Source organism: Oncorhynchus gorbuscha, linkage group LG04 (assembly GCF_021184085.1).
Source record: "Oncorhynchus gorbuscha isolate QuinsamMale2020 ecotype Even-year linkage group LG04, OgorEven_v1.0, whole genome shotgun sequence".
Lineage (NCBI taxonomy): Eukaryota > Metazoa > Chordata > Actinopteri > Salmoniformes > Salmonidae > Oncorhynchus > Oncorhynchus gorbuscha.
The window spans coordinates 8872558-8988428 of record NC_060176.1 but is presented as its reverse complement, the minus strand read 5'-3'; the positions used below and the strand labels follow the sequence as shown (position 1 = coordinate 8988428).

The following is a 115871-nucleotide window of genomic DNA, read 5'->3' as shown; positions in this document are numbered from 1 at the left end:
ATCTTTCACAAAATCATCTGATACGTGATTGGGCAATCCTGCCTTGAATGAAAGATGTTTGGAGTAAAGTTGAAGGAAAATATGCATGTATGTCTTTGTAAATATACATGCTCTGGTGATAATAGAGAATCGTTTGTGAGTCTGTCCTAGGTGACTGTCAGAAGGTGTGTGTTTCTCATCCATGCAGACATGTACGTCAGCCATTACTGACACTGTGGGTCCAGACTCCAGCACCTTTCTTTGACAGAAAATCTCTATTGTTCACAGTCTGTAAATGCTCTGTGCTGTAACCTACAGTATATAACTCACTACTGATATTGAAGGGTTTGCTTAGTTTTATCGCCAACAAAAAATACAATTTCTTTCTTTTGTCTTATTCAGGATTCTATTACTCCCTAAAGGATTCTAGATCTTATGTTTTCCGATTTACAGATAAGTGCAGCATTTTACTTCTGCTCCACATCACTCCCTCTTTCTGAGTCAGACAAGATATTTATAGACCTCTGTACCCCAGAGAGCTCTGACTGGCCAAGTCCCCATGCATAATACATAACGACAGACAATTTACATTGATCCCTGTGTCTTAGCGACATGTTTTTTATTGGCAATTGTGAGATATATATCACATTCATATAATCCACTTCATCATGCCCTTATAAAATGCCTGCAGAAGTGATTGACTGCAGAACCATAATTATATGCTTTGATGTGGGACAATTATCTCTGAAGTATACAGACCATTATTTGTTCTGTATGTGGTAAAGAAATGATTACAAAAGTGACATTGTGTCACAAACGAAGTAGCTAGGTCAATTGTGGAAGAGCTGTCATTTATACAGAGCATTCCATTATCTGCTTGTCACAAAATATTACAACATCATCTCCCACAAATGTGTCAGTTTTATGAATATATTAATATATACTTGTGATGAGCATGTGTGTGGGATGTCGCTTTGATGGGTCTGAGTGAGAGTTCATTCCTAGCTCTTATCCTTTCGAGTTGAGAGACAGTGTAACCAATGCTTTATAACAATGAGAGGGTCACCAGTGGAAAGTTTTTTATTTTAAAAAGTATTTATAAGTGCATCACTAATAGGGTAAGAGGACACGGCTATGAAATATGTCTTTGGGTTACTTCCTTACTTGTATTGCTCATACAAATTAATAATGGAGGCGGTTAGGTGCGTGATAGCCTAACCTTGCCTAAAACCGAGACCTAGGGTTTAGCTCAGCAGGCTAACACATTCTTGTCAAATTGGTGGCGTGACCCAGATTTGGTCAGTGATTCCTATAAACTGGGGTTATTGCGGAGAAGGTGATAACCTTGCATGAGACTTGATAACAGGTAACGTTAACCTAATACCTAGGCTTTAGCTCAAGGTATAACCGTATAGTGGAATGCAGAGTAGAAGACATGTAAAAAGTCGATTAGGCAGAAGTTGGATTTTCAGTCCTTAACAATCATGATCTATTCCATTCTATTCATATTCTACCGGTAATTCTACAAGCGGAACCTTTCATTTTTAGGGTTGTTGGCGGGATTACTTATATTGAGACAGGATGTGGTTTAACCAAGGTAGAAGTGTTTTCGTTTCCATAGAAACGATGGGCGTTGCCAGCGAAGTTAGTGCTGTGTCAGTGACATGATGAGCCATTTTTACATTGTAGCATCAGTTCACATCAATACATTTAAAAATAATTAGCATTGACGTTAAACAACAAAACTGGTTAGTTAGCCACATTATAGCAAGCTGACTAGCAACGTTGTAACACTAGCAAAAATGCGGCCACAAAGACAGCAGACCAACAACAATGCAGCCATTACAGGAAGGTGTCTTTCTCCCACGGTAAGAACGACGTGTCCAAAATAAATCATCTTTACTTTCTCTCTGTCTTTATTAGGAAAGAGTTAGCATGCTAGCTAGCTTATCCAGAAAGCTAATGCAACTCTGTAACAGTCATTTAAATGAGCAAGATTGCTATCTATCTAGCTGACGTTACAGTGGCTGGGTTGCATGTTGTTGCTCCACAAATGCATGAATATTATCAAGCCTGCTGCATTAAGCCTGCTGTCTAGAGAGAAAAGTAACCATATAGTGGACTCTTGGCTTAGTTGTTGTTCGTCTATTGTTACAATTGTCAGTCTTAAGTTGCCTCATCTTTTTCTGTCATTCCCCCAGGTCAACAGCTATAAACTGCACTTTACAGCAGTGAACTCTCAAATACCAGAGAGAAATGTTCAGAGACCAGTGAGTTTGCCTTTGTAGATAGATCCACAGTGAGGAGTGTCCCCATTCCGCAAATTATACTATTTTAATGAGACAATGCATGAACATGGAAAGCATGACATTATGTCTTGAGTGCCCTTTAATTATCATAATTATATATTTCTAATTCATTAAATGTTTTATTTGACAGCTGGACGTCCGATGGTCTAAAGACTTTACAAACGGGATAAACATGGACACCATGAAAATGAATCCACCAAGACAAGGTACTACCACCTGACTAAGTTACAAGATACTGTGACAGTCTCTTACCTGTCCCCGTCTTCTCTGTCTCATCATTTACTTTCTCTCCAGACAGCAGGCTTAATGCAGACAGTGGCGGCGGCAGGCCTCTCCACACCCCTGTGCTGGCGTTTGTCAGTGAGTTTATGGGCCCTGAGCGTCCCCTCCTACCCCCTGCTGCTGCTCTACCCAGGGGGCTGACTGGTGACCTGGGGCCACAGCCACACAGAGTGAAGCCTAGGAGAGCAACAAACAGTGCAGGGGCCATCAACTCCCACAGTACCTCACCCCTCACCCTGCCAACTGGTGAGTGACTGCACTCAGGATCCTCCCCCTCTCTTCAACAATGCCAGGCCCCCTGCTTTTTGTCATGGATCAAAGTCAGTCTAATGGAACATTCTGCTCTGTGCTCAAGTTAAATACTTCTGGACATGTAAAACCTGATGGTTTTCTGAACAAATGTGTCTTTGTAACAGGACCAGGTGATGCCATATCATTGAGTGAGAATTCTCCCTCTAGTTTTCCAATTGCCTTTCGTTCCCGTGATGACAGTGCTTTGAGTCCTGAGCGACTAGATTTGGACAGGTAGGCTAAAACACTCATGGCTTTGTTTGTTCAGTGGTCTATGTTGAGCTTCTCAGTACACTGTCCTACAATGGAATGCCAAGTTTGTAATTGCTTGGACTCACCAGTAGGGTGCAGCAAAGTCCCTCATAAAGATTATCCTTCCCTCTGACAGTGCATGTCAACTTTGCAGGCGTAAAAGAAACGCCTGAAACTAGATCCTCTACATACTGGTCTTGATGAGAAGGGGGGGGGGGGAACTGCCGGGGAAGTTCTCTTCTGCACTGTTCAAACAATCCAGTAAATTTGGAGGAGGAGTTAAGATGGAGTGTCGCCGGGCATGTTCAGCAGGAATGAACGTTTTGGAATATTCTGGAATATTCAGATAGAAATAGGCTATGTAGATCAAACTTGCATCTCTTTTATGTAGAATAAGGAATCACATCGGCTCTATTCATGTCATTTCTATCTGCAACGTTCGAGAACGTTTGGCAACTGAACATGGCCTTGTTAACATCCAAAAGCGGAAGTCCTGTCACAGGCTCTCTTTCCATTTCCCCTGAAATCCGGATCATTCGTTTGTTGGGGACTCAGCAGAGACTAGTCAACAATAAACCATATCCATAGCCTCATCCACTTAGAATAATGAGATCTCCTGAACCCTGCCTGCCAGTGTTGGAAGGCAGACAGTGTGGTATCAGGTGGCTTGTACCTTTTTTACTGTGAGCCCTCTCTCCTCTGCATCATAACAAGATAATACAGGGTCATCCTCTCACAGAGTGGTGTTGTTGACAATGCTTTTGTGTTTTGTGTGTCAGGCGTGGTCTGGAGGAGTGTCCCCTGCTGGAGGGCATGGGTAGGCTGCGGCTGCTTAACTTTCAGCACAACCTCATCACGCACATCCACAATCTGTCTCATCTGCGGCACCTGGCCTTCCTAGACCTGTATGACAACCACATCGCCCAGATGTCTGGCATCTCAGCCCTGGCCTCTCTCAGAGTGCTTATGCTGGGCAAGAACAGGTTAGTGTTATGTTTCTCAAGCATACAAACAGAACAATAGGATAGGAGCTCCCAATCATTTTGGTGCTTTTACAGTGCATGGTTTCAAGGACAGATGACAAACCTTTTTAATTTTTTTTTAATTTGACCCCTTTTTCTCCCCAATTTCGTGGTGTCCAATTTGTAGTTACAGTCTTGTCTCATCGCTGCAACTCCCATACAGACTCGGGAGAGGTGAAGGTTGAGAGCCGTGTGTCCTCCGAAACACAACCCAACCAAGCCGCGTTGCTTCTTGACACAATGCCTTCATAACCCGGAAGCCAGCCACACCAATGTTTCGGAGGAAACACCGTACACCTGGCTACCGTGTCAGCGTGCATGCGCCACAGGTCCCGCCACAGGAGTTGCTAGAGCGCGATGGGACAAGGACATCCCTGCCGGCCAAACCCTCCCCCTAACCTGGACGATGCTGGGCCAATTGTGCGCCGCCCCATGGGTCTCCCTGTGTCGGCCGGCTCAGATGAAAAACTTTTTATGCTGTCTTTTTTTGGTTGGATTTTTCTTTACATTTATAAAGATGTTACCGTAGGGATATGCACATCCTGCTTTTTGGATTAAGTGATACTGTATGACCGCCACAGCACAGCTAACCTATATATCAATCTCCGTTGAAAAGTGCTTTCCTGCAGGTGCCCAATTTCTGTACCAAACCATACCACTGCTCTCTTTGTGAATCTTACATCTAACATCACCTTACTTTAGAACTAAAGGTCAGGAAGGAGGAAGATTAAAGTCACAAATCATGGTAAATGCCACCGGGATCCCATTGCTGAGGTCTGGTTTTGTTCCAGAGTCTGTAAAACCTGACATTTGTCTTTTTAGAACCCACTTTCAGAGCAGTCTGTGGTACCGTTCAAGCAAAGCATACCACAGATTTAGGTTTCTGATAGGTTACAGTCCTTTGGAAATTCTAAATTCCCTAAGTTACAGTTTGGTCTGTATAGACAATCCTGGATGACAGGACAGTGGAAAACAGTCAACTTAACCATCAGTAGAAAATCAATTCCTACCGCTCTTTGACAATCCCATTTCCTTGTGCCTGGTAACCATTCAGTTAACAGATGGGATACCAGCTCTTTGTCATAGTAACGTTGTGTTATAGGAAAGATATCTTGTATAGAATACCAGAGAGGGTGATGTTAATATTATTGTCTGTTTAATGTTTTGCAGAATCCAGAGGATATGCAGTCTGGATAACCTGACTAAACTAGATGTTCTGGACTTGCATGGCAATCAGGTACCATGTTTCAAACCTTAGAAAATGATAACTTCACTTACATTCCTTTTTGTTCTCTAAATATACACCCACATGCATTTATTGTCTGCAATGTTGTTTGCAATACTGTCACCAGTGGGGGACTGTGATATCTAGCTGTGAGGTTCAGCAAGAGCAGACAGGCACTACCACCTCCCCCATACTGCCGGTTGGCTATTACGTCACTGACTCTGGGCCCCTACAGTTAAGCTCAAGCAGGCTTGACTACAGGAAAGCAAATGCATTGGTTCCTGTTGTGAGGCTTTTGAGTACATTCTATATTCAGTCGTGTGAAGGCAGTGAGTTACTTTTAGTTGAAACTCAGTGCTCTCTCAGACATCGTTACTAGAGTACTTTACCTTTCTTTTGTTTTCACACCAAATTAAAACATATTTAGGAGCTTACTTCCAAACATCCCAGTCTTGCTCTGGGTTACCTTACAGTTCTTCTTCAATTACTATAATTTCTCTATCAGGCAAGGCTATTTCTGTTCCTTTTACAATGAAGGAAAACCTGATAAAGCTGTTCTACAACTCATGAATGGTAAGTTGAGTGAAGGCCGATTTGATGAGCTTTTCTCCTTAGATCGGCCTACAGTATGATCTGGCTGCTGTCACAACGTATTAAAAGCCTGTGAAGAGAGGGGATCACAGTAATGCTGGTGTCAAATCAGGATTTTGCCAGCACCTGTAAAAAGAGGATAGGATTGAAAAGTCATCTGTCCGCAGTGCTGGTTGTTTGAAAGGTGCTGCCAGTATATCGCCCACATTGCTCCAGTGAAAGTCAATCCAGAGTCCCTGTGAGACTCCTCTCTCTGACTCCGGCTGCTCTTTTTCATGTGTCTCATCCTCTCATTCCCAATTAAACATTGGTTTCTGTTAATCTACCCAGCAGCCGTTGTTTTCCAGTGACTTCTGACCACGAACATACTGTGTCTTCTTCTTACCACATTTGTACTTTCCAAAGCACAGCAGTGTTTAAGTCACCTATGTATGACCACAAACAAGGGATCATTTCTGCCCTAATTTCAAATCACCCCTGCCTGGCCTCTCGTTTTACCCAGAAGGGAGATGTGCTCTGGGGATAGGAAGTTGTCGTATTTCCAGTTTGTTGGAAATGTTCAAGAGGAATATCCTCTTTGGGAAGGAAGGACATTTAACCCCATTGACCAGGTCCTGGAGTGAGAGGATGACATCGTATTGTTAAATAATCTGTCCTTCCATTGGTTGAGTGATGGATTGTGCTCACAATATGATCCTCTGTATCTAGTTGACACTAGCGATAACGGCTGCTATTCAATGAGGACAAGGCTACAACATTTTTTATCCCTTGAGAGTTTTTGAATGGCACTACATTTATTGTATCAGAAATGCAAGGAGTACCCGTATATGATGTCTACAATGAATTACATTAGAAATTCAAAATCATTCATCAAACAGACAATATTTAACTTAATTCTGAAATTATTTGAAACTTACAATGCACTTTGCCTTTTTTATTTTAAGACATATACAGGACAGATGTGACCCTGCCTGAAGAGCAAATATCCCTATAGGACATTCAACAGTGCCCTGACCTCTCATGTTCCTCCTCTGTAAAATGAGCGGGGAACCACTGTATAACATATTTTGGATGCGTGATCCACCCCAACAGAAAGCAGTTCCACTGTTATCTGTAACACAACCCAGTTAAATATTTTCAGATGAGATGATCTAATCTGCCCTGACGAGAGATGTACAATTACTGTTCAGTGAAAGATACAGCCAGTGTGGAGTGGACCCTCTGGGTTTTTTAGCTTTGCAGAGGATGATGACCCAGTCCCAGCCAAGGCTGAGATGAGTTTAGCCATGTGCTGACTTGTGTTAAAGTGGACTTGAGACAGAGAGAATGCTTTTCATTGGAGCCATGGTGGAACTGTGAATCAAAGAGAACACCACTGGGAAGCCTCAGTTGGAGTGGAACATTACCTCACTCTGTTGTATTTGTCAGCAGTCATAACAAAAGTTGTTTCAATCTCAACGTCTCTTGCCTTTCTCTCTGGTCTCTGTCCAACAACAACAGTATTATGAGAGGCATTTGGGGGACTTAATACACCTGGGCCTATTGTCTGAACTCCACTTCTACTACTCACTACTGGCAGCTAGACAACTTTCGGTACAAATAGATAGCTATGACATAGCACTGTTACACTGGCCTTAAAGTGCTTAGGCTATGACAGCACTGTCTGGTCAAGCTATGAAAGAGGAGAGAGAGAGAAGAGTGTGCCTCAGTATCACTCATGGAAGGGCTTAGATGTGGAGAGCAGGCGGTCACCCCCCTCCCTCCCCTAATTGGAATTGAAAAGCAGAGGCTCTTTTAGCCAGAGCTCCAGAGCTCTATGCAGCTTTTGTCCTTTAAATGATGTTCACTGTTCATTTAGATTCTACCCTAAGCTAACAACCATACTCAGTCTGTCTTGATTCATGTCTACTTGCATCAAGCTCACTGCAGGAGCCTTTCAACCTTTGACCCCTGGAGTAACACGCAGTGTATCATCATCAAGGGAAAGGGAACCCCAAAAGCCAGCCTCTCACTGGTAGTTACTGTAGTTCTGGGGCGTGTCCCAAATGGCATTCTATTCCCTATATAGTGCACTACTTTTGACCAGAGCCCGTACGTAGAGAATAGGGTGCCATTTGGGACGCAAACCTGACCTCTTCCTGAAATGGAGAGGACACAGGACTGAGTGGCACACACCTCACAGCCCCACACTCAGACTGACAGACAGACAGCAACCAGGGAATCCCATGGGTCTTGAAGTAGTTAGTTTCATTTTGACAAGAGGCCCTTACAGTTCCCCCACAACCAGAATGAGGCCAGGGCCACATTTCACTACTACTGACCCTTTTGGATTCTGGATGTCGTTTGGACTCATGGTTCAAAGAGAACACTGACTTTGTTTTGACATCGAAATTATGATAATGTGGGTCAGAAACGAAAGGAGTGATTGTAAGGGTTGAATTGGATGGTAACATTGAATGTTAAAAATTCAAAGAAGTTATCTCCAACTCATTTGAAGGTATAATTTATTTTGGGCTGTTTTTAGCAGAGAATATGGAATGGCCTTAGGCTAGTAAATCACAGTACACAGGTGTCTGCTCCACTTCCGCTGTACTCAAGTTTGATTTTGCACAACAAACAGAACTGGCATGTCCCATCATTTGATTTAGACAACACATAGCATATTCTCAACACTGAAAATCACCCTTATGGCGCCTATCACCTCCCTAATATATTTACAGCAGCACAGCCTCAAGACAAGCCCCTGATGGTGTGACCCTTTCATTCATCATGACTTAAGAGAACATTTCACCAGTTTATCACAGTGATGTTTCTGTCTGTTTCCCTGTGCCTTCAGATCTCCCAGATAGAGAACCTTTCCCACCTGTCTGAGCTGCGCGTGTTGAACCTGGCAGGGAACTGCATCTCCAGGGTGGACAACCTGCAGGGCCTGGACTCACTGACCGAGATCAACCTGAGACGCAACTGCATCTCCACTGTGGTGAGGGAGAGGAGGGGAGGGGAGGGGATATTATTTCATAAAGATCCCCATTAGTCGACGCCAATGGCGACAGCTAGTCTTACTTGGAAAAATATCTTACAGACAAAATACTTTGCAATTTACATATATTTAAAAACACGTACGCACATCTATCAGTTACACATACATGTCAGTACTGTGCATACACACAAAATAGCATACATACTAAGAGCTGCTGGGTTTTGGGATCTGAGGGGCCACAGGCTGGGGTTGGTGGAGGGACTGCAGGCATGACATACTGAAGGGGCTACTGACTGACTGATGGTAGAGCAGAGCCCTGGCTGTTCTGAACTGAAGCAGCTGGATCGTGTCTAATCCTTTGGGCTCATACTAATGCACTGTGCAGATGTAATGGCTCAGGCCTGTAGTGATTCAGATCTGTGCTAAGATCGCAAACAGCTTGGCCCTTCTATCATAACAGTAATGGTTGAGGATGGTTCCCCCCACTCTGCAATATACAGTGCAAGAACAGTATGCTGCTGTGTTGCTAATGCTGCCAATTTTAACAGATGCACAGATCCAACTGTCGTGGTTTGATATATACACACTCGTTGGCATACAGCTGACGGCTTAAGCTAGCATCTTGCTGTGTATCAAACCTCTGACCGTCCCCAAGGTGTTGCCAGTGTCTGTCCCCCTACCTACTCATGCATTGACATGTGTAGACTAGATTATAATTTCCGTCTTAGATGATGATGTTAACTGCAGATTCTTCTTTCATCTTGTTATCATCCTCCGCTACTGGCACAAGCCTTTGCATGTTTTCCTTATTTTGATGTTTGTCTTGGTAGTTTTTTCTGTTTCATGTCTCACCAAGAAAAAACACGAAGTGAAGTAGCATACTTGTCCTCCTGTCATTCATCTACGGTGGTTACCAAGGGGAAATAGCTAGCTCATTAACCCCTCCTCATGCTGACTCCAGTGGAAGTGAAATAGGATATTTTTTAAACAGAAATTCCCTCCCCTTACGTTTCTATAATATAGTATTTCTGATCAACAGAGGAGCACAAACAGGCCTTAACAGGTCCTTCATTTGTATGCAAATCTGACATCTCCAAACCCTTCCCTCACTTGGTATGCTGGAAAATTCAAGATGCTCTCACGTCAGAATTAGACGTTTATGCATTTTTCTCAAACGTCAAATTTAGATGTTCCAAACGTCAAATTTCAAAGTGTTTAAGGTTAAGTTTAGGCATTAACTCCAAACTGTGGGGCGCGTCCCCCGGGGATCAAGAATATATATACATTTTCTTTAAGGAACTCAGTCCGGCTCTAAACGACTCTTGAAAGTTGTAATAGTAGACTGCACAAGGTGCAATTTCGAAATTGGGTAGTGCATCATCAGTTCCTCTTGTCATGTCAGTCATTGCATACCTTAGAGAGCTATTTATAACTTGTCAGAAATGTCCAGATCAACTAGCCCATGTCAGCTAACATTTTTTTATTTAGGTTTTTTAGCCCATGGATATTGTTGTAATTTTTTAGTCACTTAAATATCACGAATACACATTAGACATGGCAAAATGTATAGAATTGCATGTATAGAATTGGGGATGTTCCACAATGCTAGAGGGGGGGGGGGGGGCCGAGTCAAGAAGTTTGGGATTGAGGTTTCTATCACTGGATTGGAACATGCAACCTCCTTTTGTACTCGTGTCTGCCATCCCTGTCCACCATGCCCAAGCAAAACCAAAACATTTACATTTACATTTAAGTCATTTAGCAGACGCTCTTATCCAAAACCTTCTTGAAGGTGACAGCGCTCACGGTTGCCTAGTGGCCAGTTTCTATGTCAACTCCCGACGTCCTCAGACATGGATGGACGTCTAATCCTGACTTCTATCACCTGGCCAGGCAGGAAAAATTGTAGATAAAAACAGAAGTGTCTCATATTATCAACTACAGCTCCTGTTTACCCACTTAGAAGTTTTGATGAAATTACTTCCACTTTTAATAATCGGATATAATGTTTTATTGGCCTCACGGGAGGGTGGAGAAAAAATTATACCCTTCAGCATTTTTCTCAAGGCTCTTTCATTATTCGGATTGCAGGCGCAAACTAAACACAGATACTTTCAGGTGTCTTAAAATGTTTTCCTTTTCATTCTAGAGAGGAATAGAGTGGATATTTGGAAAGGACTTGAAAGGAAAGACAAATACATTGAAGTGCACTTTTCCAAACAAGTTTAAACCTACACTTAAACATTGGGCTCAGTTACATGGAAGGCCAGTATTTTAGACATTCTGTATGTATAACCCTTTGGGTACTGTGCTACATATGGTACATGTCTGAAAGGTTTGTTTACCATAGAAAACCATCCTAAATGACACCTAAAATGGAACAGTTTGGAGATGATGGTAACAGAGTATCACTCTGTTTGTGATGAATGGGTGAGATACTCTTCAGTATGGTTTTAGTCTGTATATTGTATGCACTCTCTAAAAGACAAGTAACTTAAACAACCTCAGCCATTGAATGGCCAGGTCACCAGTAGCACTTACTAAGGATCACACACACACACACACACACACACACACACACACACACACACACACACACACACACACACACACACACACACACACACACACACACACACACACACACACACACACACACACACACACACACACACACACACACACACACACACACACACACACACACACACACACACACACACACACACACACACACACACACACACGTGTTTGTTGGCGCTACTCTTTGTAGAGTGTTGTTGCGTGCAGCAGAGACAGCGGTTATGAGAGATTGTGTTGGCACAGTAATGGTTGTAGGGGAGCTCCTCAGTGTGTGAGAAAATCAAACACATGTCAGCTGTCAGCATAGCTTGGGTGGAGCTGAGCTGTAGAGGTGAAGCCCAGGACACGCAGGAGAGAGACTAACACCAGGTTCAGACACACCTCCTCGTCTCTGGTCCCCTGCTGTTAGAAGATGAGATAGACTGTGGAGGTCAGACAGTGGGCTTTTTTATGCACCATCAGTGATGACATCACTCTGTCTGAGACTGTGTCTAAATTTAGACTCAGCCACAGTCAGAGCTGGAAGTCCTGTTACACTGACGGAGAAGCAGGGGTGAATATTCAGTCTGGGAATCAGGTGTATATGTGGTAGACTATGTGCTCATACTGTGGTATGAATTGCATTTTTTTCAGCATGCAGAAATGTATGTTATAAGGATTCATTGCAGCGTTCTCCTCAAAGCCTACTATGTGACACTGTGAGTGGGAGTGCACAGTCATCTAATGTCTTTATTTCAGGAATAGAGCGTTCCTGTCACTATGGGGACGCAGCAGGAGACAGTACTGTTAATGTGTTTTCTCAAGTAGCAGTAGAGAAATGTTCCTATAAAAGCAGTGTTGCAAATGGCAGAGACTACAGCCTTCCTCGCACCTGTCTCTCTCATTATTATTTATGCAGTGATTGATTTAATTATTTCACGACTCCAATCAGACATAGCCATAATCCTAATTATGGCAACAGCAACCTGCGGAGGCAGCATCCCTGTAATACTGTTAGTGTTAGAGACAGTAAGCTATAAAAACAAAGAGAGTCACACACACCATATGTATAAACTCCTAGTCATTTATTGTGTAAAACACCCAACGTTTCGGCGTCACTGTGCCTTCTTCAGGGTAATGTCATGAATGCTTGAACCAGGTTATGTAGACAAGCAGTGCAATTAGTGCAACGAATGGCAATAGTGAGGGGTGTGTCATAATTATTAGGTTGATTATAAGGAATTGAGTGAAACTGCTAAAAGACAATAGTTTACAGCATATTGAATATATTAGGGTATTGTTAGCATTATCATCAACATATATTATTGTTTAATTTAATTTCACATTTTTATTTAATTGTTTCCAATTTCATAAAAATGTTGTTACATGTAATTTTTGGTTCAACCAAAATGCATAATAAGCATAATCAACAGGGAGAACATATTGGGTGTACTCTGATAAACTGTAGAAGACAGCACATTAAAAGTGTTGTATAATGGTGCCTGAACGGCATGAAGTGAATGCACTCCTCTTCTCCTTAGTTGTTTATACAGTAATTGTGTTAGAGCAGCCCACCATTAAAGTCCCCCTAACTAAGTCACTGAGTGGTGTGGTGGGTTGACCGTACTGTATGCATGCAGTAGCCTTCTTTTGTGTATGTCTAAAGCAGGCTATGGCTTTATTTTGTAACCCATTGCAAACTGCCACTGACGTGCACATACAGTGTATTTGGAAAGTATTCAGACCCCTTGACTTTTTCCACATTTTGTTACCTTACAGCCTTATTCTAAAAGGGATTAAATAAATACAAATCCTCATTATTCTACACACAATACCCCATAATGACTGCGACCTGTACACTCTCGTTGGCTGGCCCTCGCTTCATACTCGTCGCCAAACCCACTGGCTCCAGGTCATCTACAAGATCCTGCTAGGAAAAGTCCCCCCTTATCTCAGCTCGCTGGTCACCATAGCAGCACCCACCTGTAGCACGTGCTCCAGCAGGTATATCTCTCTGGTCAACCCCTAAATCAATTCTTCCTTTGGCCGCCTCTCCTTCCAGTTCTCTGCTGCCAATGAGTGGAACGAACTATAAAAATCTCTGAAACTGGAACACTTATCTCCCTCAGTAGCTTTAAGCACCAGCTGTCAGAGCAGCTCACAGATGACTGCACCTGTACATAGCCCATCTATAATTTAGCCCAAACAACTACCTCTCCCCCTACAGTATTTATTTATTTAGCTCCTTTGCACCCCATTATTTCTATCTCTACCTTGCACATTCTTCCACTGCAAATCTACCATTCCAGTGTTTTACTTGCTATCTATATTGTATTTACTTCGCCACCATGGCCTTTTTGTTTGCCTTTACCTCCCTTATCTCACTGTGTGTTTGTTTTACTCCATGTGTAACTCTGTGTTGTTGTATGTGTCGAACTGCTTTGCTTTACCTTGTCTAGGTCGCAATTATAAATGAGAACTTGTTCTTAACTTGCCTACCTAGTTAAATAAAGGTGAAATATATATATTTTTTTTAAATGACAAAGCGAAAACAGGTTTTTAGAAATGTTTTCAAATTTTGTAGAAATAAAAAACAGAAATACCCTATTTACGTTAGTATTCAGACCATTTGCTATAAGACTCGAAATTCAGCTCAGGTGCATCCTATTTCCATTGATCATCCTTGAGATGTTTCTACAACTTGATTGGAGTCCACCTGTGGTAAATCCAATTGATTGGACATTATTTGGAAAGGCACACACCTGTCTATATAAGGTCCCACAGTTGACAGAGCAAAAACCAAGCCATGTGGTTGAAGGAATTGTCCATAGGGCTCCGAGAAAGGATTGTGTCGAGGCATAGATCTCGGGAAGGGTACCAAAAAGTGTCTGCAGCATTGAAGGTCCCCAAGAACACAGTGGCCTCCATAATTCTTAAATGGAAGAAATTTGGAACCACCAAGACTCTTCCTAGAGCTGGCTTCCCGGCCAAACTGAGCAATCGGGGGAGAAGGTCCTTAGTCAGGGAGGTGACCAAGAACCCGATGGTCACTCTGATAGAGCTCTAGAGTTCCTCTGTGGAGATGGGAGAAACTTCCAGAAGGACAACCATCTCGGCAGCACTCCACCACAGGCATTTATGGTAGAGTGGAGCCTAAAGGACTCAGACCATGAGAAACAAGATTGGAATCTTTGGCCTGAATGCCAAGCGTCACGTCTGGAGGAAACCTGGCACCGTCCCTACGGTGAAGCATGCGGCAGGGACTGGGAGACTAGTTAGAATCGAGGGAAAGATGAACAGAGCAAAGTACAGAGAGATCCAAGACAAAGCAGGATTGGCTTTGGGACAAGTCTCTGAATGTCCTTGAGTGGTCCAGCCAGAACCCGGACTTAAACCCAATTGAACATCTCAGCAGAGACTTGAAAATAGCTATGCAGCGACGCTCCCCATTCAACCTGACAGAGCTTGAGAGGATCTGCAGAGAAGATTGGGGAGACACGCCCCAAATACAGGTGTGCCAAGCTTGTAGCGTCATAACCAAAAAGTCTTGAGGCTTTAATCGCTGCCAAAGGTAATTCAACAAAGTACTGAGGAAAGGGTCTGAATACTTATGTAAATGTGATATTTCAGTTTTTTATTTTCAATTGTCACGCCCTGGCCATAGAGAGGCTTTTTATTCTCTATTTTGGTTAGGCCAGGGTGTGACTAGGGTGGGCGTTCTATGTCCTTTTTTTCTATGTTTTTGTTTGTTTTTGGCCGGGGTATGGTTCTTAATCAGGGACAGCTGTCTGTCATTGTCTCTGATTGAGAACCATACTTAGGCGGCCTGTTTTCCCACTATGGGTTGTGGGTAGTTGTTTTGTGTTTCTGCACCTGACATGACTGTTTCGTTTTCATTCATTCTCTTGTTATTTTGTTTGTGTTCAGTTTAAATAGAAATAACATGAACACTTATCACGCTACGCTTTGGTCCACATCCTCTTCATACGACAATCGTTAAATCAATACATTTGCAAAACATCTAAAAACCTGTTTTTGCTTTGTCATTATGGGGTATTGTGTGTAGATTGATGAGGGGGGGGGAAAAACGATTTAATCAATTTTAGAATAAAGCTGTAACGTAACAATGTGGCAAAAAGTCAGTTAGTTGAGCAGGATGGTGCAGCAACAGGAGGCCTTACGGGGGACAGAGGGAGCAAGGATGGGGGGAGTTTTGTTCTATTCTGTGCCTGGCCCTGTTTAGTTTGTTTTGTTTCCTAATTTGCTACAGCTTTAGAAGCCTTCTCCTGCATTTGCCATTAATCTTTTTCCAAGGGAAAATATGCATTTTGATAGTGATTTTGAGCCTTAGAGCCCAGGGGGGTATGAACATAACGTAAACAAAAGGAATATGAGTATCAGACTTTTGTTTGAATTATATTAATGTTTAAGTCAATCGGACCCCATGAAAAGCTTTGCCCTTCATATGTGGTAGCAGAGTGGAATGAGAGTTTAAGGCATGTTGATGTCTGTCCTTTATTATTGTGACTTTGATGTTTCCTTGGACGTTAACGCAGTGTCTTTCTCATGGGTTTCTAATGTACTTTACTGTCTGGGTCATATGCTTACAGCATAAGTAATATTGATCTATGCTAAAAATACTGGACAAATTATTCTATGACTAATTCAGTACTGTATATTATTTACAGTATATTATACATTTTGTAGTAAATCCAGATCAAGAATTCATCCCTATCTATTTTATTGGTATGGTCAGTACTAGTTTTGTCTGTTTATTGCACAAGGTGAGGCCCAAATGCAGTCACATGAGGCAGATGGTTGGAGTCTTACAATGTTTATTAATCTAAAGGGGTAGGCAAGAGAGTGGTCGTGGACAGGCAAAAAGGTCAAAACCAGATCAGAGTCCAGGAGTTACAGATTGGTAGACAGGCTCATGGTCAAGGCAGGCAGAATAGTCAGGAAGGTGGGTACAAAGTCCAGAAACAGGTAAGGGTCAAAACCGGGAGGACTAGAAAAAGAAGAATGCCAAAAGCAGGAGAACGGGAAAACCGCTGGTTGACTTGGAAACATACAAGACGAACTGGCCCAGAGAGACAGGAAACACAGGGATAAATACACTGGGGTAAACAAGCGACACCTGGAGGGGGTGGAGACAATAACGAGGACAGGTAAAACAGATTAGGGTATGACACATGCACTATTCATGTTCTCTTTTTTCTAAACTGTGCCCTTGGATTTGGTTCAGTGTTCTGATTGCAGGCAGCTAGCCCGACATTTAGCTGTTGGGCTACTCTATTATTAATGATGGTGAAGGAAATCATTGCGTTAGGGAATACTGATGTTCTGCAAAAAGAATAGACTAACCCACAATGTGTTTATGCACTTCTGTAGATCACTTGCTCTGACCCAAATGATAAAAGATCCCACCAGGGTATGTGAAGCAGTGCAAAGTACATTTGACTCAATAAGGGTGTCTGATAAATCCAAAATATTGCAGAGTGGAGTAATAGTCTATGAATCAGTGATCATTTTATTAAATTTTACATAAGGAGGGTTTTAAAAGATATACTGTTACAGGAATTATATTCCTCTATGTTTTAATACCCAGTTAAAATTAAACACTCAATTCATAATAATTTGTATGACTCTTATTTGTATAAAATGGACAGAGACCAGTCTTAAAAGTCAACCAGCAGCATTTATTCTCACATCGTCTCTCCCTATTAAGATAATTTATGAACAGAGCCTAGGTCTGCCTGTGTAGATAAGCATTCTAGCCAGTCTGGCTATAAGTTCATTCATTTCTACCAAGGAACAGACAGTCATTGTTCTAATTCTTGATTATATTTACACACATTATATTCAGTACTAGGATTATAAAGAAAATTCATCCATATACAGTAATATAATAGTATTCTGATTAGTCAGTCCTGATTGAAATGTATAAATAATTAGTCATTATTGATAAAAATTCCCTAAACATATACACTGCTCAAAAAAATAAAGGGAACACTTAAACAACACAATGTAATTCCAATGTAACTTTCACTTCTGTGAAATCAAACTGTCCACTTAGGAAGCAACACTGATTGACAATACATTTCAGGCAATTAGCAAGACACCCCCAATAAAGGAGTGGTTCTGCAGGTGGTGACCACAGACCACTTCTCAGTTCCTATGCTTCCTGGCTGATGTTTTGGTCACTTTTGAATGCTGGCGGTGCTTTCACTCTAGTGTTAGCATGAGACCGAGTCTACAACCCACACAAGAGGCTCAGGTAGTGCAGCTCATCAAGGATGGAACATCAATGCGAGCTGTGGCAAGAAGGTTTGCTGTGTCTGTCAGCGTAGTGTCCAGAGCATGGAGGCGCTACCAGGAGACAGGCCAGTACATCAGGAGACGTGGAGGAGGCCGTAGGAGGGCAACAACCCAGCAGCAGGACCGCTACCTCCGCCTTTGTGCAAGGAGGAGCAGGAGGAGCACTGCCAGAGCCCTGCAAAATGACCTCCAGCAGGCCACAAATGTGCATGTGTCTGCTCAAACAGTCAGAAACAGACTCCATGAGGGTGGTATGAGGGCCCGACGTCCACAGGTGGGGGTTGTGCTTATAGCCCAACACCGTGCAGGACGTTTGGCATTTGCCAGAGAACACCAAGATTGGCAAATTCGCCACTGGCGCCCTGTGCTCTTCACAGATGAAAGCAGGTTCACACTGAGCACATGTGACAGACGTGACAGAGTCTGGAGACGGCGTGGAGAACGTTCTGCTGCCTGCAACATCCTCCAGCATGACCGGTTTGGCGGTGGGTCAGTCATGGTGTGGGGTGGCATTTCTTTGGGGGGCCGCACAGCCCTCCATGTGCTCGCCAGAGGTAGCCTGACTGCCATTAGGTACCGAGATGAGATCCTCAGACCCCTTGTGAGACCATATGCTGGTGCGGTTGGCCCTGGGTTCCTCCTAATGCAAGACAATGCTAGACCTCATGTGACTGGAGTGTGTCAGCAGTTCCTGCAAGAGGAAGGCATTGATGCTATGGATTGGCCCGCCCGATCCCCAGACCTGAATCCAATTGAGCACATCTGGGACATCATGTCTCGCTCCATCCACCAACGCCACGTTGCAGCACAGACTGTCCAGGAGTTGGCGGACTGTCCAGTCCAGGTCTGGGAGGAGATCCCTCAAGAGACCGTCCGCCACCTCATCAGGAGCATGCCCAGGCGTTGTAGGGAGGTCATACAGGCACGTGGACTTTGACTTATTATAAGGACATTACATCAAAGTTGGATCAGCCTGTAGTGTGGTTTTCCACTTTAATTTTGAGTGTGACTCCAAATCCAGACCTCCATGGGTTGATACATTTGATTTCCATTGATAATTTTTGTGTGATTTTGTTGTCAGCACATTCAACTATGTAAAGAAAGAATTTAATAAGAATATTTCATTCATTCAGATTTAGGATGTGTTATTTTAGTGTTCCCTTTATTTTTTTGAGCAGTTTATTTAAGTGTCACAAAACTGTTAGAATCAGAGGACTCAAAAAATACTGTTTTGAAATGTTTAGGGAGCAAGTGGGTCAAATTGACTGGTCACCTGTGCTGGATAGTGTAGGGGTAGACAGTGCCTGGGAAGCCTTTAAATGTAGATTCCTTGATATGGTGAATGTGATGGCTCCCATTAGAAGGGTCGGAGTAAAGCTGAGAGCTAGCCTTGGTGTAATCATGAAATTCTATAATCTATCCAAGCTAGGAATAAGGCCTGTAAGAAATGTAAGAACTCTCAAGAGCAACCATATTTTGTCCTATATAAACGTCACTGAAATGAAGCACAGAGCAGGATGGATGAAGCTAAGAGGGGTTACTTTGCTGATAAAATCATTGGGAACCAAAATTACCCGAAAAAGCTTTGGAAATCATTTAAGGACCTAGGCTGTAGTAGTACTACCAAAAATAAGCTTAACAGTATTGGAGTGAACATCAGGGAGGAGATGGTATATGAAAAAGCAGAAGTTGCAAATTAATTCAACTCTTTTTTATGTTATGTTATCTTATGTTGCCAGCAAGCTGGTTAGCAAGCTGCCCACCAGTTTGTATGGAAACGACCAAGTCAAGAAGTATTATTCTGAGTTAAGGATTCAGCTAAACTCTTTTTCTTTTGCAAAGGTAGCAACAGACAAAATAGCCAGTATACTTACTAGCAGAGCTTAAATGCTCCAAAGCCACAGGCCTGGATAATATTCCTACAAGGTTTCTTAGAGATTCTGCTGAGCAAATTTCCCCTTGTATTACGCATATCATTAATCTCTCTCTTGAACAAGGCATCTTTCGCAGAGGCACAAAACAAGCTAAAGTTATACCTCTGTATAAGAAGGGGATAAAGTCTGACCCTATGAATTATAAGCCTGTATATATCCTTAGTGTAACACCAAATATCCTGGAGAGAGTTGCATATGAGAAATTTATGAATATGTCAACAAACAGTCTAATGCATCATTTTAAGTCTGGTTTTAGAAGAACATACTACACTGATTCATGTCTACTTTACTTCATGGACTTCATCTGAAAAGAGATTGATAAGGGAAATCTATGTGGAATGGTACTGCTTGACATACAGTTAACCACTGTCCTAATCTCCAAACTGGAGGCACGGGGGTTAAGCAGTATCCCTCTAGGCTGGGTAAAGTTCTATTTGTCAGGTAGGGAGCAAGTAGTAGAGGTTAATGGTTCACTGTCTCAGGCAAAATCAATACGTTATGGCGTTCCGCAGGGGAACGTGCTTGGGCCTCTACTGTTTTTACTGTATATAAACTATATAAACAATGCTTGCTCTTGCCGTCTTTTCCTTTATCGGGATGACTCTACACTTCTGTTGTCTCACAAAGTAAAACAATGTTGGAGAGCATACTTAGCACAGCGCTTACTAGCATTAGCAAATGGCTTGGAGATAATAATCTGTCTCTGCACTTAGGTAAAACTGAGGAAATAATTTTAGGGTCCAGACGTAAATTGTGTTGGTCCTCTGAAATCAGAGTGGTGTTAGGGGGTGAGGTCCTGACTACTAAAACCTCTGTTAGCTACCTGGGATGGAAGCTTGGGAGGTGTGAGCATGGCCACTAAAGTGCTAGAGAAGGTTAATGCAAGTTTTTGGCTAGAAAGTCCAAGCTGCTTGATAAGGACTCCCTCATTCAATGCAGTTTTGACTATGCTACTACTTCCTGGTTTGGGGGCTTATCTAAGCACATAAAGGGGAAGCTCCAGATAGCCCAGAATAAGCTGATCAGGGTAGTATTGAAGGTGAGTCCACATACTCACATAGGCAGGAGCTGCATTCAGAAACTCACCTGCTAGGGTGTCCCAGATTAGACTGGGTTTGGTTTACAGGAGTATTTATGGTTCTGCACCCAGATATCTAATTGATTACTTTTCCCATGTTATGGATGCACACAATCACAGCACCAGATCAGGTGTTGCTAATGTGCGCTTATACAGGTTCAGGAGTAATGCTGAGAAAGGTAATTTCTTGTATACTGGAGCCCCAGAGTGGAATGAGTTGTCTCTGCCCACAAAAACGATGTCCTCTCTGGGCAGCTCTGAAAAATAAAGTTAATAACATTGTACTGTCTACACTCGGTTTGTTGTTTATATTAAAATTGTTTCATTAAATCGATTTGAATCAGAACTAAAGTTTTGTTGCTAAGGATTCCACGATGCGGTTAGCCTTTACGGCTGGGACTGCAAGTTTGTGTTCCATTTTTTTGTGTGGATTCTGCGAGTGCTAGCTGGCTGTACTACAGACACCTGTCGTCATCGTGGGAAAGACTCATTGTTATCGTTTCGTAAAACAACTGGTTACAGTAAAGAGCCAACCTTGATACTAAGGAGATCCTAAGGGAAATCGACTAGTACCAACAGCTTTACGCTATGGAGGAACAACATACTCCATCATGGAATGATCCGACTACCTCACAAAAGAACTTTAACCCGACAAAAAAAAGAAAAACAGATTAATCTACAGACACAGACAATTTACTTACTGTTGAAGTAGAGGCTAGTGCTCTGGCTGGAATCCATGCAACACTGGAAAAGTTGTGTGAGGAGGTAGCAGGGCTGAGGGGGAGTTTGGAGTTCTCATGCTCCAAGGAGAAAACAAGGCACTCACAGCCAAGGTAAAAATCCACAATTCCAACGTGGATTTTCTACTCAGGGAAATGAAGGAGTCGCTACTAGACATACAAAGTCGTAGCATGCGTGAAAATCTATTTTAGTTCTGGGATTCCTGAGGACGCATCCAATAATCCAGAGGGCGCGATCAGAGAATTCATGCAATCCGCCTTGAAACTTCTTATAGAGTCTGTAAACAAGGTGTCTTTCCACAGAGTACACAGACTTGGAGATCGAAGAGACAAGACCAAGGGTCCCCGACTGATCATCGCAAAATTTGAACACTACCAACAAAAGGAGCTGATCAAAAGCAGCTTAAAGAGACCAAATTCGGTCTCAATTACCAATTTCCAAGGAAGATAAACGAACATCGTAAGAGACTGTATCCGGTACAAAGGCAACAAAGGGAGAAGGTTAAGTGTGTCTTTCTCATTGTGGACAAACTCTTTATGGATGGACAGCTATTCCGAGACAGCTTCATAACACCATGGCTGTACTAAATTCTACAGGGACTTCGGGTTACGAAAAAAAACTAAGTATAGGAACTGTAAAAATATCTGAACATTATGAAGTGGATATGAACACAACACGTACTCAATTACATGCTCGCTTACACATACAGACTTATACACACACACCGGATCTCGCACTCTTCTCTCACTCTCTCTCTCTTTTTTTCTTTTCTCTTACTCTCTCTCTTGTCAAAGTGTTTTATAATTTAATGTATGTATTTGTCTACAAGTTTATATATGTTTACAACAATCAAGGGGAAGATATCAGAATAGGGGCATTGGGGAATAATAACATATTGTATGGAATTCATTTGTACTGTAGTGAAGCCGTCTCTAGAGTAATGCAAGGTCTATTTCATGATCATGTGAAACGTCAATTGCTATGGAAATGCTGGGATGTGTTTTTCAATGATGTTAAATGTAATTATGATGCATCTATGACGGTGATACGCTATGGATTACAATTATCATCATGAATATTAAGGCTATATGAACTTCATGTTACACACATAGACACTCAACCAAGCAAATTGGCAGAGTTATTTTTTGGGGGGATATCACTCATTATAGTATTACTCTTATACAGACATTGTACACACTCTCACTAAATCACATCCAATATCATACACATCAACCTACTCAGATTTACTACACACATAATATCTTGTCTCAATTTTCTAACATCTGTGGCATTGGCTCACAGGAAAACAGGCAAGGGAATAAACCAAATATTGATAGAACCTATTTCTTGAATTCGAAATATCAGACATTTGAAAGCTCTAATTTTGACTGTCATAATACCTCTGATGGCAGTAACTTTACAAGCACTAATGATGGTCGATTTAGACTGAGAATAGTATCTAGTTATGGTAAGGGGTGAAGTAAGTATAGCCAGTTATAATTGTAACAGTTTAACAGATTGTAAAAAAAAGATCAGTCTTTACATGGCTAAAAGAAAAGGAATGTAACATACTGTTTACAGGAAACTCACTCTACATCCTTAGATGAACTTGCGTCGAAAAAGGAATGGGGTCAACTTATTTTTAACAAAGACAAAATAATTTATAACTGAATTGTTACAGTTTAATATACAGTTGGAAGTCGGAAGTTTACATACACTTAGGTTGGAGTCATTAAAACTAGTTTTTCAACCACTCTACAAAATGTCTTGTTAACAGCTATAGTTTTGGCAAGTCGGTTAGGACATCTACTTTGTGCATGACACAAGTCATTTTTCCAACAATTGTTTACAGACAGATTATTTCACTTATAATTCACTGTATCACAATTCCGGTGGGTCAGAAGTTTACATACACTAAGTTGACTGTGCCTTTAAACAGCTTTGAAAATTCCAGAAAATCATGTTATGGCTTTAGAAACGTCTGATAGGCTAATTGACATCATTTGAGTCATTTGGAGGTGTCCATGTGGGTGTATTTTAAGGCTACCTTCAAACTCAGTACCTCTTTGCTTGACATCATGGAAAAATCTAAAGAAATCAGAGAAGACCTCAGAAAACAATTGTAGATCTCCAGAAGTCTGGTTCATCCTTGGGAGCAATATACAAAGCCTGAAAGTACCATGTTCATCTGTACAAACAATAGTACGCAAGTATAAACATCAAGGGACCACGCAGCCGTCATACCATTCAGGAAGGAGACGCCTTCTGTCTCCTAGAGATGGACGTACTTTGGTGCGAAAAGTGCAAATCAATCTCAGAACAACAGAAAATGACCTTGTGAAAATGCTGGAGAAAACGGGTACAAAGTATCTATATCCGCAGTAAAAACGAGTCCTATATCGACATAACCTGAAAGACCGCTCAGCAAGAAAGAAGCGAATTGCTCCAAAACCACCATAAAAAAGCCAGACTATGGTTTGCAACTGCACATGGCGACAAAGATGGTACTTTTTGGAGAAATGTCCTCTGGTCTGATGAAACAAAAATATAACTGTTTGGCCATAATGACCATCGTTACATTTGGAGGAAAAAGGGGGTGGCTTGCAAGCAGAAGAACAACATTCCAACCCTGAAGCACGGGGGTGGCAGCATCATGTTGTGGGGGTGCTTTGCTGCAGGAGGGACTGGTGCACTTCACAAAATAGATGGCATCATGAGGAAGGGAAATGATGCGGATATATTGAATCAACATCTCAAGACATCAGTCAGGAAGTTAAAGCTTGGTTGCAAATGGGTCTTCCAAATGACCAGAGGACATTTCTATTCACTGCTTTAGCACACTCTGCCAACCCGGATGTTCTAGCTGTGTCTGAATCCTGGCTTAGGAAGACCACCAAAAATTCAGAAATTTTAATCCCAAACTACAACATTTTCAGACAAGATAGAACTGCCAAAGGGGGCGGTGTTGCAATCTACTGCAACGATAGCCTGCATAGTTCTGTCCTACTATCCAGGTCTGTACCCAAACAATTTGAACTTCTACTTTTAAAAATCCACTTCTCTAAAAACAAGTCTCTCACCGTTGCCACCTGCTATAGACCACCCTCTGCCCCCAGCTGTGCTCAGGACACCATATGTGAACTGATTGCCCCCCATCTATCTTCAGAGCTCGTGCTGCTAGACGACCTAAACTGGAACATGCTTAACACCCCAGCCATCCTACAATCTAAGCTTGATGCCCTCAATCTCACACAAATTATCAATGAATCTACCAGGTACCTCCCCAAAGCCTTAAACATGGGCACCCTCATAGATATCATCCTAACCAACTTGCCCTCTAAATACACCTCTGCTGTCTTCAACCAAGATCTCAGCGATCACGGCCTCATTGCCTGCATCCGTAATGGGTCAGCGGTCAAACGACCTCCACTCATCACTGTCAAACGCTCCCTGAAACACTTAGGTGAGCAGGCTTTTCTAATCGACCTGGCCGGGGTATCCTGGAAGGATATTGATCTCATCCCGTCAGTAGAGGATGCCTGGATATTTTTTTGAAATGTCTTCCTAACCATCTTAAATAAGCATGCCCCATTCAAGAAATTTAGAACCAGGAACAGATATAGCCCTTGGTTCTCCCCAGACCTGACTGCCCTTAACCAACACAAAAACATCCTATGGCGTTCTGCATTAGCATCGAAAGCCCCCGTGATATGCAGCTGTTCAGGGAAGCTAGAAACCATTATACACAGGCAGTTAGAAGAGATAAGGCTAGCTTTTTCAAGCAGAAATTTGCTTCCTGCAACACTAACTCAAAAAAGTTCCGGGACTAAGAACACCTCCTCCCAGCTGCCCACTGCACTGAAGATAGGAAACACTGTCACCACTGATAAATCCACCATAATTGAGAATTTCAATAAGCATTTTTCTACGGCTGGCCATGCTTTCCACCTGGCTACTCCTACCCCGGTCAACAGCACTGCACCCCCAACAGCAACTCGCCCAAGCCTTCCCCATTTCTCCTTCTCCCAAATCCGTTCAGCTGATGTTCTGAAAGAGCAGCAAAATCTGGACCCCTACAAATTGGCCGGGCTAGACAATCTGGACCCTTTCTTTCTAAAATGATCTGCCGAAATTGTTGCCACCCCTATTACTAGCCTGTTCAACCTCTCTTTCGTGTCGTCTGAGATTCCCAAAGATTGGAAAGCAGCTGCGGTCATCCCCCTCTTCAAAGGGGGGGACACTCTTGACCCAAACTGTTACAGACCTATATCTATCCTACCATGCCTTTCTAAGGTCTTCGAAAGCCAAGTCAACAAACAGATTACCGACCATTTCGAATCTCACCATACCTTCTCTGCTATGCAATCTGGTTTCAGAGCTGGTCATGGGTGCACCTCAGCCACGCTCAGTGTCCTAAACGAGTCCTAAACGATATCTTAACCGCCATTGATAAGAAACATTACTGTGCAGCCGTATTCATTGATCTGGCCAAGGCTTTCGACTCTGTCAATCACCACATCCTCATCGGCAGACTCGACAGCCTTGGTTTCTCAAATGATTGCCTCGCCTGGTTCACCAACTACTTCTCTGATAGAGTTCAGTGTGTCAAATCGGAGGGTCTGCTGTCCGGACCTCTGGCAGTCTCTATGGGGGTGCCACAGGGTTCAATTCTTGGACCGACTCTCTTCTCTGTATACATCAATGTTGTCGCTCTTGCTGCTAGTGAGTCTCTTTCGCAACAAAGCATCCTTCACCCATGCTGCCAAACATACCCTTGTAAAACTGACCATCCTACCAATCCTCGACTTCGGCAACCATGGAGAGGTAAATACCTGTCTTTTTATGGAAAACTTGCCCTGATTAACTCCTTAGTCATATCTCAATTTATTCACTTACTTATGGCACTGCCTACTCCTGATGATTCATTGTTCAAATCATATGAGCAAAAAAAAAATCACTTTATCTGGGATGCTAAAACAGACAAAATAAAATGTTACTTTCTATATAATGAATATGAATTGGGTGGGTTGAGATGATTAAATATAAAAGCGCTAAACCTCTCTCTAAAAGCTTCACTTATTCAAAAGTTTTACTTGAACCCTAAATGGTTCTCAAGTAGATTACTAAGAAAAGCTCATCGATTGTTTAAAAATTGCCGTTTTGCCTTTGTGCAGATTGCCATGTCTCATTTTCAATTAATTGATAATTACACTTTTTTCAAAGTATCTCTCTTTTTCAAACAAGCATTGCAATGTTGGCTACAATTTCGATTTCATCACCTGAAAAGATAGAACAAATATTACAACAAATATTATGGCTAAACTCAAGTGTGCTGTTTGATAAAATACATGTATTTATGGGAATCATGTTTGAAAAGGGTATTTTGTTCTTAAATTATATTGTAAATTGGAATGGTAGAGTTATGTTCTTCATTAAGTTATCCGAATTGTACGGGAAGGTCTGCTCAATCCTAGAGTACAACCAATTGATTACAGCATTACCCCAAAAATGGAGGAGGCAGGTGGCAGCAGGAGGAGGTTGGGAACTGGTCTGTCTGCCCAATATAAAGGATCAAAACTGGTGGAGGATTAAAAATAACACAAATTATGTCAGGTTCATTTGAGGACCAGGATGTTGACAGCGGTGCCATACAGATTGCAAAATAGTTGGGAAGAGATTTTTGATGTACCGATTCCATGGTACAGGGTGTATGAGTTGATATATAAAACAACGCAAGATTCAAGACTTTGTGCTTTTCAGCTAAATTTATTATATAGAATTCTTGCCACCAACAAAATGTTGAATATTTGGGGCATAAAATCATTGAAACTCTGCAGATTTTGTTGTGAGGATACAGAATCAATAGACCATTTATTTTGGTATTGTCCTCAGGTAGCCTGTTTCTGGTCTCAGGTTCAGGAATGGCTGAAAATGGATAGCATTGATCTAAAATTGATCCTAGAAATAGTACTGTTAGGAGATCTGGCGAAACCGGGTCAGTCAATTACTAATATGCTAATACTCTTAGTAAAAGTACTTATCTTTAACTCGCAATCTGTGGATTCTATTCGATTAGATAGATTTTAATTGTACATTAAACATCACAGCATAGTTGAAAGATATGTGTTGCATAAAAACCCGAAGTGGGTGGCCAGCAGAGATAGATGAGATGGGCTGTGGGTGGCCAGCAGAGATAGATGGGATTGGCTGAGGGAAGCTGAGGGTTGGGATGTGGAATTGGAGACAAGTGGGAGTGGAGTTGCTGTGCGGGAGATAGAATGATGGCCAAAGATACAAGTTTTTTTTTAAAGTCTAAATTAAACATAATAAAAAGTATGTTTGAATGACACTGAGGGGAAGTGTTTTTACAACTAATGCCAGTTTGCTTGAGGCTGATGCCGTGCAGGTGTTTGTACATATATACACACACTCTCATTCAAATAAACGCATACAAGAACATACACATACATGTAATAGTGCCAGACATGCACACAAACATATACAGTTGGCATTGCTGTTATGATTTTAGTTGTCCTAGATGTCCTTTGTTTTAATATTTTATTTTTAATTTAAAAATGTTTTGCATTGTTGTTTGCTGTTTTCTTCTGTCTTTTCCTTTTTTCTCTTTAGTTCATTCTCTTGGTTGTTGGTGCATTGGGGGGGTTCTTGGGCGTGGGGAATGGAATTAATTGTATTTTTTTTTTTCTTGGGGGGGACTTTGGGAGGGATCTCGAATGGTTGAGGGACAGCTATTGGGGAACTGTGGGGGGGGATCTTGGAGGGTTCGGGTTCATGTTTTTTGGCCTGGTGGAAGATCTGTCAACGTGTGCTTGAGCAGGGTATTGATTGACCCTGGATGCTTCTGTGTGTCACTCTGAATGGGAGTCTGTTGGATGACTGGTATGGTATGATGTAGTTGTTGAGCGTCTTCACTGCAACTATATTGTATGTTTCGGGTATTAAAAAATATATATATTAAAATTATTATAATTTTATTTTATTTTGTCTTCTGTGCCCATATGAATGTAACTGCAATGATGAGATAGATGTTATTCTTCTTTGTTTTTATGTTTAATTTCCTTCAATGCCTTACTGTGTTTAACTGTGTTCGATCTTGCTTCAAGAGGACCACAATGAAAATAAGTCCCAGACTTGATTGTGTGTTATCCTCTATGATTTTACTCATGTGCATGTATGGCTTTTTCAAGTTTTGTGTGTACTTGTTTTTTAAAAGGTCGAATTAATAAACGGAACTAAATGGCCAAGCCCCTCAGATCTGATTCATGTAACAGAGAGCATGGATATGCATGGATATGGCTTTAGAGGTCTGCATGGCCATTACACAGTAAATGTTGTGCTTTAGTCTAGTGGCTGACCAGTTGGCCCTCGGCATAGTGAGAGCTGTAGTAGACGACCAGGTGTAGTAGACTGATCAGAGGGAATCCACCATAACTGGGCATCACGTCTTTCACCCACACAAGGAGTGGCTCCATTAGGCTAATCTGGCAGGTGGGCGTTTGGGTTGTTAGAATGGGGGATAGGGGTGAGCTTGTGAGCGTGTGTGGATGAGAATTATGGTAGTGTAGTGGGAGTTTATGTTGATGAGTATTGTAGTAGCTTAGTGGGAGTTTATGTGGATGAGTATTGTGGCAGTGTAGAGGGAGTTTATGTTCATGAGTATTGTGGTAGTGTGGAGGGAGTTTATGTTGATGGATATTGTGGAGTGTAGAGGGAGTTTATGTGGATGAGTATTGTGGTAGTGTGGAGGGAGTTTATGTTGATGGATATTGTGGAGTGTAGAGGGAGTTTATGCATATGAGTATTGTGGCAGTGTAGAGGGAGTTTATGTGGATGAGTATTGTGGCAGTGTAGAGGGAGTTTATGTGGAGTGTATGTGGATGAGTATTGGTGGTGGTGTAGAGGGAGTTCATGTGGATATGTATTGTGGTAGTGTAGAATGAGTTTGTACGGATGAGTATCGTGGTAGTGTGGAGGGAGTTTTGTGGATGAGTATTGTGTCAGTGTAAAGGGAGTTTATGTGGATGAGTATTGTGTCAGTGTAAAGGGAGTTTATGTGGATGAGTATTGTGGTAGTGTAGAGGGAGGTTATGTGGATTAGTATTGGGGCAGCGCAGAAGGAGTTTATGTAGATGAGTATTGAGGTAGTGTGGAGGGAGTTTATGTGGATGAGTATTGTGGTAGTGTAGAGGGATTTTATGTGGATGAGTATTGTGGTAGTGTAGAGGGAGCTTATATGGATGGCTACTAGGTTAAGCTCTTGTTGTCTGATGAGAGGCAGAGATACAGGCAGTGCAGGTGGAGGCTGTATGGGCTGACGCAGCGCTTTAAGTACCTCATGGCAGTGTCCACACACACGCACACACACACACGCATCCCAGTGCATGTCATTCATCCTCATAAAAGGCTTCTAAAGTTGCAGCTAATGAGGTTGCCCTGCCCTACGAGGCTGAACACGTCATCCCCACTGCCATCCCCCTGTCCTACTCTCCTGTAGCTGGCTGTGACATTGCCGGTGCCTCTGTGTCTCTCTCATCAACCAGCCAGCCTGCTGGTCCTCCTCACATTCTCCCATCCTCCCCCAGACTCTCTCCTCCATTGATCCTGAAACAGCCTGATGATGAAACAGATTCCATGACATCGGCATCACTGGAGACTTTAATCTATTCCTGTTGAATTCATATTTTGCCCATAACGCTGTCGCCTTCCCTTTGTTTCTTCTGCTGCTGCTGGGCTGTGTCTCTGTGTGTGTCACTGTGTGTGTCACTGTGTGTGTCACTGTGTGTGTCTGTGCCAGTAGCCCCCTCTTTCTTTCTCTCTTTCTCTCTCTCCTATAAGCGGAGTGAGTGAGCAAGCTCCTGCAGCAGGGGATCTCTGCATTAGCGCACTCTGCTCTCCCTCCCCTTCTCCTTGCTCTCCCCCTCCCCTCCCTGTGCAGCCGCGGCAGTGTGCCTGCGCGCGCAGGGCGGATGGTGCTGTATGCCGGAGCTGGGAGCTGCAAGGTGACTGAGGGAATGGAGAGGGATGGGAAGGTCTGAGCCGCGCTGTGACTGTGCAGTGCCCCACCGCTACCACAACTCAAACCCCTCTAGAGCACCCTCTCCTCTCTTCATCCCCCTCTTTCTCTCCCTCTCTTTGTCTAGACAGAGGTGGACCAGCTGCCCTGCCTCCAGCGCCTCTTTCTCAGCTGCAACAGCATCACCAGGTAAGATCTGCTGCTACTGCTTAACCCCCTCCTCACCACAGATCTCAGTGCTGGCAGGTTCCCCTCCCAGGCAGCTCCCTATAGCTCAGGGCTGGGCCTGGCCTCTGCTGCAGAGGAGGACCCATACTGTCTCTCTCTTTCTGTCTGAGCACACACTGAATGACTGCTGAGGTGGGCAGTCTCTCCCTTCCCCAGTGGCTAATAACCTACTGTACTGCTGGGGAGGGCAGTCTCTCCCTACCCTCGTGACTAACAACCTACTGTACTGCTGGGTTGCTAAGAGATGGTATGTCGGCGTGTCTCATGAATGGAAAGTCTGTTTTGTTACTGTGGAGGGAGTGTTTTCAAACCCCTGCTCTTTTTTCCTTGTGTGGTTTTTGGCTTTGCCTTTTGCCTCCCTTAGCCTTATATAAACAGTGGAGTTGTCATTGAGTTCATTCAGGAGGACAGAGGCTGAATGCTGAAGTAGCACTGTCTCTGCCTGTGAATACGGTCCTGTGAAGTCCTGATTTAATAAGACAGTGTTGCCAGTCCAGAGGGCCACATTTGACTCCTGATGTAATTAATTTCTCATGGCAGCTCTTGCTAGCCCACTCTGTTTTAGGCAGTAAATAAATAATTAAAACCCTGCCTTGCCCAAACATAAAGCTTATATACAGTTGAAGTCAGAAGTTTACATACACTTAGGTTGGAGTCATTAAAACTTGTTTTTCAACCACTCCACAAATTTCTTGTTAACAAACTATAGTTTTAGCAAGTCGGTTAGGACATCTACTTTGTGCATGACACAAGTCATTTTCCAACAATTATTTACAGACAGATTATTTCACTTATAATTCACTGTATCACAATTCCAGTGGGTCAGAAGTGTACATACACTAAACAGCTTAGAAAATGATGTCATGATTTTAGAAGCTAAGATTGGCTAATTGACATCATTTGAGTCAATTGGAGGTGCCCATGTGGATGTATTTCAATTTCAAGACAATGACCTCAAGCATACTTCCAAAGTTGTGGCAAAATAGCTTAAGGACAACAAAGTCAAGGTATTGTAGTGGCCATCACAAAGCCATGACCTCAATCCCATAGAACATTTGTGGGCAGAACTGAAAAAAACTTGTGCAAGCAAGGAGGCCTACAAACCTGACTCAGTTACACCAGCTCTGTCAGGAGGAATGGGCCAAAATTCTCCCAATTTATTGTGGGAAGCTTCTGGAAGGCTACCCGAAACATTTTACCCAAGTTAAGCAATTTAAAGGCAATGTTGCCAAATACTAATTGAGTTTATGTAAACTTCTGACCCACTGGGATTGTGAAAGAAATAAATTAAATTAAAGCTGAAATAAATAATTCTCTCCACTATTATTCTGACATTTCACATTCTTAAAATAAAGTGGTGATCCTAACTGACCTAAGAAGGGAATTTTTACGAGGATTAAATGTCAGGAATTCTTAAAAACTGAGTCTAAATATATTTGGCTAAGGTGTATGTAAACTTCCGACTTCAACTGTAAATCTAGAAACATGGCAAAATACAACATCTAGTCTAATCTGGTTTGCATTTGATCCTTGAGCCTTTTGATTTAAATCGTCTGAGAAACGTAGGCTACTATAATCATCGCACAGTGAAGTCCTGGTGGATAACATGTGCCTTTATTTGACGTCTGCATAGCTGTAGCTGAGGGAGAAGCCATCCCAGGCTCAGCAAAGCCTTTGGTTGAAGTGATCATTATCACAAATTAGGCCGATCAGAAGTCCTCTCTGTAAACAGTACCCAGAACACAATTTATTTTCATATTTGTGGTGAACCGACTGTACTGTTTACATTACATTTCAATATTTGTCATTGAGCAGACGTTCTTCTTCAGAGTGATTTTTTATTTTTTATATATTTTTTCACCTTTATTTAACCAGGTAGGCAAGTTGAGAACAAGTTCTCATTTACAATTGCGACCTGGCCAAGATAAAGCAAAGCAGTTCAACAGATACAACGACACAGAGTTACACATGGAGTAAAACAAACATACAGTCAATAATACAGTATAAACAAGTCTATATACAATGTGAGCAAATGAGGTGAGAAGGGAGGTAAAGGCAAAAAAGACCATGGTGGCAAAGTAAATACAATATAGCAAGTAAAACGCTGGAATGGTAGTTTTGCGATGGTAGAATGTGCAAAGTAGAAGTAAAAATAATGGGGTGCAAAGGAGCAAAATAAATAAATAAATAAATTAAATACCGTTGGGAAAGAGGTAGTTGTTTGGGCTAAATTATAGGTGGGCTATGTACAGGTGCAGTAATATGTGAGCTGCTCTGACAGTTGGTGCTTAAAGCTAGTGAGGGAGATAAGTGTTTCCAGTTTCAGAGATTTTTGTAGTTCGTTCCAGTCATTGGCAGCAGAGAACTGGAAGGAGAGGCGGCCAAAGAAAGAATTGGTTTTGGGGGTGACTAGAGAGATATACCTGCTGGAGCGTGTGCTACAGGTGGGAGATGCTATGGTGACCAGCGAGCTGAGATAAGGGGGGACTTTACCGAGTTAGGGTCTTGTAGATGACATGGAGCCAGTGGGTTTGGACCCATGACCAGCTCTGAAACCAGATTGCATAGCAGAGAAGGTATGGTGAGATTCAAAATGGTCGGTAATCTGTTTGTTGACTTGGCTTTCGAAGACCTTAGAAAGGCATGGTAGGATAGATATAGGTCTGTAGCAGTTTGGGTCAAGAGTGTCCCCCCCTTTGAAGAGGGGGATGACCGCAGCTGCTTTCCAATCTTTGGGAATCTCAGACGACACGAAAGAGAGGTTGAACAGGCTATTAATAGGGGTGGCAACAATTTCGGCAGATCATTTAGGAAGAAAGGGTCCAGATTGTCTAGCCCGGCTGATTTGTAGGGGTCCAGATTTTGCAGCTCTTTCAGAACATCAGCTGAATGGATTTGGGAGAAGGAGAAATGGGGAAGGCTTGGGTGAGTTGCTGTTGGGGGTGCAGTGCTGTTGACCGGGGTAGGAGTAGCCAGGTGGAAAGCATGGCCAGCCGTAGAAAAATGCTTATTGAAATTCTCAATTATGGTGGATTTATCAGTGGTGACAGTGTTTCCTATCTTCAGTGCAGTGGGCAGCTGGGAGGAGATGTTCTTATTCTCCATGGACTTTACAGTGTCCCAGAACTTTTTTGAGTTAGTGTTGCAGGAAGCAAATTTCTGCTTGAAAAAGCTAGCCTTGGCTTTTCTAACTGCCTGTGTATAATGGTTTCTAGCTTCCCTGAACAGCTGCATATCACGGGGGCTGTTCGATGCTAATGCAGAACGCCATAGGATGTTTTTGTGTTGGTTAAGGGCAGTCAGGTCTGGGGAGAACCAAGGGCTATATCTGTTCCTGGTTCTAAATTTCTTGAATGGGGCATGTTTATTTAAGATATCCAGGCATCCTTTACTGACGGGATGAGATCAATAACCTTCCAGGATACCCCGGCCAGGTCGATTAGAAAGGCCTGCTCGCTGAAGTGTTTCAGGGAGCGTTTTACAGTGATGAGTGGAGGTCGCTTGACCGCCGACCCATTACGGATGCAGGCAATGAGGCAGTGATCGCTGAGATCTTGGTTGAAGACAGCAGAGGTGTATTTAGAGGGGAAGTTGGTTAGGATGATATCTATGAGGGTGCCCGTGTTTAAGGCTTTGGGGAGGTACCTGGTAGATTCATTGATAATTTGTGTGAGATTGAGGGCATCAAGTTTAGATTGTAGGATGGCTGGGGTGTTAAGCATGTTCCAGTTTAGGTTGCCTAGCAGCACGAGCTCTGAAGATAGATGGGGGGGCAATCAGTTCACATATGGTGTCCAGAGCACAGCTGGGGGCAGAGGGTGGTCTATAGCAGGCAGCAACGGTGAGAGACTTGTTTTTAGAGCGGTGGATTTTTAGTAGAAGTTCAAATTGTTTGGGTACAGACCTGGATAGTAGGACAGAACTTTGCAGGCTATCTTTGCAGTAGATTGCAACACCGCCCCCTTTGGCAGTTCTATCTTGTCTGAAAATGTTGTAGTTTGGAATTAAAGCTAGAACATCCGGGTTGGCAGAGTGTGCTAAAGCAGTGAATAGAACAAACTTAGGCAGGAGGCTTCTAATGTTAACATGCATGAAACCAAGGCTATTACGGTTACAGAAGTCGTCAAAAGAGAGCGCCTGGGGAATATGAGTGGAGCTTGGCACTGCAGGGCCTGGATTCACCTCTACATCGCCAGAGGAACATAGTAGGAGTAGAATAAGGGTGCGGCTAAAAGCAATAAGAATTGGTCGTCTAGAACGTCTGGAACAGAGAGTAAAAGGAGGTTTCTGGGGGTGATAAAATAGCATCAAGGTATAATGTACAGACAAAGGTATGATAGGATGTGAATACAGTGGAGGTAAACCTAGGTATTAAGTGATGAAGAGCGAGATATTGTCTCTAGAAACATCATTGAAACCAGGAGATGTCATTGCATGTGTGGGTGGTGGAACTAATAGGTTGGATAAGGTATAGTGAGCAGGACTAGAGGCTCTACAGTGAAATAAGCCAATAAACACTAACCAGAACAGCAATGGACAAGATATATTGACATTAAGGAGAGGCATGCTTAGTCGAGTGATCAAAAGGGTCCGGTGAGTGGAGAGGTTGGTTGGGGGTCACGGCGATTTAGACAGCTAGCCAGGCCATCGGTAGCAAGCTAGCATAGGATGGAGGTCTGTTGTTAGCCACCTCTTGCGTTCCATCAGTAGATTAGTGGGGTTCCGTTTGGTAGAGGGGATTAATCCAAATCACACAACAACAACAAAAATAACAACAATAGATATAGTTATAGAGGCCCAAGAAGAAAACATAATAATAATAAAAATAAATAAATTGTCCGATTGTCTATTCAGATAGCAGCCGGTAAGACAGCTAACAGTTAGCAGGCCGCAGATGGGCGTTCAGGTAACGTCGCGACGGAGGAGCCAGCCGGATCTCCTTCGGCAGTCCAGTTGTGAAGGCCCGGTGGGGCTCCGCGTAGGCAGTAAAACGGGTCCGGATAGGTGACTGCAGCCCAGGAGTGATTGATGGAACTCAGGAGTGATTGACGGAGCTGGCTAGCTCCGGAATAATTGATGTTTGCTCCGGAATCGATGAAAGCCGATAGTCACACAGATAGCAGCTAGCTAGCTGTGAGATCCGGGTATGAATGACCAGAGAGCAGTTGAAATCCAGGGACATGGAGAGAAAAATTGGTCCGGTATGTTCCGTTCCAAGCCGCGCTGCGCCGTACAAAACTGGCGATAGATTTTCGAGCTAAAGGATAGCTGATGACCACAAACCGTGGTTAGCTGAATACTAACGATTTGCCAGTAAAGAACCCAACTAGCTTCTGAACTAGCTTCTGAATTAGCTTCTGGGCTATCTTCTTGTTAGCTCCTGGCTAGCTTCTGGCTAGTTTCTGGCTAGCTTCTTGGAGTTTCTGGCTAGTTTCTTGGAGGATTACAGATTTGAGGTAAATAATACTTTTTTATAAATATAAATTGGTGAGGCGGGTTGCAGGAGAGTGTTTTGAAGATGTGTTGATGGAAAATAAAAATAAAATGTATGTGAAAAAAGTTGTAAATATATATATATATACAGGACACGACAAGACGAGGACAAAAGACGTCTGAACTGCTATGCCATCTTGGTTAGGATTTACAGGAGCAATTAGGATTAGGTGTCTTGCGCAAGGGCACATAGACCAATTATTTTCACCTAGTCAGCTCGAGGATTTGAACCAGCGACCATTCATTCATTGGCCCAATGCTCCTAACCACTAGTTCACCTACCACCCTGTTTAGCCTAGTTATTGTCTTCCCATCTCAAACTCTGTTCACTCAGCCCCAGGCCATGTCTGATGCTTTCAATGCCTTCTTCCACTGCCAGTCCCAGGCCCAATTAGCACGTTTCCATGTTTTATTTTTGTTGAGTTCTGGGCCCTGGGTATTCAAAAAGGGTCTTATGGTAGGAGAGGTAATATTGGATCCATTTTGCCTTAATAATATTATATGGACTAAGGGGACCTGATCCGAGATCAGTATTCCTAATCTGAGACTCTTTGTGAATACGGGCCCTGTTCCCTGGTGGTAGTGTCGATTTATGGATTATAAGGTTAATTCAACAAAAATTGAGTTTGGGGGAGCTTTTGTAAGTGAATTACTCATTATATTAACATATAGTTGCATCAGCGCCTGGTATGGCAACCGCTCGGCATCTGACCATAATGCGCTACAGAGGGTATTGCTTACAGCCCAGTACATCACTGGGGCCAAGCTTCCTGCCATCCAGGACCTATATATTTTTTTTATTTAACCTTTATTTAACTAGGCAAGTCAGTTAAGAACAAATTCCTATTTACCATGACGGCCTACACCGGCCAAACATGAACGACACTGGGCCAATTGTGCTCCGCCCTATGGGACTCCCAATCACGGCCGGTTGTGATACAGCCTGGATTTGAACCAGGGTGTCTGTAGTGACGTCTAAAGCACTGAGATGCAGTGCCTTAGACTGCTGTGCCACTCAGCAGCCCCAAAAATGTCTGAGGAAAGCCCAAAAAATTGTCAAAGACTCCAGTCACCCAAGACATAGACTGTTCTCTCTGCTACCGCACAGCAAGCGGTACTGGAGCGCCAAGTCTAGGTCCAAAAGGCTCCTTAACAGCTTCTACCCCCAAGCCATAAGACTGCTGAACAATTCATTAAATGGCCACCCGGACTATTTGCTTGACCCCCCCCCCCCCCCCCCCCCCCCCCCCCCTTTTGTTTGTACACTGCTGCTACTCGCTGTTTATCATTAATGCATAGTCACTTTACCCCTACCTACATGTACAAATTAACTTGACTAACCTGTACCCCTGCACATTGACTCGGTACCAGTACCCCATGTATATATAGCCACATTATTGTTATTTTAATGTGTTACTTTAATTTTTTTTTTTAACTTTAGTTTATTTAGTAAATATTTTCTTAACTCTATTTTCTTAAAACTGCATTGTTGGTTAAGTGCTTGTAAGTAAGCATTTTACGGTAAAGTCTACACCTGTTGTATTTGGCGCATGTGACAAACAAAGTTAGATTTGATTTGATATAGTATTTGTCCCATTGATAGTTGTTTATGACCTGTGTGGTGTGTGTTTTCTCACTCTGTGTGTAGTTTTGATGAGCTAGCCTGCCTGGGAGAGTCCTGCTCCCTTTCTGAGCTCACCCTGGATGGGAACCCAGTAGCCCTGGAGACATGGTACAAGCAGGCCGCCTTGCGCTGTGTGCTTCAACTCAGACAGCTGGACATGAAACGTGTCACGGTAAGACATACACTCGGTGTGTGTCTGTATCCTTGTATGTGGTTGAGTTTGCGTGGCTGTGGTTGTGTTTTTGTGTGTATTTTCAGTAGTCATGCAAGGCATAACAACATATTGGCTTGTAAATACTGCATGTTGGCCTTGGCTTGTAAATACTACAAGGATTCTGTAAAGCAACACTTTATAGAATCCTTGACACTACCACATGCTTGATATCCATAGGCATAAAAGCAGAATTGCCTGTCAAACATGATGTCATTGTATTCACAATACATACGAGACACTTGAGTTCAGAGGTTCATGCATTTGAAAGCTATTAAGCAGTCAGACAACACCCAGGTCTGAGCTTGTAGGCTACATGAACCCTGAGGTACCACACACACACCTTGCCCTTAGAATATGGAGGAATGGCCCTGCAGCCAATAGGATGGGCAAGTCCTCCTGAGATCAGAATCACAATCTGATTTGTACAACTTTCCACAGATGAGCACTGACTGGTAGTAACATAGTTTGAGATATAACATACTTGCTGTCAGTGCCAAGGCAGGCAGATATAATGTATGAGTAAAATAAGGGTTAAAGCTGGCTGCAGATGTGAATATAATCAATAGATGCCAAGAAATGGTTACCGTTGCTCCTTGTGGGATATCTGTGTCAACACAACAGACTGGGTTTGTTCAGGGGGAAATTAACAGTGTTAATGACCAAAGATTTTCAGTGTTATTTCACCTGATGTTCTAGTCTACTAATTAGTGGGAAAGGATGACAATGCATTATTGATACTATTACAAATAGCCTAGTTGTGAGAGCACTTAAGGTCCTCTACTCAAACTGATTTGAGCCCTTATTGCATGGAACTTCCTTCCATCTCATATTGCTCAAATAAACAGCAAACCTGGTTTTAAAAAACAGATAAAGCAACACCTCGCGGCACAACGCCTCTCCTCTATTTGACCTAGATAGTTTGTGTGTATGCATTGATATGTAGTTTACCTGTGCCTTTAAATTTTTTTTTATGTAGCTCTGTCCTTGAGCTGTTCTTGTCTATTGATATTCTGTATTATGTCATTCTGTATTATGTTTGATGCTTTGTGTGGACCCCAGGAAGAGTAGCTGCTGCTTTTGCAACAGCTAATGGGGATCCTAATAAAATAGAAAAATACAACATTTCACATACTGATTTAACTTTTTTATTACAAAGTATTTTTGCTAAAAGACCTTCCCTTATAGCAAAAACATTTTGCAAAGGGTATGAAAGATAGCGCTTTGATTCTGGAGCCATTGCAGCATTTTGAGTGAACCATATCAAGGAATCCTTTCTCAGCCGAATCGTCACAGAGTAGCCAGCGCTAAACATCCCCTAGAGCTAAGCTGGCAGTCTCAGATTGTCTCTGCTGGTGCATTGCATGCTGGGAGCTCTGCCTGGCACACCCAAACAGCTGGGCTCAGTTCAGATGAGGCTGCAGCCGAATATCAGACAGACAGATTATCCTGTGATGCAGCAGGAGATGCTGCCTCTCCAACTGGTCCTTCCTGCAGAGGGAAAACCTGCAGCTGACATAATATACATTATTCTGACTGTGCCTCTGTCTCATGTTGAATAATTCAGTCTTGTCCATGAATGGAGCGACACCCTGATTGTGATATTGACCCTCTTTTCTGCAGGAGGAGGAGAGACGTATGGCCTGCGTCACGGCCCGGAAGGAGGATGAGAAGAAGAGGGAGAGTCACAAGCAGGCCATGCACAAGGTACCTGACTTTCCCTATGTTGACTCTGTCCATATTTGTGTTTAACATACTGTACTATACTGTTACTATCGCAGATATCTCGCCATGTTGACTGACCAATATATACTTCTGCTCTGACATCAAACTGATGTTAGCTGGTAGATTGTCACATAAGAGGCCAATTTCCACAATTATAAAATAGAATCCAAATAATGTCACAGGTCAGTGATAAGGACTGAGCAGACTAGCTGGTGAGAGTTTCAGTCATTAACCTAATATTTCAAATATTTTGTGGCTTTTAATGTGTAATATAAGCTTTTCTGACGGATGCATGTCAACAACATAATGAAGCCATACAGATGTAATTTGTGGAAAGTAATTATTTGGACATTAACCAAACTCCTTGGCCCACAATGCTGTTTGTTAAAACGTTTTTACCTCCAGAACATTTCCTGTTTATTCATATTGTCGTGTCTTTACTATCATTAACTGAAGACTGATAGTGTTTATCAAAGATTATCTGTAATTAGTTATTACGAAATCAACTTATTAATCACGTAACTAATTAACTAGGAAGTTGGGGCACCAAGGAAAAATATTCAGATTACAAAGTTATCATTTCCTAAAATAACTATTCAGATATTTTATCTGATCAATTAGTCTTCGAATGAATGAATGATTTACTTTACCTCACGTTAGTCTCATTGGTTATCTACACGAACCCAGTCTTCACTATGAGTCATCCATACATCAATTGTCTTAAATCATTTATTTATTACTAACTAAGTAATTCACAGAAATGCATAAACAAACAGGGTAAATGTGGTTACATGAAATTATAGGAGAATGTGCCCTAGTGGGCTAAACCGGCATGTCGGCATGTTAGACAAAAGGGGAAGTGGGATTCGACTAAGAAGTCACTACAGAGTGATAATTATAACAATTGAAATGCTAATCCTTTGCACATGAACGCTCACTCATTCGGGAACAATTGCAATTAATATATTTATTTACGCTCAGTGTGACGTCTTGATCGCTGGTGAAAAGTTCATTCATTTTGTAGAATTGTCCGTCTCTCTCCCTCTCTCTCTCGGGTTGTAGTTAGAGGGGATTGTTCAGAATGGCATTCGTTATACAATTGATGGTTCGGTGGTTGTTTTTCTTCTTGTTCAATGATACCGAATTCCTAGCTGCAGACTAGTAATTAATATTCTTATTCTGTCGGTATCAATAGTCTAAGAGTTTAACCACGTAGTATGGTTAAAAGATTTAGCAATGGTCTACAACCTTTGTCCTCCTAATGGAGAAAAACATGGTCTGCAACCTTTAGCCATCTCGTAATTGAGGTAAGCTCGGTCTGCTGATCGAAAACCCGAGTGGGGTTTTTATTTGGAAGGCCCGAAGAGGGCTGTCCCAGGATGTCTGACCCTAACTGGGCTCAGGGGCGGTCCTCTGATTTAGTTCAAATCAAAAGGGAATTGTATTTTTCTTCATTAAAGATCATATTACACAATTATACAAACAGTATCATACTCACTCATTGATCTTATGCAACAATTAGATGTAAACCTCATATATGAGGCTATTATATAAACTGTGTTATGGTAATGTGCCACACCGTCTACCATGAGCTTCCCCAAGTTGTGACAAATGGACCAGTTCGTAGCTGGACTCTTCACCGATCTTTTATACTTTCTCCGGAACATGAAATTTGTTCGTACCTCAAGTTCTGTGAGGTGGAAGGAATTCCTTTGTTCTCCATGAAAATCTACTCTCTCTATACTGTGTGTCCATGAGGAGATTCTCAGGAATTTACGACGTCTCTCTGACCACAGCAACCTAGTTGTAGGAGGAAAGGGGGAGGCAGGGAGAGGGGGATGGGCTTGCTATAACCATAGAGGCCAATGTCATGACAATATGAAGAGCCAAAACTAGTCAAAATATGAACATGCTTATCGTCTGCTAGCCATTAAGGTTTATAATGAATACAATAGGATGTTAGGTGTGCTGTTGTTAAAACTCATTGCACATGTAACATACACTGCATAACCCCTTGTAGACAGTGGATGACTAATGTTGTGGGAGTTAGACTATAAGTGCATTGTTTAAGGAGAGGGCAGTTTTTGATGTTGAACAATGTATCAAATCATGTATATCAACATGTTTGATATGCTGTCATATGTCTGTAAGCAATTTCTGTTGATGCTGAGGTCCCGGTAAGCAGTTATCTCAGATGATACCCAAAGCGCTCTGAGGGTTGCTCCTCAATGGCCACTTAATTCTTAACTACTTGAAATGCACTGTGGTGTTCGGTTGTCATGTAAAGAGGAATCATCTGCTTTGCATTAACCGCCCAACCATGAGTTGATCAATGGGAGCATTATAGTAGGGAGATGAAGAAAAGCCAAGGCTAGATAAAGGCTCAACCCACTATACCCCAGTAACCCTGCATTTATGTGGCTTGGCTTGGTGTCTTCTGTTTTTTTTTTTTTTTCAAATGTTTAGATTTTAACAGTTACGTTTCCACGGGGGCTAAAATAACAGTGACTGTTGCTACAATTCTCAAAGTTTTTCAATCCACTTCAATAGTCATTTGTCTTTTTCCTCCATGATCTTTTCCCTAACTGTTTTAACTACAGGGTTTCTAAGTGCTCAGTTCCTCTTGTAGAATATCAGATCCCACCAACCTTTGTTTGAGGCTGGTTATGATTTCAGTTCAAAACATGCTTGTTCAATCATTGTGTATCTGTACTTTACTGTAGGTGCTAGAGAATGCATACTGTACTGTATCTATACTGAACAAAAATATAAACACAACATGCAACAATTTCTACAATTTAACTGAGTTACAATTCATATAAGGAAATCAGTCGATTTAAATAAATTCATTGGACCCTAATCTATGGATTTCACATGACTGGGCAGGGGCGCATCCATGGGTGGGCCTGTGAGGGCATAGGCCCACCCACTAGGGAGCCAGTCACACGCACTGGGGAGCCAGGCCCAGCCAATCAGAATGAGTTTTTCCCCAGAAAATGGCTTTATTACAGACAGAAATACTCCTCCGTTTTTTTATCTGTCCGACCGGCTGGTCTCAGCCGAATGTGTAGGTCCTGGCCTGGCGTAGTTAAATGTGGTCAGCAATTGTGAGGCCGGTTGAATGTACTGACATATTCTCTAAAACGACGTTAGAGACGGCTTATGAACATTCAATTCTTTGGAAACAGCTCTGGTGGACATTGCTGCATGTCAATTGCATGCTCCCTCAAAACTTAAGACATCTGTGGCATTGTGTTGTGTGACAAAACTGCACATTTTACAGTGACCTTTTATTGTCCCCAGCATAAGGTGCACGTGTGTAATGATCATGCTGTTTAATCAGCTTCTTGATATGCTACACCTGTCAGGAGGATGGATTATCTTGGCAAATGAGAAATGCTCCCCAACAGGGATGTAAACAAATGTGAGAGAAATAAGCCTTTTGTGCGTATGGAACCTTTTCTGGGATCTTTTATTTCAGATCATGAAACATGGGACCAACACTTTACATTTTTGTTCATTATATACTGTATATTGATGTGTGTGTTCCTGCCTTACTGCTGCTTTTAATGATCCATACTGAGAGATCAGAAAGGGTTCTGAAGGAAGTTTAATTGCCTCTGTGTAATCCAATTGAGCTAGTTGAGGAATGCTCTGTGAGGGTTCATGTAGTCTCAGAATTATCGACTATCAATCCTCTTTGCCAGCTGTCCCCTGTGTGTGGGAGTGGAGCATTCCATTCCATACATGTGCGTATCAAAACTGAACTGAATAAAGGCAAATATATTATGAAATCGAAAGAGAAAGAGAGAGAGAGAGAGAGCTGCATTCTTCCTTGTTGCAGGGTGGGGGTGGCACAGAAGTATTGCTGCTGCCTCTGCTACAGTCAACACGGTTTCAGCTGCCGCAGTAATGCTGAGGCAGTTGTTGAGAGATATGGGGCATATACAGTACAGCACACACAAATTGTACCTTGTTATTAGAGACAAAGCCTTTGTAACTATGGGAGACTAGGTATTGGTAAGATAGGCATGTTTGTAAGTAATGTAAGCTAAGTGACAGTCTATCAGTTAGAATAACATTTGAAGTTTTCATTTTTGAAGATAAACAGTACATGTGTATTTGTGTTCATAGAGTCCTGCTCATGTTGTGCCTCAGCAGTTCTACACTCAACTTGGGCTCAAGTCTCAGGACTCCTCAGTGACAAGCAAGGCAGGTGGAATATCTTTGTCTGTAGGCTGAAGCAGGAGAGAGATAGTCAGTTTCATAATATCATCCTGTCCTCTGTGTGCCCTGCTGAGGACCAATACCAACTGAACCCTGCTCTGTTCCCTGTGTGCGCACGTGTATGTATGTGTGTGTGTGTGCATGCATGTGTGTGCGTGTGATCGTGTGTGGGCCTGTCTGCGTGCGTTTATGTGTGTGTGCAGGAGAAGCGGCGTCTGGCCATCCGTAATGCAGCACTGCAGTGGGAGGGGGTCAGGGCCTGCCTGGAGCTTCCGGCTCAGAACGGAGCCAAGGAGGAAATCAGCCCTGAGGCAAGCCCCGCCCACAGCCCAGCCCAGACCAATGGCCTTGCACTGGAACCTTCTCCAGATGAGCAGCTCAGGTTAGGGGGGAGGGGCCATGCATAGGGGTTGCACTTTGGGCTCTGGAAGACAGTAGTTATGGTTGCAGGACTGTTATAGAGGTATACATAATATGTTTTCTGTTCTGCCAGACGGGTGAGTCCGGTGTCGGCTCTGGACAGGCCAACAGGGGGCAGTGAGACCCGGATACGCTCCACCAGTCGCCCCAACAGTCCTCGAGACCCCAAGTTGGTACTACACCACATCCAGGAATACATACACATCACAGGAGGTTGGTGATGGTAATGGCTGGAACGGCATTGGTGGAATGGTATCAAATACATCAATCACATGGTTTCCAGGTGTTTGATGCCATTCCATTTCCTCTATTCCAGCCATTATTATGAGCCGTCCTCCCCTCAGCAGCCTCTACTGATACGCATACTCACAGGGGATAGGATATTGGAATGTAAACATTCTTCCAATGCAAGAAAACATGGTCCCGTTATAATTGTTCACACATTATAATTATTTCAAGTTTAGCCAATAAAACCATTCCATTCACTCCATTCCAGCCATTATTATGAGCCGTCCTCCCTTCACCAGCCTCCTGTGGACTGTCTACACTATAAACTAGCATACAAAAGGATATCCCTTTTCTATAACGGTTCTCTCCATAGAGACATGGTTCCCTCTGCTTTACACACTCAACATTTCACCTTTGTTTCACCCCCTAACACTCGTTAGTCGTTACTCTGAGGGTTTTCATAAAACTGCACAGGGCCCCATTACTTAGCTAGCTAATTTTATTGTGAGGGTTAGAGGGTGAGACCTTCACTCTGTGTCATTGCCTTGTTCTCCATATGGCCATTCCCCCAGCCTGGCCTGGCCTGGCCTGGCCTGACCAGGCTTAGCCCCCGTGCTGCAGGCCCTAACTCCTCCTGGAGGGACTGTATACCAGGCCTGTGAGTTATAAGGGGTCAGGCTGAGATGGACACTGTGGCTGTGTCAACCACTATTATTACATGTTGCTTTCTTGCTCCAGGATATAAAAATGTCCCGGAAGCGCAATCCTTCATGGCCCTAATTCACTTATAGGCTCACTTATAGCAGTTTGTATCGCAAAAGGGGCCAAGGCTAGGGCTCAAGTGATTCACCATACGGTGTGGTCTGCTTATGTGTAAACTTAACCGTTTTTTTTATTGTTGTGCACAATTGTTGTGCGCAATCCAATAGGATAAAAGAGAAGAACCATTTTATCTATAACCGCTGTAAAAACAGTACTGTCCTTTGTCTAAGTGCAGTTTGTCAGCTCTCTGTCTGTTTCATGTAGTTGAGGTATGTTTGTGATGCTTGGTATTCACTCCTTTGGGTGTCTTACAGTAGATATTTTCCAGTAAATATGCCCATGGGAATATTCCTATTCCTGAAGGTATAAAAGAGGAGATGATAGATGGACTGAGCAGTGATTTATAGATGTGATGTTCTACAGGTATGACCCTCTGTCATCCCATGGTAAGGGATTACCAGCCTCTGTGGAGGTGTGAATTTGTGAAAACTCCATGAAGTTAACAATCAATGCATGAATGATTTGCTTTATCTCTGGATTGATAGTCTGTCTTGATCCGGTATATTCCTCCTTAATCCTCAAAGACAGACAGGGTTCTTCATTCCCACACGCTGGGCAGAGCTGCAGAGCTGGGCCTGTCTCTCTCTGTCCTCCACATCTGGTTCTGATCTGGGACTGGGGAGGGGGGCAGGGGGAGCAGGGGGACCCCCTGGTGTGGAGGGTTTTCCTCTCTGAGAGATGAAGGGCCTGGAGGCTGCCCTCTGCTTTTTCCCCACATTGCTTCTGAGAAAGAATAACCGCTGGCGTCCGCATAATTAGATCCAATAGTTCTGGATATGCTATGTGTTGCTCCCTGGGTGTGACCGGCAATGTTCACATTCATCACAGAAAATCAGCGTGGGACAGTTCACACGTTACTGCTGCTGCCATATGAAGACACATGGATCATCGTCTTTGTTTGAGCACGTGAGAGAGGGCCAGCTAAAGTCCTGCTGAATAATTAACAACCACATAAACATGAATAGATGTGATGGAGCAATCTTCAGGTTAGTGGAATCGTTTGATTTCACTTCCCTTGAGAAACTAGCTTAAAGGACTGTGCCCATTGAAAGTCATGCACCTCGTAATTTCAGAACACTTGTCACACAGAGGCATGAACCTTGGTTAACCTTGTGCAATTATACCTAGTTGGCTAGAATTGGTGTATTTATGCTGTAGGTGTTTATCAGTATAGTCAATGGCCTTTTCAAGCTCCCCTTTCCACACCAAGCTGGAGTGGTAGATGATATGGGTTGACTGAAATGGGCCCCTGCCCCTCAGCAGGTAAAGGGAAACGTGATGTCATCTCTGTTTGTCATTAGCAGCCCGACCCGAGCTGGAGAAGAATTAAGACAGGAGCAAATGTTGACAGTGCATTTAGAATGGAGGAAGGAGGGAACCCCTTTTAGTGTGTTGGGATGAGAGATGGAATAGGAGAATGGTTGTCTCTGTGAGTGCTTAGTGAATTCGTGTGTGTGTGTGTGTGTGTGTGTGTGTGTGTGTGTGTGTGTGTGTGTGTGTGTGTGTGTGTGTGTGTGTGTGTGTGTGTGTGTGTGTGTGTGTGTGTGTGTGTGTGTGTGTGTGTGTGTGTGTGTGTGTGTGTGTGTGCAGGAACAAGCTTGCGTGTGTGTGTGTGTGAGCGTGCGTGCGTGCAAGAACAAGCTTGCGTGTCTCTGTGTGTGTGTGTGTGTGCCCGTCCGACTGCTGGATAGTAGCCTCTTTTTTATATTACTTTGTGAGCAGACTAGAGGAAGATTTATTAATTCTCTGTTCCCTTGAGATATGACAGGAGGGAAGAGTTATTACCCAGAAATCCAATATTGGGGCTGGCCAGAGAGTTAGAGAGGAGACATCAGTGCCCACATGCTATGTATATATTCATTAATACAGCGGCATGCTGGGTCTCCAAGCAGGTGGAGGGGCAAGCACATCAATCTTTAAGTTCTACTTATGATGAGAGAAGGAAGTGTGGGAATGAGCGAGAGAAGAGAGAAGTGATGAGAGAAGTGTGGGAATGAGCGAGAGAAGAGAGAAGTGATGAGAGAAGGAAGTGTGGGAATGAGCGAGAGAAGAGAGAAGTGATGAGAGAAGTGTGGGAATGAGAGAGAAGAGAGAAGTGATGAGAGAAGTGTGGGAATGAGCGAGAGAAGAGAGAAGTGATGAGAGAAGTGTGGGAATGAGCGAGAGAAGAGAGAAGTGATGAGAGAAGTGTGGGAATGAGCGAGAGAGAGAAGAGAGAAGTGATGAGATGAGAGAAGTGTGGGAATGAGCGAGAGAAGAGAGAAGTGATGAGAGAAGTGTGGGAATGAGCGAGAGAAGAGAGAAGTGATGAGAGAAGTGTGGGAATGAGCGAGAGAAGAGAGAAGTGATGAGAGAAGTGTGGGAATGAGCGAGAGAAGAGAGAAGTGATGAGAGAAGTGTGGGAATGAGCGAGAGAATCTGATGCCACCACCACTCAGAAACACTTCAATAAACCAGAACACTTCATTTAATAAATGTTACATCTACATCATGCCATAGACACAGAAATAGCCTGGTTCCAGATCTGTGTCTACATCATGCCATAGACACAGAAATAGCCTGGTTCCAGATCTGTGTCTACATCATGCCATAGACACAGAAATAGCCTGGTTCCAGATCTGTGTCTACATCATGCCATAGACACAGAAATAGTCTGGTTCCAGATCTGTGTCTACATCATGCCATAGACACAGAAATAGCCTGGTTCCAGATCTGTGTCTACATCATGCCAAATATACACAGAAATAGTCTGGTTCCAGATCTGTGTCTACATCATGCCATAGACACAGAAATAGCCTGGTTCGAGATCTGTGTCTACATCATGTCAAAGATACACAGAAATAGCCTGGTTCCAGATCTGTGTCTACATCATGCCAAATATACACAGAAATAGCCTGGTTCCAGATCTGTGTCTACATCATGCCATAGACACAGAAATAGCCTGGTTCGAGATCTGTGTCTACATCATGTCAAAGATACACAGAAATAGTCTGGTTCCAGATCTGTGTCTACATCATGCCATAGACACAGAAATAGTCTGGTTCCAGATCTGTGTCTACATCATGTCAAATATACACAGAAATAGCCTGGTTCCAAATCTGTGTCTACATCATGCCATAGACACAGAAATAGTCTGGTTCCAGATCTGTGTCTACATCATGCCAAATATACACAGAAATAGCCTGGTTCCAGATCTGTGTCTACATCATTTTTATTTATTTTACCTATATTTAACTTGGCATGAACAAAGAACAAATTCTTATTTTCAATGACGGCTTAGGAGCAGTGGGTTAACTGCCTTGTTCAGGGGCAGAAAGACAGATTTTCGGCTACAAGTCCAACGCTCTAACCACTAGGCTACCTATCATGCCAAAGATACACCGAATTACCCTGGTTCCAGATCTGTGTCTACATCATGCCAGGAGAGATATACAGAAATACCCTGGTTCCAGATCTGTGTCTATATTGCTTTGTTGCAGACACTGTACAGATCTGCTACCATGCTAATAGAGAAATTGCTTGAACAATTTTATTTTTCATTCAGTTTAGAAAATGTTGAAAGGTTCTTCTCACATCATGATAAGCTAAATAACCATGTTTCTTATGTGGTGCTATCATACTGTAGCTAGACAATTGGAGACACATGTAGGCTCATTTAATACATGTCAAATTGATGGGTTATAGCTGCTCTGAAATGACAGACATAGTTTTGAAGCTCCTGCTGGATTAGGTCCAGATAATTGCATTTTTGTTCAGAGCTGCTGAACACATCAGGAAATGTTTTCCACAGTGAGACTTTCCTCAGTTTGATCATCTTTGTGTCTCCTCTTCCTCCAAGAGGCTATGAGGGCACAAAGAGTTTCAGGAGGGGATTTGGAGGCACCTGGCAGTCTATCAAGAGTGATTACCAGGAACAATACATGACAGAGTGCAGAGTGGGCTGATGGCATGCTTCCAGACTTCCCCAGAAAGGGATGAAAAGTTACCATCACTCTTCTTTACTCTATCTACATATTACCCAGTCTCCTTTCTCTCTATCTACATATTACCCAGTCTCCTTTCTCTCTCTCTCTCTCTCTCTCTCTCTCTCTCTCTCTCTCTCTCTCTCTCTCTCTCTCTCTCTCTCTCTCTCTCTCTCTCTCTCTCTCTCTCTCTCTCTCTCTTTGTCTCTCTCACTTTCTCTGTCTATCTATCTCTCTCTATCTGTCTCTGTCTGTCTGTCCAACTGCTTTTGATTTAGTACCTTTGGCAAAGCCACCTGTCCTGAAGATTAGCACCGTCTTTCACTGACTGGTGCCTGTCCGCTCTGCTCCGTGGGTCTCCCTGTGTGTGTGTGTGTGTGTGTGTGTGTGTGTGTGTGTGTGTGTGTGTGTGTGTGTGTGTGTGTGTGTGTGTGTGTGTGTGTGTGTGTGTGTGTGTGTGTGTGTGTGTGTGTGTGTGTGTGTGTGTGTGTGCGTGCGTGCGTGCGTGCGTGCGTGAGGCCAGTAGTACCCCCTTGCTCTTACATCACCCGTCGTCATTCCTTGCCTGCCCCTCGGTGTCAGATGCTGCGCTTCTCTGAAACGCGACACTGTTTGATTAATATTGGGTTTTACACCCACTGCGTTGTGGGTTGTATGTAGATAGCAACACGGCCTGCTAGAAAAAATTGAGTCGGACGCTACTCTGTCAGTCACTGCTGGATTCTTTGATGCGGCTCGTACTAAATGTTACGATTATTCAGAGGTTGTGTTTATTAGCTAATGTAATTCCTGGGTCGTTTTGTTAAGGTTGGGTTTTCTCCCAGGTTGTTAAAACTCTGAGGGGAAATGGAGTATTACAGCAGGCGTTAATGACTGAGCTCTGAGGCAGCCATGGGCAGTTCACTGACTCTCACACACACACACGCACGCACGCACGCACGCACGCAAAAACACGCACGCATGCATGCATAGACACGCATACATTAGCACACACACACACACACACACACACACACACACACACACACACACACACACACACACACACACACACACACACACACACACACACACACACACACACACACACACACACACACACACACACACACACACACACACACACACACACACACACACACGAGATCCTATAGAGAGACAGTAGTCATGGTGGCCTTAACACGGCTTAACACTGTAGCTATGTGACCTTTAACCCTGGTGTCCTGAATCTCTCTGGCTCACATTCACCTTTCTTTCTCCTAGGGCTGGAGTCAACTCTAAACCTGTAACCCTGCAGCTTGTTAACAAACTGCTCCCTTGTGCCCCTCTGCAGCCACAGCCTTGATAGTGGTCTTTAGAATGTCCTGTCATGGTTATTACATGATAATCACAAGTCAATCAGATATTTAATCTCTCCTCTGTTCCAATACACCTTCATTTGTACCAGAACCATCCCTGTTCTCTTCAGCCCTCTCTTTCTGGGTCAGCACACCTGTCTGACCATCTTTGTATCATCTCTTCTTCCTGTTCTTGCTCACAGTACAAAGCCTTTCTCACAGGTTCTCAGATCACTCTCCTTGATTCCTCTCTGTTCTTTGTCTCTGCTTACCTGGACAGCATCTTGCCAGGTCTTAGATGCACTGAAAGGGGCCAGCAGACAGAGATATGAGAGGAGGGTAGGAGTCAGTCCTCAGTCCTCTAGAGGGAGAGAAGTGACCTCCAGGGGATCAGGTTTGGTGTGTGACAACAACGATGGCTTTTTAAAGAAGCCTTGTTTCACTCCCCTGACTCTGTAACAATCAGCCCAACAAGACTTGGCCTATAGGATTACAGCTCCAATAGTGTCAGGATTAATCCTCCTTTGTGTTTTCTTTTTCCACGTTCTGCGATGTTACATTCTAAGGGTGTGAAATATGAATAGACTGATTAGGTTGTTGGTGGTTGAACTCTAATGGCTGGTGTGGACTGCTGGTCCGTGGAGCAATATGATCCTCTGGTATGCAGCAGGTCCCCTGAGTGTCAGCAGACTGGGAGGCAGGGAGAGAAGGCAGAGAGACCCAGGGCAGCTAGTGAGGCTCCAACAGGGACAGAGAGATCATGTCTCCCTGAGACTCATCCTGATTCTCTACTCTCACGACTCCTTATCAGGGAAGGGCACTTCAACTGTTGTCACAGAGAATGGAGAGAAATTAGGCAGCATTGAAAGACAAATGTTACATTCACTTAATTCTGATTACCCTGCTCACTCCTGTTTCTCTCCCATCCACTGATTGGCCCACTTCTTCAGACACATGTAAACTAAGATACCTTGTCTTAATGATCCTGGAAACTTGTGACTGAGCCAAGTGGGTGGAGGGTTGGCCAGGTGGGTATTACTTAATGTACCTGGGGAGCCATCATCATGTTTCAAATTACTAAGGGGGGCTGGGCACCCTCCTTAACAAATCAGGTCCCCATCCTCAGGTGTGTGTGCTGACTGTCTGTTGCTCTGTGTGTTCCAGGCTCCTGGAGGCAGGGGGTGTCAACCTGCAGAGCCTCTCCCTGTCAGACAGCCACCTGGCGGAGTTGGATGGGGAAACCCTGCGCCTGTTCGGCCTCGGAGCACTGGAGGCCCTGGAGAGAGGCTGGGGGGTCCAGACTGCAGGAGCCGTCACTGTCATAGCCTTCCGCTACATCCACTTTGATGCGATCGTGCCAACACTGCCACGCATAAGGGTCAAGTTCCCCAACCTATCTGTGAGAACACATTCGCTACAGATTACATACTGTTCAATAAAGAGTATTCTCATTGGCTACTGTGATAGGAATCATATTCTCACCATGGTAACACATGCGCTCTGTTGGAGTTCTAAACTGAGGGTTCTCATTGGCCAATAGGATTCTGATATGGCCACTCATTGACTGGTTTCCTGACTTATTATGGTCTCCTCCATACAGCATCTGATTTTCCTGGAAACCAACGTCAGCCGTCTTCCCCAGCTGGCTGCTCTGGCCCAGGTGAGACGTCTGGACCAGCTGACCATCCACCCAGAGGGGAACCCTGTAGTCAGCCTTTCCCTGTGGAGATCCTTCCTCATCTACCGCCTGCACCACTTCAACCTGCACAAGATCAACAACCTGGAGGTCAGGTCCACCTAAACACTCAGAAAAAATCTACCAACATGTTTTGTCATTCAGCATATTTGTGCTGTAATGTTCTGAACAATGTGTTAGCTGATACCCTTTTCCCCTGTGGGTATGTGAATGCATTTATATTCGGTGTGTGTGTGCATCAGGTGACCATGAATGACATGATCTCTGCAGAGCGTCTGTTTGGGACGCTGGGTCATATCGCTGCCACCGAGACACCACGCTGCCGCCTGCTAGTACTGCTGGAGGAGTCCAGGTGAGCTCCCTACCCACAGCACCTAGTAACTGGCACTAACTGACACACACAGGCCGTCTGAATACCCATACTTGGTATTACATTCCTATTTTAAAAAGTATCCGTCATTTTGAAAATCGAGTCAACTTTAAATGTCCGGATGTCATGCTCTTTTCAGCTTTAACCTCTCTGGGATATGTGGGACGGTAGCGTCCCACCTGGCCAACATCCAGTGAAAATGCAGAGCGCCAAATTCAAATAAATTACTATAAAAATTCAACTTTGATGAAATCACACATTCAATCCAGCCAACGTGTCAGATTTCAAAAATGCTTTACGGCGAAAGCAAACGATGCTATTATCTGAGGATAGCACCCCAGTAAACAAAGAGAGAAAAGCATATTTCAACTCTGCAGGCGCGACACAAAACGCAGAAATAAAAATATAAAAATCATGCCTTACCTTTGACGAGCGTCTTCTGTTGGCACTCCAATATGTCCCATAAACATCACAAATGTTCCTTTTGTTCGATTAATTCCATCGATATATATCCAAAATGTCCATTTATTTGGCGTGTTTGATCCAGAAAAACACCGGTTCCAACTTGTGCAACGTGACTATAAAATATCTCAAATGTTACCTGTAAGCATTGTCCAAACATTTCAAACTACTTTTGTAATGCAACTTTAGGTATTTTTTAACGTAAATAATCAATCAAATTTAAGACGGGATATACTGTGTTCAATACCGGAGGAAAACAATGTGGAGCGTGCTTTCAGGTCACGCGCCTCTAACAAAGAGTACACTTCCCTCGAGCCTCATCCACTTCCCACCTCGAGCCACTTCCCTCGAGCCTCATTCTGAACAATGTTACTTCTTCATTTCTCAAAGGAAAAACCTCAACCAATTTCTAAAGACTGTTGACATCCAGTGGAAGCGATATGAACTGCAGGAAAGTAGATTAGAAATCTGGATTCCCAATGAAAACCCATTGAAAAGAGAGTGACCTAAAAAAATATATATCTGAACGGTTTGTCCTCTGGGTTTTGCCTGCCAAATAAGTTCTGTTATACTTACAGACATGATTCAAACAGTTTTAGAAACTTCAGAGGGTTTTCTATCCAAATAATATGCATATCTTAGCTTCTGGGTCTGAGTAGCAGGCCGTTTACTTTGGACACACTTTTCATCCGTACGTGAAAATACTGCCCCCTGTCCCAAAGAAGTTATTAACAAACTATAGTTTTGGTAAGTCGGTTAGGACATCTACTTTGTGGATGACACAAGTATTTTTCCCAACAATTGTTTACAGACAGATTATTTCACTTATAATTCACTGTATCACAATTCTAGTGGGTCAGAACTTTACATACACTAAGTTGACTGTGCCTTTAAACAGCTTGGAAAATTCCAGAAAATAATGTCATGACTTTAGAAGCTTCTTACAGGCTAATTGACATAATTTGTTCAAATGGAGGTGTACCTGTGGATTTATTTCAAGGCCTACCTTTCACACATCAGTCAGGAAGTTAAAGCTAGGTTGAAAAGGGGTCTTCCAAATGGACAATGACCCCAAGCATACTTCCTAAATTGTGGCAAAATGGCTTAAGGCCAACAAAGTCAAGGTATTGGAGTGGCCATCTCAAGCCCTGACCTCAATCCCATAGAACATTTATGGGCAGAACTGAAAAGCGTGTGCAAGCAAGGAGGCCTACAAACCTGACTCAGTTACACCAGCTCTGTCAGGAGGAGTGGGCCAAAATTCACCCTACTTATTGTGGGAAGCTTTTTAAACAATTTAAAGGCAATGCTACCAAGTACGAATAGCGTGTATGTAAACTTCTGACCCACTGGTAATGTGATGAAAGAAATAAAAGCTGAAATGAATCATTCTGTCTACTATTAATCTGACATTTCACATTCTTAAAATAAAGTAGTGATCCTAACTAACCTAAAAAGGGAATTTTTACTAGGATTAAATCTCAGGAATGGTGAAAAACTGAGTTTAAATGTATGTATGTAAACTTCCGACTTCAATCGTATTCCTTTTTATTCTTCATGTAGTACAAATACATGAATACTTTTCCATAATGCATTGGAAGAGGTGGGCTGAAGGTGATAGACCCTAGTTCTGTTCAAGTAGCCAAACAACAACCGTGGCTACTTAATTGGGAAGATGCTGAATAGCAAAGCTCCTGCAGTGGTGTTCAAATGTAGGATAATTCATTTTTGTTCTCCTTAAAATTAGTATTGCGTCGTAGGATACATCTTTGAAAACAGAAGAATTGGTTATTATATTTTTTTATGGGGCTTTCTGTTTTCTCATTGAAAAGTGTTTATTGTTCTCTTGGCCTTCGTCAGAGCTTGTAAACTAAATACTAGACCATCTTTTGATTTGTTAATGTGTCGGCACCGTGGACTCAGGATGTGGCTGCGGTATTGATGTCATGTTAGTCAGGCCTTTTGATTTAGACACTTGAATTGTTTTAGTTTTGTAGGCGTGGCTACCCATTTAATTATATCATTTATGGATGGTTCCCAATGATCAGTGGTTTAGTTTATTATGTTGCTGTCCTGCGGTTCTGAAATTACGATGCACCCGACAGTCCACGTTTTCTGTGCAATAGTCTTTTCATTTGAACATTTTAAAAGTTTTGGTGTGTGTACATGGCTATTTAGTTGAACTTATATAGGTTACAGCACTTTAGTTTCACTATTAAATATGTTGAAATTTAACCAAACGATCCGTTTCTGTCTTCAGTCCTTTTTAAATAGGATACATGGGCTTTATGGACTACAGTATAGGTCCAATGTGATAGTCTGACTGTAACCAGCCTGAATAGGCCTTTAACTCCATTCATATTATATTCAGAGTTTAGAGAAATTAATCAAATTGGAAATGACCAGGCCTGTTAGTGCAATGCATGTCTGTTGAATTTGGAAAAATCCACCTGTACTCGCCTCCGCCCCACCTACTCAGCCAGTCAGGAGCCGTTACTGCATTGCTGCCGTGGCATACTGCGTACTTTTTACTAAACAGAATGTGCTAAGTAGTATCCAACAATGAGTACATAGTATGCAGTTTAAGTATGTAGTATGTAAGTATGAGTATTCGGACATGGCCACAGTCTGGTACCTGGTACACCTGGTACCTGGTGCTGATTAACACACAGCGCTCACTCAGGTTACCAAACAAAAACATTAGCTACACTTTAATTACAGGTGTTCACTGTACCGTAGAGAACCTGTCTGAGTGTGTTTCTCAGTTTGTGTAGTGTGTGTGTGTGTGTGTGTGTGTGTGTGTGTGTGTGTGTGTGTGTGTGTGTGTGTGTGTGTGTGTGTGTGTGTGTGTGTGTGTGTGTGTGTGTGTGTGTGTGTGTGTGTGTGTGTGTGTGTGTGTGTGTGTGTGTGTGTGTGTGTGTGTGCGTGTGTTAATGAGTCTGTGTGTGATGCATAGACAAAGCCTGCCATCGACGAGCCATAGGGAGTTGGTTGGGAGTGCAGGGGTAGGGTGGGGTACCTGGCATCTTCCTCACATTCCCATTCCTCTCCCCAGCCAACTGCTCTTCAACTATATCACTCCTGGTCACTGAAACACAGCCAAGCAAAGAAAAATATGCCATGCTGTAGTGGTGTCTCTCTCAGTGCCCCGAGCAGACAGACAGACAGACCAACTGACCGATCGATCGATCGAATACTGTTAAAAGTTCATTGGCAAACAAAAGGCCAACTGCCATTCTGCTGGCTTCCAGTTCCTCTTTAATAACTCACACTCACTGACGCCCGATATAGAAAATAATATATGCCATTTGGCCAATGCTTTTATCCAAAACGACTTACAGTCATGCGTGGATACATTTTTACGTATGGGTGTACCCGAGAATCAAACCCACTACTCAGGTGTTACAAGCACCATGCTCTACCAAGTGAGCTACAAAGGACCACGCTTTACCAATAGCCGGGAGCTGATCATTCTTTTAAGATCAACAGTGAAATGGTATTCGATTTAACCTGCTGACATTGCGTGATAATGCATAGTTTTGTCAAATAAATATTTAACATGTATAGTATGGTTGATAACTTGAACTTTGACCTCTCCAGAAATACTAGTTGAACATTAACTTGATATTATAAAGACAGTTTTTATAGACTGGTTCAGGGCAGATGAAAAAACAATTGATGTGATGGCCACTCCATGGAGATCAAACATGCAGCCTAAGGTTATTCATATCATAAATCTCCCTACTTCCCTGTTGGCTTGAATTAATTCCTCTTTATGAATCACAATACACTTGGTACACTGCAAAATATGTTCTGAAAAGTTGAATGAGTGCCAGAGCGTTTTGTGTGTAATGTGTATCTGACTAATATATTGTTTTACAAGGGCTGTGGCTTTGGAATGTCTTTGAATTTGTATTTATTTATGCATGTATGTGTGCCACAGGTATGTGTAATGTACTGTAAATGTACTGTATATCTCTGTCTGTGTGAGGCCTTGAGATGACAGGCCAGGGCTTGTCTGTCCCTAGCAGCTGCCGTTTTTATCGTTCGCTGTGAGAAATGGACGAGCATGGCAGTTAGTTCACTTCCCTAATCTGTCCCTTCAGGTTCACTCTGTACGATTACCCACAACACCCCTGGGCCTTCTAGAGCGGAGCATGGAAGAAATGTCTGAGTATCAAACAATACTTTACCTTGAGCTGCCTTATGGAATTCATCCCTTTTCCCCCCAACTGAGCCCACTGACCTACTCTGCAGCAGCCCTAACCTTTTAAGTGCTGTAATGCGTGTGTATTTGATTAAGGTTTAACCTTCCATATAAAACAATGTCTAAACTTTCCCCTCTCAGCCTCTGCACAGTGCACACTACTCCCTGTAGTTTGGTCCTTCCAGGAAAACCTCTCCTCAGAGATGGAGAGTGTAGTACTGTAATAATTAAGATGGGAGTTCACTACAGTCATCAGTGAATGGTTTCAGATCCAGTACAGACATGTATAACCCCGAGCTATACATTATACAGTCATAGTTAGGTTTGGACAATCCATGAGGGAACACATATGGTCATGGGTAGGGCAGATATTGCTGTGAAGGTAGCCAGAGCAAAGGCTATGATGGCTATAATGCTTTTGGTGTATTACGGTTGAGGACCAAGTCATAATCAAAAGTCGTTGAACATGGGTGAAGGCCAAAAGGCCTCTGAAGATAGGCAATTCTGGGGTGGGGGACAGCTTGTCCGGGGTGGGGGACAGCTTGTCCCGTTGCTTGTCCCGTTGTGTGAACCATCATGTGATAGTTTTGACATTCATGTCTGTGATACAATACTAATGACTGGAGGCCAGAAAAGATTCCTGAACCCAATGTAGGAGTGGTTCATCCTTCTTCTCAGTGAATTAAGTTGATGGTGTGGGCTGTTATACAGGGCTGGGGTGTTTGCAACCTCCACTCTACAGTACAGTATCATTATACAGTAGAGTACATGCTCAGCTATGGTGAATGGGGCTGTTTGATAGATACACACCACTCAGTTGATCCTCTGCCCACCTATACATACAGTGTTCAGGCTCTCTGTCTCCGACACAAGCACTCACACTTATCCCAGTAGGTATTTTAGCCTGCAGCCTCCGTCTCAATGACTATTCCAGAGTTCTGGCACCAGCGTTTGGAACATGTTGGTGCAGTGCTGAATTTCATGAGATGAATAATGATGGACAGGGACGTTTGATGTAGCTAACATCCTTTATTAATGTTCTCATCCTGGTTACATCTGTACCAATCCTGCTGCTGAAAACTATACGACTGACAAAGAACTGATTTAAAAAGTTGTACAAATGAACTACATTTATGTAGAAGTACTTTATCATTCCCAATTCATTGTTTGTAAAGTAGTTGTTTGACTTGGCTTCCATGGAATTCATGTTGGCACTACTCTAATAGTATCTGATACCAGTCTTGACAGATGTGTTAATGCGGAGCATTGAGTGAATGCCATTACTATTTGTCGAAACGTGTATTTTGATACTTTGTTATTCCCTTCTTTGACGATGGCACTGTCCCTGGCAGGGTTATTGCATGCCCTGATGCTCCAGACATGTCTAACTCACCTGTCCCCCTTGCATAGCTGCTGGAAGTAGGGGTGCTGAGGGTGCTGCAGCACACCCTGAAAAATCAGATGTATTATTATTTGAAAAAAACAATTTCACAAAAGTACACAATACTAGTATTAGCAGACTGATATAGACGTCTAATAGCGTGGGCAAAAAAAAACTTTTTTCAGCATTTGCGCTTTGGCAAATAAGGTAGTATAGTTAAGAAGAGTATCTTGCAGGATTCAATAGTTGGAGTTGTTGCCCTTTCCCTTTCTCTATGATGTCATTCTAATGGAATCCAGAAAGAACAAAACCGTCCTCAACATTTACATTAAATGGTGAAAAGTTATGGGTAAAGACGTAAAGGCACAAAACATCCTCATCAAATTAAAGATTTTTCTTGATCAAATAACATGGGAAACAACCACTTTTTGTGTAGTATTAATTTACTATCATTACAAACCACTTAATGTAAATGTACATTACTGTATAGTACATAGGCTGGTCATCTAGGTTTCTACAGGTAGACTTTCCATCACCATGAAGAAACACAATGCACAATACAGTAATTGAGTACATTGACACATCAAGTGGTTTGTGATGATATGATGTGGCTCAGTTGGTAAGAGCATGGTGCTTACAATGCTAGGGTTGTGGGTTTGATTCCCACAGGGGACTAGTATGAAAAAATATGAACATGTATACATTTCAAGAAACTGTTAATCATATATCAAGCATGATTTTTTATATTCCACAAGTATTACCGGATTAACTGTTTTGTACAGATAATCATCAGACTCAAGTTACAAATGCTGGTAAACACTCAAATACATTTAGTGTAAAAAGAGTGCACTGGACCTTTGCTAGTCTTGTATTAGCGGACCGATATGGACTTCTTTAGTGAGGGTCATTTAGTTTTTCTGAAACAAAACAAAACACAGTACCCCCCCCCCTCTCTCTTGCTCCCTCTCTCTCTCTTGCTCCCTCTCTCTACCTCTCCCCTCCTCTCTCTCTTTCGCTCCCTCCTTCCCTGCCTCTCTCTCTCTCTAGGAAGCGTCAGCTGCAGTTTCTGTTGGAGGGGCGTGGGCGCCGTGCAGGCTTGAGCCCAGAGGAGCTGCGTGACAACGGCAAGCTGCTGGGAGAGGGCCTGAGCAGAGCCCTGTTCAACTACCCCAGTAGAGACTGCTGCAGTGTGGGAGCGGAGAGCCCAGAGGTCAGCACTCTCAGACTATCACTCTGTCTGTAGCCTGGTCCCAGTGGTGATGATTGCAGTAGCAGAGTGGAAGCAGCCAGTCTAGCCTGGTGGTCCCAGATGTCTTCCGTCACAAAGAGATCTGGGACCAGGATAGACTGGCTGCGCTCATTCTGCTACTGTAGACATCACCACTACCTGTCACTGTATACCTGATGCTTCATACTGTAGCAGCTTTATTGAGGGCATGTTTCATACATTTACAGCTGTGATCCTCAATCCTGCTCCTTGAGCCGTGAAACACCTGATTTAGCCAATAAAAGTATTGAAGACAGCGGCTCTCCTGGAGAATAATGGAGGATCACTGATTTACAATGTAACATGATTACTATCCAATAGGATGATCAATGGAGACTTCCTCTCATCAGTGTCAAAGCTAACAGTCCTCTGTTCCCTGGATCTCCTCAGGAGGGTGCTATGGAGTCGTCATCGGAGTGCGGAGCCGTGATGGAGCAGTACATACAGGCTCAGGTCCAGAGGGCATCTGACACCAACCTGAAGAGGGAGTCCCTCCACAAACTGTGGCCCTCCATGTTCATGGAGATGGTGAGAGACTGTGTGCTGGAGATGAGGGACCGACCGGCCTTCCGCCAGGCCTGCCTCAACAGGCTCTCCACACAGGGAAAGTGACAGGGTGAGGGGTAGAGACCTGGTAAAACTCCATAAGACCTACAGTACAGCAAACTGGACACATACTAGAAACAGGTACAGCGTACTGGACACATACTAGAAACAGGTACAGCATATTGGACATATACTAGAAACAGGTACAGCATACTGGACACACTAGAAACAGGTACAGCATACTGGACATATACTGGAAACAGGTACAGCGTACTGGACATATACTAGAAACAGGTACAACATATTGGACATATACTAGAAACAGGTACAGCATACTGGACACACTAGAAACAGGTGCAGCATACTGGACATATACTGGAAACAGGTACAGCGTACTGGACACACTAGAAACAGGTGCAGCATACTGGACATATACTAGAAACAGGTACAGCGTACTGGACACACTAGAAACAGGTACAGCGTACTGGACATATACTGGAAACAGGTGCAGCATACTGGACACATACTAGAAACAGGTACAGCATACTGGAAACACTAGAAACAGGTGCAGCATACTGGACACATACTGGAAACATGTACAGCATACTGGACACACTAGAAAGAGGTACAGCATACTGTACACATACATACTGGAAAGAGGATACTGGACACCTACTGGAAACAGGTACAACATACTGGACCTACTGGAAACAGGTATAGCATACTGGACCACTTCTTCTACTACAGCATATTGGACACTCTCATGCTGCTCTGTCTCATCACATTAACTCGTCTTCATCATCACATGGTGTCAGACAGTCAAGTTTTGGGGAATTTTGGGGTTAGATTATTTTCATAACTGGAAAAACGTATTCAGATCAAAGATGGATGTGAATTTTTCTTTTAAAGGCAATTTTGGGGGGGGGTTCTCACCAACTGGGCCTCATAAGCTTGAATTCACATTATCATGGAAAATACAATATTGATGTTTGTTCTATACTCTGTTTTTTCTATTCAACTTGATTCCAGGATGCACGGAGCTATAGAGCTATATACTTGAGAAAGTCATTGTGAGCGTGCATATTGTCATCTCTATAGAGGGACACTCTTTGCACTTTAAAGCCTTCATAAAGACCCTGTTCACGATCTCCAGCTGAAGATTACAATGAGTGTGTCTCATTGAGCCTAGAATGATTGTGTCATGATAATCCTCTTCTTAATGTTACTCTCTCTCTCTCTGCCTGGTGTGATGACAAGGGCACAAAATACATGTTTTCTTTTCTGACCACTAATTTTCTGTATTGTACTTAGTAATAAAATATTCCCTAACACTTAACTGTTCCATGTTTATTGCTCCTGTAGTGTCTCTGTTGATCAATAAACCATGCTGCAGGAAATGTATTCTCCATCCATCAATCATCAAATTACTCAGAGCTAATATTTTGACTTGAATCAGACGATTTTGCACAACAACATATCATCAAATGTTTTTGTTTTGTTATATTTATCTCTTCTGACCATTAAACCCTAAGTATGATATACTATACTATGCTACCTCTGGCTCCTCTAATCTCTGACTATTTACTGAATTGTTTTGGACAGCAGTGTCCTTTTGAAGAACAGCACTATATCCAGCCACCTCCTAATACATTACACTGAGCCGTGTGCTAATGCTGTTCCACAGTACCTCAGTGTCCCTCCCTGTGCATGCTCTACCCTGCACTGGGACATCCAGGGGCAATGGAGAGGGTCCTCTCTCTCCTGTTGAACTCAGAAAAGAATGTTCTTGCAGGCTTCGATAGAGCAGACTGGTTGACTACCAGCTGTTCCTGGTCCCCTCACTCACTACAACTACTCTGTAGAGAGGCTGGGCTCTCCACGCTGCCTGTGCTGTCAATGGTTTACAGTCAAGGGTTTCCAAAGTCAACTCCAGACACCTGTGGCACTAAACAGGATTGGTGAAAAGGGAAACTGGAGCTTTGCCGGAGTGGGAGAGTTCAGAATTGAAGGTGCCGGAATGGTTTTCTGAATGGAATGTTCGTTGTGCAACTGAATAAACAGAAGCATCTTGGGAAGAGGCAACTGTGGTTCAAGTGTAAGTACTACTGCTCTCAGACAGTGTATTGTCATTCTGCTCTCAGACAGTGTAATGTCCTACTGCTCTTAGACAGTGTAATGTCCTACTGCTCTTAGACAGTGTAATGTCCTACTGCTCTTAGACAGTGTAATGTCCTACTGCTCTCAGACAGTGTAATGTCCTACTGCTCTTAGACAGTGTAATGTCCTACTGCTCTCAGACAGTGTAATGTCCTACTGCTCTCAGACAGTGTAGGGTCCTACTGCTCTCAATGTAATGTCCTACTGCTCTCAGACGGTGTATTATTCTACTGCTCTCTGTGTATTGTCCTACTGCTCTCAGACAGTGTAATGTCCTACTTCTCTCAGACAGTGTATTGTCCTACTTCTCTCAGACAGTGTAGGGTCCTACTGCTCTCAGACAGTGTGATGTCCTACTGCTCTCAGACAGTGTATTGTCCTACTGCTCTCAGACAGTGTATTGTCCTACTTCTCTCAGACAGTGTAGGGTCCTACTGCTCTCAGACAGTGTAGGGTCCTACTGCTCTCAAACGGTGTGATGTCCTACTGCTCTCAGACAGTGTATTGTCCTACTGCTCTCAGACAGTGTATTGTCCTACTGCTCTCAGACAGGGTAGTGTCCTTCTGCTATCAGTGTATTGTCCTATTGCTCTCAGACAGGGTAGTGTCCTACTACTCTCAGACAGGGTAGTGTCCTTCTGCTATCAGTGTATTGTCCTATTGCTCTCAGACAGGGTAGTGTCCTACTACTCTCAGACAGGGTAGTGTTCTTCTGCTATCAGTGTATTGTCCTATTGCTCTCAGACAGTGTATTGTCCTACTTCTCTCAGACAGTGTATTGTCCTACTGCTCTCCTACTGCTCTCAAACGGTGTATTGTCATACTGCTCTCAGACAGTGTATTGTCCTACCACTCTCAGTGTATTGTCCTACTGCTCTAAGACAGTGTAATGTCCTACTGCTCTCAGACAGTGTAATGTCCTACTCCCGTTCCTTGAAAGCGGCAGCTCTACCCTTTAGCTCAGTACGGATGTTGCCTGTAATCCATGGCTTCTTGTTGGGGTATGTACGTACAGTCACTGTGGGGACCACGTCATCGACGCACTCATTTATATCCTGCAGGATATAAGATTTTTAAATGATGATGGAGACAAAACTGAGTGAGATTCACACAAACATACTTTAGGGAGAACCTCAGAGAACCTGATGACAAGTGACAGCATGCTGTGCTTGGTGGGGAGGTACAGTAGATCAGAGGAGAGGGAGATTAATAAGACCCTTTGTAGGAAAGCAAATGAGAACCGCTGGCAGGGCAGCACTTCCCAGGCCCAGGGCTCTGAGGGGTCAACTCGATATCAACTCCAATATGCCGGACATTTATATACCACTCGGTGAGTAATAACCGCCCTTATTGGTCTATACTCTTTATTTAGAAGCTTATTTTTAAACTGACTGAAAGATGTGGTACTGGAATCCATCATTGGAAAACGTCCTTCTGATATCTGTTGGGCTGGTGCATGAGAACCAACAATCCTTGATGTGAGCAAAACAAGGTCATAAAATATAACTTCTGCAGACTCAGTTCTTGAGAACATTTTTGAGAGATGCTGGTATCAAATCAAACCATATGTAGAGTTTCCTTCCAAAGCAATGTATTCCCAGCTGAATTTTCCCCCACACTCTTATATCATGCCCAGCCTAAGGTTCCTCCTTCGACACTGTAATGGAGGCAGGCCAAGGAGAGCTCTGCTGTTGACAAGCAAAACACACCCAGTGTGTTTGTAGTCTCAAAGAGCTGCATAGGATCCGTCATATTAATTAATACAGTATATTGCCATGTAGGTGTTGCTGTCATTGAGGAATCTTCACCTTAATCCACTCAAATCTTTGATACTAGCAAAGGAAAAAGCTCTCAGGTAAGAGTGAAACAAAAAAATGTTTTATTGAATAAATATTGGATGCCTCGAGAATGATTGGCACATGCATATAGAACCCAGGTTGTCTGTGGGAATCTAGACTGCATAAGCCCACTGAACATGAGCTCTGACTGCTAACATGAGTCTCAAGGTCTTAGGCAAGGTTACTCTTTATGCATAATTCGTGAACTTATTCAGACATTAGGGAAATGTTTTAACAGAATGCATTATGGTGGCATGCACAACCAATGAAAGTGGAATTCATACAGTGTGTCGGTTGTTATCAAAACAATAGACTATCATGACAGATTATACATTTTTTATTTGTCCAATTTATCCTCAAACCAGAGTGTATTACCTGTCTCCACTGTAATAGCTTCTTTATAAGCCTAGATACTTCTCCATATAGAGTATGTGACGACAGAAACTGGCAGTAACCTTGTGTTGTATTATTTACTTGTCATGCAGGATGTATTTCACAGGATTAAATACTGGTTATACTGTAAACAAACCAGCTCTGTTGGCTCTGATAGTAGCCTCTGCTATCAGTTCACTCATGTATATCAAAATATGTATCTGTACTGTGGTGTACAGGTATCATACAGCAAATAGAGACATTTGATACCAGTTAAGATAGCAATGTGTTTGTGTATGGGTGAATGGAGCAGAAGTATCCGATAGAAAACTGTTTTACTTCTCAAGCAAAGGACAGATTGAGAGTCTGAGGTGCTGCTGATGAGGAGTTAGCTTTTAAGTGTGTTCTATTGTTTCTGCTCGTAAAGCCATCCCACTGAGACACCACCTCCTCATAATGTATTATCTGGACACATGGATTCCTCTTAGTTCCACTTCATAGGACAGAGTATTACGTTTAAGTGTGTTCTATTGTTTCTGCTCGTAAAGCCATCCCACTGAGACACCACCTCCTCATAATGTATTATCTGGACACATGGATTCCTCTTAGTTCCACTTCATAGGACAGAGTATTACTTTTAAGTGTGTTCTATTGTTTCTGCTCGTAAAGCCATCCCACTGAGACACCACCTCCTCATAATGTATTATCTGGACACATGGATTCCTCTTAGTTCCACTTCATAGGACAGAGTATTACTTTTAAGTGTGTTCTATTGATTCTGCTCGTAAAGCCATCCCACTGAGACACCACCTCCTCATAATGTATTATCTGGACACATGGATTCCTCTTAGTTCCACTTCATAGGACAGAGTATTACTTTTCCCTGGTCCTGGAATGAGCTTAGCACATTGTTTATTGTTAGTTACAGTGCTGAATGTGCTGTACGTCTGATGGCAGGGGGTTCACATTTTTGTCAGATGACAGAACAGCTCTCCTTTCGAACGTGTTTCCTTGTATAGTTTGAATGGGTCAACCGGAACAGTAGTTCATTAAGTTGCTATAATTGGGTGCGGTCACCCGTGACCATGGTTTGGAAACATAGAGGTTAAAGGCAAATTCACAGCCAGCATCAACATGGTCCCACCATTGAAAAAAGCCATGATGATAGCCGGCACCTTTGGGCACAAAGGCCATGATGAGACACATATGTCACACAGTGTATATATTATACAATGAAAGCCAGTAAGAAAACGATGGAGCTTAGGATGCACGCTCAACCAAGCACGATCTTAATTCATCCACTCAAATTAGGCAACTCTGCAAGCCAGGGAGAACAAGGCCATGGGCCTTCACAGTATATTTTATTTACTTGATAGAGCAAGAAACAGGCCATTATAGGTAGTGAGACTTTCAGTATACACGCACGCACACACACACACACACACACACACACACACACACACACACACACACACACACACACACACACACACACACACACACACACACACACACACACACACACACACACACACACACACACACACACACACACACACACACACACTAACATTTACATAGTACTAACATTTTTTAAAATACTTTCCCTGGCCCTTTTTATTGTATTTGGTCTTTCAGCAAAAGACTGAGTTGGGGCAGTTTGACATTTGTGTTATTACAAATTATTATCCTGTGTACCAATGAATTGATTGCGGTTGTCAAGCAGTAATGACAGCAATAGCCCTTACCTAGTCTGGTCTCTACACTCTGTGCGCATGTTACAGCATGCTTCCTCTGTAGGAATGGAGAATTGTCATGGTCCATATTTCAGCAGTGAGAGGATGGTAGTGACCACCCAGGAGAGAAGCACTCTCAGAGACTATACCGGAGGAGGAGAACATATCTTATAGATGATGATGAAAATCTGACAAACCTTAGGAAAGAGGACAGATTTATGAGTTAATAAAGCATTTAGAAAAATATATATACTTAGTGTACAAAATATTTAGGGCACCTGCTATTTCCATTACATAAACTGACCAGGTGAATCCAGGTGATTTCACCTGGTCAGTGTGGTCAGTGTAGTCAGTGTAGGTGAAGGGGAGGAGAAAGGTTAAAGAAAGATGTTTAAGCCTTGAGACATGGATGATATATGTGTGCCATTCAAATGGTGAATGGGCAAGACAAAATATTTAAATACCTTTGAGTGGGAAATGGTAGTAGGTGCCAGGCGCACCGTTTTGTGTCAAGAACTGCAACATGGACCAGCATCTCTGTGGAACGCTTTCAACAGCTTGTAGAGTCCATGCCCCAACAAACTGAGGCTGGGGGGTTGTACACTCAGTTTATCTCTCTCTCTCTCTCTCTCTCTCTCTCTCTCTCTCTCTCTCTCTCTCTCTCTCTCTCTCTCTCTCTCTCTCTCTCTCATTCTCTCTCTCATTCTCTCTCTCTCTCTTTCTCTCTGATTGAGGCAGCAGAGGGCGCAACACGTTGTTTTCTTCTCTCTGAGTAGAATTGTGTTTCAGGACGCCAGAGATAGAGAGAGAAAAAGAGAGAGGGAGAAAGTGAACGGAATAAAGTCATGTTGACCAGTGACCAGCACGTCTACAGAACGTTTGGATATTTGGAGCGGGTTTAAAATTGATTATGTGGTAGTAACTTATTTACACCTGGATGGAACTCTGGCGATGCGCTTGGATTTTAGGATAACTGGCGCCACAATTTACAATTGAGAAGCAGCAATACTGCACTGGAGAAAGCAACAAGGTAGCAAACACATGCACAATCATCCAAGGTAGGAATAGACATTTTACGTTTTATGAAAGTGTAATAATATAGGCCTAATAATAATCATAATAGCCTAATCATAATCATATAATACATTAGGAAACATTATAATGCAATTGATGAAATGATTGACAAGTTAGTAATTTACACATAATTATGCGTATAATGTTTTTGTTTGTCGACTAATTTCTTTCAAATAAAATTCAAATGGTAGCCTACATGCTATGTTTCTCATAAATTGCTAAGGATTTCAGATTTTGAATGTGTAATTTAATTTGGCTCGCTCCTGTGCGCTCACACTTTAGATCCAAACCCCTCAGCCTGGACGAGAGCCTCCTGTCCCGTCCCTGTCGGGTTTGACAGAATGTCGATCTTTTTGCCCAGGGTGCAGCCAGCTTTCTGTTTGTTGATAACACAGATATATACATGCCTGCAATTGTGATGTTGTTTACCATAACTGAATCATATTTGTAATAGCCCAGCCTCATAATACGTTTTAAAGAAGTTTGAATTAATAGTCCTAGCCTACATGTTTTTGGATAAATTACAAGTATAGGCTATTGTGCAAATAAAGTAAATAGATATTGTGGATATTATTTATTTAATGACAATGGAACTTTCCAAACCTCACGTGGAGTGGAATTGCACCAGTGTGAGACAAACAAAACAGATAGGTGTAATGGCGTTCGTCGGACCGAAATGCAGTGTGTAGGTTATTCATGACTTTTAATGAAGGAATCGCGGTACATGAAATAACTGAAATACAAAAACAACAGAACGGACCGTGAAACTAATTACAGCCTATCTGGTGACTACAACACAGAGACAGGAACAAACACCCACGAAATACAAAGCGAAACTGAGGCTGCCTAAATACGGTTCCCAATCGGAGACAACGAGAATCACCTGACTCTAATTGAAAATCGCCTCAGGCAGCCAAACCTATACCACACCCCTAATCAGCCGCAATCCCAAATAATACAAACCCCAATACAAAACACAACATATAAACCCATGTCACACCCTGGCCTACCCAAACATATAACAAAAACACAAAATACAATGACCAAGGCTGACAATAGGTCTATGTTTAAGTTGAAGTGATCTTTATACCCCCACATTCATTTTGAGAGATACATCACAGATTCGTTTTTACTATGAGCACACTGCAGTCCAGCCATCTGAAAATGGAGTTCTGTTTCCGTGGGTGGGCACTCATCAGGACCAGGGTTAGGGTCAAGGGTCAACACACATGGTCAAGTGGGCAGAACCTTCAGACAATCTGATTCACTAAAGAGCAGACCAGACACTGTATGTAGTCTTGAGGTGAAAGCTTTGTGTTAAATATGATATTACTGCTTTATTGCTGTGTTATGAATGTCATTATGTCTGCAAATACAACATATACTTTTTTTAGGTACTGTAGCCCCCAAAACTAGGAGATATGAGGGGACTTTGTATCTGGATTCTGAGGTGAGATATCACTTGACACTTATTACAGTCTGATCATGTTGGTGTACTGTACACTGAACAGACTCATCATAAACATGTTGTATCACACTGCAGCTGCTGATCATGCACTATGCATGACTCAATTTAATCGTTTTGTTTTAATTGTCTCCATTTCAGATAAGAATCTTTTTTTTTCTCTGTAAAAACTGCTGTTAAATGTGTTATAGCTCAGTATGCTATCTGTCACACACAGAGTTTCCATGCTTCTGCTGCTGCTCAGGCCAAATCCCCTGGATTGCCAGCTCACTACAGACCACAGGAAGGTCAGTAGAGTGGCTGGGGGTCAGCAGAGGGGAGAAGGGGAGCAGGGAGGGGGTTGTGCTGAGTGGAGGGCACGGAATCTGTGTTTTAATGTGTGTGGTCTGTTTGACATCCCCAAGCCCAGGTTGATATACCTCCCTCGTGTGTTTGCAGCCTTAGAATCAATTTATCACTCGCCTTTATCATCATCTCACGCCGGTTGGCACAGACTCACGGAATCTGAACTGCCAAAGAAGGCATAATCTTGTCTTCCGATCGTAACCCTAGCCAACCCTAGCCAATTAGCACCCTCCAGTTCCTTTCAACTGTACAGAGGAAGATTATAATGTCTGCTGCCGCGATGCTATTGTTCAACCACAAAGCCATTGAATACAACACTAGTCTATCCCGGCCCATGTAAACATGCAATCAGTCATTGAGGAAGGAAGAGCGAGAGACAGATAGGGAAAGAGAGAGAGCAAATTAATGATGGACCAATATTTATAACTGTCCTTTTGGAGAGTGTTGATGGACAGGCTAACTATCCAATCACAGACAACTGTCTGACAGGGCATTCCTCTCTGGGAGAGAGCTTGTCTCTGTTGGCCCTCTGCGTTTCCAGGAGTCCAGCTGTTTGACCCATGGCTGACCCTGGAGATGACAGTGGAGTAGAATTACAAAGGCTGCAGCGAGGAGGAAGCCATGGTCTGAGTGATCTCTGAATAGCCCCATGTCGGTGACTGACAGAAGGATAGCTATCTGCCAACTCTCCCTACTATCCGTTTGGGTATTCTCTTACAGTCTTCTCAACGCCAAAGGGAGGCTGAGCCTTTACCATGTGCATGTGTAAGCTCACAGAGGACAGGATGAATGTAGACAAAGTGGCTCTTTAAAGAGCTGGATTTCCCTCTTTGCGGCTCCTCGGGCAAAGCTGGCTGGCGCAGGGCAGGGTTGGCTGGCGCAGGGTCCTGAGACAGAGAGTGCAGTGATAGCCACTAAGACGCTAATACGTCTCTGGCAGCTTTACACAGAGGGCTAGAGTCAACAGAGCGATATGCAGGTAGTCAGTAGGGGATGGGAGAGTAGCAGACAACCTCTAATCAGACAAATATGGGCTTTATCTGACATGAACAGAGGCTAATCTCATACAGAGCGAGGGAGAGAAAAAAACATTGTTGATGACATGACATTGTCTCATTGGCATCAAGTCTTTCATGAGAATGATTTCTGGGAAGCCCTCTAATGTAATGATGTTATTATTTTGCTTCTCTAGTTTGCTCTCAAGTGGTGTCTGTTATCCGTGCTGTGGGTGGTGTAGGGCTTTAACTCAGGATGTTCCTGCAGGTTCCTCAAAGGGCAGAGCCCCAGCAGCAGGAGGCTGGAGGAGTGCAGGGTGGGGGCCCAGGCTCCTGGGGCTCCTGGGGGCCTTGGTCCTCCTGCTCCCGCTCCTGTGGGGGAGGGGTTCAGGAACAGAACCGACCCTGCCTACCCTCCTACAACCCCTCCATGGGTGCAGCTGCCTTCCCCTCCAGGCCAGGTGGCCACCTCCCCCAGCACCCCAACCAGAACCCAGGCCATGTCATGTCTGCCCTAAGACCCACTGTCCCGCTGCACCGCACCAATCCTGGGAGACCCCCACCCTCCAACAGCAACACCAGCTTGGCCCGCCGAGGCGAGCTGAGGGACCAGCAGAGAGACAGAGAGGCCCATGCTGGACACAGGTACAGTATCTATCACACCATACAGACAGGGGCCTGTCTCTGTCTTTCAGTCTGACCTGTGTTTAATGCCCTGCATGTTGAGCAGCCCAGTCTAAAAGTGTCCCTGTGGAGCTCCAGCTCAACCCATGGTTCATTGGACTCCCCTCCAGTGTAAAGCTATTCTTTTATGGATGGAGTCAATGGCTCGGCTTGTACTTGGCGGGTTTGTGGCCTCCTTCCTGTGAGCTCGAGTTAAAAAGCTTTTAAATAAATATAGCTGACAGTTGAGTAATGGGGGTTGTTGACGTAGGAATCCAAGCCTCCAGACAAAAGCGCTCTCTGCTTGGCGCTTGCTTGCTGACATTAATATCCATCCGCTTCTCAGAAGTAATTTGCACTTGTGATGTGTGTCTTTGACATTTTATTTGACAGTCTTTGATAATCCAGGCAACACATTTTGAAAGTAAACAAATGCCGTAAGTGGAGGCTATTATACACAGACAATTGTCTTTACACGTGTGTGTGTGTGTGTGTTTGTGTGTGTGTGTGTGTTTTCAGGATGGGCAGTGACAGTCCCATCATTCCAGGGAAGTATGGCTATGGGAGGATGCCTTACGTTGTGTCTCTCCAGACAGACAAAGGCCAGATGTCTGGAATAGAGACAGGGGCTGGTCTTTCCCACAGACAGAGACGCTCCCCACTCTCTGACCCCAGCCCATCAGCCACCAGGCACGGAGGCCACAGGCCAAACCCCTACCGTCCGCCCTACAATCTCCACAGCTACAGCCCAGTCTATCACCAGCCCCCAGCCTCCCAACCTAGGTCTAACGCTAACCCAGCCTCCCCTCCCAGGGCTAACCCTAGCCCAGCCTCCCAGCCCAGGTCTAACCCTAACTCTAACCCTAACCCAGCCCCCCAGCCTAGGGCTAACCCTAATTCAGCCCCCCAGCATAGGTCTAACCCTAACCCAGCCTCCCAGCCCAGGGCTAACCCTAACCCAGCCTCTCAGCCCAGGGCTAACCATAACCCAGCCTCCCAGCCCAGGGCTAACCCTAACCCAGCCCCCCAGCATAGGTCTAACCCTAACCCAGCCTCCCAGCCCGGGGCTAACCCTAACACTAACCCTAACCCAGCCCCCCAGCATAGGTCTAACCCTAACCCAGCCTCCCAGCCCAGGGTGAACTCTAACCCAGTCCCCCAACCCAGATATAACCCTAACCCAGCCTCCCAGACCAGGTCTAACCCTAACCCAGCCTCCCAGCCCAGGGCTAACCCTAACCCAGCCCACCAGCCCAGGGCTAACCCTAACCTAGCCCCTCTGCCCAGGGCTAACTCTAACCCTAACCCAGCCCCCAGGCCCAGGTCTAACCCTAATTCTAACCCACCCTGGTCCTCCTCACTCTACCAGCCCAGCCAGGGGCACCAACCTAGGCAGGAGCAGCAGCACTCATCCAGCCAGGCCTCAGCGGCTCAGCAACCCTTTGGACAGACCTACAACCCACTGCCCACCTCCTCCTGTGTGGGAGAGCACAACCAGTACAAGATTTGCAACACTGATGTAAGAACGGTTCAGCCATCACTTATGATCATTTATGAATGAATCCCTCACTGTAACCCACAGCTTAACAGCTAAATCAATCGTGAAGGGTAAAACATGGGGGTTATTAAGGAAGATGAGGTCTGATAAGACAGTTATAGTGGAAATGTTGCGATGGTTGACTTTGATAGGCACCGATTGTTAAGACTGAAAATGGCGCTGTTTTACGGTCTCCTAACCAATTGTGCTATTATTGTGTTTTTTTTGCCGATATTTCTAAATGATTTTGTACATAATGTTTCTGCAACCGTATCTAACGGAAGAAAAGAGCTTCTGGATATCAGGACGGAAGAAAAGAGCTTCTGGATATCAGGACGGAAGAAAAGAGCTTCTGGATATCAGGACGGAAGAAAAGAGCTTCTGGATATCAGGACGGAAGAAAAGAGCTTCTGGATATCAGGACGGAAGAAAAGAGCTTCTGGATATCAGGACGGAAGAAAAGAGCTTCTGGATAAGAAAAGAGCTTCTGGATATCAGGACGGAAGAAAAGAGCTTCTGGATATCAGGACGGAAGAAAAGAGCTTCTGGATATCAGGACGGAAGAAAAGAGCTTCTGGATATCAGGACGGAAGAAAAGAGCTTCTGGATATCAGGACGGAAGAAAAGAGCTTCTGGATATCAGGACGGAAGAAAAGAGCTTCTGGATATCAGGACAGCGATCACTCACCTCGGATTAAACAAAGATTTCTTCAACAACAAGCAGGACTCACATGATATTCTCCAAACACCCCACAGGGCAGACATCCCAATTATTTGCAAAAGGAAGCGACGCAGAGGAAGAAGAGCCGGATGCCTCGTCTGGACCCGCAGAAGACAACTAGGAAAGCTGCCATTACCATGAATATTACTCGCCAACGTGCAATCATTGGACAATAAACTAGACGAGGTAAGATCACGAATATCCTACCAACGGGACATCAAAAACTGTAATATCCTATGTTTCACGGAATCGTGGCTGAATGACAACATGGATAGAACAGCCCACTCCACGCTGTGCATATTTGTAAACAACAGCTGGTGCACGAAATCTAAGGAAGTCTCTAGATTTTGCTCACCTGAAGTAGAGTATATTGTGATAAATTGCAGGCCACACTACTTACCTAGAGTCCTCAGCTATACTTTTCATGGCTGTTTATTTACCACCACAGACAAATGCTGGCACTAAGACCGCACTCAATCAGCTGTATAAGGAAATAAGCAAACAGGAAACCACTTATCCAGAGGCGGCGCTCCTAGTGGCCGGAGACTTTAATGCAGGGAAACTTAAATCAGTTCTAGCAAATCTCTATCAACATGTTAAATGTGCAACCAGATGGAGAGAAATTCTAGATCACCTGTACTCCACACACAGAGACACGTACAATGCTCTCCTTCGCCCTCCATTTGGTAAATCCGACCACAACTCTATCCTCCTGATTCCTGCTTACAAGCAAAAATTAAAGCAGGAAGGACCAGTGACTCGGGCTATAAAAAACTGGTCAGATGAAGCAGATGTTAAACTACAGGACTACTTTGCTATCACAGACTGGAACATGTTCCGGGATTCTTCCGATGCCATTGAGGAGTACACCATATCAGTCACTGGCTTTATCAATAAGTGCATTGAGGACGTCATCCCCACAGTGACTGTACGTACATACCCCAACCAGAAGCCATGGATTACAGGCAACATTCGCACTGAGCTAAAGAGTAGAGCTGCCGCTTTTAAGGTGCGGGATTCTAACCTGGAAGCTTACAAGAAATCCCGCTATGTCCTGCGACGAACCATCAAACAGTCAAAGCGTCAATACAGGACTAAGATTGAATCATACTACACCGGCTCTGACGCTCGTCAGATGTGGCAGGGCTTGCAAATTATTACAGACTACAAAGGGAAGCACAGCCGCGAGCTGCCCAGTGACACGAGCCTACCAGATGAGCTAAATCACTTCTATGCTCGCTTCGAGGCAAGTAACACTGAGGCATGCATGAGAGCATCAGCTGTACTGGATGACTGTGTGATTACGTTCTCTGTAGCCGACGTGAGTAAGACCTTTAAACAGGTCAACATACACAAGATAAGGAAGGATCCTGGGACTAAACACCTCCCTCTGCAACTGGATCCTGGACTTCCTAACAGGCCGCCCCCAGGTGGTGAGGGTAGATAGCAACACATCTGCCATGCTGATCCTCAACACTGTAGCTCCCCAGAGGTGCATGCTCAGTCCCCTCCTGTACTCCCTGTTCACCCATGACTGCATGGCCAGGCACGACTCCAACACCATCATTAAGTTTGCTGATGACACAACAGTGGTAGGAGGTCAGAGACCTGGCCGGGAGGGGACTGAGAGACCTATTCCCCCTCAAGAAACTAAAAAGATTTGGCATGGGTCCTGAGATCCTCAAAGGTTCTCCAGCTGCAACTAACGGAGTGTTGCGCCGTTTTCACTTAACCTCTCTGATCATTCCCAGATGGTAACCCGTTACAACAGGTCCAAGAATCTAAACAGACGGGGGATAAGGCATCTAGGCGGTGTTCTCTAAGCCGGTCGGGAGCCGACAGAGTATAGTCACAAAGTGGTCCCCGGAACGAGATCAAAAAACAACGACCGGTGAAGGAAGCCGGGCGACTCAACTCCTGCAAGGAAATTCTTATGCACTTCCATGAGTGCATCCTGACCGGTTGCATCACTGTCTGGTACGGCAACTACTCGGCCTCCGACCGCAAGGCACTTCAGAGGGTAGTGCATATGGCCCAGTACATCACTGGGGCAAAGCCGCCTGCCATCCAGGACCTCTACACCAGGCGGTGTCAGAGGAAGGCCCTAAAAATTGTCAAAGACCCCAGCCACCCCAGTCATAGACTGTTCTCTCTACTACCGCATGGCAAGCGGTACCGCAGAGCCAAGTCTAGGACAAAAAGGCTTCTCAACAGTTTTTACCCCCAAGTCATAAGACTCCTGAACAGGTAACCAAATGGTTACTATTTGCATTGTGTGCCTCCCCCAAACCCCTCTTTTACGCTGCTGCTACTCTCTGTTAATCTTATATGCATAGTCACTTTAACGATACCTACATGTACATACTACCTCAATAAGCCTGACTGACAGGTGTCTGTATATAGCCTTGCTACTATTTTTTCAAATGTCTTTTTACTGTTGTTTTACACCAAAACTGGCGGACAAGACATCATCTCCTAATTTCTTTACTTACCTACACACACACACACACACACACACACACACACACACACACACACACACACACACACACACACACACACACACACACACACACACACACACACACACACACACACACACACACACACACACACACACACACACACACACACACACACACACACACACACACACACACACATATACTTTTTTTCTCCGCACCATTGGTTAGAGCCTGTAAGTAAGCATTTCACTGTAATGCTTACTTACAGGTTGTTGTATTTGGTGCACGTGACAAATAAACTTTGATTTGATTTGAATTTACCTTGGGGGAGAATGTGGCCATGTCTTGACTTAGTAGGCCGGGGGACACATATTCACTCTCTTTCTATCTGTCTATATGTCTGTCCAGGCCTGTCCTCCAGCCAGTAGACACATCAGAGCGGTGCAGTGTTCTTCCTACAACAGCTATCCCTTCATGGGTCGACTGTACGAGTGGGAGCCTTTCAATGAAGGTATGGGAGGGTCTTGTCATGTTTTTCATATTGCCTTGGTGTTGGACAATATTATCCAAAGTGTGAGGTGATGTAAGCACCACAGTATGTCACCTGTCTCAGCCATTTTGATGAATGTCCTGAGCTGCCAGATGTTGTTTAGCTGTTTAGACATCTAGGTGTCTTATGTATCCAAGCAACAGTCAAAACACCTCAAGGATAGACAATTACTTTTAGGATACTGATGAACATGTTATGTTTTTCTTCTCTCTGTTGGAGTGAATGGCATTTACGGCAGACATATGACTTGATTAAAGCTCAAATAACTGCAGTTTAGTTGATGAGGACAAGTCAAGTTCACTATCTCAAACACATGAACATGCAATTACAACACTTTTAGCATAGCTGTCCTTGTAACCTCAGGGGCAAAACATCTGAGTGAAGTCCAAGTGCAGGTGGATTAAAAACCTGACGTTACATTCACCCCACTGCCTGCCAACTCCCAGTGGTTTTCAGGCCTGGAGGGCATCTGCCTCCCTCCCACACAAGAGACACCATCCAGAGGTCTGTGGTTCTAATTACCACTAATGGATCACCAGAGAAGAGAAAATAACCTGTTAACTTCCCTTGATCCCTTGGATTTATTAGGAATTTAGCTTTCCTAGTGGTTAGAGTGTTGGACTAGTAACCATCATTGAAAATAAGAATGTGTTCTTGCCTTGTTAAATAAAGGTGAAATAAAAATAAATGTAAAACAAGACCACTCCTCACATCAGTTGCTAGATGGCAGCATGGCTCAATGGAAGAAAACAACAACTCTTTACTGCACGACATCACAATTCTAATGCAGCAGTCTACCCAGCTTGTCCACCTACATTGAACAATGTACATTTACAGCCCTGCCAGGCACCCTACTAGAGAGATAATGTTTTGTACTCATAAATCATATCAAATCATTCGTTTCTGTGTCTCCTCTGTCACAGTTTCAGGGGACCAGCGTTGTGAGCTCAACTGTCGTGCGATCGGTTTCCGCTTCTATGTGCGTCAATCAGATAAGGTCATCGATGGGACGCCGTGCGGCCAGAACGAGACTTCCATCTGTGTGGCAGGGAGGTGTCAGGTAGGACACTTAACTCATTTACCAGTGGCCTGGCCAGGCCTGTGTACTCCTGCCAAACCACTCGGAATAGAACAGAACAGTGACAGGATGGATGGAATCAGAGAAGAAAAGCTAAGTTTAATTCATTTAGATGAAATGTTGACATCATTCCACACAAACTTTCAAACACGATAAAACACAACCCCAATAGAGTTCTCAAGATCAACTGCATCCAAACACAAGATCGTTTTTTAAATTAACAACATTTAATCAATTACACATAACCAGCAGAGGGCAGCAGAGTATAACACTGTTATCTTTCCATAAGGAGTGAAACAGAGGTCAGGTTGGGGTGACTGGGTTCTGAGTCCAGGATCTGGGATCTGGGATCCCAATGAAGGATCATGATGGACATATTTGTTCCTTTAACTTTATTTTTTTTATGTACATCTCTAAAATACACCTTTGGCTAGAAAATGGAGAGACATAAGTCCCTGTGTAAACCTGTTATATTGACTGGCTTTGTGTCCAGTGTGCAGCTGGATACATTTGACTTGTTATTTCATTAGGATTGAACTCTTAGAAATGTTTTTCCAATATGATTTTAAGCCATAATTCTGAGTGAACCCTTTCCAAGTTGCGCTCTAGGAACTCGTGCTTGCCTCTGAGTCTCCCTTCAACCCAATTTGCTGCGCTCTCAACCACATTTTTTTCCCCCATGCACTGTAATCCAGTGGAGATCTTTACTATATTAAGATTTAATCAAGATAAAGAGTCCCTCTGATCTCATATTAGTTTAGACTAATTTCTACTTTTAATACCAGTGAAATTGTGATTTATCACAGGGGCCAGTGTTCTCACCAGTACTCTAGCCCTCCAGCCGATAGATCTCTGGGCAGTGTGGTGACTAGCTGACCCCATGGAGGAAGTGGTCTGCTTTTATGTGGCCGGGGTGGGATCTCACTCAGTATTCATGCAGCTGGTCTGTGGGTGTGGTATGGACTGCAGTGTGTACTGTACTCTACTATACTTGTACTGGACTATACTGAAGCTTATACTGTTGTGGTATGGACAGTAGTGTGGACTAGACTTTCTAGACTGGACTGCTCTACTGTACTCTACTGTATTCTTCTGTACTCTACTGTAGCTTATACTGCTGTGGTCTGTGGGTGTGGTATGAACTGTACAGAACTGTGTACTGTACTTTACTCTATGTGTCTGGGTCCTTTTTGGCCCTCTGTCTCTGATACCCTGCAGTGAGTTGCCCAGTAAATTTACTTCTGTATAACACGGTCCATCTCTGTCCAAGGCGGACCCTGGATTTGAACCGACGCTAACGTCAACACAACTTCCCCAGAAAGCCTAGGCATTTCCGACAGTAACTTCACCATCTGCTACACATTGTGAGCTAAACCAACCAGGGACCATTCTGTACTACTAGGGAACGTATTGAGGCCTGATTTCGGTGTATACTCACCTAGGGAATATATTCAGCAGGTCAGGGCACATCCCATAGTAGCAGTGAGATGCTGTCATAAATTATATTGAGGAGACCAAAGTAGACTGATGACATAGACACTGAAACATCTGCTTTTCCTGCCTTGGCCCTTTTTGTTTGCGTACAATAAAATCACATCTCCTACTGTAGCTGTAACCAAAGGCTCTGTTTATTCTGCCCTCTGTGTGGAGCTGGAGTCAGTTTGCAGCAGGCATCTCTTTACTTTGTATGGTTAAACTTTGACTCTGTTATTTCACAAGGTGTCTGCAGAGGCTTATGGCTGCATTCTCTTTGAGCTCAATCAGATTTTGCCTATAGATATGTTGCATAGAGTAGAGCCCAGGTCTGTTTCTGCCTTGTCTGTTTCCTGTGGTCCTGCTCAACAGAAAGCAGACCTGTCCTGCACTGTGTGCTCAACTCTGTGTTGCTGTTTTTAATAAGCACAGGGTGTGTGTGCGTGTGTATGTGTGTGTGCACGGATGGGTGGGGGTGATTTCCTAGTGTGATGAGAGGTGGTGCTGGGGTGTATAATGCAGGAGTATGTGTGTTTATTTATGTGTACCACACACACCAATAGATAAGTAGAGTTTCCCACTGCAGATCCTGGAGAGCTTGGCATCCTGCCCACTCATACCCCTATAGCTCTACAGTCCTAAATACACACTGTAGACACAGACAGGTTTGACCTAAATTAGGCTCAGTGACAATCCCTGTATTATTGCAGTAGATAATTCGTTCTCAATGATTTACCTGGCTAAATACAGGTTGAATAAATACATATTGATCCTCTACTCTTTCTATTAGTCGGGCTAAACACGTGTTTTTTGTGGTCCATCCCGGATCAATATGATAAACAACCTAGCTCTCAATCTGACCTCTGACCTAAGGTGTCCCTGCATGCTTCTGGTTCATGTTCCTGACCCACTTTGATGATATATCAGTCTGACTTTATAGCTCAGTAAACACGGTGACATTTCCTTTAGGTCCATGTCTCAGAGCTCATACTGTTAGTCAGGCAGTGAGTTGAGTATCAGACTATTAGAGAATGTCAGAAACGGAACATCTTCTTTCTTCAAAATGGCCCTAGATAGTATAAAAAGTGATTTGGCAGATATCCAGTAGTCATCGGTTAAAAATGCCAGTAAGCCTGCTTGTATTGGTCCCTATTAAGTCCCTGTGCTTACTGTGAGACAGGCAGGCTGCATGCTGAATATAGGAGAGCTTAGTTGGCTAAACACTTGGTCTGTTCTGTGGTCTCTGTGCTCAGAGTCTTGCTTTGTATTAAGATTGGTCTTCCTACAGCTGTGATGCCTTGGCTCCAATGAGCCGCCTCAGGGCTGTGGAACTGGGTTATATGCAATGCACTCTTAGTTAAAAACATAACTGTGGAACTGGGTTATATGCAATGCACTCTTAGTTAAAACCATAACTGTGGAACTGGGTTATATGCAATGCACTCTTAGTTAAAAACATAACTGTGGAACTGGGTTATATGCAATGCACTCTTAGTTAAAAACATAACTGTGGAACTGGGTTATATGCAATGCACTCTTAGTTAAAAACATAACTGTGGAACTGGGTTATATGCAATGCACCTTTGGTTAAAAACATAACTGTGGAACTGGGTTATATGCAATGCACTTTTGGTTAAAAACATAACTGTGGAATTGCACTACACACTTGATTAGATAGCGCAACATAAACTGTGAAATGAATGACGTTGAATGACTTTTGGCATGTGGCCCACTGTGATCTCTTACGGCTCGTATGAAAATGAACGGAATGGTGCCAGGTTTCATAGCAGCACGAGAACCATCCGGCATGAAGGTATTCTCAGAGCTAGAGAGACATCTATCTCTGTCAGTGAGAGAGTAGTAAACCATATTCTACTTCTACAGTCCCTTTAGCTCAGTTGGTAGAGCATGGCGCTTGCGACGCCAGGACGGTGGGTTTGATTCCCGGGGCCACCCATACGTAACATTGTATGCACGCATGACTGTAAGTCACTTTGTATAAAAGGCTTTGCTAAATGGTATAGATGTATTACATACAGTGGGCTCCAAAATTACTGGCACCCCTGACTGGCAATGCACAAACAATACTAAAAAATATAAACAATATGATTATAGAGAGAAACTCAAAATACCAACATGAGAAATACTGTACTTTATTCATGTTTCAATGGAACCCACCAAAATAATTTATTGATGTAATTCAAAATGAAGGTTTCACAATTAATGGCACCCTTAAAGATTATTGTAAATAACATCTACCAAAATTAAACCAGGAATTAAATTCCACTTATTTAAGTAGATCTAAGTCTTAGAAACTATATTGAGCCATTACATCACTTCCTGTTTCACTAAGGTATAAAAATGAGGTAACACGCATGCAATATCCCTTTGTCATCCAACCATGAAGAAAACAAAAGGACTGGCCATTCAAAAGAGACAGATGGTCATAGACCTTCATAAATCTGGCAATGGCTACAAGAAGATCCACAAACGATTGAATATACCTTTGAGCACTGTCAGGGCAATTATTAAAAAATTAAAAAGATATGGAGCAGTTGAAAACCTCATGGGTAGAGGACGCAAATGCATTTTTCCCCCCAGTATAGGGAGGTGGATGGTGAGAGAAGCAACAAAATCCCCAAGAATCACTGTAAAGAATTGCAGGCCTTGGTGGCGTCTTGGAGTCACCAGGTTCAAACGCCACCTCCACAACCACAGGCTCTTTGGAAGGGTTGCCAGAAGAAAGCCCTTTCTGACCCCAAGACACAGATGCAAGCGCTTGGAGTTTGCCAAACATCATTTAAAATATGACTGGAAGAAGGTGCTCCGGTCAGATGAAACCAAAATGTAATGTTTTGGTCAGATACAGCATCGGCATGTTTGGCGTCGAAACAGAGATGCATACAAGGAGAGGCACCTCATACCCACGGTGAAATATGGAGGTGGGGCTGTTTTAATTCCAGAGGTCCAGGGGAACTGGTTAAGATTGATGGCATAATGAATACCACCAAGTATCAGGCATTTTTGGCTGACAATCTGGTTGCCTCTGCCAGAAGGCTGGGACTTGGCCGTAGGTGGACTTTCCAACAAGACAATGACCCAAAACATACCTCGAGATCCACACAGAAATGGTTCTGTGACAACAAAATCAATGTCCTGCCATGGCCATCTCAGTCGCCGGACCTCAATCCAATCAAAAACCTGTGGGCTGAGTTGAAGAGGGCAGTTGATAAGCGCAAACCCAAGAATGTGAAGGTTCTGCATAGAGAAATGGTCCAAAATCCCTCCAAATGTTTTTCTTCACCTTTCAAACATTACAGGATCAGACCATGCTGTTATCCTTGCCAGAGGTGGATGCGTTATGTACTAAATGAGGAGTGCCAATAATTATGAAACATTGATTTTGGTCAAATGTGTTTTGTTTTAAATAAATGTATGATTTTGTTTGGTTCCATTGAAACATTAATAAAGTACAGTATTTCTCACATGTTGGTATTTTGAGTTTATCTCTAAAATGATATTGTTTATATTTGTTTAAGTATTGTTTGTGTATTGCCAGTCAGGAGTGGCAGTCATTTTGGAGACCACAGTACATTACTTTAGCAGACTGAGAACACTGCTAAGTTCTTCTCTCTACACAGGGGCTTTAGTTGATACTTTCCATGTGTTGCCTTAAATTCTACGGGGCTCACACACATCTCACTCAGATCCATGGGACAAATCCTCAAATCCACCCTTGTTGTCTAATGGCTTTTGTTACTGGACGCGGTATCCATACGCTACTATCTACTCTGGTTGAGTTGATGTGGTATTTCTACAGTACAGTAGAGGAAAATCTTACATAGGGTGTAGGGATATCTCTATAGGTATTGTAAAGTGACAAATGTGTTATTTGGGGTCTTTGACATAAGGAAGCAAAGAGTAAACAAAGAACAGAGAGAATGAGCTGGAAGCTGCTCTTAAGATCAATATTACTGCTAAAGATGGCTGCTGAAATACTTTGTGGCTTCTTCTATGGCTTCTTCTACGGCTTCCTGTAATTTTCCCTGAAACAGAACAATTTGGTGGGAACTGTTTGAACTTGTCCTGATCCTCAGTGCAATGTGCTACTGACTCTACCTATCAAGAAATGTGTTGTTTCAGGTGCCGTTTCTCCCCTCTGTATAACACAAAGAGGAAAAGCCTGTCCTCTGTAGAGGACTGTTACATATTCCTACATATATTATAGTCAGGATATCTCTACTTGTTAACAGATGTTTGTCTTCATAAAGAGCCTTCATCATGAGAGTGAGTACAACAGTATTAGTGTAGTGTGCACTGTAAACTGTGTTTGACCGATGCATAGAGGCTAAACGAGGTCTCTTTAGGATACCCCTTTGTCTCTTAACAGTGGAAAGACTGAGCCCTACCTATGAATCAGGATCTTAATGTGAAAGGCTTGGACCTTGTCACTGAATACGGTGCGCCTCGTACACGATCCAGGTTTTACGCTGAAAGAAGGAAAACCCAGATTTGAGCCATAGAAAACGTTGAATGTGGTTACACATTTCAGATGGATGCTAAAATAAAGCTGTTTTTATGGCTGGAATTCCATTGAGCTGCTCTTTCTCTCTACATGACAAGGGTAGGCACTTGAGAAGGGTGTGTGTATTTTTAAATGGCAACTTTTCTACTGGCGGGTGATGTGGGGCTGAAGATATGGTGAAATATATCCGGGCTGGAGAGCTGTATTGCACCTAGGTATCTGGAGGGTGTGTTCTGAATGCTTTGTGGATAATTAGGAGATACAACTTTTACCATGTCCACCGTAACAGTAATTTAATGAACCCCCCCCGATCCTCAACATCCACTGATGGTCATTCATGGTCAATACTTTTGCATGCGTTATACCTCTCTTTTTATTTCACATTTGCTGTGTTTTTATTGTACACTGAGGATAGAGTGCAAGCCTAGGCCCTATACCCTTTACATAACAGATGGTCCTTCTGTTCCTTCCTTTAAACTTTCTTCACACCCGTTAAAGATACATTTCCCTGTGAATGCAGTCAATAGTACCGTATGATTTCAAATGGTTTCAAGCTAGGAGAGTATAAGGGTAAAATGACCTCTTAAAGGCTGAAAATAGTGTGGTTTCAACATGTAGGCTAACACAGGTCCCTGTTCTGACAGAGTGAAACCATAGACTCCTACTACTGTAATTCAGTGGTCTCTTCCCCAGAGCCTTGTCTTGGCTGTCAAAGTCAGTTCTGCTGATCCAGACTGGTGTCTTTGCCAGTGCCCTGTCTCTGTTCCATATTTCATTTTCATTATGTGTGTGAGGCCAGATTGTGTGTCTGTGTGAGTCTATGAGTCTGCCCTGCCCTGGGTCCTGGGTCAGGAGCTTGACTGCCTGGCTGCCTGGACGTTGCAGTGGCTCCCTCTCCTCTCCACCCCAGTGCTGCTGTGGCTGGCCTGCATCCCACTGCATCCCTCTCTGCCAGGCTCACCCTAACACAACCAAGCCTCCCCTCGCTCCCTGCAGAAAGTCCTCCACCGACCAACAGACAGCTGCATCTGTTTTAGGCATTCCCCGGGCGGGGTGCGACTGACTTGTTAAAATGGGGATGAGAGGTTCTGAAATACGGCCGGTATAGACTGGTGGAGAGATCACAACCCTGTCTCTCTCACGACAGGCCCCAGCTGCAGGCCCCAGCATGTTATCCACCATTTTCTGGGTATGAAGAGGTACTTTAGTCAAAAGAGTCTGGTCTTACATTTAAATTGACATTTTGGGTAATTAAGCAGATGCTTTAATCCAGTTAGTGCATTCATCTTAATATAGCTAGGTGGGACAACAACATCTCAGTCATAGTAACTACATATTAACATGGATTAGGACCTACACCGCTTCCTGTGTGAGGTAGGGTCGTACTCTACGGATGTTTTAGAGCATGACCCTGCAGGTGCTAGTCACTGCTTTGATGTTTGCAGAGAACGACACAGTGTTCTCTGCCAAGGTTCTTTGCATTCTGGGAGGGGGACACCGTGGCATTGCCAACTGTGATGGAGAGGTCTTTGAGCGGGCAGGCCTTCCCCGGGAGGAAGAGCAACTCTATCTTGTTGAGGTGAAGCTTGAGGTGGTGGGCTGACATCCAAGCTAAGATATCTGCCAGGCACGCAAAGATGCGTGTCTCCACCTGGGTGTCAGAAGTGGGGAAGGAGAAAAATCATTGAGTGTCATCTACATAGAAATGATAGGAGAGACCATGTCAGGATATGACAGAGTCGAGTGACTTGATGTACAGAGAGAAGAGGAAGGGGTCTAGAACTAGAACCGAGCCCTGGGGGACACCACTATTTTTTTTTTTTAAACATTTCACCTTTATTTAACCAGGTAGGCTAGTTGAGAACAAGTTCTCATTTACAACTGCGACCTGGCCAACAATAAAGCAAAGCAGTTTCGACACATACAACAACAAAGAGTTACACATGGAATAAACAAACATACAGTCAATAATACAGTAGAAAAATCTATATAGAATCTATATACAGTGTGTGCATATTAGGTAAGATAAGGGAGGTAAGGCAATAAATAGGCCATGGTGGCGAAGCAATTACAATATACCAATTAAACACTGGAGTGATTGACGTGCAGAAGATGAATGTGCAAGTTGAGATATTGGGGTGCGAAGGAGCAAGATAAATAAATAAATACAGTATCGGGATGAGGTAGTTGGATGGGCTATATTATGTACAGGTGCAGTGATCTGTGATCTGCTCTGACAGCTGGTGCTTAAAGCTAGTGAGGGAGATATGAGTCTCCAACTTCAGTGATTTTTGCAGTTCGTTCCAGTCATTGGCAGCAGAGAACTGGAAGGAAAGGTGGCCAAAGGAGGAATTGGCTTTGGGGGTGACTAGTGAGATATACCTGCTGGAGCGCGTGCTACGGGTGGGTGCTGTTATGGTGACCAGTGAGCTGAGATAGGGCGGCGCTTTACCTAGCAAAGACTTGTAGATGACCAGGAGCCAGTGGGTTTGGCGACGAGTATGAAGCGAGGGCCAGCCAACGAGAGCGTACAGGTCGCAATGGTGGGTAGTATATGGGGCTTTGGTGACAAAACAGATGGCACTGTGATAGACTGCATCCAATTTGTTGAGTTGAGTGTTGGAGGCTATTTCTACAGTGAAATAAAACAATAATCACTAACCAGAACACTAATGGACAAGGCATATTGACATTATCGAGAGGCATGCGTAGCTGATTGATCATAAGGGTCCAGTGAATGGTTGGGCTGGCTGGAGACACGGCGATTCAGACAGCTAGTAGGCCGGGGCTAGAAAGCTAGCAGAATGGCCTTAGAGAGACGTCGCGATGGAGGAAAGTCTGTTTTAGCCTCCTCGTGCGGTTCCGTCGATAGACCAGTTGTGATGGATTAGTACGGTTCCGTGTAGCAGAGGGGTCCAGTCCAGTTGGCAAATGGATCTCTTCAGCTAACAGTCCAATATGCTCTCAACAGCTAGCGGGCCGCGGCTAGCAGATGGGCATTCAGGGGACGTCGCAACAGAGGGTCCTGTTGGAAAAAAGCCCTCGGGCAGATTACGTCGGTAGTCAGGTCACGATGGATAAGCAGGGCTTTGTGTAGTAAAAGGGGCTCAGGCCGATTGGCAAAATAGGAATAGTGGCACGAGAAATTGGCCGATGGACTTATTAGCAACAGATATGCTCTAGACAGCTAGCGGGCCACGACTAGCAGGCTAGGAGATGGGCATTCAGGGGACTTTGCGACGTAAGAGCCAGTTGAGTAACCCCCTCGAGCAGATTACATCAGTAGTCCAGTTGTGAAGAATCGGCAGGGTTCCGTACCCCATACCGGCAGTAAAATGGGTCCAGGCCAGTTGGCAAAATAGGTATTGTAGCCCAGGAGTGGCTGATGGAACACTTCAGCTAGCCCGGAGAAGGGTCTAGCATGGGCTAGCTCCAGGCTAATTGGTGCTTGCTTCGGGACAGAGACATTAGCCATGAGTAGTCAGCTAGCTGCGATGATCCTGGTGAGAAGGTTCAGAGCTTGCAGTAGGAATCCAGGGATATGAGGGGAAATAGGTCCTGTATGCTCTGGTTTGAATCGCGTTGTACAAACTATTGAGAACTCTCCGAGCTAAAGGTAGCTGATTACCACTAGCAGTGGTTAGCTGACTACTAGCTAGTAGCTAGTTAGCTGGCTAGCTTCTGTTGGGTGATTCCGATTCAGAGGTAAAGAAAAATACTTTAGAAAAAAAGCAGATCCACACCACATTGTGTGAGGCGGGTAGCAGGAGAGTATTTTGAAGTTGAGGTTTAGAAGAATATTTTAAAAAGATATGCGAAGAAAAAGATATAAAAAGATATATACATGGGACACGACAAGACGAATGACAAAGACGTCTGACTGCTGCCCCATCTTGGAAGAGGAAGTGAGAATACGTGGTGCAGACACAGATTCTCTCTACGTCACCTGGTAGGAGCGACTTGCCCGGTAGGATGCAATCCATGAGTGTGCAGAACCTGAGATGCCCAGCCCTAAGAGGGTGGAGAGGAGGATCTGATGGTTCACGGTGTTGAAGGCAGCGGATAGATCTTGGAGAACAGAGGAGAGAGAGTCAGCTTTGACAGTGCGGAGAGCCTCTGTGACACAGAGAAGAGCAGTCTCGGTTGAGTGACCCGTCTTGAAGCCTGACCGGTTAGGGTCAAGAAGATCGTTGTGAGAGAGATGGTCAGAGACAGCACGCTCAAGTGTTTTGGAAAGAAAAGAAAGAAGGGATACCGGTCTGGAGTTTTTTACGTCAGAGGAGTCGAGTGTTGGTTTCTTTAGGATGGGAGTGACTCTGGCCATTTTGAAGTCAGAGGGGATGCAGCCAGTTGTCAGGAATGAGTTGATGATGGAAGTGAGGAATGGGAGAAGGCCTCCAGAGATGGTCTGGAGAGGGGAGGAGGGTGTCAGGTGGCCAGACCTAACTAGTCGCAGGATTTAATCTGGAGAGAGAGTAGAAAGAGGTAAAGGCATAGGGTAGTTCTGTGTGGGACCAGTGGACTCAATAGGTTAAGAGAATGAGGAGCTGATTTCGTCAACCTGGAGGTGGTGGAGGATTAAGGAGGTTAAGGAGGGAGGAGAAGGTGGAAAAGAGTTTCCTAGGGTTAGAGGCAGATGCTTTAAATTTAGAATGATAGAAAGTGGCTTTAGCAGTGGATACAGAGGAAGAGAAGGTAGAAAGGAGGGAGTGAAAGGATGATAGGTCCTCCGGAAATGGAGTTTTCCTCCATTTTCGCTCAGCTGCCCGCAGCCCTGTTCTATAACCTAGCAATGAGTCACGGAGCAGGAGGGTAGGACCGAGCCTGCCGGGAGGAGAGGGGACAGCGCGAGTCATAGGATGTGGAAAGGGAGAGTAGGGTCAAATATGTTAGTTACTGGGTGAGTTAGTATACTAATTCCCAATAGGACAGACAACATGTGTGAGTCAATGCAATACAGCATGTAGCTTGTTCTTTCACTGTAGAATGCCATGCATGTTAAAGTAGAGGTGTTACTGTATATGATTTAGGACAGCCGGATGAGAAAGAGATGATATTTGAAGGGGCGAAACCTAACTTCCACTTAAATCACATTTTAGTCATGCATTGGAGACGAAGTGAACATTTGATTTAAGCAGAAGTTAAGATTCTCCCCTAAGTGTGTCATCTCAGCCACCCTGGTACCGTTCAGCCCTGGTCCACCTGTTTCGTACTGCGTGACTGCCCTTTAATGTGCCGGCTGGATCTGTGGGTCAGACTTCTGCTGACCAATTCCCAGCGGTTGAGCACAGAGCTCATAAAGGATGTGTCTGGAGACAGGGGACTCTTTGACCCTCTGAGTAGGTGCACGTTAAATCCTTCACGCTGTGAACAGAAAGTGTCTGATTTCAATAGGACTCAAACTTGATGCATTTCCAACACTCTGTTAGTTCCGGTCTCCATCTCCTGTCTTTTACATTTAGGAAGACTCATTTCCTCTGAATACAATAAATACATTTTAGCTCTGTGTCTCTGAAGTCTCAGATGTTTTCCCTGTTTGATGCTTTATCTGGTAGATAAAGTGAGATAGACTATTTACTCTAAATACAGTACACTGTACAAAATTATGTACATTTAACATTTCCATCACGATTCAATTTAGAAATGAATGATACAGTAATTTACATGTATCTCCAACAAAGGCCCGAACAATTTGGACTCATCTATTCGCTGACTGCTTACTGTCTGTGACAGCTGCTGATGGTCTGGCTTGACTTTCTAAAAGAGACGCAGGCTGCCTGCCCAGGCTTCTCCACTGTGTGAAACATCCCCTGGTCTCTACGGCCTTCACTCTACGGCCTTCACTCCATGCTCATTTCCTGCCCCTGGTATTCAGCTGAAATACATAGCTCCTTTGTACTATGGGAGCTGTCAGCTCCACTGAGCTTGAACAAGCCATACATGAGTGCAAGATAGACCTGAACTATAGTACACACCTCTGGGGACAGGTAGTGGAGCAGAACAGAATACTGCCAGAGTGTTAGAGTGTTAAAGACTCTCTGACTGCTGTTGCTTCCTCTGCCAGGTTGAAACGAGTGCTCAACTGTCTCTTTCGACTGGAACAGTATCTTTACAGTACAGTACTCGGCAGGTTATATACCAATACTCTCTCATCAGTCTTTGTTATGAGTCAATAGAAAAAAATCGAACACTCTTTTTTAGTTTTCTGGGAGACTGACTAAGGTTGGTGAACTCCTCTAGTGATTGGTTTTTGGTATCCTGTGGTGATTGTTGTTCACTAAGTAATATTATAGTTTTGGTAGTATGTGGTTATGGGCCATAGTGTAGTTGTACCTGAGAGGTGAACAGATTTATGAGGGGACCCTGTAGGGTCATACAGTGTTATTCTTTACATTCAGTCAGCAGCCACACACACTGACTGACTGCTGTTGACAGTGATTGGATTGGCTGTTGTCTGGGTGGTTGTCAATGTCAATTGAGGAGCTAGTTGAATGGATTTGATGCTTCAATAGTTTGTTTGTTTCATCTAAAGGCCATTCAATGAGTGGTCAAGGTTTGCTGACTGGCAGGAATTTATGGTCAATTGAGAGGGAGATTCATTGTGTGTTTGTGTTTGTGTGAGCGCACACGAGTGTGAAAGTGCATGTGTGAGCGTGCATGTGTTTGTGTGTGCTGCATGTGTGTGTGAAAAAGGGGGTAAGTGCATTGGTACATACTTGTCGTGTCTAAGTGAATGTGTCATCAGTGCTGCAGGTGGGCTGCCCCCAGAGGTCAACCTGGTCATAAATTATCACCTTATCTGTGTCTGCTAACGACTTCATTACCATCAGGCTATTAGCAGGTGTGTCAAGCAGGAAGAAAACACCAGCATACAAACAGGATCAGTTTTCCCACAGAGCTTATATCCTGTCTGTCTCTCAGCTACATCCCACATGGCACCTTATCCTTATACAGTACCTTCAGAAAGTATTCAGACCCCTTCCCTTTTTTCACATTGTTACATTACAGCCGTATTCTAAAATTGATTAAATTGTTTTTCTTTTCATCAATCTACACACAATACGCCATAATGACAAAGCAAAAACAGCTTTTTAGATTTTTTTTATTTAAAAAAATACAAAATTAAATATCACATTTACATAAGTATTCAGGCCCTTTACTCAGTACTTTGTTGAAGCACTTTTGGCAGCGATTACAGCCTCGAGTCTTCTTGGGCATGATGCTACAAGCTTGGCACACATGTATTTGGGAAGTTTCTCCCATTCTTCTCTGCAGATCCTCTCAAGCTCTGTCAGCTTGGATGGGGAGTGTCGCTGCACAGCCATTTTCAGGTCTCTCCAGAAATGTTAGATTGAGTTCAAGTCCGGGCTCTAAATGTCAAAAAACTTGTTTTCGCTTTGTTTTTCATTATAGGGTATTGTGTATAGATGGATGAGGAAATGTTAGAATAAGGCTGTAGCATAACAAAATGTGGAAAATGTCAAGGGTTTGAAAACTTTCAGAATGCACTGTATGGTCTATAGTCTATGGTCTCTGGTGAAAAGTAGTGCACTATAAAGGGAATAGGGTGCCATTTCGGGCGCATCACTTTATCAGTCAGTCAGTCACAGTCCCATGCCCCACAATGAACCTCCAGTGATAATGTAGCATACCGTGGATCTCCATACCACTGTCCTCCCCACAGGATGACCCTGTTATGCACAGACAGCTGGCTTTATGAGCCAAAACAGGCCAAAGAATAAATAGTGATTGCAGCTATGTTCCCCAATGTTTTTTGAATATGTCTGCTCAAATTGACAGGATGTGAGGAAACATTTCCAGGTCATGCTTACATTGTACTTTAAGACATGATGGAAATATGACAGTAAATGGGAAGCAAACATGAATACATCCATTGTATGAATTCCTTTGTAATGCTTCATAATGCAATACAGTAATGGTAAGACCACCTGATGCTGTAGGCTAGTGCATGTCTCTGGTGTGTGTGGGTAGGAGACTTCAGGAATCAGACATTGGGAGCCAAGGCTGCTGACCTGACCCATATGTTGAAGGAAACAGGACTCCATCCAGAACCAGGACATGCTTTACTTTTCAGTCTGTCTGATCCAGCAGGTCCCAGCAGCCGGCCTCAGGGTGTTAAGCGTACTATTCAATATCAGTCCAGATTAGTATACAGTATATCAGGAGAGCATTAGTAGCTGATGTGTCTGAGATTATAGAGATATATACGCTGTTGAAAGCTCTCTTCCCCATACACTACGTTCCCTGTAAACATGTGTGCAGCTGTGTTGCTGCAGAGGCTGCTCACTGCTCACTCACTGGCTGTCAGTCAGTCTGCCTCTGGGAGAGAGAGAGAGAGTGCGAGCGAGCGAGCGGGGAAAGACAAGAGAGTGCCAGCAGAAGCCAAGCCAAGTCCAGGTGTTGAGACGCCACTATCTAAACTTTCTGTCTGTCCATGATGCCTTTGCTTGCCGCTGTGGAAGATTTAAACACAATTGGAGATGTAATGGAATTGGATGCATTCAATAGGTGCTGATATGACTTGTTATCCTGTTCAGTGTTCTCATTAGTCTCATTCATATTATGCAGTGACTCACTGCTGGCTTTGCTTAACAGGGACAGGCCATTATTGGTGTGAAAAAAGCATATTTTCTTTTAAAGGTGTGTAAGCACCTGTGGCCCAAAGAAGAGGGTGTGTTCACTAACAGCCTGCTGGAAATCTCTCTCTCTCTCTTTCTCTTTCTTTCTCTTTCTTTCTTTCTCTCTCTCTCTCTCTCTCTCTCTCTCTCTCTCTCTCTCTCTCTCTCTCTCTCTCTCTCTCTCTCTCTCTCTCTCTCTCTCTCTCTCTCTCTCTCTCTCTCTCTCTCTCTCTCTCTCTCTCTCTCTCTCTCATAGCCCAGCTGAAATACAGAATGGTAGTGGATACAGTAGTTTGCTGCATGTGCCTGTTGTGGTCTCCCTGTACCGCTTTAAAATCTGAAAATATTGTGTTATCTCATGGTTGCAGCTACAATGCCGTGATGCACCCTCTATGGTCATATACTTTTATGTGAAAACCAACTGTCATAGTCTGATGAAGAGCGCACTCCTAACTACAGTGTGTCCTGATGAATTAGGGTTTAATGTTGTGGAAACAATGGTGCAGAAATAGGAAAACCATATGATGAGTTCAGTCTTTTTGGCTCCGGCTTCTTTACTTCCAGCCTTCCTTGCGACGTGGCTCGCAATTAAGTGCTTGAGTATGCTTGTATAAGAGAGAGTGCAAAGGGATCGTATTGTTGCAGAGTTTGTGGTTTCTCCATGTTTAAGAACATGAAATGCAGTCCGTAGTCTGTCTATTTCAGTGTTAGAATGTCCACTTGACCACAAAGTGTTTTGGGCTGTTATGTTACTTTTCTTTGGCTGTCTGCTGTGTTCCATTGTCAGTGGTCTAGATTACATTGCAATGGTATTCCATCAAGTCCTATTAAATAATGCTCAGCAAAGGTATCCAGTTGAGTTGTCTCACCAACACCTGTCCATTGTTGACTACACAGTAGGAGGCTTCTTGTTCCACCATTCATAAACAATAAATACTCTTCCTCTTCCCTTCCCAAATATTTCCTTTTTCATTTCAACATCTCTCCACTAATCTTCATTCTTCCCATATTCATTCTTCCCATATCCCACATATATTCTTCTCTCTCGTGTCCTCTCTAGCGCGCTCTCTCTCGCCCTCTCTCTGTCTCGCGCCCCCTCTCTCTCGCGCCCCCTCCCCTCTCTCTCCCTCTCTCTCTCTCTCTCCCCTAACTTTTCCTCTTAAATGCCCCAGCCTCCCCAGCTGCGCCTCCTCCAGCTCAGTTTACAAGGCTGTGCATACAGATCAGCAGAGTAGTGGTTTTGGCGTTAAACTGCACTACAGGGGCAAGGCGAAACAGCCAGGAGCAGCTACTGTTTTCTACTGGACCTGTCTGAATGCATGACTGAGAGCTGCTGGTCAATAGTTCTTGGCCACATGAGAGAATGCTATCAGGTCTGGCTCTTCTGCTGCTTGTCTTCCTCCTCCACATGTTGGTGACTGCCAAGGGGAACCCGTGGTCACAGGTAAGACTTAAACCATACCATGGTCTTACTATGGACCCTCTCTCTGCTTTTCCACAGGTTGGGCTGAGACTGACCGTCTGGGACTGGCTACTCATCGCTCCCAGTCCCAGCACCTTTACACGTCCCAAACAGACATAAGAGGCACTCCCTCTAAAACTATGACCTGTATAAATCTGTATTATGAATGTAATTAGCCTGTTTAGCCGGTGCTCTTCTTAAGTAATTCTCGAGCTGCTGAACAATAAGTTGATAGTCTGATTCTAATAGATACGTTTAATTCTAAGTTATGCATTGGCTATGACTGCAGACTATAGATCATGAGGAGGAAGTAGGGATCAGATTAGGTATTTACTGTGTGACTGTTTTCACTGTTAAGCAGCTTTGGCAGTCTGTGCTGTTGACTCTGTAGCACATATAAGGCAGGCTGTTATATAGTTATAAAGGACAGTGTCCTTCGAAGTTGCACTTGGTATAACTGTGGAAACTCTAAAGGGGGATGTCTGGCTTGTAATAGGGCATAGATTGGCACAGCTCCATGTGTGTGTGTAGATGATTGACTACATGGCTGTGACATCACTGTGATACTGCTGCAGACAGGTGATGTACAGTCATGAAATAGAATATCTCATTCTAGTGTGTACAGTATCCTGGTTTGATCTGTTCATCAAGGTCATATGCCTTGATGAAAGTAATTGTGACCAAAATGTTACGTGTGAATGAATGGAGTCCATGCAACCGGTTTGCTTTGTCTTCTGCTAAACATCTCTGTAAAAATGTGTGATGTCAGGCAAAGCTGCAGTTGGTCATTTGGCAGGAGTTGAGATTGGTGTCTTAGAGAATGATTGTATAGGATTACGTGTTCCCTCTATAATACTCTCACTATAGGGCACCTTTCATTTCCACATGTAAACATGTAGGTGTGTCCTTTACCCTGTATTTATGGGGTGGCAGGGTAGCCTAGTGGTTAGAGCATTGGACTAGTAACCAGAAGGTTGCAAGTTCAAACCCCTGAGCTGACAAGGTACAAATCTGTCATTCTGCCCCTGAACAGGCAGTTAACCCACTGTTCCTAGGCTGTCATTGAAAATAAGATTTTGTTCTTAACTGACTTGCCTAGTAAAATAAAGATAAAATTTAAAAAATGTAGGCACTTTTTTAAAATATCCATTAATTATGTTCCCAACACAGATCCTCTACAAACAGATACTGATAGAGGAAACCCTCAGTGTTTTAAAGACTGGTGAATCAACACGGTTTGTGCTATTTCCGGGACAAGCAGTGGACATTTATGAGGCTGCTGTGCCCTTGACATAAGACATAAGAGAACATCCCCCAGTCATGACCAGTATATATGACTCTACTCTTCACTGTTGAGAAAACATCCCCCAGTCATGACCAGTATATATGACTCTACTCTTCACTGATGAGAAAACATCCCCCAGTCATGACCAGTATATATGACTCTACTCTTCACTGTTGAGAAAAAACATGACCAGTATATATGACTCCCTTCAGTCATGACCAGTATATATGACTCTACTCTTCACATGTTGACCAGAAAACACTCTTCACTGTTGAGAAAACATCCCCCAGTCATGACCAGTATATATCATTCTACTCTTCACTGTTGAGAAAACATCCCCCAGTCATGACCAGTATATATAACTCTACTCTTCACTGTTGAGAAAATATCCCCCAGTCATGGCCAGTATATATAACTCTACTCTTCACTGTTGAGAAAACATCCCCCAGTCATGACCAGTATATATAACTCTACTCTTCACTGTTGAGAAAACGTCCCCCAGTCATGACAAGTACAGTGGGGCAAAAAAGTATTTAGTCAGCCTCCAATTGTGCAAGTTCTCCCACTTAAAAAGATGAGAGAGGCATGTAATTTTCATCATAGGTACACTTCAACTATGACAGACAAAAATATAAAAAAATCCAGAAAATCACATTGTAGGATTTTTAATGAATTTATTTGCAAATTATGGTGGAAAATAAGTATTTGGTCACCTACAAACAAGCAAGATTTCTGGCTCTCACAGACCTGTAACTTCTTCTTTAAGAGGCTCCTCTGTCCTCCACTCGTTACCTGTATTAATGGCACCTGTTTGAACTTGTTATCAGTATAAAAGACACCTGTCCACAACCTCAAACAGTCACACTCCAAACTGCACTATGGCCAAGACCAAAGAGCTGTCAATGGACACCAGAAACAAAATTGTAGACCTGCACCAGGCTGGGAAGACTGAATCTGCAATAGGTAAGCAGCTTGGTTTGAAGAAATCAACTGTGGGAGCAATTATAAGGAAATGGAAGACATACAAGACCACTGATAATCTCCCTCGATCTGGGGCTCCACGCAAGATCTCACCCCGTGAGGGCTAGTTGATCACAAGAACGGTGAGCAAAAATCCCAGAACCACACGGGGGGACCTAGTGAATGACCTGCAGAGAGCTGGGACCAAAGTAACAAAGCCTACCATCAGTAACACACTACGCCGCCAGGGACTCAAATCCTGCAGTGCCAGACGTGTCCCCCTGCTTAAGCCAGTACATGTCCAGGCCCGTCTGAAGTTTGCTAGTGAGCATTTGGATGATCCAGAAGAAGATTGGGAGAATGTCATATGGTCAGATGAAACCAAAATATAACTTTTTGGTAAAAACTCAACTCATCATGTTTAGAGGACAAAGAATGCTGAGTTGCATCCAAAAAACACCATACCTAATGTGAAGCATGGGGGTGGAAGCATCATGCTTTGGGGCTGTTTTTCTGCAAAGGGACCAGGACGACTGATCCGTGTAAAGGAAAGAATGAATGGGGCCATGTATAGTGAGATTTTGAGTGAAAACCTCCTTCCATCAGCAAGGGCATTGAAGATGAAACGTGGCTGGGTCTTTCAGCATGACAATGATCCCAAACACACCGCCCGGGCAACGAAGGAGTGGCTTCGTAAGAAGCATTTCAAGGTCCTGGAGTGGCCTAGCCAGTCTCCAGATCTCAACCCCATAGAAAATCTTTGGAGGGAGTTGAAAGTCTGTGTTGCCCAGCAACAGCCCCAAAACATCACTCCTCTAGATGAGATCTGCATGGAGGAATTGGCCAAAATACCAGCAACAGTGTGTGAAAACCTTGTGAAGACTGACAGAAAATGTTTGACCTCTGTCATTGCCAACAAAGGGGATATAACATTGAAGATAAACTTTTGTTATTGACCAAATACATATTTTCCACCATAATTTGCAAATAAATTCATAAAAAATGCTACAATGTGATTTTCTGGATTTTTTTTCTCATTTTGTCTGTCATAGTTGAAGTGTACCTATGATGACAATTACAGGCCTCTCATCTTTTTAAGTGGGAGAACTTGCACAATTGGTGGCTGACTAAATACTTTTTTGCCCCACTGTATATGTCACTCTACTCTTCACTGTTGAAGACCCCACTCCTATCCGGGGCAACACAAAGTATTTGAGTTACGTTAGCTTGTTGCCATACTATTACCATGTTATTTCCACTTTATCCTGTATTGTATCCTGTGCTGATGTGAAGTGCTACAGTAGTGGGTGTCTTTAAAATGGATGGAGGACCCCAATAGCCCTACTCCTCTCAGTGGGAAGACTTATCCCCACAGTTCAGTCATTATCCCTGGTTGTTTTGGATACACACTTGAGGTTTGACACATGATTTATGTTGGGAAATGCCATGTAGTGGGAAAGAACCGATGAGTTATCACTGTCTGGTCCAAGAAAACCAAGAGTTTGTGCTTCTTTTAGTGGTTACGAACTCAGATTATTGCCTTGGCTTGGTTGACTTCCCAACACATCCATGATACAAGTTCCAGAGATGAAATCAGAGGAAAAGGCTGTGATTCTTGAAAGTATGTCTTCCATTCTTCTATTTACAGACGGATTGTGATGGTCCATTTGTCTATTTAATTTTGTGAAGTAAAATGTTTTAAAAAGTGCACACGCATGGAAAGGTTATAGGACATAAATAGATTTTCTAGTTCTTTGTTGAAGGCTGCCAATTTTCCCTCTCTTCTTTCATAGCAGCTAGAATGGCTATATTTCCTAATCTCCTTTTAATGCTGCAATCTGATATGGAAATGTCAATTGGTATTGGAAGTTGTACAGTACCATAACACTATTCATTGGGAGCCCTTCAATGTCTGATGGATGTAGTTTACAAAGTGACTTAATTATACTGTACGCAAGTGAAATCACCTTTCACCTTGTGATCACTGAGCAGTCCCCAGCACTACAGTAGCCTACCTCCACCACAGCTGCAGATGTGTTTCCAGTGCTGACAGTGTTGAAGGCAATGTGTGTTGTTAGCGACCTCACCCTCATTAAACACTGTTCTGATAAAGAAGCCTCTAAAGGGAAGGTAGAAAGTAACACAGCATCTCACCATGTGGGAGACAGATGCTTGTGGCCTACGCTCCTGCCAACGGTCGGCCACATGCACTTCACATGGACCGACCAACCGAACGGAGGGGGTGGGTTGTCATGCCATACTATGACGTGATACTGGATTCTGTGTGAGAAATGAAATAGGAATCAGTGGTAAAACACAAACAGACACTATTATATTGGACATGTGGCTCTGTATTTTCTAATGATATACAGGATGCCAGTATGGTCCTATTCTAAAAGCTGGCCAGTGTTTCAACTCAGCAGGTCCAATATTCAGTGTTCACAGGGTTTGCATTAGTCCTAGCCTTGGTAACAATTTAAAAGCTGATGGAATTGAGCATCATAGATGTGTTGGTTTAAATGCACTTCAAATATACAATATGACCCAGTTTACTTTTTATTACTACAATTTCTTCTAGAGCAATGAGTCACATTTTTGATAATGATCCCCACTCAATGTTCCCCACTTTTCATGTTGAGGTTGTGGTCAGTCATTGAGTTTTCTATAGATTTCAGCATAATGTCCTTTCCATTCAGTGGCCATCTTGCTTTAAGGTCACCTCCGCTGTGAATTATTACCTGGTATGACATTGCCCCAGAATTCTCAGCTTATTCTCAGCTTGGAAGCCCAGTAATGTAAATATTACATTTCCAGATGAGCTGGCGTATGTATCATTGCAAGCCAAGTCTTGATAACAGCAATGGCAACGGTCCAGCAGAGCTCTCTGCTGGCTGTACAGCAAGTGAAGAGTTGAAAATGTTCTCATAATGTTCACAAAACACAAAACTCTGTTACTCTTTGGTCGTAAATTTGGTCGACAGGGTGTGTGTGTTTCTTTTATGTCAAAGTGAAGTGTTATAATTAGAAAATAAAGGGAGAAGTCATTTAATCTGAAGATATTCTCATTAGAATTTAAATTGAATCAAATGTCATTTTTGAAGCGAGGCCAAACCATTGAGCTGACACTTAATTCTAGAGCCTGTTATTGTTATTAATATGTATTCCATTAATGCAGCATTCATTTAGTTTGTTGTCATTTGATAAACATGTTGAGACAACATGTTAGGTGTTAAAATATTAGATGTTATGTTAAATAATATGCAAGATTTCAACCTTGAAACATATCTAAGTTTGTGCACTCAAAGTTTATGTACCCTGTAATAGTGTTAAGGGTCTAAGTGTGTTAATATATTAATGTATTCAGTGAGTATTGTTGGTGCTTTCTCAGGGACTCATTGAGCGATCTACCTTCCTGACCCTGCTGAAGTTAAGCTTCAGTCAGTTATCCCTGGTGGTTTCCAGGCTGGTGGGTCTGGCATGGCACCCAGAGTATAATATTGTGGGAACACCTAGTCTAAGCTCTGACAAGACCCAAGTACGTTCTGACCTCAAGCCATGGACATGGCAGAGATCAGAAGAGTTATGGTCTAGGATCAGTTACAGCAATGACTGAATAAAAGTGTCTGGAGTCCCTGATATGCAGAGTGTGTGGTTGATAATGAATCATTTGTGTAGATGGGGCTCCTGAAACAGCTGCATGAATCTGGATGTATTTGTGCACCATAGTGCTCCCTGATAGGCCTATACAGTACAGCCGTCTGCACATGTTAATGTCAATCACTCGTTAGCTTAAATCTCCTTGTCATTAGTCGATTTCTCTGTCTAAACATCCACTCACAAACAGTCTCTATTTTAACCCAGGGTCCCAGTCCCACGCCTGTGAGAAACCCTAGCAGTCAGTCCACTGATTACTTTTTCAACCACATCTATAACTTCATTTGGGGTGGATGAAGGCCACGATTCAGTCAGAACTAGTGTTAACCGGCGTTGGCAGTCATACGCATAGCAGATGTTTTGGAGGTGTAACTGTGGTGTGAGCTGACAAATAGGTGAGTGGCTGCTCTTGTGTCACAAACCGCGTTAGAAGTTCAAAACGGCGATAGAAAGTGCAGGCTTCTAATGCATGTTTTCATATGAATTTGAATGGGGGGGGGGTTATAGTCTATCAGTCTAATCAAGGTGTAGACAATAGAACATCACGCATTTGAGAGTTTGAACTTGTAACGCGGCTGCATGGGACTTGTCGGATTAGAAAATCAGGTGATTTCGTTGCCACGATAAGCTAATGCAAGGAGCCGCTTGTGGATCTGTCAACTCTAACGTAGTTCCACCTCCAATACCGCCAAAACAATCTCTATGCGGATGTTGGATAGCGCAGATCTAATAGATTCCAGCCCGAAGTCTTTACAGTCAAAGAAGATGGGGGCTGGTCGACTTAAGGACTGTAAGATGTTTCCAACATTCATTTAAGTCATTTAGCAGACGCTCTTATCCAGAGCGACTTACAAATTGGTGCATTCACCTTATGACATCCAGTGGAACAGTCACTTTACAATAGTGCATCTAAATCTTAGGGGGGGGGTGAGAGGGATTACTTATCCTATCCTAGGTATTCCTTAAAGAGGTGGGGTTTCAGGTGTCTCCGGAAGGTGGTGATTGACTCCGCTGTCCTGGCGTCGTGAGGGAGTTTGTTCCACCATTGGGGGGCCAGAGCAGCGAACAGTTTTGACTGGGCTGAGCGGGAGCTGTACTTCCTCAGTGGTAGGGAGGCGAGCAGGCCAGAGGTGGATGAACGCAGTGCCCTTGTTTGGGTGTAGGGCCTGATCAGAGCCTGGAGGTACTGAGGTGCCGTTCCCCTCACAGCTCCGTAGGCAAGCACCATGGTCTTGTAGCGGATGCGAGCTTCAACTGGAAGCCAGTGGAGAAAACGGAGGAGAACATTCCTGTTGACTCCAGCATAAAGTCACTGTGACCACTCATTTTTATATTCATATTCATTCCTTGTGGGAAACCACAAACCAAGGCCCCCCACACAGTTAAAATAAACATTATTGCAAGGCAAGTGTAACCTGCGCCAAGCCTGTTGGAGCAGGATCAAGTGACATGGAGTGTCTTTGCAACTGTTTATTGACAGTTTGTGCATGTTTGTAATGAAATAAATGTTGTTTTTTCATTCCTTCTTTACCCACTCAATTAGTGCATTAGGCACTTATTTTAAAGCTCCCAAACCTTGATTTCTGAGAAGAGGCGCCTCTGTGCACAGCTGAGGACATGCTTGGAATTGGGATAGCTTTACCATCATAGTGAGACTGTAGTTCAAGGGTATCTAATAACCTTGTAAATGCAAACTCAAACTTTTGTTATAAAGTGGTTACTGGTATGATGGAAAGAGACCAACAGTCTACTGGTTCAGTTGTGTAGAATTTCATAAATTAAATTAAACTCAACAAGGGATTATTATCCCCATCATGACAAGCCAATTCCTAAAAGCATAAGACCTTACATCTGTTTTATCTGGAAAAGTACTGCTGGGGTTTATTGGAAGGTTAATGTTGTTTTCATCGACGTTCCTCACTTTGACTGGTAGTTGACTACCGTCCTGACACGTCTAACCATTTCCAGATGAGGTGGATTTTAGTGACATTTAAAGGCCCATTATAGTCCTACTGAAAGGGGATGTCGTCCAGTGCCAAGCATAATTATAAACCACCCACAGAGAGCAGATTAGAAAAAAGTAATGATGTGGTCTCTTAATAAATTGAGCACTTAAATACTGTGGATCCCCTTGAAAGGGAAAAACTAGGATCCCTCCAAACTTGGTTCAGTGAGACACCTCATTTTGATGGATTCGTGATGCAGGACTATTTATACTTGATATATCAAGGACAGCCTGGATGACTATTTTCAGGTTTGGGAAACAAATGACTGCTGGCTTCACTGTTTTGCATGGGGTATCATCTGTTCTCCAAAGTCTGTTTTGACAGTTTATGATTTGAAAGATGTACTGTACAGTGATATCAAATAATACCCACACTTCAATGCTTCCTGTATAGGTCTAAGCCATTTTACCATATGAAAAGGCTTGGAAAAGCTTATTGCACAATTTTTCTAAAAACACTACTGACGCCTCTTAGTCACATGATATTTCATACATTGACGGATTACGCAGATTACTGGTAATAAATTATGTGACTCTCCATTCACACGTTAACACATAGTGATTCAGAGCTTTTCCCAGGCAAACGGCCACAGACAACCATTACTCGCCGAGCTTGTCAAGCTGTAGTTTATGAGGGGAAGGAAGGAACCGTTTTCTTTCTCCTGGGATTAAGGCTAAACATTGAAATGATATCTGATAATGTTGTTACTTAAAGTCAGGGTGTTTTATGGTGAAAATTGAGAAGACAGATACTACTCACTTGGTATCCCAATTGTTTGCATACTGTGATGTATGAAAATATAATAATGTGTAAACTCATATGGAACAATCTAGTTTTTATCATGTACCAATCTTACATTTGAGTGCCTATAGGCCGTTTTAATCCATAATTCCACATTGGCCAATATAACATTTGCCCTGTTTGGTCATTTCTCAGGGCTATTCGTTTGCTATTTCCTCTCTCATCGCTTATTTCCTGTGTAGAATTTATTATTTAACCTTTATTTAATTAGGCAAGTCAGTTAAGAACAAATTTACAATGACGGCCTACCCAGACGACATTGGGCCAATTGTGCGTCGCTCTATGGGACTCCCAATCACGACCGGATGTGATGCAGCCTGGATTCAAACCAGGTACTGCAGTGATGCCTCTTGCATTGAGATGTAGTGTCTTAGACCACTGCGCCACTCGGGAGTCAGTCGAAGGAGGTGGTGTGTATTTGTTTTGGCCTGGGTGGAGTGTTGGCCTGATACAGACCTCGCTGCTATGGGTGGGCGAGAGCCAGGCTTCTGTCTTCTGAGTCTACCCCAATCTCCTCAGTCCACCCCTAGCCCTGGCCTGGCTACCATCTCCATCTTCCATCCCCATATCCCAGCCTGCATCCAGCCTGCAGCTGACTGTCTGACTGCAGCTCCAGGAAGAACTAAGTCTGCTGAGAGAGCATGAATCTACAGCAAAACCCTTTTTAATTACCACTGTAGACTGCTCTTCATTTGTTTGTGTGTTTATTCTATGTAAGCCTAGTTATGTCCCGTGCTTAAGGACCACACATAAAATGTTGTGTAATATTTTTTGTTGGGATGTAATATATACAGTTGGTCTGAGAAACTACGCCGGTTTAGCAATGTAAGATCCCCATTAGTCCTGGTTTGGTATTGGGAGGAAATTGTTTGTGACAGGGTTTTGTCTAGGAACGGGGGGGATTATTGACTGGACTGCTTAATAACGTAACATTCCCTGAAAGATACTGACTGACTAAAGACTAACGTTGGCAACAGTCGAATCACAGAGGAGCTTTGTGTCATTAAAACTAAACAGATTTTTTTGTCCCCTGCTGACTCCTCCAATGGTCATTCCTTCGGTTCGAGTGGTGGCGGACTGAGGGCGTATCCTGATTCTGGCACACCAGTGTCTACTCTCCACTGCCCAGGGGTCTGGAATTATAGAAGTACGGTGGCCTGCTGGGATCAGTCCCAACCAGGCCCCTGCTTGCAGCACCTGTTGACACAGCGAGCTACTTTTACGTCTGAATTGGCTGGATTTATCGACTGCTGATTTGAGTGTTCTATTCTAACCTTATCCAGGCTTCCTGTAATTTAAGAGTGCCAATGTGACAGAGAAAGCTAACACCCCTGAGGATTTGCTCTGAAACTTTGTGAGCCGTTACTACTCCAGCATCGTGCCAAGAATATGCCTGTTGTTGGAATGAAGCCGGCTCAGGCTAATTGGTTGTTGTGTTATGGTAGTTAATTATGTGCAGCAGGTCAGGGAGTTAGAGAGGTGAAATAACATGGGTTTGTTTATGAATATGCTGGATAGGCTTTGGTTTATTATCTCTCATTCTCCCCTCTTTACTTGATTAATGAGGTTACTCATGTTATTTACATTTACATTTTACCATGCACTTCAGTGGTAAAACAGTGGGACAGCTTAACTGCATCTAAAACAGGGATTGTCTAGGTATTCCTTAAAGAGTGGGGTTTCAACAGTTGAACGTGAGGGAGTTTGTTCCACCATTGGGGGGCCACGAACAGTTATGCACTTCAGTGGTAAAAATGCCTGTTAAAACAGTGTAGCTCAACAGTTGAACTGTCAAAAAATTACAGTGTACTGTACTGTTTGTTATGTACCGGCGTTGATTAGTGACGTGCTATACATGTCCTCTGTCCCCTCATTTGACCTCCTTCTCCCTCTCTGACAGAGTCTGGGCTGCGATGAGTACCTGGACTCAGGCAAGGTGATGGACAAGTGTGGGGTGTGTGGCGGGGACAACATGGCCTGTAAGCTGGTGTCAGGGCTCTTCCAGCAGCACAGCCTGAACAAGGTGGGCTACCACAAGATAGTGGAGATCCCAGAGGGAGCCACCAAGATCAATGTCACCGAGACGGTGAAGAGCAGGAATTACCTGGGTGAGAAGGACTGTGACTGACCAGTGTTTTAACCCGGGTCAGACTGTGTTAGCCCGCTCCAGCTAAAGCGTAGACACTACCCACTGGTCACAGATTCAACGTCTATTCCACGTTGTTTCAATGTAATTTCATTGAAATGATGAGGAAACAACGTTGATTCAACCAGTGTGTGCCCAGTGGGTTGCTTGGGAGGCAAGTCTTCTGAGGCAAGGTTACTCAACACACAAACATGGTTCCAAACCACCTCTGTTTTACTACAGAGTTACCAGCTCTTTATCCACGGCCCCTTAAGGCTCCATATTTCTCTGTCTGAATCAGACCCATGAGCTATGACACATGCAATTTTAGGTTTTCCCTTCGACCACGTTAGATTATGTTTCATATTACATTAACGGTACTAATAAAGTCACAATTTAAAGATAAGCTTCAGGTTATAAAACATCTGACAGCAGTAGCTATTGTTTTTTATATCATTTAGGTCATGTCTTGCTACATCCGTGCTGTGAGCCTGGTATCAGGCAGCAGGGGACAGCTGCTTGTTAAATTGATTTGATTAATTTAATTATAAGGCAGCTCAAATACAGAGCAGGAGGGATCTTTCCAGAATTTTGGATGTGAGCATTTCTATGTTGTCAGTAGTAAGTAACCACACAGTGCACTTCTGGTTACAATCTTTTATTTTTTTTAAAGCCCTTTGCTGTAATTCATTGAATAAATAAGATCTTGTCTTTATAGGAGCATAACAGTGTGACACAGAAGTGGGTCTATTTTCAGGAATGACTTCTGGAATGTCAGGGTTTTATTGTTGGAGACATTGGTTTAATGAGAACCATGCCATAGCATAGCAGTGCGTCTGGGAGAAAGAGAGAGAGAGAGCGAGAGAGAGAGCGAAAGAAAGGTGAGAAAGAGAGAAACAGAGAGCGAGAGAGAGAGAAAGGGAGTGCCTGGCCCCCACTTCCCCTGGCCTGGCTGCTCCCCTCAGGGGTAAGTATATAAACAAGCTTTCATTAGAGGACCTTTTCCTCCAGCCTTCCCATCCTTTTTAATTAAGGTGAGGAATTTCACTGCTGCATAGAAAACCACCACCACCACTGAGCCCAGCGATGGAACCTGCTTTGAAACTACTTTTTAAAGTCAAAACTACTAACTGGGGGTGCCAAGTTATGCCTTGCTTTTTTAATATGAGTCCCCACTCAACCCCTACACAATACTTACTCAGTGAGTAAGCACCTAAGCAGGAAATGTAGAGTATGCGTGAACAATGGCTCCTTTCAGTGCCTGCTGTTCCTGCGTCGCTTGGCGTTGTTGTTGGAAGAGTTCATATATCAGTGGGTAAAAGCGTGCTGTGACGCAACATCCTGGGGATAAACAGGACCGAGGATTCTTCCACGGAACGACTTATCATTACCATTATCCCCTGATGTTTGCTCCATTCTCCTCAATAGACTTATGTTCTAGTTTATTTCTGCATGCCTAATATGTGCTTGTAGTTGTCCAAACACTCTTATACACTGCTCAAAAAATAAAGGAAACACTTAAACAACACAATGTAACTCCAAGTCAATCACACTTCTGTGAAAACAAACTGTCCACTTAGGAAGCAACACTGATTGACAATAAATTTCACATGCTGTTGTGCAAATGGCATAGACAAAGGTGGAAATTATAGGCAATTAGCAAGACACCCCCAATAAAGGAGTGGTTCTGCAGGTGATAACCACAGACCACTTCTCAGTTCCTATGCTTCCTGGCTGATGTTTTGGTCACTTTTGAATGCTGGCGGTGCTTTCACTCTAGTGGTAGTATGAGACGGAGTCTACAACCCACACAAGTGGCTCAGGTAGTGCAGCTCATCGAGGATGGCACATCAATGCGAGCTGTGGCAAGAAGGTTTGCTGTGTCTATCAGCGTAGTGTCCAGAGCATGGAGGCGCTACCAGGAGACAGGCCAGTACATCAGGAGACGTGGAGGAGGCCGTAGGAGGGCAACAACCCAGCACCAGGACCGTTACCTACGCCTTTGTGCAAGGAGGAGCAGGAGGAGCACTGCTAGAGCCCTGCAAAATGACCTCCAGCAGGCCACAAATGTGCATGTGTCTGCTCAAAAGGTCAGAAACAGACTCCATGAGGGTGGTATGAGGGCCCGACGTCCACAGGTGGAGGTTGTGCTTACAGCTCAACACTGTGCAGGACGTTTGGCATTTGGCAGAGAACACTAAGATTGGCAAATTCGCCACTGGGCCCTGTGCTCTTCACAGATGAAAGCAGGTTCACACTGAGCACATGTGACAGACGTGACAGTCTGGAGACGCCGTGGAGAACGTTCTGCTGCCTGCAACATCCTCCAGCATGACCGGTTTGGCAGTGGGTCAGTCATGGTGTGTGGTGGCATTTCTTTGGGGGGCTGCACGGCCCTCCATGTGCTCGCCAGAGGTAGCCTGACTGCCATTAGGTACCGAGATGAGATCCTCAGACCCCTTGTGAGACCATATGCTGGTGCGGTTGGCCCTGGGTTCCTCCTAATGCAAGACAATGCTAGACCTCATGTGGCTGGAGTGTGTCAGCAGTTCCTGCAAGAGGAAGGCATTGATGCTATGGACTGGTCCGCCCGTTCCCCAGAGCTGAATCCAATTGAGCACATCTGGGACATCATGTCTCGCTCCATCCACCAACGCCACGTTGCACCACAGACTGTCCAGGAGTTGGCGGATGCTTTAGTCCAGGTCTGGGAGGAGATTCCCTCAGGAGACCATCCGCCACCTCATCAGGAGCATGCCCAGGCGTTGTAGGGAGGTCGTACAGGCACGTGGAGGCCACACACACGACTGAGCCTCATTTTGACTTGTTTTAAGGACATTACATCAAAGTTGGATCAGCCTGTAGTGTGGTTTTCCACTTTAATTTTGAGTGTGACTCCAAATCCAGACCTCCATGGGTTGATAAATTGGATTTCCATTGATAATTTGTGTGATTTTGTTGTCAGCACATTCAACTATGTAAAGAAAAAAGTATTTAATAAGAATATTTCATTCAGATCTAGGATGTGTTATTTTAGTGTTCCCTTTATTTTTTTGAGCAGTGTATTTAGTTAATGTCACTTGTCTAATGTTTTTCGGACAGCCTGTTGCCCTTACCATGGAATTCTCCAATGTGTCTGTAGAGTTTAGAGATTCAGCTACACAATGAACATAAAGCTTTGCCAGCTCTTTACTAACAGGTTTGCTCATTTACAAAAGACAAGGCTTTGAAGATACATGTGACAAAATGTATTCAGTTTGCGGTGATTTACACAGCTCACTTTTAACGGTCTTGCTCATTATGTTAAAACCACTTCTGATGAAACAATTATGGCAGAATTATTTCCTGTCTGTCTAAGCATAGTAGATCTGATGGTGACAGGAAGGGTTGCTGTCTGTCTTATAGAAATATAACTACTAGAATGGACATTTCCATTCAAGTTGTTGTTCTGTGGTGGGGGACCGGCGGCCATATTGAGTGCCCCCAAACTTCCTGTAAAGCAGGAAGTTCAGTATTTAATATGAAAATAGCTCACACCTTTCCAAATACAGAAATCTTCAGGGAAAAAAGCAGTGTCTTTTGTAAATGAGCAAACCTGTTAGTAAATAGCTGGCAAAGCTTTATGTTAATTGTGTAGCTGAATCTCTCAACTCTACAGCTACATTGGAGAATTCCATGGTTAGGGCAACAGGCCATCTGAAAAACATTACAGAAAAGTTACATATCTTGAAAACTTGAGTGCTGACAATCAAAACATTTTGGGACTACATCAAGAATGGACTAATGAAACAAATAACAAAATATAGTTTTCCTTCAATGTGTGTTTTATTAACAGTCACCTCATGGTCTGTCTGCAGCTCTGAAAAGCCGCTCAGGTCGCTCCATCATCAATGGGAACTGGGCCATTGACCGGCCAGGGAAGTATGAGGGGGTGGGCACCATGTTCACCTACCGACGACCCAATGAGGTCACCAGCACCGCCGGGGAGTCCTTCCTGGCTGAAGGGCCAACCAATGAGATCCTGGATGTTTATGTATGTAACCAGTCAACTTGTATGTACAGTAAAATGTAGCTCATATTGGCACATATTTCTCTGTCAGTTTACACGGGCACATTACGTTATCATTAACTTGTTTACTGAATAATTTTTGATCTGTCCTCAGGTGATCTACCAGCAGCCCAACCCAGGAGTGAGCTATGAATTCATCCTTCCCTCTGACAACCCTCCACAGCACCCCAACTACAGACCTGGAGGTGAGGCTCCCCATAGTTACTGATGCAACTGAATGGGACTGTATGGCCTAAATGAACTATTAGTCCACAAAGGGAGGGGGTCACAACCACTGATGGCGCTGCATCTCAATGACTGAGTTTTCCCCTGTTTATTTTGGCTGAAATCCCATGTTCAATCTCCCAGGGAATACTCTGCATGGGCAAAGTGGGATTGACCACCGGGGCAACCCCAACCAGGAGGGGTACGCTCCCCAGGTACCCAACAACCAGGTGCCAGCGGTCCAGCCATCCAAACGTCAGAGAGAATACAACTGGAAACTGTCTGGGGCAACAGATTGTAGCGCCTCCTGTGGCAGAGGTAAGACATGGCATGCATCTTTGACGGAACTGAAGCCCCAAGAGGTCTCAACCTCTAATTGATACTAGTTGATCAACTAGGTTTAACAGATTCCCTCAGTGAGTAGTGAAGATGCAGTATTGAGGCATGAACATCTAACGCTCTTCTGTGTATTGGTTTTCAGGTAGCAGGTACACCATCTTCCGCTGTGTCCACAGACTGAGCCATGAGCAGGTACCAGAGAACCAGTGTGACAGCAGCACCAGGCCCAGTTCACAGGAGGAGCCCTGCAACCTTCAGTCCTGCCCTGCCTTGTGAGAGACCCCTCTGCCTCAACCACACATTACATACTACACACACTGGTTCAATACATACACAGAGCTTTAGCAGAAGTCAGAAGACCCAGATTTCCTATAATTTTCATGAAAAGTTCCTTATCTGTTAAATTTATAGTTTAATAATTAGATCATAATTAGAATCTAATTGGACAATTGACCACATGTTTTATTAGCTATGTTGGGACCACATAGCTATTGTGTCCCTCTGAACATGGGGCCTTGTGTGTCCTACTGTGCAGCTGGGACATTGGTGAGTGGTCGGAGTGCAGTAAGACATGTGGCCTGGGTATGCAGCACCGCCAGGTCTTGTGCAGGCAGGTGTATGCCAACCGGACCCTCAACGTCCACACCAGCCGCTGCCGCCACCTGGAGCAGCCCGAGACCACCAGCACCTGCCAGCTGAAAATCTGCAGCGAGTGGCAGATACGAACCGAGTGGAGCGCCGTGAGTGACAGCTGTCAATCAATATGCTTCAAATAGTATTTGTTTCAAATACTTTAGCTTGCTCGGCACATGGAACTATTAGAATAGACTTAAAAGTGTAAACATACCCCACCCATCTGAGGCAGGCTCAATTAAGAATACTCAGACAAGATTTAACATACTGTATTAAAATAATGTATCAGAAAGTACATGAACCCCAATTAGATAAATGTTATCATCCCTCTAAAGTTTCCAACATTCCTTATCATAAATTAAACCCAAGCAAGTATTCCATGGAGCATTTTCCCAGTTGTTTTCACAGACAACAGGTTACATTCATCAGAGAGAACTGACCCATGTTTACAGTGTGAGGTGAACTGAACACTACCCCTATAGTATTTTACTGCCCCTCCTGTGTTTCCCCAGTGCTCTGTTCCCTGTGGCGTGGGCCAGAGGACCAGGGAGGTGCACTGTGTCAGCAACATGGGAGACTTTGTGTCAAACGAGGAGTGCAACATGAAGCTGCAACCCAGTGACAATGAGAACTGTGACATGGGGCCCTGTGCTAAAAGTTGGTTCTTCACTGATTGGGGGAATAAGGTATGTATGTGTAGGACTGAGGACATGGACTCTCACCATCACTCTCGAACACTTTACTAACCTAATACTGTAGTAATTGTTTGATTGCATCTACTACAGTATTGTAGATGCAAGATTATAATTGAAGACAAATTGACTTGATACTAGTGTTAAAAACCGAGGGTGATACTAGGGCCGGGATCCAATCAGATAGCTTTGTCAGCTTTGCACCTTTTAAAGGCAATGTTCCCCATTCGCAGTAAACGCTGCATATGCCGGCTCAATTGGAAATTACCTTTGAAAGTCAAGTGCGCTATACACAGATCTACCCCTGATCGGATTGAATCAAGGCATAGGTCAACTGTTTGTATTGTCACTTACCATGTCTTTGCTCTCTGCAGTGTTCTGCTGAGTGTGGGATGGGCATCCGGACCCGTGGCGTTCTGTGCCTGACCAATCACATTAGCAGCTTGCCTCTGGAAGGGTGTGGCCATGAGCGCCCCACTGACTCTCAGGTCTGTAATCACGGCCCCTGTGAGAGTCGCATCGAGTGGTTTACAGCCCCCTGGAGTCAGGTAAGACAGGACAACGCCGGGTCAAACTGGGCTTGTAGGGACACATCTGGGAAAAGATTAGGATGAGGATTTGCTGCAGATTTTACAGATGTCTCCTGCTCATTACTTATATTTTTGCTGATGTCTCATGTCAGGGTTGTATTACCTATCCCCACCCCCCAAAAACATTTCTTACCCCAGGACAGAAAGAGGAAGTCTTAAATGTTACAAATCCATTGTCCATTATTTCCACTTGAAGTAGATATTTAGTTCAGGACAATGCTTAATCTCTGTCCAGGAAACCGTCCCTCTAAGTAAGGGGTACCTTCTATAACTCAGGCCGGCCAATCAACTGAGCCAGTGATGCCTTTTTCTTTAAAAAAACAAAACATGTTGAAACAGTTCAGATGCCTCATGTCATGCCCATGTGTAGTATTACCTATGGTATTTTCTCCTTCCCCCAGTGCTCAACGGAGTGTGGCTCGGGCAGCCAGCAGAGGGCAGTGGTGTGTCTGATGAAGTCTGACGAGGGGTTCAATGTAATGCCGCCCTACGAATGTTCTTCTCTAGACAAGCCTCTTAATCAGCAGAGCTGCCACCTCAAGCCCTGTGGGGCCATGTGGTACCACACAGACTGGAGCGCTGTGAGTAACTGTACACGCACATGCCCACACATGCGTGCACTCACACATGAAAAAACAGACACACGCTTTTATGTGGAGTTGTGAAATACACTCTCTTGAAAGTGTAATTGAAGAAAGGGAGAATGAGGTTTGAACTGTATTCTCTGTCCCTGTCCCTGCAGTGTTCTAAGACGTGTGAGGGGGGCTTCCGTGTGAGGGAGGTGCGCTGTCTGTCTGATGACATGCTTTCCAGTAAGGGCTGTGAAGAGGAGCTGAAACCAGTGGAGAGAGAAGAGTGCAACCCAGAGCCCTGCGTCCCACACATAGGTCAGTTACTACTGTGTAGTAAACATGGATCTGGGGCCAAGGCACCTCCGCTGGAATGTAATACAGTTGGATTGGTTCATGATGGCTGGTCTGGTCCTAACTACTGCCAGACAGTTTTAATGAGGGTTAGAGGGGAATTTAGTCTGAAATGGTTCAACATTAATGAAAATCTTATTCCATACAGAAAACTTGTGAAAATACTTAAAGATTTCTAAAACTTAAAATCACTGATATTATGATTATGATTGTTTTTCAGACGAGAACTGTCGAGACAAGTATTTCAACTGCAATGTGGTGGTCCAAGCACGTCTCTGTGTGTACGACTACTACAAGACAACCTGTTGTGCCTCCTGCACACGAGTGGCCCATAGACAGTCACAACACAGGGCACTCAGCTAGCCCCCTCCCCAGGCCTCAGACCTCTAGGGGGCCTGACACAGCGCCCAGAGCAGGCCCTCAGTCCCTGGGCCAAACACACTGACCCACGATGGAGAGGACAGCCTAGAACCTGACTCTGGGTGGACATTGACTGGACACTATAATATGAGTGCTGAAAATACAGACTGAAAAACTGAAAGACCGCAAAGAAAGGAAGTGAAAGCCCAACTTGTTTTTGGCATGTGAGGAGATTGCCAATGGGCAATACGGGAAACTGAATGGTTCTTGTAGGATGGTTGTGAAGGACACGTTTAACAGTGCTATGAGTGGAGGAGCTCTGGTGAGGCGAGATGATAGACAGGACACCAAACCGAAGAATATGGAACCACTTTATGGTCTGTAACCAGAATCCCCTCCAGTAAAAGGTCCCGTCTGGGTTTTTGTTGTGTTTCATGGGAAGCAGTTCGCCGCTGCCATCCACCTGAATGGGTTAAGGTCTTGAAAAAGGTCTTTGGCCGAAACGTTGACAGAATAAACAACGTGCAGAGGTAATATTGTGTGTGGGAGTTATCTTTCTTACAACTAAGGACTGCTACCACATCTGTGATGAGACTCTTGACTACCATGGCTCTCTTAGATAACATTAAAGGAGAGGAAGATACAGTATTAAAGCAGAGCAAGATTCTGTTTGTTTTGCATAATGTATAGACTGTACACATTTTAATAAGCTTCTCTATGCTTTAAAATCCACAATATTTATGATCTAATTAACTACTTGTAGTATGAAGTTGCCCAAGCTTGCTCTTAAATCATCCCCAATTACGCATCATGAGGGCTCTATTCAATACTCTCCTACACAGCAGTTTAGTTGACCAAAGATTTCACTATTTCACAGGAGGACGTGTCAAACAGTAATTGCTCAGTCCAATCTATGGCTCTATTTAATCTGTACCGGTGAAGCGTTACAGATGGCGCAGTATAAATGTTAAGGTCATTTCTGATTGAGCCAACATATGCAGTGTTTACCGTTATAGTCTCCACTAATACGGAACATTGCCTTTAAATTTCAATCACGCTGTAACGCTGAACTTCTGCGATACGGATTGAATAGAGCCCCAAGTGACAGCTCACCAGTTCTACACAGCAACCCTCTAACAAATTAAGCTCTAAAATGTTCATGTGTCGTTGTAGTGAATCATATATTTTGCATCACTGCTGTGTATATACAGAACCAGTCAAAAGTTTGGACACAACTACTCATTAAAGGATTTTTCTTTATTTTGACTATTTTCTACATTCTAGAATAATAGGGAAGACGTCAAAACTAAGAAATAACACAAGGAATCATGTAGTTACCAAAAAAGGGTTAAACAAATCAAAATATATTTTATATTCTTCAAAGTAGCCACCCTTTGCTTTGATGACAACTCTGCACACTCTTGGCATTCTCTCAACTAGCTTCACCTGGAATGCTTTTCCAACAGTCTTGAAGGAGTTCCCACATATGCTGAGCACTTGTTGGCTGCTTTTCCTTCACTCTGCGGTCCAACTCATCCCAAACCATCTCAATTTGGTTGATTGTGGAGGCCAGGTCATCTGATGCAGCCCCCCATCACTCTCCTTCTTAGTCAAATAGCCCTTGCACAGCCTGGAGGTGTGTTGGGTCATTGTCCTGTTGTAAAAAAAGATAGTTCTACTAAGTGGAAACCAGATGGGATGGCGTATTGCTGCAGAATGCTGTAGTAACCATGCTGGGTAAGTGTGAATTCTAAATGAATCACAGACAGTGTCACCAGCAAAGCACCCCCACAGCATCACACCTCCTCCTCCATGCTTCACGGTGGGAAAAACACCATCGGTGGGAAATAATCATCCGATCACCTACTCTGCGTTTCACAATTACTCATCAGACCAAGGCACAGATTTCCACCGGTCTAATGTCCATTGCTCGTGTTTCTTGGCCCAAGCAAATCTCTTCTTATTGGTGTTAGTAGTGGTTTCTTTGCAGCAATTTGACCACGAAGGCCTGATTTACATAGTCTCTGATGATGAAATGTGTCTTTTACTTGAACTCTGTGAAGAATTTATTTGTACTCCAATTTCTGAGGCTGGTAACTCTAATGAACTTATCCTCTGCAGCAGAGGTAACTCTGGGTCTTCCTTTCTTGTGGCGGTCCTCATGAGAGCCAGTTTCATCATAGCGCTTTATGGTTTTTGCGACTGCACTTGAAGAAACTTTCAAAGTTCTTGACATTTTCCGGATTGACAGACATTAGTGTCTTAAAGTAATGATGGGACTGTCCTTTCTCTTTGATTATTTGAACTGTTCTTGCCATACTATGGACTTGGTCTTTTGTCAAATAGGGCTATCATCTGTATACCCCCCTACCTTGTCACAAGACAACTGATTGGCTCAACCGGATTAAGGAAAGAAATTCTACAAATTAACTTAACAAGGCACACCTGTTAATTGAAATGCATTCCAGCTGACTACCTCGTGAAGCTGGTTCAGAGAATGCCAAGAGTGTGCAAATCTGTCAAGGCAAAGGGTGGCTACTTTGAAGAATCTCAAATATAGATTATATTTTGATTTGTTTAACACTTTTTTGGCATCTGCATGATTCCATATGTCATTTCATAGTTATGTCTTCACTATTATTATACAATGTAGAATATAGTAAAAATAAAGAAAAACCCTGTAATGAGTAGGTGTGTTCAAACTTTTGACTGGAACTGTAAGATTGAGTGAGTGAAGATGTTGCTGAACTGAAGGCAATTCAGCAGGTCCTCCCAGTGCCCGAACAGAACAGAAAGCCCTCTTTATTTATTTGTTGGGGTCCCCAGGGAGGGCGCTGGTTTATCGGCAACAGTGGCCCCTTTTGGCTGCAGGGTTAAAACGTCTGTTACCTCTCCACCAATCGCTGCCTAGGAAAGGGATGTAGGCATTCCAGAGCCCACTGGATGGTTAAAGCAGATGGTTAGAAGTTCTAGAACACTATGCTTCTTAAAGAGAATGTAAAACTACTATATTTGCGTGAGATAAAAAGATTACACCATTGTACATTTTTATGTTCATGTGGAGATTGAAACATTAATTCACTAATTCACTAAAAGGATACTGGTATATTCATGACACTTTATAACTGCAGTAATGTACCAGAATCATCACAAATATATATATTTTTAAAGTACATTTGAGTAAATTGAAACTTTTACTCGGGTAGGCCTGGTAAACATCTAAACAAAGGTGATAAATTGACCATGCCAGTAGAGTATTATGCCCCACTAGTTTGCCCTTTATCCTGTACTGTACCTCAAGAGCAAGGAGTTCCCTTTTGATTGCATCCAT

At 43.5% G+C, this 115871-nt stretch overlaps 2 protein-coding genes across 7 annotated transcripts; both read left to right on the top strand.

The window, feature by feature from the left end:
* Positions 1-1605: 1605 nt before the first annotated feature.
* LOC124033599 (leucine-rich repeat-containing protein 49-like) lies at positions 1606-62140 on the top strand. 3 transcript variants are annotated; one of them, XM_046345683.1, is made up of 19 exons: positions 1606-1847; positions 2181-2249; positions 2419-2494; positions 2583-2816; positions 2987-3095; positions 3893-4096; positions 5306-5372; positions 8788-8931; positions 30726-30787; positions 37968-38115; positions 39778-39861; positions 44014-44091; positions 44310-44488; positions 44600-44695; positions 52040-52274; positions 52476-52661; positions 52814-52923; positions 60039-60201; positions 60649-62140. In XM_046345683.1, the coding sequence occupies exons 1-19, from the start codon at positions 1782-1784 to the stop codon at positions 60868-60870; spliced, it is 2532 nt and encodes an 843-aa protein (XP_046201639.1). In that variant the 5' UTR covers positions 1606-1781; the 3' UTR covers positions 60871-62140. The 3 variants fall into 3 exon arrangements, with proteins under 3 accessions (XP_046201639.1, XP_046201640.1, XP_046201641.1); XM_046345684.1 differs by lacking the exon at positions 44014-44091; XM_046345685.1 differs by lacking the exons at positions 60039-60201; positions 60649-62140 and adding an exon at positions 57510-60024.
* A 2543-nt stretch (positions 62141-64683) lies between these two features.
* LOC124033598 (thrombospondin type-1 domain-containing protein 4-like) lies at positions 64684-113074 on the top strand. 4 transcript variants are annotated; one of them, XM_046345680.1, is made up of 18 exons: positions 64684-64816; positions 69376-69431; positions 69664-69733; positions 71055-71431; positions 71969-72968; positions 76581-76683; positions 77646-77782; positions 104506-104713; positions 108588-108763; positions 108894-108984; positions 109148-109321; positions 109485-109614; positions 109878-110082; positions 110488-110661; positions 111042-111215; positions 111659-111838; positions 112000-112144; positions 112401-113074. In XM_046345680.1, the coding sequence occupies exons 2-18, from the start codon at positions 69403-69405 to the stop codon at positions 112541-112543; spliced, it is 3516 nt and encodes a 1171-aa protein (XP_046201636.1). In that variant the 5' UTR covers positions 64684-64816; positions 69376-69402; the 3' UTR covers positions 112544-113074. The 4 variants fall into 4 exon arrangements, with proteins under 4 accessions (XP_046201636.1, XP_046201635.1, XP_046201634.1 ...); XM_046345679.1 differs by lacking the exon at positions 64684-64816 and adding an exon at positions 67708-67937; XM_046345678.1 differs by lacking the exon at positions 64684-64816 and adding an exon at positions 67708-67965.
* The last annotated feature ends 2797 nt before the right edge of the window (positions 113075-115871 follow it).

Bases quoted from the DNA above. Each gene is read 5' to 3' on its own strand.
- LOC124033599 (XM_046345683.1), top strand. From the start codon at position 1,782: ATGCGGCCACAAAGACAGCAGACCAACAACAATGCAGCCATTACAGGA. The intron at 5,373-8,787 runs GTACCATGTTTC...CTGTGCCTTCAG, and splicing joins TGGACTTGCATGGCAATCAG to ATCTCCCAGATAGAGAACCT. The intron at 52,275-52,475 runs GTGAGAACACAT...TCCTCCATACAG, and splicing joins TCAAGTTCCCCAACCTATCT to CATCTGATTTTCCTGGAAAC.
- LOC124033598 (XM_046345680.1), top strand. From the start codon at position 69,403: ATGAGGGGACTTTGTATCTGGATTCTGAG. The intron at 69,432-69,663 runs GTGAGATATCAC...TGTCACACACAG, and splicing joins CTTTGTATCTGGATTCTGAG to AGTTTCCATGCTTCTGCTGC. The intron at 71,432-71,968 runs GTACAGTATCTA...GTGTGTTTTCAG, and splicing joins GAGGCCCATGCTGGACACAG to GATGGGCAGTGACAGTCCCA.